Source organism: Tachypleus tridentatus, chromosome 13 (genome assembly GCF_004210375.1).
Source record: "Tachypleus tridentatus isolate NWPU-2018 chromosome 13, ASM421037v1, whole genome shotgun sequence".
Taxonomy (NCBI): domain Eukaryota; kingdom Metazoa; phylum Arthropoda; class Merostomata; order Xiphosura; family Limulidae; genus Tachypleus; species Tachypleus tridentatus.
In genome coordinates, this window is record NC_134837.1 from 197,023,912 (window position 1) to 197,168,090 (window position 144,179).

Sequence of the window (144,179 nt, forward strand, 5' to 3'; positions counted from 1 at the left end):
TAAAGTTTATAAAAGTACAGACAGTCATGTTTTTTTCCAAAAGTAGTAGTGCGATCTGGCCATATGCATGACTCACAGGGCATGACAGCTGTATTGACTTTTAAATTTTGGCTCGTTAGGGTTCATCCATGTGGAAACTCAGGGCAAAACTCCATCTTTCAGTAGGATTTCTATGCAAGACTCTTAACAGAATATGTCAAATTAGTATTTTTAACAATAGAAGTGGTCAAGGTGGTAAACTAAAAGTCTTCAAAAATGATGTGAAGCATCTAATAATATTTTATTTATGAGATAGAAAATGGTCAATTACAGATAGAACTTAGCTACAAATATAGGTGTGACTGTTACCTCGAGAACAGTGGTTTAATGGGCGTAAGCTTCTCGAAAACGCTTAGAAGAGATTGAAATGAGCATCGAGCCATGCACTCTTTATAAATGAATCCAAATTCAAATTATTTTACAATGACATTTTATTCAGTGGCAGAGTAGATAACAGCATCATAGTCAATGTAAAAATATATTGTAAAACATCATGGGACACCAGTACCAGTTTGCAACTACGGCAAAGTCAGAAGTTTTCATGAACTACACAAAACTGATGTCACCTTGACCACTAATAGGCACATCGAAATTCAGATCTGGCGAACTAGCATTCTATTTCCTCAGGAACATCACTAACTGGGCAGGGATTTATTTTTCGGTAAGGGAATAATTCCAAGTAATAGTAAGTGTTTTGGAACAATATCTTAACCGTGAAGGGGCAGATAAAACATGTACAACCGTGGTTTCGTATTCACGTATTCCTGTTATGAAAATTCTTGAGGCTGTGCGTGATTACGCTAAATTTAGGTGGTCAAACAGCAACAGCAAAACTCGGTTAAATTGTGGGATGTGATATAGTACAATTGGAACAATGTTTCACAATCCTCCAATAGTAATCTGTTTGCATGTAATTTCCTGCGTAAGGAAAAGGGCTGACATACAGAATACTAGTACATCGTCCAACGTTTTCACTTTCATTTTGTATTTTCTGTGACAATGTTTTACACCATTAAAAAGTTCACTATATAGACGCCATTGCTCGTTGTTTGTGAACTCCGTGTGTGTGTTGCTTGTGTGTTTCCATAACCATAACATGGAAATAGTTAAATACTGAATAACTAACTTTACCTACAATAATATATCACTACCTAATTTATTTAGTACTTGAAAAATGTGATCGTATGGTAATCGAATTTACACGTGAAGCAAGCGAGCGTATGACCAATTTTTCAGATATTGTGTGTGCGTGTATCTACAACGTAACCAGATGGAAAACAAGAAACCTGAGAAATTGAACAAATAAACAATTATTGACTTTCGTCATAATTTGCCATAAAGCATTGGCACTTGTACGTTGCGTACTGTTATTACTCAAGTACTTTCCATATGTCGAGGATTAAAACACGGTCTCATGTGACTTGTTATGATGTCATTTTGCTACCTTCATATTAATATATATATATACTCTTCAAAACAAGAAACGCAAAAGGGATATTTTTGTTATTTTAAAGAGAAATATATGTAATAACGTTACAAGCTCAGAGTATATGATGTTACACGTGTTAAGGCATTGATTGTCAGACCAAAATGACACTAACAGTTGTGCACTTTGAAAACGGAGGAAAACATCGGATTTTTCGCCAAAACGCATTCGTGTTCAATAAATTTGTTTGAGAGATCTGCATGTTCTGCAAGTGCAACATGTGCAAAATCCCTATAAAAGTGACGGGTTCTCGGTTTCCATAGCTCAGTGTTAAGCCACCGACACGCAATACAGTTACGCCAAGACTGACTGAAGCACAACGCAACAACGCCATTGGTCGCTTAGAAGCAGGCGAACCTTGATCAGATGTTGCCAGAGCTGTGAATGTCCACCCAAACACCATCACAAGGCTATGGAATCGTCACCAACAACATGGATCAACTCGTGACACGATCTGGCAGACCTCGTGTGACCACGCCCGCACAAGATCGCTACATCCGGTTACGTCACCTTCGGGATGGGACCACCACTGCGACGTCTACTGCCTCAACCATACCAGGGCTGCGTAGGATTTCCGATCAGACCGTATGCAACCGTCGACGAGATTCTTAGGCCCCATGTGCAACCCATCATGGTGAACGTCAACGACGTTTTTCAACATGACAACGCCCTTCCTCACACAGCCCGACTCACCACTGTCTTCTTGAGACACCACAACATCAACGTTCATTCCTGGCCCTCCAGATCACCAGATTTAAACCCCATCGAACATCTTTGGGACGAGTTGAACCGATGTCTGCAACGGCGACAACCTCAACCACGGACTCTACCTCAGCTTGCAGCAGCTTTGCAGGAGAAAAATGAAGGTTACGTACTTGGGTTTCTGATTAACGTTAATGTCAAATATTGATGTAAACCTTTATGTTTAGTTTGGTACTGGTTGATTTTAAGCTCACAACTTGAGTCTTCCCGTAACCTGATTTTTAGCATCGTAAGCGTGCAAACCGGGGTGGGGGAAATGTAATGTTTCTACGACAGTATTTTTGTAACTATGATTTCAGTACATACGAAATACACTGTGTGGTTTTACAGGGTAGCAGTTTTATTATTCTATTCATTTTCTTCACTAATTGGATGATAAGGCTACTTAAGAATGTCATAGTCGCTGAGAATACAAGTTTTATGTATATATGAAGGTTTAAAGCAAACTGGGTCCGGCATGGCCAGGTGGATAAGGCACTTGACTCGTAATCTGAGGGTTGCGGGTTCAAATCCCCGTTACGTCAAATATGCTCGCCCTCTCAACCGTGGGAGTGTTATAACGTGATGTTCAATCCCACTATTTGTCGGTAAAAGAGTAGCCCAAGAGTTGGCGGTAGGTGGTGATGACTAGCTGCCTTCCCTCTAGTCTTACACTGCTAAATTAAAGACGGCTAGCGCAGATAGCTTTCGTGTAGCTTTGCGCGAAATCGAAAACAAACCAAATTAAAGCAAACTTTGTATGTGTATATATATGTAGGCTTAATTCAATTTGTATGCATGTGTATACGCGTAGGTTGAAATCAAACTGTATGTAGGTTTAAAAAGAAAAACTTATTTTTAAAATGAATTTCCAATACAGCTAAGTTCATTTTTCAGGTGTTTTTTTAACGATTTAGATAAAACTTTAAGATGGCCTGACTAAGTTATTTAAAGTTACCTTCAAAACAGCTAAAACAAAAACCACAGTAACAATAATAAAAAATTACTTTATAAGCAATTCGCCTTTTAAGACGAAAATGTATTTTATCCTTTTAACTCCTTTGAAGTTAAATCCTGTTGATATAGTTGAAACAAGGTGATTATTTCCAAAATTGTTATTGTAATCCACTTCATTATTCTTCTGTTGTTTCAAGTAAGAATACGTGGCACATCTTTATCGCGTTACTCTTTGTGTTTGGAATTATTGATAATTTTCTTAAGAAGTATTGTATTCATAGCATTAATGACCCTGTTTATTACGTCAGTATTAAACATACAAAAGGTATAATGTTCAATGCTACATATAATGCATAGTGTAACTTGCAAGTGTTTTGTTTATTTATAGTTAGTTAATTCATACTACAAACCCGTAAAAAGAAGTACAAAACTTTCTTATGTTATCATCTGTAGGTTTACTCGTTTTGGGTGTGAAATGAATTTCTGTAGTAAAGTGCGGATATAAATATGTGGCACCTGCTAGTTTGATCAATCATTTCAACAAACACGCCTTCTAAGCACGCCAGCGAATCCTGGTGAGTATTTCACGAGTTCCTTTCTGTAGGTCGCAGCGTGTGAGAACGGAAGATAAAATCAGTTGAGTTAGAATTCATTATTATTTGTTTATATATAAATATGTTTTACGCACATTGAAATTTTTATTTCGTGTTTTGTGCGTTTGTTGCTGACTTAACGAGACAGCAAACATACAGAGCCTTTACAATTTGGCACGTGCTCTCGTGCTTCTCGATACATGCGCGGTGCAGAAAAAGCAGCAGCCTTGCAAATCTAGCTGAAGTTCAGGGGTTTAGGCTGCTTGGTGTCGTTCACACGACCAGTCCGGCTAGGAGGTGTTCAGTGTGGAGGCGGGTCATGTTATAAGTTTTGAATGTTTGCTGGGCCTAACTTTCAAATAAACGTATTTTTAGACGAGGTCTAGGTCGCAAAACGAAGAAAAAGATAAGAAACTGGCGAGCTTCAAGAAGGTAAAAGCTGAGATTCGAGCATATCTCTCATATCATGATTCCTTACGCTACCTGTGTTTGTACTCGGACAAGACAAAACACACAAAAATGGTTTGCAAAGACCACCATAGTAAGTAGAAACGTTTTTGCTCTCTTCATTATCTGAGGGGAAAAATAATAAGTCAGAAGTGAAATATGAAATAACGTCGAATGAGCGTATAAATGAAACTAAAATGATTACACGGAATTATATATTACGGAGGAACTAAAAATATATTTTATTTATGCGAGAAAGTAAAGTAGGTCAGGTTTAAAAATGATCTATACTCATTTAGAAGTATTATGACAGAATTAGCATAACGGAGTTTGAAGAGTGAAGATGGTGAATTAATGTCTAAGATCAACTTGCTTTAGCGACCTTCATGAAGATATGAACCCATAATTTGTCGTAAGACATGGAAAAAAAAATGTAGTTAACTTTGAGTATGGCGCTTTCATTCTTACACGAGAGTTTAGGTATCAGAGTTATTGTGAAGTGAAATTGATTGGATGTGTCTTCGGAATGCTGAGTTATTGACAATTTTCTACAAATCTTTTGTTTTTAGTAACTTATCACAATGTCTCTCTCTCACACACACATAAATAACTGGCAATCAACTGGGTGAAAGTTAGTTTCGTATTTCATATTGTATTTATATTACATATATATTTCGACGGATCTAGGCCTATCGTATAAGTATCTATTAAAAATAACATACAGATGGTTCTTAAGTTTTTTAAATATTAAAATTTAACAGTTTGTAATTTGTGAACATTATAATGTAATTATGTATCCACGTTTTACTACTACACTTAAACGATTACAATATGGCGTTTATCACTCAACTACGTGATTTTGTCCACTAGATCCATCAACATTTTGTGTCACTTAAGGAAACTCGTTTCTGCCGCGCATTGTTTGAATTTACCAGATATTGAATTATTCTACCAAACTTTTGTCTATCAAGTAAGTAGTTATCATCAAATGCCCCATGTATAATTGTATTTTCAACAATCCCATCACAGTGACACTACAGTATGTCTACGGATTTAGAACGCTATATACCAGGTTTCAATACTTGTAGTGAACAGAACACAGATAGTCCATTGTGTAGCTTTATGCTTAACTTCAAAGAAACAGACAATTTCCAAAAGGATGTAATATTATAGTGTGCGATACCCTTGGTGGGAAGAAAACAGATAGCTAATTATGTATCATTGTACTTAACTACAAACAAATATAGTGTACGTGGATCACAGCCAAAAATTTATGTCAATCAAACAGATGGATTATAAGCAAAATTTAGTGAAAATAGGGCATTTATATATCCATCAACAGTTACAGATAGTGATAATTGTGGAGAACGTGATGAATGAACTGTAGGAATCAGTATTCTGATATAAACGAGAAAGTTATGACGTCAGAATAGTGTGTTATTGAGGGATTTCTTATGTTACAGGAAAAGGACCATAAGCAAATGATCCATTAACACCAATTAATCAAAGCATTGTTTTAATTATAGCCTATAACTGTTAAGTAAAATTAGAGCATTATTTACACTATATGAAATCCTTTTTACTATGTTATTGTTATATACAACTCGAGGATCATGTCTGGCAAAGGGGTTATGGTACTACTGTAAACACATAAAAATGTTTGTATTTTGAAGAGAAAGGTGTGCAAGCTCTTACTGAATAAAAACGAAATTGTTTTGAAGGCTTTTATTGGGTAAAAAACTATGCTTTGAAAGCTGTATTGGATATCATTGGATAAAAAAGTGTTTTGTTACATTACGGGTGAGAGTTTTATAGTGCAAAACCTGAAAGAACAAAAGTTTCTTCGATATGAAAGAAACTGAATAATAAACATTGGATAAAACATTTAAGTTATGTTTTGATTAAAGATGAATAAACCAGGTATAAGTGTTTAATAATGATTGTACATGTCACACGAAAAAATGTTAAATGTTTCTTTTTGCTTCAGCACAAAGTTACACAAGTTGGTACCTGTGCTCTGCCCATGATATAGAAATCTGAAATTTAGCATCGTAAGCCTGCTGCTTTACCAATGAGCTTTTGGGGATCCAGTAAGTGTGAGAAGTTAAAAAATAAACGGGCATATTATAAAATTGAATTTCAAATAAAATATTGTAGTTGCGAAATTCTTTAGCTGGTGAGTTTATTAGGATTATTTGGTGAAAATAATTCAAGGTCTAGTCCATGTTAAAATATAGATTCCTATAGTTACCTTCTAAATGACAACGTTAAAAATACAGCTTATAACGCTGTCCCCTTCCTGTATTGTAAGTCCTTTTAACAATCGCAACACACAATAAAGTTCTCCAAATTGTCCATTCATCAAATCGTTTTGGCGATTTTTTTCTCTTGTGATATTCGGATGAAATGGTTTCTTGTCTCTCTTGTTGTCAATTGCTGGGGGTTTTCCTGTATAGAATGTCGAGTGAATTCACTGACAACTCCAACTTTGATAAGATTTGAAAACAGTCAGGAACTCTGAGTTTTTCCACAAGTAAATTCTTCACTGGGGTTTACAGTTTGGCCGTTTTCTCACCGACATATTTCCAAAGACGATCACAGTTGTGACCTTTAGCTTGGTTCGCCTCTCTTTTAAACAGCTACTTAATTTTAGAGTTTGTCTTCGTTTGAAACGATTAGTGTTTAGTCACACCAAATCATCTCGATGGAATCTAGTTTTATCTACACTTACTGCATTTGTACGTTTAGCTTTATCACAAGTAAAATATCTAGTAATTGAAGCTAACCTGACATTGCGCAAGTCTTTGCATAAAATCATTTCTTAAGATGTATTCCTTCTTGATGTCACTTACCCAGACATCATGATGTAATTTCCAACTTTCTTTGTCTAGAAATGTATATTTATCTTCTGTTCGCATTAATACGCCTTCTTTCTTCTTCTCGAGAGGCGATTTTCTATCTTTAATTAACAAATCGGGATGGACAATCATAGTTATTGGAGCAGTATCAACCGGCATACTGCAAGGTTTGCCATTAATTAGCACGTGAACTTGTGGAAGATTTTCCTCAACTAATCAAATTTCTCTTCTGTAGTAGATGAAGTTTTTGTATCTGAATTCATAAATTCATTTAATTCATATTTTCTTAATGTTGCTTCAAACGTTTGTTGTTCCATTGCTTTAGCTGTCCCATTGACTTAATTTCTTATACACTCGGCTCTAGTGGCGAAGTTCTTGGGTGTTCTTATTGCATATTGGCCTTTGCAAAAATGTATCTTGAAGTTACAATTGTAACATTTGTTATTTGTATATTTATTTACTAGTTAACTAGGCATCTAATTAATTCTTTTAGCTCTTCCAGGCTATCATTAGGATTATGTTTCAATGCTGAAGGATATGATATCCTCTATGGTGTCTTTATTAGTTCATCTTCGATTTCAATTAATTCTATGCCATCACCAACTGTAGGGTTTTCTTTCTGATCCCCCTATCCTCGGCTGTTATAGCGTTTTTAAATTAGTCACGTGACAATGAATTCATCACTTCTCTCTCAGTCTTCCACAAATTCAACTAAGTTTCTCCTTTCTTTTTTACCCTGTCCCAGAACTTTAGTTTGGATATTTCTTTCGGTTGTAATAGAACAAATCTGTTGGATAGGATGACCGCCAATGCTTGACAGCTGTTACACCTCTCAGATGATGTTGTTAAAGCTGGTCCGTTGAAATGCATAGCAAAATAGCTCGTTTGTTCATTTTGTTTCATTTGTTCCCTATAGCAATTACAGTATGTAAAGAAATTTCTACTTTTTCTCGTTCCTGAGCAGAAAGTGTTATTTCCCAATTGCTTATGCCTAAAGTAAATGGAAACGACCTATTTTTCTCTTCAAGATTTGCTTTTGTGACCTGGGTCATAAAATTTTAAATTTACCCATTTTCCAGAACATTCCAGGTAGATACAGTGTTGAGTAGCTGATAGAGAATTTTCTCGAATTTACAAGAATTTTCAAAAATTTTCTAGAATGTTGTAGAACTTACGAGAATATTCTAGAACTTTCCATACAAATATATACACTGCTGGTCAAAATCTTAAGGCCAATGAACATAAAGAAAAAATATGCATTTTGCATTGTTAGGCTCAACCATTAGTTTGAGTAGAGCTTCGAAAGATGACAATAAAAAAAGGGAAAATAAAAAAAAAATTTAATAGGGAAACTGAGAACACTATGAAATTAGCCTAAATACTAGCTGGTCAAAAGTTTAAGACCATACTGAAACGAAGCGTTAAGCGGTAAACAAGTAATGAAATTTAGTCATTTGTGTTCAAGCATTAGCGTTGTCAACATCTCCCACTGACATCTTCTGTGTTACATTGGGTAAAAACTTGGCAAAGGCTAAAACGTTGACAGAGATTAAACGTGGCAGAATTGTTGAGCTGCAAAAGCGAGGTCTCTCTCAGCGTGCCATCGCTGGTGAGATTGGGCGTACTAAAACTGCTGTTGGAAATTTCTGAAAAGACCCTGAGAGATATGTAACGAGAATTTCAAGTGGTCGGCCCAAGAAGATTTTGCCGGCGTTGAGCAGGAGGATTCGACGGGTTGTCTGGCAAAACACCAACCGATCGTCGAACCAGATTAAGGCCCTTACATACGCAAAATGCAGCTCAAGAACAATAAGACGGCATCTACGACAGAAAGGCTTTAAAGCCCGTTAACTTCTTCAAAGGCCACGCCTCCTTCCACACCACGAAACAGCTCGGTTAAACTTTGCTGAGAAGCACCAAACATAGGACATAGAAAATTGGAAGAAGGTTTTATTCTCTGATGAGAAAAAATTAACCTGGATGGTTCAGATAGCTTTCAACGTTACTGGCACAATAAGGATATCCCACCGGAGACATTTTCTACCCGACACAGTGGAGGAGGTTCCATCATTATCTAGGGTCCTTTCTCCTTCCATGAACCAATGGAGCAGCTTCAGGTTATGCAGGGACGTGAAACAGCAGCTGGCTACATTGGCATGTTGGAAAGAGCATCTTTATTGACTGAAGACCCTCGCTTGTGTGGAAATGACTGGACCTTTCAGCAGGACAACGCTCCAATCCACAATGCATGCGAGACAAAGGACTTTTTCATAGCGAATAACGTGATTCTTTTGGACCACCCAGCGTCTTGGGGTTGGATGGCAAGGGAAGTCTATAGAAATGGACGTCAATTCCAAATAGTGAATGATCTTTGTGAAACCATTTTCACCACTTGGAGTAACATTCCAGCCAGCCTTCTGCAAACGCTTATATCGACCATGCCAAAGCGAATGTTTGAAGTTATTCGCAATGACGGCCGTGCAACTCACTACTGAAACCTCTTGTTGGGCATTTCCTACCTTGTTTAGGACTTCTTTTTGGTATGGTCTTAAACTTTTGACCAGCTACTATTTAGGCTAATTTCATAGTGTTCACATTTTCCCTATTAAACTAACCTCTCCACGGAACGTTGAATTTCACAATTTACATTCTATTATACAAGAACGTTCGTTCAACTTGCTCTATACAAGCCTATCTTAACTTTCAATTTAACGTTACCATCACGTCGTTAGCATTACGATTTTCAGCTTTCTCTACCTAACATTGAATAGTAACTTGTAATAATATAGTCATAAACAGTCTCAAGGAATTTTAGAGATTTGTTACTTGCTATACTTTTATCTAGTTTTCGTGGAATTCATGTAAGAATAGGATAAGAATATAACACATTGAGTTTAAAATCTAATAAGTTTTAATTTGTATTGGTATATTTTGTGGCGTGTTCCGTAAATTACAATGGGTGTCGCACCAAAAACGGATTAGGAATTAAAAGCCACCAGGAAGAAAAGGTTAGATTTGAATTTTGTGCAAAGGTACACGAGGGTTTTCTGCACTGGCCGGCCCTAATTTATGAGTGAAAGAGTTATTAACCTGAAGTTTTTTAGAAACGACTTTACGACGTATCGAATGGTTGAAGGCCTTTAATATGTATATTAAATATTTGAAGAAAATATGTTGAAATTCGATTTAATTATGCAGAATTGTTCTGTGCGTTTAATATACTAAATAATTAGTTATTTTAAAAATTCGAAACAATATATGTATGTATGTATATGTAAATCAACTAATAGTTCTAGTACTGTACCTTACTATAATTGTTGGCCCAGCATGGCCAGGTGGTCTATCTCTCGTTGTTTAGGTATATATGTGTGTATACTCAGGAGGGTCAAATACACTTGACCTCCTTTTCCTTGTTAGTGTGAACTGCTTAGTATGTTATTAATTATTATTACATCAGGGCCAGAGTAATTCACATTCACTCGGGCCCCTTTCAGGGCAATGTCCACGTATATTGCACCATCAGTTCCTTTACTAATGACTCCCCAATGGCTCAGCGGTATCTCTGAGGACTTACAACGCTAAAAACCGGGTTTCGATACCCGTGGTGGGCAGAGCAGAGATAGCCCACTGTGTAGCTTTGTTCTTAATTTAAAAAACAACAGCAACTCCTTCACTAATGTCTAGCTCATAGGTAGCATGTTTTATTATAGCACTTAAGTACTATTGTTATTATATATGTGTATTATAATTTATTAATTGTTTTATTTAGTTTTATTATTATTCTTTTTAATAATGTTATCTCAATGACCTAATCGGGGAGAAGTGTTTAGATGCTCCCCGCTAGTACAGCAGTAAGCTTCCGGATTTACAACGCTAAAATCAGGGGTTCGATCTCCCTCGGTGGGTTCAACAGATAGCCCTTTGTGGCTTTGCTATAAGAAAACACACATACACACCAGAGGTGTTTAGGACTATCTTCATCATATATGTAGTATCTGTCGAGTTCGCATAATAGTTCATTTTTCTCCAATTTTTATCAAAATATTTTATTGTACTTTGTAGGAGTATCTGTTATTGTTTGTGTGTTTAAATATTTATGCATAAACCTTGAAGAGGTAGTTTTAGGTATTCTGTATGCTGTCGTAAGTAGTCTATTTTGTAATGACTGTAATTTGGTTTTCAATTGTTTTTTTACTTACGTTAATCCATTCATGCTGGAGCTACATAGTCCATTACAGGTCTTATATATGCCAGGTGGTTAAGGCGCTTGACTCACAATTTGAGGGTCGCGAATTCCAATTCCCGTCACACCAAACATGTTCGCTCTAACAGTCGTGGGGAAGTTATGATGTGATGGTCAATCCCGTTGTTCGTTAGTAAAAGAGTAGCCCAAGAGTTGGCGGTGGGCGGTGATGACAAGCTGCCTTCCCTCTAGTCTTACGCTGGAAAATTAGGGACGGCTAGCGCAGATAACCCTCGTTTAGCTTTACGCGAAATTTAAAACAAACCAAATCAAGACTGGAGGGAAAGGCAGCTAGTTATCTCCATTCACCGCCGACACTTGGAGTATTTTGTTAAAACAAATAATGAGATTGACTGTCTCATTACAATGCCCTCATGATTGAAAGGGCGAGCATGTTTGGTGGGAAGGGGTGGGAGGGAAAGGGATCCTGAAAAAGGTGAGCCGGAAACTGAGTTTAATGTTGAACAGTCTTATAATCTCCAGTGCTGTTGATATAGTTGAAAATTTGATAAAAATATACAAGATTTTTATTTACAATCCAATGTTTATCACACTTATTGGTAAAATATGACTACAGAATTAAATAAACTGTAACTAATCCATACAAGAATAGTAATTAACGCAAATTGCATTTTTATCGCCAGTTTGCCATACGAGTCTTTAACAGGAAATTGACTACGTTATTAGGCTCAATTTAAATGGTGTTTTAAAATTTCACAATTGCTTCTGATGAACCACCGGTTAACAGCAATTTTTCTCGATGTCCCAATGGTACAATCAACTTCTGTGAAGCATAAACCTTGCTAAGCTCTTCAATCATTAATAAATGTTACGTGAGGAAGATAATATAGGCGACACCCTTTGAATTTGACTCTATTTCATTTAAGACTAGCATTGTCGTGTTCTAAAATTATAAGTAATTCATGGTATAATATCTAAGCCTATTTAAGTATCATGCTGTTCCGCTTTTAATGACTGACTGTATAGTTTCTTTCTGTACATCATTAAGTGTAGGATATACGATAATTTCACTTGCTATTTTATCTTTTTTAAATTAAACCAAAAGATAGTTAAAGAACATTCACACGAGTATGCAACTTACGAAGTTGGGCGATAACTTCTATTAATTTTAACGAAAGTTACATATTCAATTTACCTAGTTGCAAGAAGTAAATTTTAAGATTAATAGTTCTGATACTTAACTCAGACGAGCAATTTACTGCACAGTCTTCCTTGCATGAATAATCACTAATATGCTGCTTATGAATTTGTTTGTTCCTGAACTCCTTTCTCGGTTTTGGGAGCTAACAGAATCAAACTTGGCAAGCGGATTCAGGGTAGTCTGGACCTTATCTGCATGGAAGGGTACACACGGCATGATGATGATTTAGAAGGAGGTTATCAGGGTCGCTGACTCCGAATCTGACATAGGGATTTGGGCCCCTTCTTCCTCTCAGGGTTCTATGAGCATAATCTTTGAAGCTGTATTCATACTTTCAGGACAAAACGTTGCATCGTCCTTGTATACGACGGTTTGATACCCTAACAGCATTTTAATTTTTTGGATCGTATCCCCATGCAATAGCTACAGAAGCAGTTGGTGATGGTCAAAGAGCATGATTGATATGTTGGAACGTCTGTGAATCATGAGTGGGCCTTTGGAACCCGCATTAGAGTGCGGATATTTTATGCTAGTGACAGAAATAATAGTAAATTTAATTAAATTCGAGAATGTCCAGTCTCGGTATGTATATAATATATATATATATATGTATCGTTTTTACGTTAAAAATGTCTTTTTTGCCTTTATTATTACAATGGTTTTATTTAATTCAGAACATTGGATATACAATATTGCCTAGTGAATATTACATATAATACTTGAAAAGACTGCCGCGTTAAAATAAACTACAATGCTATACCATTAAACAGCTAAAATTTTATGATTAACATAATCTATTCTTATTTGAATATTTATAATACTATCATAAAAAAAATATTACTTTTATGATTACAATGGAAAGCTGAGGATAAGAGAATATTGAAGGTCTGTTAGGGAAGTTTCACGGTATATTTCTCAAATGAACTGAGATTTATTATGTGTACGTCTCGTAAAATGTACAAACATATTCTTGGGAAGATAAGTCACGTGCTAAGAAGCCATTGTTTGGAAATTAAAAGAAGAAATGTTTTGTTTGTTATTAAGCACAGAACTGCAGGATGGACTACCCGTGCTCTAATTTTCAATTTTGACGTTATGAGTGGTTATATTTTGAATGGGATTGTTAACACACACACACATACATATTGTATTTGTTGCAGATGGACTTAAGCCTTTGTCTGTTTTTCAGGAAAATGGAACTTTACTGGCAAGCAGTGTTTTAACCAGAATTTTGTTTGTTTGTTTTTTGAATTTCGCGCAAGCTTCTAGAATTTTGAGATCGGAGAAGTGAAAATTACCAGAGGATTTCAAAGAGCCAATTTGAACATTTGATATAAAACAAATACGCTCTGAGAGTGCTGCTAGTGAGAGGGAGAAATGAAAAACAAAAATCTGGTATTTCACCGAAATATTATAATTACTTCTCTTTTTTCTTTTTTCTTTTCTATTCAGCTTTATATTTTACTGAGTATGAACGAGGAATAAAAATATTTAGGCCTAAATTTTACCGACCATTAAGAAGTAATTGTAAATTGGATGTTCGCTAAAAATATCTGAAACTTTGATTAATTACTGCGAATTAAGCAGATAGCCCATTCTGCAGCAGAGAGTCCGTAGACATACCGCTGTGCCACTGAGGGGACATCTGAAACGTTTAACACCAATGTTTCAGAAGCTTTGCAGTAGTACTTGCTAACTACATATATATAATCCAGAAGAGAGCGTTAACGAATGATATTGCTCATGTGATGAAAATTCCTTTTGTAGTCTTCCATTTTAAATAGAATAAATTCATTGGACCTTAGATACGTAAGGTAGGATTTTATATAGAAGTAAGATACGAACACATTTGTGCGCTATACAAACCTGTAAGTAGATGCTGTTACTAGTAGATCAATGAATTTTCCTGACGTCTCATAAATAAATAGATAAATTCATTAACACAAATAAGGCATAGATACCGAAGATAAGAAGGTAATATATAAAGTAACTTAATTAGGCTTAAAATGGCCTTTATTCGTCATTACGGAAGGCTGTACAAATATAATAAGTTAAACATTATTGTATAACGTCTCCATAAAGAAACTGTTGTTTATGTATTTTATGAAACAATGTTTTAACAATTGCAGGTGTATTAATATATTTTTCGTAATACTGGCAAAAGTGGAAAGACTAAAATTACAGTACTGTATAGTTTTCCAGCAAACTCGAAGTTAGCTTTTGGCTCTCAGACAAGCAACACCAGAAGTGTTGACTGTTTAAAATATCAAATTCAAAATTAGAATGAAGTTGGCCTAACGCAATGAAGGAAAAAAAAACAACAACGAAAACTTACGAGAGGAGAAAGGTAGTACAAGGGAAGGTTAAATGTTGTGTGGTGTTTGATTTTCACATATACGTAAATTTAAATGTAAGATTAATTTAGGTTTAGGTGTACTTTATGGACTAATTGTTCATATAAAGATGACATGCATAGGCCTAAACCAAGCTATAACTTTTGCGATTAACTGTATATTTATAATGTTAGTAGTAGTAATATTATGCTTACGAAACCACAAGGTCATGATAGTGGATAATAATATAGTAACGATTTCTATTTGTGGATGAAATATTTTGGTTAATCAAAAGTTAAGTTTACTTAATTATAACGAAAACTTTTAACTTCTTATAATTGAAGTTTTAGGGGTTAGTTACGTAGTTGCTGGTACGTACCGATACAGTAAGTTAATTTGATTCTTAACTTCTCATATCGTTTTTCTAAACTTTCAAGAAGGTGCAAGTCATTTAGCCATGGCTCTCACGCGATAAGAAAACTCCCTTTAGCCAAACAACAATACAAGAGTCTATACATACACATAGATATGTCTATTTAGCATAACTTAGCAATAACTTACAAATTATTTGGTGTTATAGACTGACAGTTTTTATTTGATATTGATATTTGCCAATACTTATCCTGTAAATAACTCAAATATTTGGACTGCTACCCCAGAAACTTAGGAGTCTTTAATCTGGGCTTTTAAAGTATAAGATGATATTCAGATTAAGAAATCCAGTTCCAATTACTTTATAATTATTCAAAAGTCATTTATATGTTTCATTAATCCTTGAGAAGGTAACAGATGTATGCTAACTTGTTTGTTTTACCGTGTGTATTTACTTTAAGTTTCTTTAAAGGCCTTTGATTTTGCCGCCAATCGATTGATTGTGAATTTTCACAAAAAGGTTAAATGGCACAACGTTGAATAATAATTGAGCCCTTTGTCCGCTATCTTAATCAGAGTATTACTAGCCTACTGTCACTCCCTCGGTGTGGATACCTGTACGTGGTGAGGGGACCTCCTAGAGGAGGTTGGGTTGTTTCAGTTTACCTCCTCTACGATCTAAACATCCATCCACGTGTTTGCCATGCGCGGCGACTCGTGAATGGGTGGAGAGGATCCTGATGGTTGAGGGGTCCAACCCTAACACACCACTTTGGCCTTGAATTCCTGTAGACGGGCGGCCTTGGGGTAGCCCTCCTTTGGTCCACTTCGAACTAGGGTGAAACAAGTACTCGTGTTGAATGTTCTCAGCAGGTGTTGTGGACATTGTATCTGATGCTGGTGTTTGGGTATAGTGTTCACGAAACCCTGGCGTTGCTGCAGTGTTCTTGCTTGACATTGTAGTGCATCCCCTCGTATGGCTCCATGGTGGGTGGGGTCAGTGGGCACCGAAATTTCCTCTTTTATTATGGATCCTCTAAATAAAAACTTAAATAAAATAGTGAAAAAAACAGTCCATAGGTAAACGACTACGTACTGAAGATTCTAAGCAGCAATCTTAAACATCTGTAACACCTGTTGCACCTCATGTTCTTATACTACATTCTCTTTCAGACAAACCTTTAGGGCAAATATCTCCTTTTTCACTCAGAAGGGACTAGAGGGACTTGCTGGCTCTTCCACACTCTTGCACCGCATCGCTTTCCAGCAGGCCCGTGCACATGCTCGGTGGGTAAGATGTAAAAGCCAGAAGGAATTTTGGATTAAGTTCACAACCAGCATATCTTCTACCACCAGTTCCAAAGTCATATGGGACAAGATTCGAAAGGTCAGTGGGCAATATAATTCTGTCACCCTCTCGATCTTACTCTCTGATGGCCAGGAAGTAGCTGATACTCGGAGCATCGCCGATACTCTGGGTGAAAGTTTTTGCCGGGTATCTAGCACTTCTGCTTCTTCCTCCACCTTCTTCGCCATCAAGACTCGGGCAGAGCGATCACCTCTTTCATTTTGGGCTAATTGTCTCTATGACTATAATCGTCCCTTTACACTGGTGGAACTCAAATTGGCTCTTCATTGGTTTGACTGTACATCAGTCAGACCTGATGATGTACACTATGAAATGCTGCACCATCTATCTTCTGCATCTCTTGCTATTCTTCTGATTATTTTTAACTGGATCTGGTAGTATAATGTTTTTCCTGCTATCTGGTACCAGGCTATTGCCCTACCTTTCTCTAAACCTGGGAAGGATCCCAATATTCCTTCAAACTACCGTCCAATTGCTTTGACGAGCTGTCTCTGTAAGACCTAAGAGAGGATGGTTAATGCTCGTCTTGTTAAGTTCCTTAAATCAAACAACCTCCTCTCGTCCACCCAGTGTGGGTTACGACGACAGCACTCCACCATAGATCACCTGATTTGACTTGAAACGTCAATCAGAGAAGCCTTTCTCAAACGAAATCTTGTATAAATGTTTTTTGACATTGAGAAGGCTTATGATACAACATGGAGGTATGGCATTTTGCGAGACCTCCATGTATATGAGTTACGTGACCATTTGTCCATTTTTATTAAAAAATGTTAATAGATAGGAGATTTTACGTTTGTGTGGGTTTGACACTTTCCCGTTCTTTTCTACAGGAACTTGGAGTCCCTCAGTGCTACACTTTTCAGTATAAAAATTAATGCCATCACTGAACAACTCTCTCTTACTGTTGCAAACAGGCTCTATGTTGAAACTTTCACATCTCATGTCAGTCATCGAACATGAGGTATATTGAGCGGCAGCTACAGACTGCCATCAATTGTTCACTAAAGTGGACCAGAGCAAACGGGTTTAACTTCTCTCTCTCTAAAACCGTTTGCATGCACTTTTTGCCGCCAACGGGGTACTCAACCTGATCCTAAACTCCGTATCGATGAAGTTGTGCTGCCTGTTGTCCCTGAGGCAAAGTTCTTGGGGCTTATCTCTGACCGTAAGCTGACCTTTATACCACACATCAAGCAGCTACGAGTCAAATGTACAAGAGCACTGAACATCCTCTGAGTTCTCTCTTTCACCACTTGGGGAGGGAATCTGTGTTCCGTGCTAAAGATATATCATGGTCTTACTCTATCGAAATTCGACAATAGATAACTGATCTCTGGCTCTGCCAGGACCTCAGCCTTTAAGAGGCTGGACCCCATTCATCATCAAGGACTTCGACTCTGCACTGGGGCTTTCTGAACTTCCCCAGTTCAGAATTTGTACATAGTATCATTAACCGTCTTTTTACCTCCTTTCACTTACCACAGCATCCAATCTGGAGTCGGGTTTTCCTTCTTTGATGGGCCATACTTTTTTTAGAACAGACGATCTGCCATTGTTGCTTTTGGCCTTCGTATCCAGGTGCAGTTGGATGAATTGGGTCTATCCTTGCCTTACATTGGTGTATACACTGGGCAGCCCATCCCACCATGGCTTCTTATAGTTCCCAAATGTGACCAATCTTTAAGCCATCTGAGAAAAGCAGACACTCCTGATTGGAAATACTGTCTGCTCTTTGCTAAACATCTTTCAAACTATCCTTCCATTCCTATTTATACAGATGGTTCAAAATCAGGTGACTGTGTGGACTCCATGGTTTATTGTGATTCGGTGGATGCGCGCAGAATCCCCTCTACAGTTTTTGTGTTCACTGTTGAACTGTATTTCATTTCTCTTGCCCTGGATCACATAGAAGCTAAGTAGTACTCAAACTGCACTATTTATACTGACTCACTTAGTCCTCTACTGGCCCTCGAATTGCTTCACGTTAGCTCACACCCTGTTCTCGCCGATATTCAATACTGACTGACCCATTTCTCTTTGACATCTACTTCTATTCAGTTTTTCTGGATACCGGGCCACGTTAGTATTCGTGGGAACGAACTCGCCGACACCGCAGCTAAATCAGTCTGTTCTGGCACTATCACTACTGTGCCTGTTCCATACATAGAGTATGGTTCTGTATCCAAGGCTCGGCTCCGTGCCAGTTGGCAGTCGACTTGGAGTGAGCAACATGAAAACAAGCTTTTCTAAATAAAACCCTGTATTGGACCTTGGCCGTCTTGTTTCCGTAAAGATGGGAAAGAGGAAGTTGTTCTAATGTTATGATCAATCCAACTATTTTGTTGATAAAAGAGTAGCCTAAGAGTTTGCGGTGGTTGACGATGACTAGCTGCCTTCCCTTTAGTCTTTTACTATTAAATTAGGGACGATTAGCGCAGATAGCTCTCGTGTAGCTTTGCGCGAAATTCCAAAACGTGCCCAAACTCAGATATGAAATGTAGATATGTGACCGTATTTTGTTTTATTGGAGAAAAAATTTGCTTTATGTAGTAGATATATATACGCACAACCAGACCTGGTAACCTTACATATGTACATAACTTCAAAAGTAACAGGTTTAAATGCCCATTGTAAAGAAATTTAATTGTTCTGTGCTTCTTCGTTCCATACATTTCTATGACTTTATGGACCTTCGTAGTTTCACTGTTTGTTTATATCACTGGTATTATTTCAGTTTTTATTATGATACTCTAAAGAACTCATCGTCCTTTAACTAATGGAATTAGAAATCTGAGCTTTAAAATATTACCAGATTTTTTTTTTTTGTTTTGGAATTTCGCACAAAGCTACTCGAGGGCTATCTGTGCTAGCCGTCCTTAATTTAGCAGTGTAAGACTAGAGGGAAGGCAGCTAGTCATCACCACCCACCGCCAACTCTTGGGCTACTCTTTTACCAACGAAAAGTGGGATTGACCGTAACATTATAACGCCCCCACGGGTGGGAGGGCGAGCATGTTTGGCGCGATTCGGGCGCGAACCCGCGACCCTCAGATTACGAAGCGCACGCCTTAACGCGCTAGACCATGCCAGGCCTAATATTACCAGTAGCGTGTGATGCTTGATTAATGGACAACCTCTGTCAGTCCTTATGATAACACAGTCAGTTTGATAATATCAGGTCGTCAATTCTCACGATATCAGAATTAGTTTGATAATATCAGGTTGTCAGTCCTCATGATAACACAGTTAGTTTGATAATATCAGGTCGTCAGTTCTCACGATATCAGAATTAGTTTGATAATATCAGATTGTCAATCCTCATGATACAAAAATCAGTTTATAATACCAGATTGTCACTCCTCATTATAACACAGTTTAATAATATCAGGTCGTCAATCCTCATGATAACACAATTAGTTTGATAATATCAGGTCGTCAGTTCTCACGATATCAGAATTAGTTTGATAATATCCTCATGATAATACAGTCAGTTTGATAATATAAAGTTGCCAATCCTCATGATATTAGAATTAGTTTGATAACATCAAGTTGTAAGTCCTCATGGTAATAGAATGAGTTGACAGTATCAGGTTGTCAGTGGTCATGACATCAGAATGAGTTGATAATATTAGGCTGTCATAGGACATGATAATGGACTGACAGTCTTTATAAAGTGATGAGTTGATAATATTAGGCTGTCATTGGTCATGATAATGGACTGATATTCTTTATAATGTAATGAGTTGATAATATTAGGCTGTCAATGGTCATGATAATGGTCTGATAGTCTTTATAATATAATGAGTTGATAATATTAGGCTGTCATTGGTCATGATAATGGACTGATATTCTTTATAATGTAATGAGTTGATAATATTAGGCTGTCAATGGTCATGATAATGGACTGATAGTCTTTATAATATAATGAGTTGATAATATTAGGCTGTCATTGGTCATGATAATGGACTGATATTCTTTATAATGTAATGAGTTGATAATATTAGGCTGTCAATGGTCATGATAATGGACTGATAGTCTTTATAATATAATGCTGCCAACCTAACAATAACAGAACGACTTTTTACATGATATAACAGATTGAGAACCTCAGTGATAGTAGAATGACAATGTGGACAATAACGGACTGGCATCGCTGACAGCAGAACGTCTGTTTTAATTCGCCAATAATGTTAATGGCAACTTTAACGATTTTAGTTAAATATCTTTTTACAATAAGACAAACAAATATAAAGGTATCTGTGTGTAAGACTTACTCAGGCTAACGATTGGTATCTTAAATTATTAGAGACTATGGTGTTGTAGAGTGAAAAAAGTTAAGATTTCTGATAACAGGGAACGAAATATTTTTAAAATGATTGTTGAAGGACGTATTAGAGAAACAATCACTTGAGATTTTGTCGTGGAAGCTTGCATGATAAAACATAGTATGTGAGCTGTCATGGCTCGGTGGTTAGGGCGCTCGACTCGTAATCCGAGGGTCCCGGGTTCGAATCCCTGTCACAACAAACAAGCTCTCCCTTTTAACCATGGGTTCGTTATTATGTGACAGGTAATGCCACTATTCGTTGGTAAAATAGTGGCCCAAAAGCTGGCCGTGGGTGGTGATGATTAGCTATCTTCACTACTAAATTAGAGACTACTAGCGAAGATAGCCCTCTATTCTTCAGATATTAGCGTTATTAGAAACCATTAATTTATTAGACAAGATGAAGCTTATATGGATCGGAGATGTGAAAGTTGTGTAATAATTATCAAACTTTCTCAGAACTCGTTAAGAAATATGACACTGTTATGTTCACTTTGGGAAAATGTGTGGTTCTAATTGTATTTATTTCATTCATTTATATATATTTGTATATTTTTTACTATTTTTAATTACAAAATTCAGTGACTGTGTCGTGCTTTTAAAGATTTGAGCCCCGTGTCGTTTCAGCCCGCTGTGTATCATATTAGAATTATTATTTGTGATCAATGTCTAGTCTTAATTATATTGAACTTGTCATTGATCATAGTTTATTCTCCTGTTCTTGTAATCTAAACATAACATGTATTTATATTTTATAATTATCAGAATTTCTGCTGTTTATTTTCTTTCTTTCTCCTCAGTGATTAGCTTGATGGCTTATAACTAAAAAGAATTGTTTCGATAAATATGTTTTTCTTATTTATTTACTTTAAGCACAAAGCTTCACAGTGGGCTGTCTACATTATGCCTAATGCGAATATCTGGCCCGGCATGACCAGGTGGTTAAAGCACTCGACTCGTAATCTAAGGATCGCGGGTTCTAATCCTCGTCACACCAAATATGCTCACCATTTCAGCCGTGGGAACATTATAATGCTACAATCAATCTCACTATTCGTTGGTAAAAGAGTAGCTCAAGAGTTGGCGGTGGGTAGTGATGACTAGCTGTCTTCCATCTAGTCTTACAATGCTAAATTAAGTACGGCTCGAGAAAATAACCGTCGTGTAACTTTACGCAAAATAAAAAAAAACAAAAAACGAACAAATGTGAACATCTAAACTCGATTTTGAGCGTTATAAGCCCTCAAAGTTACCGCTGAGCTAGCAGAGTAATGTATTATCGTATTTATTATTAGTCGTACGCAAAATTCGTAAATCACTTCATATTATTCTTAATAATTTATTCTGTTTTTGAAGTGGGCGTAATAGCCATGTGGTCAGTGTGTTCTGAGAGTGTAATTATTCACGGATAACGTCCTGTTGATAGGGGGGAAAAATGCACTTCGCACTTTGGATATATGGGTGCACTAAAACGTGACCGTCAAATCCCACTATTGAATCATACAAAAGTAGTCCAAGAGTTGGCAATCTATACTGCTGGTTTGTCCTCTAAACTGTCAATTCGCAAGTAGGGCGCATCTGGGCAGCATGCCCTTGTACGTAGCTTTATTGAAACTTAGAAATGTTGATTTCAACTTTCATTCTATTGTCTCTACTTTTCTCACGATACGTTCTGTTGTAGTTAATACTTTTTCTACTCTCCACCCCAGATGTGGCTTAGCGGTAAGTTTGAGGGCTTGTAACGTGTAAAACCGGTATTCGACATTTATCCGCTGTGGGCACAACGTAGGTAGCCCATTGTGCAGGTTTGCGCTTTAAAGCAAACAAAGAAATCCTTCCTCAAAAGTTCATAATTTTCCCGAAAGTTGTCTGAAGGTTGTTTTCTGGGATCACCTGTTTCAAGCACTCACACTACTTTATAGTGTTGTGTTGTTTGCCACTCAGTTAATAGTTACTAAAATGACGTCATAGAAGGTACGCTAAACGTTGCAATTTGTACTGTCGTGACGTTACTAAAACATGCTCATGCCATGAATCACGAGAAGAATTATGTACCCTGTAAGCTACAACACAGCATGATACATGAACATCAAAAGCAAGAAATTAAAATACACGTTACTCTTAATTTTGGTTTTATTTATTCTTGAAACAGAACATTTCGGGAACCCTGCAGAAGTACATCTAACTTACAAATATTTGTGTGCTGAATTTCGCGCAAAGCTATGCGGGAGCTATCTTTGCCAACCGTTCCTAATTTAGAAGTCAACTCTTCAACTACTTCAATAAGCTAATGGGATTGACTGTCCCATTATAATGTTTCCATCGCTGAAAAAACGTACGTGTTGAATTATGGGATTGAAATTTGCGAACCGCAGATTACAAGTTGAGCGCTCTAATCGCCAGGCCATGCCAGCCACACACACACACACACACACACATATATGATTACATATGTATGTGTTTGTGGACATTGCCAGCGTAAAAGTCATTTATATCGGTTTTCTTCCATTATTTTGTTTACTTTTATAATTTATCTGCCTGACATTCTTGTTCATTCTTTTGGTGATGGTTCCTCCTCCTTGCACAGAACACGAGTTTTTTTTATTTATCTTACAGGCATAGTTTTCTGAGACTGAAGACCTTTTTATTAATATATCCACAATATTGAAGTAACTGCTTCACTTAAAAGTTTCAAACATTTAAAGTAAACTTCTCTTCAAACGTGTGTTTCTTCTACACGAGTATAAATAACAAACAGTGAAAACACTATTGTTAATATACCATCCACGAGACAGTTCGGAGTCAGTTTAATCCGACAGAATAAAGTTTTAAATAAATATAAGATATATCGTAGGCGTTCTAAATTAAGTTTTTAGTTGTATTTTTTGTCGCTGTTTGCATTGCATTTTCTTGATGAAAGTATGAGATAAAACACCTATAGTTTCGTAGAATACTTTTATTCGTCCTTCCCATTATTTAAGCTTGAAAACTTTTGTGGTTGTAGCTTTTAAAACCGTAATGTGCCTTACTTTTAAACAAGATAGACTAACGAACAAACTTTAACGAAAACATGCTACATATTTATCCTTTTTACTGTACTTATTTACTGTATTTTTGTTCCTACAAGGAGCTGAGTTTTGTTTTTTACTATAATAGTTCTAACAAATTGCAAAAGTTACGTTGACGACTCTTTTTTTTCCATACTTTAACAATGCTGATCGTGGAACTTGGAGTGCAGACAATGGTTGTCATTTACTCTAGAATTCTCATCTGAAGTTTGCTCTGCAGTACCCATAAATTTAATAAAAAGCAAATGTAACTAACAGCTGATTTAAAGTCAAAAACATAATACAGATTGAACTTTGTATGGTGAAGAACTTTACAGTTCACTGCACTGAGAGCAAAAAAAAAGCCCCCAGTGGCTCAGCGGTATGTCTGTGGACTTACGACGCTAAAAACTGGGTTTCGATACCCGTGGTGGGCAGAGCACAGATAGCCCATTGTGTAGCTTTGTGCTTAATTCAACACAACAACAACAACAGCAAAGAAAACCGAAGAGCTCATTTTAATTAGAAAGTTAGATGATTTCGTGGAATATAGTATGGCTTTAGTTGTTAAGGATCTTACAATTCACTCCACTGAGTGGTGGTTAGGGTGCTCGATTCGCAATCTAGCAGCAAACATACTAGTCTTTTCAACCGTGGGGACGTTATAATGTTACAGTAAATTGGTAAAAGAGTAGTCCAAGAGTTGGCGGTGGGTAGTGAATATAAGATGCCTTCTCTGTAGTCGTTCATTGCTAAATAAGGAACGGTTAGCGCAGATAAACGCCCACGTGTAGATGTGCGCATACTTCCAAACAAAACAAACTATCCACTGAAAGACAAAAATATGAGGAAACTACTTCAGTTAGAAAGTTAAATAACGAATTGTCTTTATGTGTGGAAGGAGTTACAGCTTACTCCACTGAGAAGCAAATAAAACAAAAGAGCTGAATTTAATTGAAAAGTTAAATGGTGCTTTATATGACTTTCGACATGAAGGGCATTAAAAGGTATTCTCCAGAGATGGAATGACAGCACGAGGGCAAACATTAATTGAAAAGTTAAATGGTGCTTTATATGACTTTCGACATGAAGGGCATTAAAAGGTATTCTCCAGAGATGGAATGACAGCACGAGGGCAAACATTAATTGAAAAGTTAAATGGTGCTTTATATGACTTTCGACATGAAGGGCATTAAAAGGTATTCTCCAGAGATGGAATGACAGCACGAGGGCAAACATTAATTGAAAATTTAAATAGCTAAAGCTTTATTCTGTATTTAAAAAGTATGAATGTGTTTGTAATAGTATTTGAAATAATTATGAACAGTTGAGTAGTTGCATATAAATATATTGTATTATTTTTTACAATTAAGCTAATATCTTTGGTTGCCGTTTGACTTTCCCAGTTCCATGTCGGCCCACCTAGCTTAATAACATTTATAGTGAGATTTTATGCAGGTCAGGCCATTTTCATGAACCTTTCACTTGTGTCTTTCTGCTTCCAAATATTTTCATTACACTTATTGCATGTTTAGGGTCACTGATGTACTAACAGGTATTTTTTTAACCCACGTAGTTACTTGAAACACTCATAATTTTTGTCTGAGGTCTTTACAGACTTATTCATCAAGCCCAGTTTTATGTGAAGTGGAGGCAACAGGATTTTCTTTGTGTCAACCAAACTTTCACATTCAATGTTTTTCGATCCTGGTAGCAGGCTAACTCTGCGTGGCCATTGATTCTTTATCTAGTTCTGATTTCATGTTTTGCTGTCCCATTCATATAAAAACATAGAAACTTTGTATGAAAGTGTTGTTAATCCAACAACATACAAAGGACTTTGAAGTCTCAACAAAGTAACCAACCATGTTCTCTTTATTTAATCTTATTAAGAAGAAGGTTGAGATTTTCGTAAGGTTCCTTCAAGTGAACCGAATGAGCAATAGAAACAGATGTATATATATGTTACCATTGTGAATGAGAACACCTTTTAGAGGAATAAATGAACAATCGTCACTCACTTGGTTCATAGACTGTTGCTTCAAAACTGGTATTAATTAAGCAATATTGTTAAAATGAATCAGTGAACCTACTTGTGAAAAATGTGTTATAAACCTTTTCTCGCCCACTAAAATGATGTCGTTGGAGATATTAAGTTCTTAACCCAATGTTTGGACACCAAAATATCTGAGGAATCCTTTGGAAGGCCTAAATCTCTACCAAATCATTAAGTTCACCTTGTGTAAAAGGTTGTGGTTCACCAGAAGTTTCAGTTGAAGATAATTTCTATCATCAATTCTATTGACATCAGATTCAGAATCAGTCGAAACTGTATCAAGAGTCTCTGCTGAAGTAGACACAGGTATATCAAGTCCATGAGAAATAAGTCTTATAACAGATTGAAGGATCAAATAAGAAATTTCCTTTTTGTTTTGAGTGTTGTAACCTTGCACATTGCATGAGTGAAAATAGCAGCCATCTCCATGGTTTTTCTGGGCTGACGCCAGACTAGTGAGATTACAAAAGACAAAGATTTTTCTTACCTTTAGTCCATTATCTCATCTCCTTGACACAAACGATGCAAGCTTTATACAGAGTCCATGGCTTTCTTACCCTTACGTTTTATTCCAAATTTTTAAACTAATTCTTTCATGTTTTACTTTTTTTTCTTTACAACAAATTTAACACAAATATAACATAATATGTTTGGGTCATTTACACAACTTCTTGTTTCTACAGCTACGAATAAATAACGTTATAAAGAAAAAAGTAATGTCAAAGTGCATGCACAAGCAAATACTATATGGAAATGAGAGGTAATGTGGCCTGTTAACCATTTATATACTTGTGGTGTGTTTCTCGTGGGTTCTAGAACGATGGATAAGAATTTCATGTCACGACTGGTCTACATAATTTTACAGCCAGTGATTATTAATATTTCAAGCAAAATAAAATGTAATTCCATTTCAATGATAATGATTAACATATGTTAAACTACATATTACGTTTAGTGAAAAATATGTACGTGATGAAAAAAATGGATATAATTTTGGTATTCAGACTACAGGCATTACTACAGAGCATGTAAAAATTTCAAGACAATAAAACCATCGCAAGCCTGTGTTAGTGAAGAGCTACTCATCCATTTTATAACAACTGTTGTAGAGATACTTCATGGTGAAGAGAAACCCACTTGATGTAAAAATGTATCTCAAAACAGCTGATATGGGTATTAAAACTTTTATCAAAATAAAGTAGAGAACAACGTTTCGACCTTCTTAGGTCATATTCAGGTTAATCTTATATTTCACAGAGGGTGCATTAGCACTCTCTATAGAGGAATGCAAATAATAAAAATGACCACCAAATTCAGCTGAATTTTTTTTTATTACAACAGTCATCATAAGACTGATACGAAGAGACGTTTCTTGAGTTATACTTTTACTTTGACTCGTTACCTTTCAACTTCAGTCTGTAAGACATTTCTGAGGTCAATGACTTTTAATTAGTTAATCATTTTAATTAACCTGAAGATGACGTAAGAAGGTCGACACGTTGTTCTATACTTTATCATAATTACAGTTTTAATACTCAGCCGTCTTCAGAATACATTTTTCTGGAGACAGCATTCAACCTGTACTTACAGCTAGGCTATTAAAGACCGCTTTTGGGTGATTGTGTATCGTGTAAAGGGTATATCCTGAATAACTTGACATCACTTTTGAATAGTTTAGGTTTTCTACCTCAAGCCTTTTATTTTCTAACAGGAATAATTTCATTTATTTCCTTCAAAATCTAGACATAGCTCTTAATGAAACATAAAATTTATTTTTAGTGCGAGTTCTAAATTTTTATCATGTGACATTTTGTCCTGAAATCAATGGACGCTGGAGATGTTATAACCACTTGTACTTTTTTGGTATTATGCTGGTGTGGCTGTATCTAATTGGTTGAATGAAAGCCAGTTACAGTGTAAACCCTCAACATGTTAGTGTTTTTTAGCGATATTCGTTTTAATAGAATAAAAGAGTAACATGTATTATTGTAAACCGGTGTTATTGACCCGTTTACTACCAAGTTGTGAAATCACATGAAAACAGATAAACAGAACTGTTCGATTAATAGGTTTAACAGCAAATGTTAATTACCCTTTATTAATCCCTGCCATACGGTACTCAGTGTCTATAAGATTGTAAAATATAACCAAATGATAATTCTGAGTGACTGAAAAAATTATTAAATGACATCAGTTGTTAATGTCTAATTTAGGAAGACATTTAATATCCAATCGATAATTAAATTGATCTTTAAACAGTGTTTGAAGATATATATGAAAAGATATTTATATATCGAGCATAATCGATATTTTTACATCTTAAGTATTAACAGAAAAGAAATCGCTTGATCTAATTAGAATTCGACTTCTAGGTTTAGAAAGTTAACAGTTCATATATGTTTGTATCCATTATAGTTAACCACATCGTTATAATAAAGCTATTTTTATTTAAAGAAGTTTAAGTTCATGGCTCTAAACTAATCCAAGAAATTAGTTCTTTTCATTTCAAACGAATGTAAAATTAATGACATAAGGTTATGCTTGAAAGGCGTCAGATATAACGTCAGTTCATCAGTGTGTGGTCCTAAGATGAATTAAACCTAAAATCAGTATTTTAATACAAGCCGACTGAAGTGATTAATCAGTATTTAATTCCAAACTGGGTAAGGCTTGACCTAGTGGTGCAGGTTTATGAATATCAATATCCATGATTCGCAAAATCGCGTTGCACAATTGGAATTTTGAGAGTGTTATAAATGTTTTAATTGAAGTAGTCCAAGAATTGGTGTGTGAGTTGTTGACTATTCTGCCTTTCCTCTAATCTGCCAGCTCAAAATTGGGGACAGCAATGCGCAACTGGCTATTATGTAACTTTACATGAAAATTCTAAACAAGCAAGAAAACGCTGCAAGGCCATTTAGATCTTTTACTATCATGTATATGATTATGGAAAACTTGATAAATCATCAAAAATATTTAATTACAAAGTGCTTTGGATGTTAGAGTTTCATCGTAAATTGATTTAAATGGTTAATCAGTATTTCGTCGCGAAATTGGGTAAGGCATGAATTCGTGTTTAGTGTGCTGTGCTGTGAATTGGAAGTTCGTGACTCACGTCCCATTGGTGCAAAATTGCATACCAATCTAGTTGTGAGGGGACATTATAAAAGCGACAATAAGATCCCCACCATTCAATTAGAGTAGTCCAAGAGTTGGCGGTATGTGCTGTTGACTACGTACATTCCCTCTGATCTGTTAGCTGAGAAATAAAGATAGCAATGCGTAGATAGCACTTATGTAGTTTTGTAGGAAATTTCTAAACAAACACAGTAATTGATTTAAGTCTTTTACCTCCATATACATGTATAATTATAAGTGTATTAAATCTTCTACAAGTGTATAACTACAATATGATTTAAATTCTGTACTAATGCTCATTACACGTCTGCCCAGACGTGCTATCGATATTTATTTACAAGTCAAAGTCTGCAAACCTGGAGTAACCACGTGGTTTTTAGCTCATCAATAACCAGTCGATTCATGCGTGAAATTGGAATCCTGCAAGAGGTTCTAGAACCTTTTAGTATAGCTCATTATGCGAGACTTTAGTGCAGTTGATTGCAAAATACGACAATTCCAAGGACCCATTTTATAAAATAATCACAGTTTTGGATAATTTATATAAAACGGAGACACATTTGCATGGTAAGTAACCCTTTCCTTACTTAATATTGGGATGAATGAAGGGTCTCGTCAGTTTAGGATTTTATGATTTAAAAATTAAAACCTTCTATAAATCATAGGACCTCGTGTGACGCATTTCAAATCATATTTCAGTTGATGGCTTTTGTGTGTAAATAACTGCTTGTTTCTAATCAATTGTAGAAATATCTTTTTAGGTCCATTAATAAAACAGTTACACATTTTTATAGATGATGGACAACCTAGCATCTTTTCTCATTACTGCATCATTTACACGGTCTCATCAACGATGGAAGACCTGAAACTTTGTGTCCTTTATCGTGATAATTGAACAATCTCATCGATGATGGACATTATCGCCTCTTTCAGTTCCCATTCGTGTAATACTTGCACAATCTCATTGATGGTAGACATTATCACCACTGTCAGTTATCATTAGTGTAATACTTGCACAATCTAATTGATGATAGACATTGTCACAACTGTTAGTTATCATTAGTGTAATACTTGCACAATCTAATTGATGGTAGACATTATCACCACTGTCAGTTATCATTAGTGTAATAATTGCACAATCTCATTGGTGGCAGACATTAGCACCACTGTCAGTTATCATTAGTGTAATAATTGCACAATCTCATTGATGGTAGGCATTATCACCACTGTCAGTTATCATTAGTGTAATAATTGCACAATCTCATTGATGGCAGACATTAGCACCACTGTCAGTTATCATTAGTGTAATAATTGCACAATCTCATTGATGGCAGACATTAGCACCACTGTCAGTTATCATTAGTATAATAATTGCACAATCTCATTGATGGTAGGCATTATCACCACTTTCTGTTATCGTTAGTGTAATAATTGCACAATCTAATTGATAATAGGCATTATCACCACTTTCTGTTCTTGTTAATGCAATAATTACACAATCTCATTTATGATGAACGTTATCCCCACTTTCAGTTTCCATTAGTGTAACGGTTATACAGTTTCATCGATAATGGAGAATCTGGTAGTTTGATTCGCTTAAAAGTAACATTTCCAACAGTCTCATTAGTGATGGAAATCTGAAGTCTGTCAAGTTTCTTCGTTTCAGACTCTTTCTTTCTACTTTCTGTAAACAATTACTTGTCTCTCCTTTGAAATTTTTAAGATAGTTTTACGAACCCCAAATTTGCCGTTAATACGTGAGACTGTTTTGTGAAGTTTCATTTTCTCCAAATATTCAGTAGTTGTATGATTTATAGTAATAAGAGAACCAATCTTATTTATGTGTAGTAAAATTTAAGTGAACTGTTTGAAGTTGGAGAACACTTTTGAGAGAAGAAACCTGTATTAAATGACATCAATCGTCACACTTAACAGCAGATTGAAGTAAGTTATGAATATTACCACAGTATATCTCACTTATCGATAGGTCCACGTGTGCATCTTAGCCCTTTTTAGCTCACGTGTATCTATCATAGTAGTCCATCATAGCCAGGTGGTGAAGGCACTCCACTCCTAATCTGAGGGTCGCGGGTTCGAATCCCTGTCGTACCAAACATACTCGCCCTTTTAACCGTTAGGGTATTATAATGTGACGGTCAATCCCTAGCTGTCCCTAATTTTGCAGTGTAAGGCTCTAGAGGGAAGGCAGCTAGTCATCAACACCCACTGCCAACTTTCGGGTTACTCTTTTACCAACGAATAGTGCGATTGATTGTTACATAATAACGCCCCCACGGCTAAAAGTAGCGACCATGTTTGATGTGAAAGCAAACCCGCAACCCTCAGATTAAGAGTCGAGTGTCTTAACCACCTGGCTATGCCGGGCACTGTTCTTATATACAATATATTGTAGAATACATTTTCAGTTAAAAAATATGATCAAGAGATATCCATAGCGTAGTAAGGGCGTGTGTTCCTCCAGTTTGGATTTATGTGGAACATTTTGTGCTGAAATATCTATCTTTATGGATTTGCATTTACAGAAACTCTAAAAATTGACTGAAATCAAACGATGTAAATGAAATTTATCCGGGCTTCATATAAACATAAAACAATGTCTCTCTATGCTCTTCAGTTGTAGCTTTTCACTCACCTTTCTATATTCGTTTTCAAATAAAGTTAACCCCTGGGCAATTTTGATATTTGTGACCATCTGTCGAGAACCACTGCTGCTGTATTTTAGAAAATGGGCGTCAATTTACGTCACTTGTAGAAGTCAATAAGAAAATGATATTTTACTCCTGTTACCTTATAAGGATAACGTAGAAAAGTGAAAACAACAGTCATGACGTTAGCGTAAGACACTAGTTTCGTGAAAGTTGGGTGCAAACTCGTGGCACGTGCTACGTGTTTAGCTTGCCAGAGAAGCGCATTCACGTTCCACCTGCCAAGCTGAAGAGTAATTACTATAGTATTTTGGAAATAACCAAAGCAACTGTTTAAAAAGCTGACGTAAATGTTGGCAACTTCTCTCTCGTCAACAATTGTCAGCGAAACCTTTTACAGGTTCTTCTTCCAGAGTCTGACGAATTAAATATATATACATGTAAAACGAAATATAAACTAGTAAACCAGATCAAACACATCGGAAAAGAAATAACATTAAATTTTTTTGAGAAAAAACCTCAACTCGTAATCTGAGGGTTCAAATCCCTGTCACACCAAACATGCTCGCCCTTTCAGTCGTGGAGGTGTTATAATGCGACTGTCAATCCCACTATATATTGGTAAAAGAGTAGCTCAAGAGTTGGCGGTGGGTGGTGATATTTAAACTGCCTTCCCTCTACTCTTACACTGCTAAATTAGGGACGGCTAACGCAGATAGCCCTCGTGAAGCTCTGCGCGAAATTCAAAAACAAAGAATCTTGACAACAGTAGGAGTATTAATGAATTATCCTGTAGTCATGTTACTGCCTGTGACACGAACCCTTATGGTTTATGGACTATCGCAAAGCCACACAACAAGTTATCTGTGCTTTACCCACCACAGAGAATCGAACATCGAATTTTTGTGTTGTAAGTCTGTAAAGTTATTATTGACCCATCAGGATACATAATGGTAAGATACTAAGCCACGAAGGGTTAAACAAGGCCATTGGGATACTTCTGTGTTGCTGCATAACAAAGTCATTTTGGGGTATTTGCTCTTCCCGCCGATGGTAATCGAATCTCTTATTTTAGAGATGTAAATCCTTAAACTGCTGTTGTTCCACCGAGGGACAACAGGGCCATAAGTAACACCAAAATCAGGAATTGTCTGCAATATTTTAGACATGGCAAGATTGTTATAATTTACTTTGGGGCATCCTAGGGCTACTAACAAAAGGTAGCATTTCTAAAACTAATCAAGCCCAGGGATTGACTGAGAAAAAAGCATAAAACACCTGTATAATCTAAATTGTTAGAAATATTGAAACTGGGCTCAAATTTATACTATAACCGCAACGTAAAAATAACTTACAATTTGTATCGGTGCTTAGAAGACGGTAACAATATAGTAATTGAAATGCGGAAAATATTTATTTTTGATGTTTGTAAGCAGTTATCACTTTGTTGGCATTTAGAATATCAGAAGTAAACAATAACTGAAACGTGAAAAATAATTATTATTCTCGATGCTTAGATTGAAGTTGATTACTACTAATAATAATAATAAAGGAGAATATATTAATATTTTTTTCAATTTATCAGTATGCAATGCTTCCTGGTGGGACAGCATTAAGCTTACGAACTTACAACGCTGAAATCGGGGGTTCGATTTCCCGTGATGAGCAAAGCAGATTACCCAACGTAACTTTTCTCTAAGAATTTAAACAAACAGTATGCGACTGTCAAAATGATTTGTATGCTTTAAGACTGCATAACAAGTACGACGATTATGTAGTATAGAAATGTTTATAGCATTTTTATTCATAAATGTTTGTTTTTGTTACTGCGACCGTCTCATCAGACGTTAACAGTTTAGAATGATAGAAGACTCAAGAAAATGTAACTTCCAACGTTACTATCTCTTTGAAAACATTACGTATCTTCGCTTGTGGAAAGCCCCCCAGTGGCTCAGCGGTATGTCTGCGTACTTACAACGCTAAAAACCGGATTTCGATATCCGTGGTGGGCAAAGCACAGATAGCCCATTGTGTAGCTTTGTGCTTAATTCAAAACAACAACAACAACGCTCGTGAAAAACTCACGTGTAAGCAGCGATATATAGCTTACTTACCCGTTAAGTGAATTGTGCCGATATCAACACAGAATTAATCTGTTCGCTGTGAACCGTTGATAAAATATTCAGTTCCAGACCAGATAGAAGACTCAGTATTGTTTGTAAATTTGTAAAACTTATGTATTAACCGTTATTATAAATTGTATTTTTGTTTGAACATTAAAATATATGTGTGTTAAAAAAGAAAATTGTGTTTATAAATCTTGTTGGAAAATATCATAAACTTGATACACATCGACATTCAGTTAACTTATAAACTCGAAATTTTCGGCTATTTAAAATTGTTACAAGTAATATAATAGGATAACAAATCGGAGATTGGTCTGAGTTGAATTGTATTACGTAACAATGAAAAGCATACTAATATTATTATATACAAAATACAAGGTCGAATTTTGTTTTTGTTTGCTTTTGAATTTTGCACAAAGCTACTCGAGGGCTATCTGTGCTAGCCGTCCCTAATTTAGTAGTGTAAGACTAGAGGGAAGGCAGCTAGTCATCACCACCGACCGCCAACTCTTGGGCTACTCTTTTACCAACGAATAGTGGGATTGACCGTCACATCATAACGCCCCCACGGCTGAAAGGGCGAGCATGTTTGGCGCGACGGGGATGCGAACCCGCGACCCTTAGATTACGAGTCGCACGTCTTAACACGCTTAGCCATGCCGGGCCACAAGGTCGAAATTTCCATGTTTTCTTTTTATGTTCCTCATAACTCTTTGGCTCTTATGTAGTTATTACAGTTGATGTATGTACTCTGAAACATGCTACGTTATCGAATGTTCATGTGCTCTTCTCTACATAACCCCCCTTCGTCAAAATCTTGCGGTAAGGAACCACCGTAGAGATCTTGTTTGATTGAACAAGCAATCAGATGAACGGTTAGAGTTTGGCAGCCATTTTAATTTTGCCGCTTTGTCTCTTGAGTGAAGAAGTCGGTAATAAAATACTTGAAACTGACACCATGCGAAGTGACGTCTTGATGTCAAGAGATGAAAAGACTAAAAATATTTCTTTTAATGCATTTAAAAATTCGTAATGAAAAGGAAGAAAATAATAAGAGGTGAAAAGTTTTGATCCTCCGGAAAGAAGATTGTTTTTTATATAAAACTTGATGGTGAACTGGAAGAATACACTTTCCTCAAGAGTCGACGAAATATGGAAAAAAAAATGTCCTCTTCATCAGGTGCAGTACAAGTTGAATTTAGTTGATCCTGAAGTTTAGTTCCCACCTTTAGTTACATCGCGAGCTTATTTTTGTTAATTTCTCTTCTTTGCAGTAATTACAAAATAAATCACACTCGTGAGTTATGACACTTGTGAGTTATCACACTCGTGAGTTATGACACTCGTGAGTTAAATCGTTTTTGTGTTTGTTTTTGGGTTCACTGTAGTATTCCACTGTTACCCAATCCACACTTACCAATAGGTTGAGAAAAAGACCGCGAACAATGGTTAGTCAATAAAACTCTAGATATGATTAATTCGCCATTTTGTTTCACTCCAGACACCTTTCATCTGTTGCCTCTGACAAAAAATCTCGCATATAAAGATCCTCTGTAGAAAATATTATTTTTATTCAGTACATTCCCTATATATATATCACAAGTCTACTTTACAAGGTGTATGTTAATTGACAGCCAATTTTTCATTACTAGAAGATTAAACAACAACTCTATTCCAGAACAGAATCGAAAGGAGATTTAATTCGATTATTTTGTTACTAAACTTTTGTCGAAAAGAAAAAGCTACAGGTTTTTGATGGGCCTGCTTAAAGTGGCCTGTTAATCGCTGGTATTATAGGCTTCTTAACGCTTTAAAGAGTTTTTGTTAAAATTGAGTACTTATTTGTAGGAATCTAAACCCTTCTGTAGAACAGCTGTGTTTGATATCTTAGGTTTTTTCTATAAACAGGGATTAAAACTGAACAATTATAATATTATCGGTACACATAACGACTTTCTTTTCGGCTGTGAACACTTTGGTATGGAATAGTCCTAACTGAATAATATACAAACATGAACGGTAAAAACAGTGTCGCTATAGTAGTGTGTTTTGAGTTTCTGAAGCCAAACTAATGTAATATATCCCTGCTTTTCTCACGTAAGCGTAATAGATTACACATGTACGTATGTTCACATGCACTTTTAAATCTACTAAGTTGATATCCCTCCTAAAACTGGTGGCTCAGCATAAAGGACTTATAATTCAAAAATTCAGATTAGATCTCCGCAGTCGGTGTGGTATTATAGTCCATTGCGCAGGTTGTTATTTATCCACAAACAAATCCCAAAAATTACGGAGCAAGAACACTTGTTTTTTAACTGTTTTCAATTTACAAGTGTGAGGAGTTGTACACAGGAGTAATGGGATTGGGGAGTAAAAGAAAAAATCCTCCTTCAGTAATATGACAAAATTTAAAGAATCTTAACCCTCATTTGATGGCTAAAAGTCAAAGCTAATTGCAATAGAGGGAATTGTATAAGTTAACAGTGAAATTATTAAATATATGTATATATACCAGTAAGTATGAAAATATTACTTTTCAAGAGACACATTCGAGTGCCTTAAGGACTACTTATTATACTCGATTACATTGAAAGATACATACTCAAGTACGTTCAAAATATACGTACCCGAATACATTCACAAATGCATAATCAGATAAGTTTAAAGGTATGCACCAAAATGTTTTAACGTAGAAATACTATGCGTATGATTGTTTGTTTTGTGTGTGTGTGTTTTCTTATAGCAAAGCCACATCGGGCTATCTGCTGAGCCCACCGAGGGGAATCGAACCCCTGATTTTAGCGTTGTAAATTCGGAGACATACCGCTGTTTGTTTTGAATTTTGCTCAAAGCTACACGAGAGCTATCTGAGCTAGCCGTCCTTAATTTAGCAGTGTAAGACAATAGGGAAGGCAGTTAGTCATAAGCAAATAGTGGGATTGACTGTTACATAATAATGCCCCTACGGCTAAAAAAGCGAGTATGTTTGATGTAACGGGGACTCGAACCCACGACCTTCGAATTGTGAGTCGAGTGCCCTAACCATCTGGCCATGCTGGGTCTCCCTACGTATGATGGGTCATTTTGTGGTTGCGTAAGTTGTGTACATCTTTCTTTGAAAATACGTCCATATTGGTCATCTTAGCATTTTACTGAAACTGTTACGGAGTGTTTGTACATCTGTGAACAAACCACACGTGATTGGTGACCGTGGTCTTTTATTAAAATTGTTAAACACGGTTTAAACACCGTACTGTGAAAATACACCAGACGTAATGGATCACTTTGATAGGTCAAAATAAAATTCTTACATAAAATTTGTATACTATTTTGAGCATGCCACACGTGACGGGTCACCTGGATATTGTACATAAATTGTTGCAGCATAGCATGAATTATTACATAGAATTTGTTAAGTTTATTTTGAACATACCAGACATGATGGGTCACCTTTATATTTTACGTAAATTGTTAAACCATGAAATAATATGTGCCTTTTTTGTGTACTTTATTACTTCGGGTTTGTCAAGTTTATTTTGAAAATACCAGATATGATGGATCACCTTGATATGTCATGTAAATTGTGACACCATGAAATAATTTGCAAGTTGTAACAGAAGATTTCTACATCTATTGTAAGATTGTTGAACGTGATAATTTACCTCGATCTTTCGTTACATTCTTTACACAGACTTTATCGCTTATTGTAATAAAAACATCAATTGCTCACATCAACAGTTGTGTTTAGGTTGTTACCCAAAATTAATTAATCTTATATCGTTCTACTCACAACCATGCTTAAGGCACTCGACTTGTAATCTGAGGGTAGCGGGCTCGAATCCCCGTCACACCAAACATGCTCGCTCTCTCAGTCGTGGAGGCGTTATAATTTGAAATATAAACAAACTGTTTGTACATTCGACTTATTACACTGACGAACACTGTTTGTATATTACGTCGTGATTTCAACAGTTTGACGAACAATATTGAAGTTGGTTGTACAATTGTGTTTACATTTTTTGTTGGAGTATCTCTTATCACATACAATAATAATATCATTTACTTCAGTCAGTTCTCTCTCGTAGAAACACCCAACATAAACTGATGCTTTTTTCATATATATATATATCTGGCCCGGCATGGCCAGGTGGGTTAAGACGTTCGACTCGTAATCTGAGGGTCGCGAGTTCGAATCACCATTGCACCAAACATACTCGCCTTTTCAACCGTGGGGGCGTTATATTGTGACGGTCAATCCCACTATTCATTAATAAAAGAGTAACCCAAGAGATGGTGGTGGGTGATGATGACTAGCTGCCTTCCCTCTAGTCTTACACTGCTAAATTTGGGACGGCTAGTGCAGATAGCCCTGGTGTAGCTTTGCGCAAAATTTCAAAACAAACCAAACAACAACCATATCTCAAAAGTAAATTAGTGATAACTTAAGAACGATTAGGAGTCAACTGGGACAATATAAAAAAAAAAAACCTGTTTACGTTGTCGAAAGTTTAGGGTGCATAAAATCATAACTTGTATTCGATTGTAAAGATACGAAAATTAACTACTCAAATTGTACAAAACCAATATAAATGAAGTCTGGTATTGTTTTTTTTTTACAAAATATAATAAGCACGTGATATTATTTTCGTCATCTGACCATTGTTAGTTGTTGGCACCTACGTGGTTAATAATTTTATATTAATGTTTTGAAAACGGGGTGAAGTTACACATTTCAACAATATAATTTTGTTTCATTATAAAAAAGTTCCCCCCAGTGGCACAGGGATATGTCTGCGGACTTACAACGCTAGAAACCGGGTTTCGATACCCGCAGTGGGCAGAGTAGATATAGCCCATTGAGTAGCTTTGTGCATAACTACTAACAAGCAAACAATTAAAAAATGCCCGACATGACCAGGTGGTTAGGGCGCTCGGCTCTTTATATCTTGTCATTGTTGTTGAATGTGTGTTTCGTAAAGCAGTTTTCGAAACTATTACAGATTGAATGTCCTTAAAGACCACGAAAAAGAAAAGTTGAAGTTACTTATAAACAAGTGTGATTAGGTCTAGTTGTGTCGTAAATCTACGGTTGTTTTTAATGATTTATTATAACGTTATACGTTAGTAATAACAGTTGGTAGGTGTTGGTGTTACAAATTACATTGTAAGACAATGCATTTTACCATATTGTTGATATCAAATTAGGCTGACATCTTGTTTAGAACCAGCTACTAGTAGTAAACCACTTGATATTGAACTGGTAGCGAAACATTACTTATTGATGATTTACTACAAATGTACCACAAGTTACTGAACTAGTACCAAAACATTTCTTGGCGGTTTAGTACCGACAAACCACTAGGCTCTGAATTAGAACCAACATACCACTTATTGATAGTTTAATACCAACAAACCACTAAATACTAAATTAGAACTAACAAACCACTAAATACTAAATTAGAACTAACAAACCACTTATTGATACTTTAGTACCAACAAACCACTAAATACTAAATTAGAACTAACAAACCACTTATTGATAGTTTAGTACCAACAAACCACTGAATACTAAATTAGAACCAACATACCACTTATTGATAGTTTAATACCAACAAACCACTAAATACTGAATTAGAACTAACAAACCACTTATTGATAGTTTAGTACCAACAAACCACTAAATACTAAATTAGAACTAACATACCACTTATTGATAGTTTAGTACCAACAAACCACTATATACTAAATTAGAACTAACAAACCACTTATTGATAGTTTAGTACCAACAAACCACTAAATACTAAATTAGAACTAACAAACCACTTATTGATAGTTTAGTACCAACAAACCACTGAATACTAAATTAGAACCAACATACCACTTATTGATAGTTTAATACCAACAAACCACTAAATGCTGAATTAGAACTAACAAACCACTTATTGATAGTTTAGTACCAACAAACCACTAAATACTAAATTAGAACTAACATACCACTTATTGATAGTTTAGTACCAACAAACCACTAAATACTAAATTAGAACTAACAAACCACTTATTGATAGTTTAGTACCAACAAACCACTAAATACTAAATTAGAACTAACAAACCACTTATTGATAGTTTAGTACCAACAAACCACTAAATACTAACTTAGAACCAACATACCACTTATTGATAGTTTAGTACCAACAAACCACTGAATACTAAATTAGAACTAACATACCACTTATTGATAGTTTAGTACCAACAAACCACTGAATACTAAATTAGAACCAACATACCACTTATTGATAGTTTAATACCAACAAACCACTAAATACTGAATTAGAACTAACAAACCACTTATTGATAGTTTAGTACCAACAAACCACTGAATACTAAATTAGAACCAACATACCACTTATTGATAGTTTAATACCAACAAACCACTAAATACTGAATTAGAACTAACAAACCACTTATTGATAGTTTAGTACCAACAAACCACTAAATACTAAATTAGAACTAACATACCACTTATTGATAGTTTAGTACCAACAAACCACTATATACTAAATTAGAACTAACAAACCACTTATTGATGGTTTAGTACCAACAAACCACTAAATACTAAATTAGAACTAACAAACCACTTATTGATGGTTTAGTACCAACAAACCACTGAATACTAAATTAGAACCAACATACCACTTATTGATGGTTTAATACCAACAAACCACTAAATACTGAATTAGAACTAACAAACCACTTATTGATAGTTTAGTACCAACAAACCACTAAATACTAAATTAGAACTAACATACCACTTATTGATAGTTTAGTACCAACAAACCACTATATACTAAATTAGAACTAACAAACCACTTATTGATAGTTTAGTACCAACAAACCACTAAATACTAAATTAGAACTAACAAACCACTTATTGATGGTTTAGTACCAACAAACCACTAAATACTAAATTAGAACTAACAAACCACTTATTGATAGTTTAGTACCAACAAACCACTAAATACTAAATTAGAACTAACAAACCACTTATTGATAGTTTAGTACCAACAAACCACTAAATACTAAATTAGAACCAACATACCACTTATTGATAGTTTAGTACCAACAAACCACTGAATACTAAATTAGAACCAACATACCACTTATTGATAGTTTAGTACCAACAAACCACTGAATACTAAATTAGAACCAACATACCACTTATTGATAGTTTAATACCAACAAACCACTAAATACTGAATTAGAACTAAGAAACCACTTATTGATAGTTTAGTACCAACAAACCACTATATACTAAATTAGAACTAACAAACCACTTATTGATAGTTTAGTACCAACAAACCACTAAATACTAAATTAGAACTAACAAACCACTTATTGATAGTTTAGTACCAACAAACCACTAAATACTAAATTAGAACTAACAAACCACTTATTGATAGTTTAGTACCAACAAACCACTAAATACTAAATTAGAACTAACAAACCACTTATTGATAGTTTAGTACCAACAAACCACTAAATACTAAATTAGAACCAACATACCACTTATTGATAGTTTAGTACCAACAAACCACTGAATACTAAATTAGAACCAACATACCACTTATTGATAGTTTAATACCAACAAACCACTAAATACTGAATTAGAACTAACATACCACTTATTGATAGTTTAGTACCAACAAACCACTATATACTAAATTAGAACTAACAAACCACTTATTGATAGTTTAGTACCAACAAACCACTGAATACTAAATTAGAACTAATAAACCACTTATTGATAGTTTAATACCAACAAACCACTAAATACTGAATTAGAACTAACAAACCACTTATTGATAGTTTAGTACCAACAAACCACTAAATACTAAATTAGAACTAACATACCACTTATTGATAGTTTAGTACCAACAAACCACTATATACTAAATTAGAACTAACAAACCACTTATTGATAGTTTAGTACCAACAAACCACTAAATACTAAATTAGAACTAACAAACCACTTATTGATAGTTTAGTACCAACAAACCGCTAAATACTAACTTAGAACCAACATACCACTTATTGATAGTTTAGTACCAACAAACCACTGAATACTAAATTAGAACCAACATACCACTTATTGATAGTTTAGTACCAACAAACCACTGAATACTGAATTAGAACTAACAAACCACTTATTGATAGTTTAGTACCAACAAACCACTAAATACTAAATTAGAACTAACAAACCACTTATTGATAGTTTAGTACCAACAAACCGCTAAATACTAACTTAGAACCAACATACCACTTATTGATAGTTTAGTACCAACAAACCACTGAATACTAAATTAGAACCAACATACCACTTATTGATAGTTTAGTACCAACAAACCACTGAATACTGAATTAGAACTAACAAACCACTTATTGATAGTTTAGTACCAACAAACCACTAAATACTAAATTAGAACTAACATACCACTTATTGATAGTTTAGTACCAACAAACCACTATATACTAAATTAGAACTAACAAACCACTTATTGATAGTTTAGTACCAACAAACCACTAAATACTAAATTAGAACTAACAAACCACTTATTGATAGTTTAGTACCAACAAACCACTAAATACTAAATTAGAACTAACAAACCACTTATTGATAGTTTAGTACCAACAAACCACTGAATACTAAATTAGAACCAACATACCACTTATTGATAGTTTAGTACCAACAAACCACTATATACTAAATTAGAACTAACAAACCACTTATTGATAGTTTAGTACCAACAAACCACTAAATACTAAATTAGAACTAACAAACCACTTATTGATAGTTTAGTACCAACAAACCACTAAATACTAAATTAGAACTAACAAACCACTTATTGATAGTTTAGTACCAACAAACCACTGAATACTAAATTAGAACCAACATACCACTTATTGATAGTTTAGTACCAACAAACCACTAAATACTAAATTAGAACCAACATACCACTTATTGATAGTTTAGTACCAACAAACCACTAAATACTAAATTAGAACTAACAAACCACTTATTGATAGTTTAGTACCAACAAACCACTAAATACTAAATTAGAACCAACATACCACTTATTGATAGTTTAGTACCAACAAACCACTGAATACTAAATTAGAACTAACATACCACTTATTGATAGTTTAGTACCAACAAACCACTAAATACTAAATTAGAACCAACATACCACTTATTGATAGTTTAGTACCAACAAACCACTATATACTAAATTAGAACTAACAAACCATTTATTGATAGTTTAGTACCAACAAACCACTGAATACTAAATTAGAACCAACATACCACTTATTGATAGTTTAATACCAACAAACCACTAAATACTGAATTAGAACTAACAAACCACTTATTGATAGTTTAGTACCAACAAACCACTAAATACTAAATTAGAACTAACATACCACTTATTGATAGTTTAGTACCAACAAACCACTAAATACTAAATTAGAACTAACAAACCACTTATTGATAGTTTAGTACCAACAAACCACTAAATACTAAATTTGAACTAACAAACTACTTATTGATAGTTTAGTACCAACAAACCACTAAATACTGAATTAGAACTAACAAACCACTTATTGATAGTTTAGTACCAACAAACCACTGAATACTAAATTAGAACTAACATACCACTTATTGATAGTTTAGTACCAACAAACCACTAAATACTAAATTAGAACTAACAAACCACTTATTGATAGTTTAGTACCAACAAACCACTAAATACTAAATTTGAACTAACAAACTACTTATTGATAGTTTAGTACCAACAAACCACTAAATACTAAATTTGAACTAACAAACTACTTATTGATAGTTTAGTACCAACAAACCACTGAATACTGAATTAGAACTAACAAACCACTTATTGATAGTTTAGTACCAACAAACCACTAAATACTGAATTAGAAATAACATACCACTTATTGATAGTTTACTACCAACAAACCACTAATTGACAGCTTAGTACCAACAAAGCGCTAAATACTAAATGAGAACTAACACACCCCTTATTGATAGTTTAGTACCAAAAAATCAATAATTACTAAATTAGAACCAACATACTACATATTGATGGTTTAGTATCATTACATCACTTGATACAGAATTATAACCATCATATATAATCGAAGTTCCATAACGCAAGAGGGTTTTGATTGTCCTGAGGATATGTTTGTTCCTAATTTTGTTCACTATTGTGTAATTTAAAACATATATTCTTACTTAGAGTAGTTCCTAGAGGCATATTCAAATCATGTGAATATGCCTGTAACGCAATGTATATATTGTAATATAGTTCTGCACGCTTTATATCGGTTTCATTTCTAACTCAGGTCTGGTGGTTAGGGTATTTCACTCCTAGGCTATAGCTCACGGGATCTGCTCGACCTAAGGATTACGGTAGTATTATAATGCTGGTAAGAAGAGTAGCTCATGAATTGGCGGTGGGTGGTGATGACTAGCTGCCTTCCTACTAGTCTTAAACTGCTGAATTAGGGACGGCTGACGCAGATAGCCTTCGTGTAGCTTTGCGCGAAATTCCAAATATAAACACACAAAGTCAAATCATTTCTAACTCAGTGTACATATTCAACCTTTTCTAATTATCTTTCAATATGCTGCTATTTTTTTAGATTATTAAAGAATGAAAGAAATGTTTCGAAAGTTGATTCTACAGTCTGTTGTTATCATATACGTGTGAAGCCAAAATTCATTAAACTAATGATTTCAACAGGTTTCTGTGCCAAACCCTACAAATCAAATGTTGTCAGGACGAACCTCGACGTTAAAGGTCAATGTTAAAAATAAGAGACTTTAGTTATTTTAGGATTCATGGCCATATGAATATGGTAGCTTTGCTCCTGAAGTTTATTATCTTATAAGGTACAACATCAACCAGTAAGTAGAAAGATAAAATAGAGGGGCTCACTTTCGAGGTGTATAATATACAAAGAACAGTTTTGTTATCAATTTGAGTAATATATATATGTGTGTGTGTGTCAGTTAGTAATTAAAAGATTCTGTGAAGGTTTTCAATTGAGCGATAGAAAATTCGAACATGGTATTTCGTTATGATAAAGTCAATGTTTGTAAAAGTTGTTTTACACACGAAAAATTATTTTTGCGTTGTAAAGGGAAAATATAACTCCTTGTCTATTTTCTCTTTCATCTAAGTTTGAGTTTATTTATACGAGTAAGTTTTAGTTGATTGTTTGAATTTCGGCCAAAATTACACGGGGACTATCTGCGCTAGCCGTTCCTAATTTAGCAGTGCAAGACTAGGGAGAAGGCAATTAGTCATCACCACCCACCACTAACTCTTGGGATATTCTTTTACCGACGCATAATGGGATTGACCGTCAGATTATAACGCTCCCACAGCTAAAAGGGCGGACATGTTTGGTGCGACCGGGATTCGACCCCGTGACCTTCAGATTATAAGTCGAATGCCTTAACCACCTGGCCATGCCGGACTGAGTTCGCGCTCTATTTTACTTTTAACATTTTCTTGAAGACCGCTCCAGATAAATGCTTACCAAAAGGAGAAACTAAATCGTAAGAGATTATTTGGTGTGGAGTAACGTTAGCGGTGTAGGATTTTATTTTCACTTATTGAATGGGAAAGAATTAGCAAAACTTTGTGATGCAGTATAAACCAGTTCTATAATTCAGCTGCTATGTAAAATAGTTTCAAGTTTATTAATAATTTTTGCAATCAAACAGAAATACTTGGTGTATAAACAAAGACACCACATCTTTACAACGTCATATGTTATGTTAAAGACAGGTCGTTTATACATTTACGAAGGTTGCTAGATTTCGAATAATAAACTGTTTAAGATATTGATTTAGTGAAAATAAAAAGAAAGTGGCGCGAATCAAAAATGAAAGATAGGCATAATGAAATGCGATTGGTGATATTTTACTGTTTTTTTTTTCGTGTTTGATTTAAGTGTTCATCAACGGAACGGCTCGACACTCAAATTCACAAATCTATAAAAATTAATAAAGAACTCGTGGGCCTATGGCCCACACTTACAGGGCCTCTATCATAAAAATGTAATGCTGGAATTGCTAGTTTGGACTTTTCATGTTTAATGATCATTGTCGCTAGAATACAAATTTCTCTAACAAGTTACAAACGGTAATTATTAGGCCTATTTATTTACGTGCACTAATGTAAATCAATGCCATATTAGGAGCTCTCTTTGGAGTAATTCTATAAAAGTGTTTTGCTAAATATCCTGGTTCTCTAAAAGGTTGATTGAAACAATTTCCCTACATGTAAACATCGGGGCTGAGATGATTTGTTTGGTACCAGCGGTTTAGACTAACGCAGACGTATTCCCCCATGAATCTTATCATAAGGATGTTTTGTAAATAAGTAAATCCAAGCTAGTAATTGTGAGTTTAAAAAGTGATCACTACTGGCATTTCCTTTGGACTTAACTGCCATATAATTTCTGTTGAAATTGGTAGTGACGTAGTTATGGCGCTAACGCCTTTTATTTACAAGTTGACTAAACGTGATTATAATTATATATACTTCCCATAAAACATTAGTACTAGGCCTATTATACTTTTCAAAGGTTGCTTTTTTATCTAACCCCTTACGGATTTTCAAGAGATTTAGGAGAGTATTTATTATTAATAATGTTCAACGAATGCTGTATCCCAGCTGGCCTGAAGAGCTCTGGATTGAGCGAAACGCGTCGCCGAAAATGGGTATGGCAAATTTCATGTGGTTGAAATAGTGTCATTAAGTACGTAATAGTAGGGATCGTGACGAAACAAAATGGCGGCCATAAATATCGCCCGTTTAAAATCATCTTTAAAATGTCTGGATATTAACAACGACTAGTTAACAGTATTGGCTATGGAAAAATTAAACTTATTGCACTTATATAAAGCCGCCTAAATCAATGTATATGTGTTTATGGAATGAATAAAAAAATTAATTATATCAAAAAAAATTCCTCAAAATAACTAAGTGGATAAGTGACATTTGCAGACAAACGTGCCGAAAAAAATGACGGGCCTTATTTGACTAATATTTTTACATAACGCTTACGTTTAGGGTCCACACGATTCCTTTATTGTACCGAAAATGATATACACACGCACACACACATTGGTAGAGATTCTGATGAGTAGTAAATACGAATCGGGTATACGTGCCCCCAAGCTTGGTATTGGTGCCGCAAAAATATAAATAATAAAGCTGAAACAAATAAGCATAATAAAAAATTAAATATTATAAAGAGAAGTAGGGATCGGTATACCTAACCTAACTAGCTAGCTACAGTAACATAGAAAGTTTTAATGCGGCAAATCGTATTGAAGCAGCAAAGCAAAACTACAAGTAAGTACTTTTGACTTTCTGGTTTCAATAGTTTTTGTAGCATTAAAACTTTCTATATTACTTTAGTTAGCTATATTTTGTATATATTTATCATTACCTGTCTTTGTACTATTTAACACGTTTTACTGGTGGTTAAGGCACTCCACTCGTAATCCGAGGATCGCAGGTTCGAATCCCCGTCACACCAAACATGCTCGCTCTCTCAGTCGTGGAGGCGTTATAATGTTACGGTCAGTCCCACTATTCGTTGGTAAAAGAGTAGCCCGAGAGTTAGTGATGGGTGGAGATGACTAGCCGCCTTCCCTCTAGTCTTACACTGATAAATTAGGGACGACTAGCGCAGATAGTCCTCATGTAGCTTTGCGCGAAATTTAAAACAAACACTTTTAATTATATTTATTATTATACATTCTTCTAAATATTGAAACTCTAGATCTAATAGACTACATATAGAATGTAATGTTTAAAAATATAATAGGCTAATACTAATGTTTTATAACAAGCCCAATTAATTACGAAGGAAATGTATAAATTTCTTATTATACATAACTTCATATATTAAATTAAGTCTACAACTTAATTTATTTATTGTTCATTGAAAGAATAATTCAGAAATTTATATCTTTTAATCACATGCCAACAAAGAAAACAAAGATTAATACAGATACACAACAAATCTTACAGAAAACTTTTTACTACGAACGTTTTAATTATGTGTCGTCTTTATTTATAACCCCTTTTAACCTTACCAACTGTAGCAAAAAGTGATGTTTTTTGAAAAATAAATATAAAGCAGAAATTCAGGATGTTAAACTTCTGTTTATCAGAGAATAAGAAATAACCGCAAACGTAGCGTATACATGCGATTGAATTATCTTTGGCATAAATGTAATTTCAAAGTTAGTTCAACTTAAGCACAATAAGGTAAAATACATATTAACTATTCACATATTTGAACTTCAGATTTTAAACTTTTTCAAGCGCTCTTTCCCAGATGGAAAAATTAAAATACTCGAAAGATTGTGGTTGAAATAAACCACAATAAATATAAGATGATTTACTCTGCAGATCCATTTTTATCTGATGTTATGAACACACCGAAAAGTGAAAGTCGCGTAACAGGATACGAAACAATGTGCGATAAAAGTGATGTAATACAGCAATAATAATTAATATAATATACGAAACAATGATCTATATTTAAATAATATGGCAGTAATACTTGATATATGAAACGATGTCCTAGAAAAGTCAAGCAAAACGACAGTAACAACTGATGTAATATATGAAACAATGTTTTACAAAGGTAAAATAATACGGTAGTAATTGTCAGTACAAGGTATGGAACAATGCCCTACAAATGTGAGTATTAATAAACAATTTTTGTGCTACAATTTCATACAATGGCTACAGAAATATGGATTTAATAACTGATTAAATAACACCTGGGCAGAAAACAATAGTTAAATGTTTCTTTTCTAATCTGGTGTGGAATTTTAAAACAAACACAATTATTGTGTCTGTTACAATAATTCAGAATATTAGATTATTTTACAGTACACAAGTCGTTTGGATTCGTGACACACAGTAAACTTGTTCGAGTGACACAAATGCGGTTTTCAAAGCTTGTTCTGTTTGCTTTCTTGTTTTTTGTTGCTACTAAACAGTAAGCCCACGCTCCAAGAACCGAGTTTCAAGAACTATCACGTATCTTGTCTATCAGTTCAAGAAGCAACCAAGAAAAAATAATAACAATAATCCGCTTGAAGAACACAAGAAATCCTGTTTTATTTTTGTTTTACTCAATACTGATCTTCCTGTACGTAAACATACAGATATCACAAAAGTGATCTTATTATCATCACTTGAGGCCAATAATCGCTTACTACCATACTGATTTTGTTAAAATACCAAAGTATGATAGTTTACTCGTAGTTATAAAATAGTGCAGTAATTTCCATCATTCGGTAATATGCTGAATAGTGAAAATAGAATTAAACAGAACTAAGGGAAAAAAAGTATCTTAAACATTCCGTGTTACAAATCTGTTTGTGTTTTAATAATTCGTCTTTTATCTATCAATCTCTTTCTTTCTTCTCACAACTACTTAAAGCTGTCTTTTTCTTTATAATTTAAATGTTTTAAAAATGAAATCGTTCGATTAAATATTTCATTATTTTCCACAGTTTAATTTTTGTAAGTGCTGTTTATTTTCAGCTTTTTTCGTTCATTTAATTATCTCGCAGTGGACCAAATAAACAATTAATTTTCGTTAGCCCCTGTTCATGTGCCTCACCTGATGATGCCAAGTAAACCTGATGAAACGTTGTGATTAGAATGAAAAAGTTTTACTTATAGACACGTATTTTCAGTTCCACTTGTTATTTTCAGGCTTGTTTCTTAATCTACAGTTCATTATTTAAATTATTGAACAGATGTTTGGAACGTTATTGTCTTGAAAATAGTTTCATGCCTGTCTTGGGTTTTCATATGACATCGGTAAGATTGGGAGTTTACAATGTTAAAATTCTGGGTTTGATACACATGAACACAACACATAGTGTTATTTCTGGGACAATCACACGACTGTGTTTTTTTTTTTTCGATTGTTTCATTTTAACTAAACATGTGCAAGACATCTTGAACTTTTTTCCACTTCGCAATATCGATGAACGTTTGATTTTCATTAACAGTAATTGCTCTTTAGAAATCATCAAAACATGTCTTTTAAATTCTTATTATCAGTAACTTGTCGGCCCGGCCTTGGCACTCATAATCCGAGGGTTGCGATAGGTGGTGATGACCATCTGCCTTCCTTCTTGTCTTACACTGCTAAATTAGGGACGGCAAGCGCAGATAGCCCTTGTGTGGCGTTGTGCGAAAATCAGAACAAACCAAACCAGTAACATCTCAGTGTTTTTTTTTTTCAGAATTGGTTGTTATACTAAAGCGATCCCTAACAAACAGAAATGCAATATTAAAATAATATGAGTAGATTAATTAAATTTTTTTTAAAGAACTGCGTAATAAATATTTCAATCACAAATTGAAGAGGAAAGATGTGAAACTAATGTCTGGTAAAAACAGTTAACTTTGTAACATGATTAGAGACGCTTGGGTTGAGTTACCGGGAACCTGAAACCATTGGAACTATTGTAAAACCTAGAAGAAAGATTGCGCTACTCAATTTGGGATCGTAGGTGCATTATAAGTGTTATAGTCATATTTCACTGTTCGGTGTGACAAGTGTAACCAGAGAGTTTGTGTGGGATGTTGTTGACTAACTGCTTTCCTCTAGTCTCTTAAGTTCAGAATTAGGGACGACTAGCTCAGGTAACCCTTCAGTGGCTTTTGGATGTTGTTCCTTAACTGCTTTCCCTGAAGTCTTTTAAGCTCAGAATTAGGAACGACTAGATTAGATACCCCTTGAATGGCTTTTGGATGCTGTTGACTAACTGCTTTCCCTCTGGTCTCTCAAGCTCAGATAACCCTTGAGTGGCTTTGCAAAAATATGCAAGAACAAAAAGCACTATTTTTGTTCGATCATTAATAAGATTCGATAGAAACTACTTAGCTTCAAGAATGAAAGTAAATACTTAAACTGATACACTTATGTCGTACTTATATTAATACAAGAGACAATGTTCCCCAAGACTATCATAAAAGCTCGTCACCCTAATGTATGAGAAATGTCAGACACAAAGTGTTATTTTATAGCTTTTAATATCTATACCTTTTGGGAATGCTTTATTGTATGAGTAAAGTGCTTCTCTTAGTGACATGTAATAACGGCCAGTAAATGAAAGGCTAAAATGTACTGGTAGTTGATGAACTAAAAAGTAGGAAATGAATAAAGTGATTCTGCGTGGAAGTTGTGTAACAATGATATAAATCAAAGTATTCCTTGTTTCTGTTAATAACGACCAGCTGTTTAATAATCAAACCAAAGTTTCTAATCAACGTAATTGCTAAGGTGTTCGTTGCACTCACATTAGTTTGTTTGTTTTTTGAACTTCGCGCAAAGCTACACGAGGGCTATCTGCACTAGCCGTCCCTAATTTAGCAGTGTAAGACAAGAAGGAATGGCAGCTAGTCATCACCGCCAGCGCTTGGGCTACTCTTTTACCAACGCTTAGTGGGATTGACAGTCACATAATAACCCCCCATGACTGAAGGGGCGAGCATGTTTAGTGTGACGGGGATTCGAACCCGCGACCCCCAGATTACGAGTCGAGAGCCTTAACACACGTGGCTATGCCGGACCTCATTAGAGATTTAAACTTGTATAGAAGGATCTTAAAGAACTATTAAAACAGATCCACGTAACTGTGTACAATATACTAGCTGGAATACCCTTCCTTTGGACGTGTGAAATACAAATTCGTTTGTAACAAAAAATAGGAAACTGTGCTTCTATTTTTTAACGTCATAAACATTAAACGTGCAATAAAAATACATAAAGGTGCCAATACTGAAAAGAAAGACATACTGTTTTTAATAATTTTATCAATATAAAATTATATGGGGATCCATCCCCCTCATGACCTTCCTCATGTCACACTCTAATACTGTGTCAAGTTTGGTGCTGATTGATTAAGAAATGTGGAAACGAATAAAGAGCAGATGCAGAGACATATACTGACGTTTGTTTGTACAGATATGTATCGTACAGGATTACGAATCATTAAATCCAAGGTTCATGACTCTATGCCACTGAACATCTTTGCATTTTCAGCTATGGGCTGCCCTGCTGACTGTAATCAGTAGCTGATCTTTCAGTTGGCTGCACCCGAATTTTTGGGTCTCTGGCTGGCCGTTTGGCCCATATTTCTTGTATGGTACTGTTGAGGGACCAATAAAACACATTCCTGTTACCAAGTAAGGCATACACTGATCTCATATATTCCTTCTGCCCATAAAATTTAGAATTTCTAAACTAATCAAAAGGAACTGTTCTCATAACTAGTAAGCCTTCTCCCTAGAAGTTTTTTCTTTTACTTGTTTCTTTATCTTAGTGAGAGTATTAACGAAATCCAGTGTGTGCTGGCATAGAAAATAACTTAGTAATTGTTTCATTTTAAAATGAATTTTAAAGTCCTTAAACTGTTTTAGATCGATAAATTCATTAATTTGAGCAAGATGCGAACGCGACAGTTCACTTTGTATTACGTCGCTATCTGAACAGACTCGTAATATCAAATCAGATAGTTTTATTATCAGTAATTTATATCGAATAGCTTGGATTATAAGTTATGAAGTTTCGATTCCTGATAAGATTATCTAATGGAAGATTTCTCAGCATCTACAAACGTTGGTGAGTGTTGGAGAGCGCCAGTAAAGTGACAAGCTTGACAGAACTCTTTAAGACAGCTAAGAAAGAAATGTCTTAAGGTAAGAAGAAGGGGAGCTAACACTTTATATACGAACAGATAATGAACGCAACTTTTGTATGTTAACTTTACATTTAAATAGTAAAATTCTTCAGGGTTTTCAAAGAAAAAATCACAGGGTTCTTCAAGTTATACAGTTCGAGCACGAATAAAATGAAATATCTTCAACATGGAGCAATAATCTTTGTTGGATATATGTATACAAATATATATATTAAATAAAAGAGACTACGGGCAACACAAACCTGTGGTCATTAGAAATCATCGCCAGAGTCCGCTATCTGCTCAGTGTGGCCTACATTTTTGGGGCGAAGTGAAAGAGTGTTGAAGAAAACTGTTATCATATTCAGCAATGCCACTTGCTGTCAGATAGCAACTGTCAAGTCCGTTGTGGGATAGGCATGTTCAGATGGATGAAGCTCTCGACTTGCAATCTGAGGGTCGCTCGTTCGAATGCCCGTCGCACCAAACACGTTCTCGGAAAGAAAACGTTTGGTTTGAATTTCACACAAAGCTACACGAGGGCTATCTGCGCGAGCCGTCCATAGTTTAGCGATTTAAGATTAGAAGGAAAGCAGCTTGTTATCACCACCCACCACCACCTCTTGGGCTACTCTTTTACCAATAAATATTGGGATTGACCATACGTTATAATGTCCCCACGGCTGAAAGAGCGAGCATATTCGGTGGGACGGGGACTCTAGCGCCCTAACCGCTTAACCATACCGAGCCTTGATTTTTCTTGATTCAGGCAGTTTTACCAAGCAGGTAATTATATAATAAAAGTGCTATTGCTTAATATCAACTTATACTAAATTGGAGGTACAACTGTTAAAATCGGAATCCACTGAAAACAGTATAATTGAAGAAAAGTTTCAACTTTTCCGATATTTCTCTTTCTACTAAGAAAATCTTCAGACGACTAGACAGTAAAGTTCTCTAAAATCGAAGCCGGATTTAGGACTGATTTATGGTAACATAAAGTAACATATAGTATAACAATATCAGATACGAGAAAGCTAATAACAACTAAACTAAAGATATACCTGGTTATCTACCTAGCCAGTTAAGTATACCTTTATTACATATAAAGATTGCAATGCACTGTTTCAACTGAATACTCCCCGCCCCCACTGTAGCGATGTTTTCGACCGTAATTCAACGTCTATGTACAATAACCCTCGTATAGCTTTCCGTGAAATACATAAAACAACGAAAGCAAGAGAAACAACAACATTGAAATAATGTAAAATGTTCACATTTTGTAGTTGTGCCATTGTAGCTTTTCACTAACTTATTATACAAAGTTAATGGTGCACACTGGAGTATATACACATCTTGTAAACAAAAACAAAAAAACGGGCAGTGACCAGTAAAGTCTATTTCCTTGCGGTTTCTTCAGAGGTGCCTATTGAATGGAAGAGAAGGTTTAAGAAAACTATGCTAATTGGAAGTGAAATTAACAATGAAATTAAAGTATCGGCCTTCTTGTAGATATCTACATATTTCTTGCCTAGTTTATTTTACTTGGTTTGTTGGTTGTTTCACTTCTGTTATTTACTGTCTTTTTTATGGTTTTGAATTGATTTAAATTTTACTCAACTAATTATTATTTGTATTTTGTGTGCGTTATTTATTAAAACCTCTTTTCATTTTTGAGCTGAAGAATATATTCTCGAGCCCTCTAACCACGTTCTTTGTTCTTTTTTGGTATGTCCAGTTTCTTCTGAAAGCCACTTTCTTCTCTCTAGAAACCCGACGATAGGCTGTTGTCCGAAACGTTGTTTTCATGAATAAATTATTCTAATTTGGCAAGTGTTTGCCTTGTTTGTTTTATTCTGCAGCTACCGATAATAAGAGACTACATGAAGAATGTAATGTTTTCAGATATAACAAGTTTAATAACAATGTCTTATTACAAGTATAAATGTCTAGTTTCTTATAATAATAAAAACAGTAAGTATAAATTTAAGCATGGTCATATACACGTTTATATCTATACAAATATAGAAAACATACGTACTTAGAATATATAAGTATACAAGTAGATATCCATATATATATATATATATAGGTGTGTCTGTATACATAAAACAAAAACTCTCAAAAGTTAGTTCATACAATAGCTGTTTCAATTTACCAAAAAGAGGGAACAAGGCCTTTTAGGCGGCCATCCATTATCTGTACTGATTGTCCCCAGGTCAAATAAGGAGAGAATCCATGCATTTTCTCTTAAGATAACTCTGACATTTACTCTCCATGTTAATAAAAAGGAGTGGTCAGTTTTATTCATGTCAAGTTCATTCACTTCTATTGCGCTTTTGTCACAATTGTTGGAACATTATATTAAAACTTAGATCATTCATATATAGTGCCATAATAAATTAATAAAGTAAAATAAAGCAAGTGTTTCTCAGTGCTCCTCCCCTCCAATCACAAAGCAGCATGTCTGAGAATTCATTACGCTAAAAAACCTGGTTTCAACATCTGTGGTGAACAGAGCGCAGAAAGCCAGCCCATTGTGTGTAGCTGTTTGCTTAACTACGAACAAACAACAACAATGAAGTAATAAGGAGAATAGAACACAACAGAATGACTTTTCTAGAAGTTCCATGCCACTAGGTAAAAAATATGAGATCGTATGATGTAACGTAAAAAAACAATAAACGAACATAGACAAGTTATTGAGAAAAAACAGGTTATTTTAAAATTGTTTGTTTTCTTATATCAAAGCCACATCGGGCTATCTGTTGTGTCTACTGACGGGAATCGAACCCTTAATTTTAGCGTTGTAAATCCGTAGACTTGTCGTTGTCTCAGCGGGGACTAGTTTAAAAGACTCGTTAGTTTTATTTTGATGTCGATGGGGATACTTTTATTGTAAGTAATCGGGTGATTCTCGCGCTCACGTGAGGCAGGAGTAAACGCAAAGAAAATCACTTTGAAACGAGAAGTATCATGTTTGCCATCACAAAAATGTCGAGAAACTGGTTCATCAATATTATTAGAGTTACATTAAGGTGGAACAGCTGCACCAGGGCCCCGACCACTTAGAGTCCTCGACTAAAGGAAATTTTTATGCGTTATTTGCAATTGTATTTATTATGATTGGGGGCAAATGCGATTATACTGCTTGAAGCCCTAAATCCGCCTCTGAATATTACCGTTAACAATACAGCTTCTGTGTTCAAGAAATCTCTCGCAAACTGGCTACCAAGATCACAAATCAACAACAGACGAAACAATCTTAAGTCCCACCAATCAGATTACAACTCGTCAAGGTCCTAGTATCCTGGATAAATGATCTTAAGACTTAAAAAATCAGATTACAATTAGTAATGGTCGTAGTATCCTGGATAAATGATCTTGATGCTTAACAATAAATTTATAATTAGTCATGGTCCTGATATTCCGGATAAACGATCTTAAGGTTTAGCAACCAGATTACAATTAATAATGATCCTGGTATTCTAGATAAATGATCTTAAGGCTTAACAATCAGATTATGATTAGTAATGGTCCTGGTATCCTGGATAAATGATCTTAAGGTGTAACAATCAGATTACAATTAGTAATGATCCTGGTATTATGAATAAATGATCTTAAGGCGTAACAATCGGATTGCATTTAGTCATGTGTCTCGGTATCCTGGATGCGAAGAAGATTTTTCTGGAATTAAGTAATTGTTTGTTTGTTTTTTAATTTCGCGCATAGCTACGCGAGGGCTATCTGCGCTAGCCATCCCAATTTAGCAGTGTAAGACTAGAGGGAAGCAGCTAGTCATCACCACTCACCGCCAACTCTTGGACTACACTTTTACCATCGAATAGTGGGATTGACCGTCACATTTTAACGCCCCCACGACTGAAAGGGCGAGCATGTTTGGTGCAACGGGGATTCGAACCCACGACCCTCAGATTACGAGTCGAACTCCTTAACTCACCTGGCCATGCTGGGCCTAGAATTAAGTAAAATGAGAAAACGTTTAATCCGAAGGACGAATAAAAAAATTCACTTGTGTAAAATTTCCTCGAGAAAAAAAAAAGTACTTTCACTTTTTGTAATGGTATCCTCATAGAGAAGAAGAAGATATAATTTTCTTGCTATGCCAAAACAAATATTTGGCATGGGGAACCAAACACTTTCTCCATTGTTACCCCCTGCTAGTACAGCGGTAAGTCCACGGATTTACAACGCTAAAATCAAGGGTTCGATTGCCCTCGGTGGGCTCAGCAGATAGCCCGATGTGGTTTTGCTATAAGAAAACACACACACACACACACTCCTCCATTATTTTATTCCAATTTCCTCGTGAAGAAGAGGAAATTCCTGTCAACTCTGAGGACTGAATAAAATCTAGATAAAATTATCCTATGTAAAAAAAAAAAACTATGACTCATTAGCAGAGGCTCTTCTACTAACGTCAAGTGCAACGAAAGAGATAACATCATTTTAAAGGAAGCTTGAAGTGACATTTTTTTTTCGACTATCTGAACATTGAAAAATTCGGTTTCATAAAATGTTGGAAGTTGTTTACCTTTTGATGGCCGATAACCCATAATTTTATTTTCTCCTTTTATCTGCTCCCAAGTAGAATAGGTTTAATCATAAAGTCTTTGTTTTTCATGGTGGAGTGTTAATTTTAGAATTTATTTGAACATCTGACTTTTTTCTTCTTGTCTTTGTTTTGGTTTGTAGTTACAAAGTCAATCTAATTAAACGTCGTTTTGTTTTCGATGCTGTATTTCAATGTTGATGGACCTGTATTTATTAATAGTATTAGAATAAAAAGCGTGAGGAAATTTTGATCTAGAAACTTATGTATAACTATATTTATTACTTTTTCTGTCACCTCCTGGCCTTTGTCAATGACATTTTTGTCTTGAAGCCGTAAATGTATTCACCATAGTAAAGCTGGGAATGGTGTAATTTCCCGTACTTATATGTGAATTACGCATGTTCGGATATTTACTTACGGCTAGATGACAGCCAATTACAATGTAAGCTATAAATACGCAGTTGTTACGTGGTGTAATTCATTTTCCTACAATAAAGAGAGCAATCCCATAATATACTCGTTCTATACTTAGTTTTATTGTTGTCTCACTTCTCTAAGTAAGAACGTTTACACAAGCATTTACACAATTAGGTTTAACAAAATGAAACTCAACAAAGAATATGTTGATTTATTTATGTCTCAAAAAGTAAAAAACAAATCAATAATTTTGGCAGATTAATATGTATTTACGTATTTTGGATTCAGAAATATAGAACGAATGGTGTTCTTATTGTCCTATTTAGTTTCACATTCTTTTTTTCCTGAAATTGTTGAGTTCAAGACTTTACTGTATGGTTCTCTCATGTGTCAGTATCATTTGTAGCAACTATTTATGTGTCCATTATTATCCAATTTAGGTTTGTGTTTCTATTACTAACTTTTTCGGCCCGGAGTAGCCAGGTTCTTAAGACACTCGACTCGATCTGAGGGTCGCCGGTTCGAATCCCCGTCGCACCAAACATGCTCGTCCTTTCAGCCGTGGGGACGTCATAAAGTTACAGTCAATCCCACTATTCGTTGGTAAAAGAGTATTATCCCAAGAGTTGGCGGTGGGTGCTGATGACTAGCTGCCTTCCCTCTAGTCTTACACTGCTAAATTAAGGATGGTTAGCGCAGATAGCCCTCGTGTAGCTTTGCACGAAAGTCAAAACAAACCAAACCAATAACTTTTCCTATCTTTCTTTCTTCTTTCAGGGACAGAGTCGAGTAGAACTGGAAAGAGAGAAAAATGGAAAAGTCTGCGTTCGTCTGAGAGGTACGTTAATTTTAATAGGTTTCTGGTCTCAGTGTGACCTATAGTGGTACATATAAGTTGGAGTACAAAGATCACCGATTCAAGACACCGTCTTATCAAACAGTTTGTGTTTACAACTATAGATGCGTCATAAGTGTGACAGTACATCCTGCTGTTTGAGATGATAATGATTGCTTGCCCTTTTTCTGTGTACAACTAACAATGGATGAGTGTATATAAGGTATACTTCAGTTTGTTGTTGGAAAGGGGCCTAGCATAGCATGGTATTCGACTCGCAACCTGCAGGGCGCAGGCTCGAAACTCGGCACTGAACACGCTCGCCCTTATAGTTATGAAGACGTTATATAGGTCAGTGAATCCCATTATTTTTCGGTTAAATAGTAGCTTAAGAGTTGGCGTTGGGTTTTACTGGCTGATTGCCTTGTTTTTTGGTAGATATCTCAAAGTTAGGGACGGCTGTAGTTTTACCATGAACAAACAAATAGTGATGTTACAAAGTTTGCTTATGTTATAGGTAGATTACATCAAATACAGAATAGAGATAAGCAGAAACAAATGTACATTTCACAAATATTTCATTTTTTATCACCGTGGTTTTAACAGTGAAAGCATCTTCAGGTTTCTTTCATATTATATAACGGAAACCAGTTAAAAATGACGAATTATCTTGTCTAGCTTAACTGAGTTTTTTTTTACAGGTTTTTCATTTTGTGATTTTATTAACGTTATTTAATTGGTTTTAGAGTATTATATCCAAACATTTGTTCATACATATATAGTACATGCAATTCTGCAGGGTCCACGAAAGTATTCTGTTTCATGAGTAAATTAAAACAAAATTAAGAATAACAAATACTTTTAGTTCTTGCTTTGGTCATAAATATATCTTGTTGTGTTGGAGACTACAGACTGTATAATTATTCTCGTGATTCATGGTATGTGCACGTTTTATTAATATCATGCCAGTAAAAATTGCAACGTTAAGCTTCCTTTATGTGTTGTCCGTCACTCAGTCAGTAAATCCTAAAATGACAACACATAAGGGAAGCTTAACGTAAAATTTCAAAAACTAAGTGTGTTCGCTTACATTTTATGAAAGTTGTTTCCTCAACTGCTCAGCGCTAAAACCTAATTTCGATACTCATGGTAGGAACAGCACAGATAGCTCATTATGCAGCTTTTTGCTTAGCTAAGAAGCAGGTGTTTTATTAATCATTTATTAGGCCGAATACTGGAATTAACAACGAAGCTACTGATCAAAGACAACCAGTCAGTAGCAGCCATCATCGACGCTTACACTAAGTGACTGATTGTCACTATGATAACGTACTCACAGCTGAAGCTGTGTGTGTATGTATGTAGATGGGGTATTTTATTATTCGTACAGCTTCGAACCTGATTTTCCAGCTTCGAAATTCATTGTTTCACTACAATAATCTCACACCAGATTATTTAATGTATTTATATAACTAACACTTCAACACAGAGAGTGAAGTATTCTCTGGAAAGCAGGCACCAGTATGAATAGTTAGTAACACTACATCAGCCTTACCTGCATATCGTTTAGTGGGGCGAAAAAACCCTTGGTTACACATTGTTTCTTGTTTGTTTTTGTCTCCTCGAGAAGTTACGCTGTTAACTTTGACATGTATGTACACAAACCCGCAGAACGGTGGTACAAGAAACTGTGGCAGTTAGAAAACACTACAGGTGAAAATGCTGTTTCACTATTACATGACTTAATAAAGTTTAGTTTATTACATTTCATTTGGAATGACGTCCATTAGATGTGCTGTCTAATTTAATATCTTTCCTAAGGTTCCGATACGCACTCCTATCAATACGCCTAGTTGCTAAATTGCCCTCCAGAGTGTTTTATTGTTGATTGTTATTAAGCATAAAGCTGCACAATGGGTGATCTGTGCTCTGCCTACCACGTGTATCGAAACACGGTTTCTCGTCGTATATGTCCGCAAACATGCCACTGTGTTACTAAGGAGGCATGTGTTTTATTGTTTTTGTCTTAGTGCGAAGCTAAACAATTAGCTATTTGTGTTTTGTCCGCGCCGAAAAATCGAACCTCGAATATTAGCGTTGTAAATACATAAACTGTTCAGAACTCCTGGTGGACTTGGAATGTTTAAGTCTTTCCTCTTTATTCGAAATTTCGTTTATGGTAAAAAAAAAAAAAGTATGGGCTGATGGCAAATAAAAAAACTTCTTTCTGTTTAATTGAATTTTTTTGTTTTGATCTGAAGATAAATACATATCGAATTTCACAGTGCGCTTGCGTACTTATTTTTTCCTAGGAAAATATTGTTTATGTTTGTTGTTGGAGCAGAGCCACACTCGGCTTCCTGTTGTGTTCACCATGGGGAATCTAAGCCCGGATTTTGACGTTGTAAGTCTGTTTGTTTTGGTTTTTGAACTTCGTGCAAAATTACACGCGAGCTATCTACGCTAGCCGTCCCTAATTTAGCAGTGTAAGACTAAATGGAAGGCAGCTAGTCATCACCACACACCGCCAACTCTTGGGCTACTCTTTTACCAAAGAATAGTAGGATTGACCATAACGTCCCAGTGGCTGAAAGGGCGTTAAAAGTTACGGTCGATAACTTACTAGTCGAGTGTCCTAATCATCTGGCCATGCCGGATCCGTGTTTAATGTGACGGGGATTTGAAACCGCGACCCTCAGATAACTTACTAGTCTAGTGCCCTGACCACCTTGCTATTCCGGATCAGTGTTTGATGTGACGGGGATTCGAACAAGCGACCCTTAGATAGTCGAGTGCCCCAACCACCTGGCCATTACGGATCCGTGTTTGGTGTGACAGGGATTTGAGCCCGCGACCCTCAGATAAATTACTAGTCGAGTGTCATAATCACCTGGCCATGCCGGATCTGTTGTAAGTCCGTAAACATTCCGAGGGGCTGAAAATACTGAGAGTAAGAAATCTGCTAAATTTGTTATTAGATCAATTAATGTTCTTGATATTTCAAAGATAGGTTTTGTTTCGAACTCCAGGTGGTTAAGGCGCTAGACTCGTAGTCTGAGAAACAAACAAACATTCTTCGTGTAGTAATGACAGTTGACTTTGATATTAAATTTGAACTTTTATATAAAAAAAAAGGTTAACATTAGACTTATAAAAAGGTTCGATGCAATTGAAAAAGTACACAATATACAGTTAGCGATCTGGCATATCTCCGTCATTATAGCACTGGGTTCACAATCTATTGGTCGTTGGTTCGAATCTTCTCTCCGAACATGCTCGCTCTTTCAGCCGTGGGAGCGGCGTTATTGAAAGCTTAATTACACTCTTCGTTAGTGAAATAGCTGGCGATAGGTGATGTTGACTAGCTGCCTGCTATCTCCAGTTTAGTGTTTCTCAAATGGTGGGTCGCGAGCGAATCCCCAGGAAAACCAAAAGGTATTGTCTTTTTTTTTTTTTTTTGTCCTCGAGGTGTCTGACATCACCTTTGTTATGAACTGCGCCAAGAAACATCAATAATTTTTTCATCCTGTATTGCTAATTGGGGGTCGCGACGACCAAAGCTCATAGACGTGGTCGTCTGGCAAATTCGACTGGAAAAAAGACCACATTCTAGTTTATCACTTGTAAACGAAGGAAGATTAGCGCAGATAGTTGTCGAATAGCTTCGCGTGAAGTTCCAGAAACTACACAATTAACTATGAAATTTAAATAGTTGTGTTTAAGGATGAGGACATGTATTTGGTTCTGAGCTGAATTAGTCTTCTGTCGTATTGTATCTGAATTAGTCTTCTGTCGTATTGTATCTGAATTAGTCTTCTGTCGTATTGTATCTGTACGAGCTTTCGTCTCTTTTTGTTTACGCCGACCATTTCCAGCGTTTGAAAAACTGTGCACGTAGACAAACCTCAACATTCACTTTTGAAATGATGAGAGAACAGGTATAAATAACACTGATGCCAAATTTTATTTTACAAGCAGGACGTTCTACACTAAATAGTTAGGAATTAACCATTCTATCCTTGACATTTTAAAATGAGACGCAGCTTAAACAATAAAAATGTAGATCTACCGTGTGTTATTATAAAACGCCCTTAGCATGACTGAAAAACTCAACAATTACTTTACGCAGTATAAGTTAGCTAAAGCTAAAATATTTAGCTTTGACTGAAACCAATAACGGAACACTATTGGACTTTTAATAATCCATGAACTAATTTGAATTGATGAATTAGCTTAGAATTATTCTGTCAGTGGGGGCGGGGCCTGTTTAATAATATTTAGAACAATTTATGTCAGTTGTCAGTCTTTTAACTTGATCCTGAAATGTACAATGAATTTCTATTCAGTAATTTTTATATAAAGACTATAAAAGACGCGTTGTGACACCGCGCACATCTTAACACTGAGATATTAAATATTTTGATAAAGCACGTTTTTAAAATTAACTTTTTTTCACTCCTGAGGTTTAAAAACGATATTAAACCAAAACACAACGTGCATCTCTATTAACACCTTTTATTATTGTTTATCCTATGTGTTTTATCGAATATTAAATTACTGGATAGATATGAGACCAACCTGGATCACCTACGCTCGTAAAATGTTATTGGGGTTAGGAAAATATCGATGAAAGAAAATATACTCAAGTCTCCAGTGGCATGTCACCGGACTTGCAATGTTAAAAACTGTCATGGTGGGCAAAGCACAGATAGCCCATCATGTAGCTCTGTGCTTAACTACAACCAAGTAAAGATACCCAACTGAGGAATAAATGCATTATACATTGAATTTTGTCAATTTGAGGAGTAAATTATTCACTAAGCCAACTTTAAAGTTTTGATTTATGCATGTGCCTGTTATCGATAATTAGATCAATTTCTGCGGTTCTTATTTCTTTAAGTTATAATTATTATTTTTTTATCTTAACAATGAAACGTAATATCAATATACTCGTTAAGTTTAGGTTGTTTTCACGTAATCGGTTGCCTCATGAAGCCAATATTCCTCGCGGATAGCGCTTTGTGCTGTTTTTTTTTTTTTTTTTTTTGTCGTGTTTAGCTGACTTAAAGGACAACAAAAGGAATACAAAACAAATGAATAACGCGTGGCGAATTGTGATCTGTTTCACTACGTACGTTTGTCTTATCCAGATCAGAGATCTCTGTTTTAACTTAATTAATACAATAGTATGGTCTCCACTGACAGTTACCCGTATAATTAACTTAACAGTTTAGTGCAACCACATACTTCAACGTTTCAACTTATTGAGAAGCGTTATTTTGAACTATTTCTAACTTATGTTCTTTTAAAACACAACATTACTTACCTTAGCTAGTATATTTTACAAATAAAAATGATTTAAAACTTATGAATTTTGTTAACATTTTAAAATAATTTCGCGTTTTCCGAAATAATTAGAATCGTGTTCAATGAAGCTCATTCTATCACTAAGTATAATCCTGTATAGTAAAATTGGTTCTACCAGTAAATAAATCATGTGTAATAAAGCTGGTTCTACCAGTAAATATAATTACGTAGAGTGAAGCTGGTTCTACCAGTAAATATAATCGTGTACAGTGAAGCTGGTTCTATCAGTAACTATAATCATGTATAGTGAAGTTGGTTCTACCAGTAAGTATAAATCTTGTATAGTCAAGCCGGTTTTCTTCTCGCTTGTACTTGATAAAAGTCTATAATTTATTAGTTTTAACATTAAGTTCACCGACATGACACTGAAGAAAGCAAGTTCTTCCCGGTGGCTCGGCAGTAAGTTCTCTGAGGGCTTTATCCCTAAACATTTGGTTTTCTAGTTGCGGTGAGCATAGATAGCAGAAATATCCCATTTGTTTGACCAAGTGCATAGAAGGGGCTGTAATATTTGACCAACAATCATATGTTTTGAAGAAAAGACGTAGTTAATACAGTTAAATACAGACCACACAGTAACTTAATACCAGACTTTCACACATACTCGTAATTTCATATATACCTCTTCAGTTGTCGGCCGATTATCAAAACTGACATATACAAGCCGAATATAATAGAATAGAAATGAAGCAGCCTCTGTCTGCTTTCAATATACTTTAGGAGCTAAATCTACTAATCCTTATGATTTCTAACGTAAGGGGAAAAAGCATGCAGATTAGGGTTTTAGGATAACTTTAGCAGCTACTGGAATGGACAAATACAATTTCTAGCATTAGTTTTGTAAAACATGTTTTGTTCTGATCGTATCGTAATGGCGTAAACTGATTATGCCAAACTGAAACATAAAACAGGTTTATACCCCGTATCCGTTCTTGTTTTAGAAGCGGTCATAGTGAAATAATATTTATTTATCAGAATTTATCAGACATTGTTAATTAACTCAAATCAAATGACATTTGTATAAGAGTTAAATGTTCAGCATAGTAACGTATTACTATTACCAGTATAACAGTTTGTTTTATCGTTGTCATTTCAACACCGTGATACAAAAACTCCTCGTGAATCACTAGTAAACCACTAGGAAAGAATAACAGTGTGCCCAGTGGCATAGCGGTATGTCTGCGGAGGCACACCGCCAGAAACCGAGTTTCAATACCCATAATGGGCAGAGCACAGTTAGTCCATTGTGTAGCTTTGTGCTTCATTCCAAACTAATATAGAATAACAATGAATGTGTAACGCTGTTTTTGTTTATTTATTTCGTTTGTTATCTTTGTTCACATTTTACGAAGTGTGATATAAGACATGTACTGATGAAAGATAGATTTTGAAATTATCGCTCTAGTTATTCCTGAGATGGGTGTGAATCTTATCTTTGATTATTGTTTTTGACCATGTTTCATAGCTCTTGTATTGAACGTCTATAATCGATCGCTTGACTGACACAAAGCAGGGTTATATCGTAGTGCGCCTATCCAACGGGAAGAAACGTTTGACGTCATTTATAACGTCATAGGACTGCTGTACTTGGAGCCTTGACGTAATAATATCTGTTGATGACGTCGGTATTCTTAATGCTTTCTTGCACAAAACCAAAATCTCGTGCTTCGATGACTTTTAGAGTATTTCTATGACCGATCTTTAGGTCACGTTTTTCACATCCTGCCTGAAGTAAAATGAAAACATAAATGTAAGTTTTGTAGAAATGTAAGAAACATAGGCTAACAAACTTTAAAATTGCAGTTTCATCTAAAATCGTTCGGTATTCTAAAAGAACATGCATGTATATCACAGTAAATAGTGTAATATTTTGATTCTCGTGAGGGGCGAGACAATTTGAAACATCTGCCAATGGCTTATTGCTGTTTTACATTCAAGTAGAATGATGATTATTGTTTGTTTTGGAATTTTCACTTCTCTTATGTCAGTTTACATCAAATATAAATATATATTGTGTGTTAGTAGTACAAACGAATATTGGATTCAAAGCTGCGTTTTTTGTGGAAAATTTTCAACTTGTAAACATCAATAAAGTAGCTTATTCAGCACTAACCCTACCGTGGTGTTACAATACACGAGCCAGCGTACCGAAACATTCTAACTAAACTCGTTACACATCAGAAGAAATTTTGCAGTGACAAATAAAATTGGCTCTCAGTGGCACAGCGGTATGTTTGGTAACCGAGTTTCGATACCTAGGGTGGGTAGAGCACAAATAGTCCTTTGTGTAGCTTTGTGCTTAATAACAAACAAGAAATAAAATTTGTTTTACAGCTGCAAATCATGTTAAATTCGACACTAAAAATATAGTAAATCGTAATAAAATGTAAACATTTCTATAACTAAGGAAGAAAATATCAAAATTATTGATGTTTTAAAACTGAAAGATTGTATTACAAATCCATAACATACAAGTATACTGACAGTTTAACTCCTCTGGAATCCAAACATCCACCCTCGTGTTTGCAGTCCGTGTCGTCCCATGAAGGAGAGGATCGTGGTGGATGAGTGCTGTCAGGGCACTGGAACATTCGACTTTGGCCCTAAATTATTGTAGACAGGTAACCTTTGGTTGGCCTCTGAGGTAATTTGGCTGATCCTGTGTATCAACTGAGTACCACTCTTAGACGTTCTCAAAAGGTGTTGTGGACATTGTATCTGGTGCTCTCGTTTGGGTGTATAGGGCTCACGAAACCACGATGTAGCTACACTGTCCGTGTAGGATTTCATTGTGGGTGGGGCTGTTGGATACTGATTCTTTTTATTATGGATTATCTCAAAACTTTAATTGGATAACGACCACGATTAGAAGACTCTGGCCCATAGTCACCATCTTCTAACATCCCTGTACCTCGCTTCTTGATTATTCATTCTTTATCTGACAGATTTTTAGGGCAAATGTCTGTCTTTTTCACCCAAAAGGGAGTGTAGGGACTATTTAGCTCTCCTAAGTTAATCAAGAAGTTACGTCCTGGAAAAATATTGGCCGAAACTTCTATACTAGAATATAGCAAACTTCTCCTGAATTGTAAGACCATTGGGAATATTCCTATTGAAGTTACTCCCCATGCTACTTTGAATTCCATACGAGGAGCGATCGTTGAGAGGGATTTACTTAACATCTCCGATTCGGAGATTCTCATTGGTTTCTCTAGATAAAGAATTTCAGCTGCGTAATATACCATCATCCACTCATAAAGATGAAACAGTTGCAGCATAGATAATGTATCGTCTAGGTATTTGGGTAATATCTTGGGATTTGGAGCAGTTGTTGAGTGAGCGTTGTATTAAATGGCTGTAAAGATTGGTTACTGAATACTGGTGGTAGGAGTGTGCTTATAGTTAGGCTGTTTTATTGTTGATAGTATTTATTTTTTTGTTAACAGTATGTTGTTTTTATACAGAAGTAGGTCGAGAGTTTTATTATTGTGAAAATTGCCACTTTGTTATTGACATGTGAGGATGTTTTACCCACTAATGGTGATATTTCATCTATGAGATTGTTAACTATGGGTAGAAATCAGTGGCCCTCTCTGAATATAGAACATGTGGAGTGATTGACACGTAGCTATATATTCTTCATTATTAAAATCCGCGGTCCGATTCCTCGCGCTAGACATTGTATAGCTTAGCGCAAAGTCAAACAGAAACGCCTTTTCATTCCGAAATTCTTAGAATGCTGTAAAGTCCATAGATCTGTAGGTTGGTGTGTGTGTTTGTGTGTTTTTCTTAGAGCAAAGTTACATTGGGCTATCTGCTGAGTCCACCGAGGGGAATTGAACCCCTGCTGTAGGCTTGTGTTACTTCTTGAATATTCTTGTTTCAGCTTCGTTTTGAAGTATCTCGACAAGTTTAATACTTATCTTCTTTATGGTAATGATTGATTTGGGCTACAATTGTTTTATTGTTTTCAAGCACAGAGCTCCATAATGGGCTATCTATGCACTGGCATCGAAACCCTATTTTTAGCCTTATAAGCTCTCTGACTTATCGCTGAGCCACTAGAGCTTGAAGATGTATTCCTTTCAAAAACTATGAGAGTATCGTTATTGACTGGCTGGTAGAACTGTGATATTACGATCTTTATTTAAGTTTCTGTTAAGGTATAATTATTGTGAGGTTTACATTTCATGATTTTCCTAACTGCTGACTTTATATTATCCGAATTATTGGCCCGGCATGGCCAGGTGTTTAAGGCACTCGACTCTGAGTGTCGCAGGTTCGAAGCCCCGTCGCACCAAACAAGCTTTCCCTTTCAGCCGTGGGTGGCGTTATAATGTTATATATGTTATTCGTTGACAAAAGAGCGGCCAAGGAGTTGGCGGTGGGTGGTGATGACTAGCTGCCTTCCCTCTAGTCTCATACTGCAAAATTAGGGACGGCTAGCGCAGATAGCCCTCGTGTAGCTTTGCGCGAAATTCAAAAGAAACCAAACCAAACTAGTCATTGCCATCAGAAAGTCTCCATGGGTATCTTAAGTGTTTGGGAATTACGCTGTGTTGTTTACATTTGTGGAAGAGAGTGTACCAATTGTCTTGTAAGTTAATTATGTCACATCTTAGCAACAGTAGATATGGTTGTAGGTAATACACCTTCAGTCCACTTTGTAGAGATTATAAAACCAATCGTGGCAAGATATCAACTACGGCGTATTCAACCTATTCACTACTATATAAAACCTGGAATATACTCAGAAAATATTAATATTAAACATTGAATGATAATGCTGTGATTTAAAGGTTATGACCTAGTACAGATACATTGACCGCGCATTCGTTATATGGCTACACAGATTCTAGAATTAATGATGTAATTGAATTAACATTATACAGCAATACAATTCACAGTGGAAATAACAGAAGACAAAATCTCTTTCCTTGGCGTGTTGGTTACAAAGAGATATATCTTCACCTGTAATCAAACCTGGTGATAAACGGATAAAGAGTTCACCTATAAATCAAACCCTCTGATACGGATAAACACTTCACCTATAAGTCAAACCCACTGATACGGATAAACACTACACCTATAAATCAGAATCACTAATATGGATAAACACTTCACCTGTAAAAAAAACAACCAGTGATATACGGATAAACAGTCCACCTGTAAAACAAACCCAGTGATATACGGACAGACAGTTCACTTATAAATCAAACCCACTGATATACGGATAAACAGTTCACCTATAAATCAAACGCACTGATTCGATAAACACTTCACCCGTAAATCAAACCCAGTGATACGGATAAACATTCCACCTGTAAATCAAACACCCTTGGTACGGACAAATTGTATATCAAACACTATAACAGTGTAAATGAGATTGTAATACACTACCTAGTTAACAAGACTGGTAACACTACAACAGTGTAAATGAGATTGTAATAAACTACCCAGTTAACAAGACTGGTAACACTACAACAGTGTCAATGAGATTGTAATAAACTACCTAGTTAACAAGACTGGTAACACTACAACAGTGTAAATGAGAATGTAATAAACTACCCAGTTAACAAGACTGGTAACACTACAACAGTGTAAATGAGATTGTAATAAACTACCTAGTTAACAAGACTGGTAACACTACAACAGTGTAAATGAGATTGTAATAAACTACCTAGTTAACAAGACTGGTAACACTACAACAGTGTAAATGAGAATGTAATAAACTACCCAGTTAACAAGACTGGTAACACTACAACAGTGTAAATGAGATTGTAATAAACTACCTAGTTAACAAGACTGGTAACACTACAACAGTGTAAATGAGAATGTAATAAACTACCCAGTTAACAAGACTGGTAACACTACAACAGTGTAAATGAGAATGTAATAAACTACCCAGTTAACAAGACTGGTAACACTACAACAGTGTAAATGAGATTGTAATAAACTACCTAGTTAACAAGACTGGTAACACTACAACAGTGTAAATGAGAATGTAATAAACTACCCAGTTAACAAGACTGGTAACACTACAACAGTGTAAATGAGATTGTAATAAACTACCTAGTTAACAAGACCGGTAACACAGTATATTTCAAGAAGAAGAAAAACACATCACTATGATCCTCATGGACGATGGATACTCACGTCACTGTAATCCTTATGAACATTGGATACTCACATTACTGTAATCCTCATGGATGTTGGATACTCACGTCACTGTGACCTTTATGGACGATGGATACTCACATCGCTATGACCCTCATGGACGTTACATACTGACATCGCTGTGATCCTTATGGACGTTGGATACTCACATCACTATGACCCTCATGGACGATGGATACTCACATCGCTGTGATCCTTATGGACGATGGATACTCACATCATTGTGATTCTCATGGACGATGGATACTCACATCACTATGACCCTCATGGACGTTGGATATTTACATCACTGTGACCCTCATGGACGATGGATATTCACATCACTATGACCCTCATGGACGATGGATATTCACATCACTATGACCCTCATGGACGATGGATATTCACATCACTATGACACTTATAGACAATGTGTAAACAGCATTAAAAAGCTATAGTTAATGTACATGAAACCATCCAACAGCCAACTGGAAATCAAACCATTTACAATGACCACTGGAAAGACCAACATAAGCTATATGTGAGAAGATAACAGCCACGGGATACCGATATATCTAAAATTACTCATCATGCCAGAGAGGAAGGCCACATCTCAAATAGTAATAATGCTAAAATAAATGGATATAACCACAGAACGGAATAATTAACTAATGTCTAGTAATCAGTAATAAGTAATGATTAGTTTTAATGTTCGTATATAGGCTAGTAACCATTGAGTGATCATGTGTAGGCTAACAGCCATAACAATAGCTGTTGGAGTTGTTAGCAAATGCTCTTGGTTCTGTTAAACCAATGTGTTCATATTGTTAATGACTATTCGTATTGTAACGAGAGTTTTTGGTACTGTTAACAGGTGCTGTTAATATTTGCTTGTATTGCTACCAATCAATGGTGTTGGTGCTGGGCACGCTTGCTTATCTTCTAATAAAGAATATCGTTGTAATTATTAGCACTTGTGTTTGGTAGCGCTAACAATAGTTGTTGACACTCTTTATACGCACATATTTTCTCGTGCTCTTAACTTGTGTATGTTAATGCTCCTGGATCTTTCAACTCGGGCCGTTGGAATTATTACCAAATGTTATCGTTTTTAACAAATGATTTTATTATTATTAACATATATTTTGGGTTCTGTTAACTCTTACTTTTGTTTTTGTTCTGCCATATTCTCTTGAATTACACCAAACTTCTAATGTTCTGGGTTACCAACATGTCTTTGGTGATACTAACAGTTATTGCTATGCAATTAACAATTTCATTATTTTAGGTTCTTGTTAACGTCTTTTTTTAAAGTGCTTCTTGCTTTTTGTTGCTTTATGTTATAACAAAGTAATATATTGAACTCTAAACATTTTCAGATCTCCAAACACAAAATTCAAGAAAACAAGTTCCAGAAGAAGACATTACTTTGTTGGAAGGTAAGTTTCTCTTCAGTGAAATCCGTAAAATTAAGTAACATCCAAAACCTACCACGTAGCCAGGTGGTTAAGGCACTTGACTCGTAATCTGAGGTCGCAGGTTTGAATCCCCCTCACACCAAACATGCTCGCCCTTTCAGCCGCAGGGAAGTTATAAAGTTTCGGTCAAACCCACTATTCGTTGGTAAAAAAGTAGCCCAAGAGTTGGTGGTACATGGTGATGACTAGCGGCCTTTCTTCTTGTCTTACGCTGCTAAATTAGGAACTGTTAACGCAGATAACCCTCGTGTAGCTTTGCGCGAAATTCAAAACAAACAAATTTATAACACCTGGATATATAGTGGGTTTCTGGATCCGTATTCACTTGCTCTTAAGGACACTACGCTTCACGTTACAATCTAGGATGAGACACCTGGTTATAGTTTTTTTATGATGGTAAAAATTAAACCTTTTGAATTTTGTTTATCTATTAGTAATATATCAACGAAGCAAACTAAGTGGCATACATTATTTCATAGTCATGAAATAGTTTATAAAAACTGGTTCTAAAATATTAACACAATATTTACAAAAGTAAAGCCTTGTAGATATCTGAATGGTAAGGGCTGGCCTTGGGTGTTTTATTTTTAAAGATTAGTGGATATAACAACCAAAATGGAGCAACAGATCTCTGGTTATAATTAAATTATGTGTGTAGATATAAGATTCAAAGAGACTTTCAACCGGAAATAAACGTCGTGGAGAGCTGTTTTAACAAGTGAATTATGATTTAATTTATGAAAAAATGTTCTATTGCTTTAGAGAACTTAATAAACATAGGTTAGGCTCATTTGTGATTATACTCTGGTGGTCATTTTATACGCAAAAAGGACTTGTGAGATTCATCACAGAAATCATCTTGTGAAATTAAATTGTTTTGATTTTTTACTGATTACATCCTTATAAATATAACAACATAAAACCGTCTTGTGAGGTTAATATGTGTTTTTTTACTGATGATATCTTTATAAATATAACATAAAATCGTCTTACCAGATTAATTTGTTGTGCTTTTTTCTGATGGCGTCTTTATAAATATAACATAAAACCGTCTTGTGAGGTTATTTTTTTTTCCTGATAACATCCTTATAAATATAACACAAAACTGTCTTGTGAGGTTAATTTGTTTTTCTACTGATGGCGTCTTTGTAAATGTAACATAAAATCGTCTTGTGAGGTTAATTTGTGTGTTTCCTTTGTGTAAATCTTATTAACAGATATACTGACATAATCTTTAGAAAAACGAGGTTGATATAATAAAATTCTCCAGCTTTGGAAAGTACTTTTATGACCAGCATATTTAACAAATAGATAGAAACTAACTAATTTGGGGAAGTTTTGCTCAGAGTTCTAAACTATCCCACAACATTTCAAAAGGTACACAGGGACAGCATTATTAATAATGATAATACAGTCGTTGAATTGTTTGAATTTTGCGCAAAGCTACACGAGGTCTATCTCCGCTAGCCGTCCCTAATTTAGCAGTGTAAGACTAGAGGGAAGGGAGCTAGTCATCACCACCCACCGCCAACTCTTGGACTACTCTTTTACCAACGAATAGGGGGATTGGCCATCACATTATAACGCACCCACGGCTGAATGGGCGAGCATATTTGGTGGGATTGAGGTTCGAACCCGCGACCCTCAGATTACGACTCAAGTGCCTTAACCCACCTGGCCATCCTGGGCTGTTGAAATCAATGTGCAACGTTGTGTCATATAATGGGCTTTTTATTAAATAAGGGTTCACTGCATTTTTTAAACTATTATGTGTTATCCCCGTTATAACTGTTTAAGTAATCTTAAAACAACGAGTGGCAATGCAATAACCTTTATCGTAGTCTAACTTTGGAATCAAATAAATCTTGATACATAACTGATAGAAACATAAATCTGTAGGTTTAATTTTTACTCTGAATTGTCAATTTAATAAGCAATATTATTTTAGAGTCGATTTGTTCTCGTGTTTGTTTGTTTTTCAAATTTTAATATTTTTATGATTTCCAAAAATGTAATTTATCTTACTTTACTCTCTTTATGGTTACAAAAACAAAACGAAACAGGGCCCGGCATGACCAGGTACTTAAGGCTCTCGACTCGTAATCTGAGTGTCGCGGATTCAAATCCCGTCACACCAAACATGCTCGCCCTTTCTGTTGTGGGAGCGTTATAATGTGATGATCAATCCCACTATTCCTTTGTAAAGAAGTAGCCCAAGAGTTGGCGATGGGTGGTAATGACTAGCTGCTTTCCATCTAGTCTTACACTGCTAAATGAGGGATGGCTAGCGCAGATAACCCTCGTGTAGATTTGCTCGAAATTCAAAATAAACCAAACAAACAGTAAAAGAATCAAATGAAGTTCGCAAAACGCATTACATAAAAATAACATATTTTTCTATTATATTTATTTTGAAGTATTAGATAAACTAACGCTAAAAACAAACAAAAACCAACAACTACTAAAGACTTACGTTTATAAAGTTTGTATGAGGACAATCGATACGTTTTCAGAATACAAGCGAGCAGACTTTCTAATCAAAAGTTCTGTTTTTACTGAGTTTATCTTATTTCGGCTTATTTTATCCTGAAGTGTTACCTTCTGTGCTTATTGAACTGAGTATATGAAGATGTGGAGATGACTTCCTTAGATAAGATCAGGGTTCTAGTTTGTCTACCGTCACTTTTCTTGTTCACCCACCAGGGTTTCATCAAACAAATTAGGCGAACTCGACAGCGAATTGATTTTGTGCGACTGTAACAGAATGAAAATCATTGGACTGAGAAAAGGAATACCTTGGGAAGCTGTACAAGTGAAGTGTTTAAAAAATCTATAACATACGGATGGAATCAGGGCAGATTCCTCATACATGAGAACATTTTGTTCATTCTTTTTTATACAATAAGACTATATCCATCTTCAATACTTTTATGGTGAATATTCAATAGAAAGTTATTGCTGATGTCAGCAGAATTTGTACCATAGAACTGTTGTGGTTCATAGTTACAAAAAGTTACAAACGTTATGAACGGTGATGATATAAATAACGTTATATCTATACAAAAATATATTTTTATAACGCATAATTAATGTTATAGTTAATAATAAACTGTTACACATAGATCACGAAACAACTGAGAAGGGTATATATGTAAATATGAGAAATAAAATAACTGTTTATACCTTAATTTTCAACTTTACACTTTCGCAAGCAAAGTTATATCAGTATATTTTGTAGGCTTCGTTTAATGAAATTAAAAATAGAGATTGAAAGTAGAAAGATGCTACCGTGTTATTTATACACGTATGTGTTGGTGTGCGCAAATATATATTACGAATGGATTCTGCTTTAGTAATTGCATTTTAATTTAATTTATTAATTTTATACTATTTTGTGACGCCCTCTGAACTTAAAAATATGTGTATACATGTAATCTTACAAAAAGTCTACATGTTTAGCATACGTTTTAAAATGCAATAAGTGTTACAGCATGAAATGTAAGCCTAATATATGTGTGAATTGATATCATGCGATATATGATAGTGATTTAAATCGCATTATTTATTATTTACTTGCATGATAAGAGTAATAAAATTTTATCTCGTATCTCGTAACCTCGTGCATCACATATCTCTGTTGGCACGATCTTTTTCCAAATTCTGGAGTTCGTTAGGCTTACTGCATTACATTGTACAAAGTCTTGGTTGAAATAATGTTTAGATTATCAAACAAGGCTTAATATAAAGAACATCTTAGCTAGTAGAACATGACATTTAACCGTAATATGAGTTTTATTTTTTTAATTTTTATAGGATAGCATATTCAGTGAAATTTTTCTCTTGTCTACCTTTCCATACCACAACTTCTCAGGCTGTTGGATTATAATACAAATTACGGTTGAAACAATAGTTATATAATAACTTTTTTGTAAGTCATTTATGAGACATCGTCTTATCACTAGCGAATATAAATTGTGAGCCACAATATTATTTTACGTTTATGTTACGTAATCCAACGTACTGTTATTCACGTGCTTTATATTTGAAATTTACTTGGAAAAGACCGTTTTAAGTATCTTAGGCAGACGAGAAAAACCTTTATGAAACTCGCTACAGAAAGAAATATTTAGGTTATCGGCTGTGAGTTTATCATTTTCCACTGTGAAATGTATGTGTTTATGCAAGTTGTTTATATGTTTAAGAAATTCTTCTTGTTCGTTTTAACAAGTATCACAAACCCTACAAAATCTACCTAAGACTAATGTTTTAACATCTAAACAACATAAGCCTCACTGAAAGAATTCGTCTATATTATAACAAGGTTGGGAAGAAAACATTTTATTGCAAAAAATACCCAACTGAAACTGAAGAATGTAGTTTTAAGTCTAACCTTTATAAAAACTTGCAAAAAAGAAAAGTTGACACCAACTATCCTAAAAATAAAACTATATCTTCAGCTGAACATAAAACTCAAAAGTATTCTACAAGAAAAAAAATTTTTTTTAAACAAACTATAAAGGGAAAAAACCGTCAGATAACTAATGTTTCTACGCAGAAATGACGTTAATATACGTAGGAATCTCGTACGTGTAACTAACTACCCCTGAAGATTACAACGTACTTTTAACACTAATACAGAAAAAAACATCTATTTTAAAGGCTTCGCTATCAAATGAAATTTAGACACAATAAAAAAAAACAACACACAAACAGAACCAGACACTGTAAAGAAAAATATAATCAACATCGCGAGCTTTTAGCGTGATTTTTGTGTGTGTGTTTTTTAATTTCGCGCAAAGCTACACGAGGGCTATCTGCGCTAGCCGTCCCTAATTTAGCAGTGTAAGACTAGAGAGAAGGTAGCTAGTCATCACCACTCACCGCCAACTCTTGGACTACTCTTTTACCAACGAATAGTGGGATTGACTGTCACATTATAAAACCCCCACGGCTTAAAGGGCGAGCATGTTTGGTGCGACGGGGATTCGAACCCGTGACCCTCGGATTACGAGTTGAACGCCTTAACCCACCTAGCCATGCCGGGCCTGAGCTTTCAGCTCAGTGAATCTCAAACCGCAGCCCTAAATGAAGGTATTAATCACACAGTGACTCCTCAGTGTTTGATTTAAAAATTAGCCAGCAGGAAAGTAATAACAAACTCAAATCGCAATTCCAGTCAACAACAACTAATCCCAAATCAGAGATCACAAGAAGAATCCACGTCTAATTCGTCTTAGGACAATAAAAAAAAACACCGGAAATATTCAAAGTCCCAAAAACAAGAACAAATTAATAAATGGATAATTTCCTTGCAAAATCAAAAACATGTCCAGTAGATTAATTTAGTGGGAAAAATTCCAAAATACAAAACAAAAGGCCCCCCAGTGGTACAGCGGTATGTATGCGGACTTACCCGGGTTTTAATACCCGTGTTGTACAGAGCACAGATAACCCTTTGTGTAGCTTATGAAACAACATTTGACATCAGCAGGTAGAAAAGGCCTAAAACTTATTAGGAACAACGAAAACATTGTTATCTAATTTGCTGATAAAAGGAACTCTATCGTGATTTTGTTCCCCGCTGGTACAGCTGTAAGTCTACGGATTTACAACGCTAAAACCAGGGGTTCGATTCCCTTCGGTGGACTCAACAGATAGGCCAATGTGGCTTTGCTTAAAGAAATCACAAACACTATCGTGATTTTACCAACCAAACAGTATGATTCTTTAATCGTAAATATATTGAATGGTACCTATAAGATTATTTAGTCAAATACTGACATTAATTCAACATTCAACAAAAATTACTCAAAATATTATTTAAAAACGATTACTTTTGAACGATATAATTATTTTGCATACAAACCAACGAAGAATATTTAAATTCTACAGTCTACTAAAAGTCCATAAACCTTACCCCAAATTGTCTTCTAATAACTCTTTAAACTACAACTTTGATAATCACTTTAACTGAATTTTTGAGACTTATGTTTACAAATTAATTACCCAAGTAAAAAACACTCCCCACCTTCTACAATACTAACACAGTTGAGACAGTAACGTCATTATGTTCAGCTCTGATGTTTGTTTGTTTTTTAATTTTGCGCAAAGCTACACGAGGGCTATATTCAGTAGCCGTTCATAATTTAGTAGTATAAGACTAGAGAGAAGGCAGCTAGTCATCACTACCCACCGCCAACTCTTGGGCTACTCTTTTACCAACGAATAGTGGGATTGACCGTCACATTATAACACCTCCATGGCTGTAAGGGCGATCACGTCTGGTGCGACGGGGGATTCAAATCCATGATCCTCGGATTACAAGTCGAGTGCCTTAACCACCTGGCCATGCCAGGCCTAACTCTGATGTCATAAACCTGTTTTCTTAAACCACTTGTCATGAAGCAATACAATTTACTGCGGAAATTTCTTCACAAGGGTTCAGAAAGAGAATGAACATAAAACGGGAACACCTGATCGAACTGTTACAATGAGCCACATTCATTTGAATTCAATACTAAGATTCGTATTTACTTCAGCACACGGGCTTGCCTTCGATTCACAGTGGAAAAGGAAAACAAGTATACGATAAATGTTTTAAACATCACATGAATGTTCCCAGGTTTCACCACTAAAATTCACAGGATAAACATATACAGTAGAAAATAATATAAACTGGGGGAGTGTAATGTAATCATGGCCTTCCCCTTTAGTTATTTTTTAGACTTTTCATCAGGAAATAATAAAGTTTAAATATGATAAACATAAATTGAAATTATGTGCAAATATCAATGTTAAGACTTGCCCACTGGATACGTCACTGTATGTAATCCACCAGGAGTTTGACGTCCTAAAAAAAGTTTCCTAAATTTAGCATATGCTATACGCACCACAGAAACCATCGATGAAGTTGTACACTTAACTCACTGTTTTACTAATGTTAACCAGTTCCATATTAAAATCGTTTCAGAAACTATTAATAAATTAAAAAAGCAGAGACAAGAATCACTTAAGAGACACACAAACTAAAAAAAAAAAAAACTCCAGAAAACAAGCATAATTACTTGTTATATCTCATCCACAGAAAATATTAGCTTACTTCTATCAGAAACTTGAAAAAAGACTACGTGAACGTAACAACTGGATTCATTTTCACTTCTGGAATGAAAATTAAACACATGTTAAAAAAAAGTATATGATGAATTTATCACCAGGAAACAATTTTTAAAAAATACAATATAACAGTTGTCCAGCCTTTTACATAGGTGAATCAGGAAATAACTTGAAGATTAGGGCAAACGAACACCAAAAAAACTCTTTCCTAATTCATGAGCATATAAGTAAAAACAAACAGTTTTTCTGAACAGAACGTCACAATACTAAAATACAACACTAAAAGAACAATTAGAGAAGTGTTATTAATAAAATCAATCTTGCGATTAAAATATATTCAGGCACATCACTTTACAGCTTTGATCGTTAATTCTCCAGAGATTCATAATATTCTGTATGTAAATATTTCACAAAAGACATTCCATATTCTTTTATGTTTATTCAATTTTTGTATATTTTTTTCTGTTCTTTTTGTAGGACGATGTGTAAACTCGATGGTTCATGAGTGTCTTAAAAAGCCAAACTGATATTGACATTCTTGTGTGACATAAGTTGAAATAAGTTATTATGCGAGGGAAACTGAAATTATGTTTGTTAATTATGTGATGCTATTGTAACTGTACTTGGGGTAACTGTAACTTGGGGTAAAACTAGTTAAATTATTACAGAGGTGATTGCCGCCTCAACACAGGTGGTGTGGTATAAAGCAGTGACATAGATAAAGGAAGATATATATATATAAAGTTCTGTAGGTGGGAGTAAGAATTGCTTTGACCATGTCATTATATATCTCCTGAATAGACCATGAGGAAATGGATTTGTCCTTTGCAGGGCTCTAATGATATTATTGGAGTGTCAGCTCTTGGACTTAAATATTGTTTTGTTGTCAAGACTGTAAAATATGTTAAGGTTACTTATTACGAATACATTCTTTTTTATTAATAGACTATTGAATTACGAATTAAACGTTTACGCACCATTATAAGTAAAGATGTCCTCTAGTTTATCCTAACAACGTTTTATTATACAGATTTAATATTCTAATAGAATAAGAACAACTCGTAGAACCATATTTATATTGCTTTGTTTCTTTTGAATTTAAGAATGGGCTGACCGTAGCCTAATGGCTAGTGTGCCGGGCTTCGTATCGGAAAAGTTCATTATTTAAGCTGCTGAACACGATCCGTATTTTCATCCGTGGGTGCATTATAAGAGTAACAGTCAATCACGTTATTCGGTTCGAAGCGAGGCATATCCCTTGTGATGGCGAGTGCTACCTTAATTCCCTCTAGTGGTTAGTTCAATGTTATAGATTTGCTGTGCCTGAACTATTGTGGTCTCTGAACTGGACTAAAGGTGTCAACCAAGGTGAAAGTACCGATTCAAATATATTTTACAATATGTAGTGAACACAAACGATACAGTGCTTTTAAGTTTTTCTGTGTTGGATAAAGAGTGCTAGAGTATTACATTTGGCCCGGCATGTCCAGGTGGTTAACGCATTCGACTTGTAATCAGAGGGTCGCGAGTTCGAATTCCCATCGCACCAAACATGCTCGCCCTTTCAGCCGTGGGGACATTATAATATGACGGTCAATCCGACTATTTGTTAGTAAAAGAGTAGCCCAAGAGTTGGCGGTAGGTGATGATGACTAGCTTCCTTCCCTCTCGTCTTACACTGCAAAATTAGGGACGGCGAGCGCAGATAGCCCTCGTGTAGCTTTGTGCGAAATCAAACCAAACCAAAGTATTTCATTTAGAATATTGGCACTTCTTTAATAATGAATTATTCTTGTTCTGTTGAAGTACCATGTAGATATGATGTGCACTATACAACATTTTTCATTGACGGAAGTTCGTAGATTATATCGGTTTCTTTGAAAGCTTGTAATTTTTGGCATGCTTAGTTAATTCTTTTGAGAAGGAAAACGTACCTTACACCCATGATAACATTACTTAAACATTGTTTCTTTTGGACCCGGCGTGGCTAGGTGGTTAGGGCGCTCGACTGATAAGCTGAGAGTCGTGGGTTTGAATTCCTGTCTCACCACACGTGATAGCCCTTTCATTATAATGTGACGGTTATTCCCACTGTTCGTTGGTAAAAGAGTATTCCAAGAATTGGCGGTTGGTGGTGATGGCTAGCTGCCTTCTTTCTAGCCTTAAACTGCTAAAACAGGGACGACTAGCGCAGACAGCCCTCGTGTAGCTTTGCGCGATATACAAAAAAACCAAAACAAACAAACAACAACATCAAACAGATTGTTTTGTCAGAATACGCCCAAACGTAACAGAGTAATCTCTCGTGTTGGAACGCTGTTTTTACAAATGAAAGACATATGCTAACATTTAAAAATTACCTTGTCAGAGTTGTAGTTATAAGATTTGGACAAAAGTGTGTTTCTCTTATAGCAAAGCCACATTGGGCTGTCTGCTGTGTCCTCCGAAGGGAATCGTACCCCTGGTTTTAACATTGTAAGTACAAAGACTTACCACTGTTCCAGAGGGTAATGATTTGGACAACAGATGGTTCGGCTTATATAACATTTCTAGTTATAAGAATGTATTGCAAAAAAAACAGGACAAAAAGTATTGTATTCCTATACGATCTTTGTGTAGATTCTGTTGTTGGCTCACACGTTTTTTTTACAAATCATGTAAGTTGTAATAGTTGTGTTGGTACCACTGTGTTAGGTACTAATAGTGATTTTAGTCAACATGCAGCAATTATCGATTCACCTTGTTCGGCTATAAATTAAGCTTTAAAGTTATGCCGATGTAAAGGTAATTATGTTTGAACAAAGTTTGTGTTAGGTTTTTCAGCCAATCATTTTGTATTATTTCAGCTTTGAATGCAAGTGGGAATGAGCGCCCTTTAGCAGCAAAACCGTTTCTGACACTCCAGAGACATCGAGTTCGTTTTCCTGTAACAAAACCCGAAGTTCAACAACTTCATATACTGGACGACTCATACGACGGAGTTATTCAGGTGCGGTTGTCAGTACCTTGTTTTCTCGTTTCTTTCATTGACATCACATGCTTTCTTTGTTTTAAACCAAAGTCGCAGTGGGCTATCTGCTGTGTCCACCGCAGGGAATAGAAACCCTAGATTTTAGCGTTGAAAGTGCGTAGACTTACTGCTATTCCGGCCTGGCATGGCCAGGTGGTTAAGGTACTCGACTCGTAATCCGAGGGTCGCGGGTTCGAGTTTCAGCCACGCCAAATATGCTCGCTCTTTCAGCCGTGGGGGCGTTGTAGTGTTACAGTTAATCCCACTTTTCGTTGGTAAAAAAATAGTCCAAGAGTTGGCGCTGGGTTCGTGAGGTTTTTTCAAATACGTTTTCATGATGTTGTTAAACATTAAAATCTCTTTGATTTTAAGCAGCCTCTGATGTCCTCTATAAGTAGTAATCTTTAGTTTATTTGTTTATTTTTAGTATCTACTTTCTTCTTGTTGGAAATGGAACTTCAACGCCTTTTCGCTAGATGTGGCCACTGGGGGGCGCTCCTTGTCTGTTCTGTTACTTCATCTGTTTCATCACTATGGTTTTACTAAAACGTTTCATCTGGATGCGTTGAAAATCCTTCATTGTTTCAGTAAGTGAATTTTGCATTTCCCTGTTTTCATATTCATTGGTACTATTCTTTAATTTCAATTTCAGCCCTCTCATTTTATTTAGAAGCAATTTTATGCTGAACCTTAAAAGCTGTGAGAAAATTACTGTTGTAACGTCATTCGTATTATTTTACATTATTTGGTGAAACCGATTCAATACACGTAAAAAGTAACAAATTATTTTATCTCTTGGTCCAGTGTGGCCAGGTGGTTAAGGCACTCGACACGTAATATGAGGGTCGCAGGTTCAATTCTCCATGATATGCTCGCCCGTTCAGCTGTGGAGGCGTTATTCGTTGGTAAATAGTCAAAGAGATGGCGGTGGGTGGTGATGACTAGCTGCCTTCCCTCTAGTCTTATACTACAAAACTGGGGACGGCTGGCGCAGATAGCCCTCATGTAACTTCGTGAGATATTTAAAAACAAACAATTTTATCTCTTACTTAATGGTTTCACAAGACTTAGCATTCGTTGTTGGTCAGGTTTAAAAACGACGATAATTGCAATACATTATGAAAAGAAAAAAACGTCTTATACAAGCTCGTCGGAGAAATGAAGAAGCACTGGCTCACTCTATCATTCTTCTTAATTATCTTCTCCGAAAATAATATTCATAATATACCCTTGAATTTAGTACACAACTTGGAGTCATACCTTTAGAATTTTCTAAGCCTATGTTATTAAACCTTTTTATTTTAACGTTATTATCTCGATCCACATTTCTTAGTAACTAGCTAGCAAATAGGGGCTGCTCTTTAAGAACGAAAAGTGGGATTGAGCGCCATATTATACCGCTTCTATGGGTGAAAGGGTGAGCCTGTTCGATGAGTATCTCATGCCAGACCTCAGTAAAGTCACGAAAACACTCAGATGGTAAGGTTAAGGTTCTAAGAACAGCAGATCGAGGATGTTTTCCCTCGTCAATTCAGAAACAGACCTGAGAAGTAAATAGATAGAGATTTTTTTCTTTTAATGAGGGATAACTAGTGTATTGCTTTAGGTCACAAATACTGGCACTAGGTGGGGTTTGCAGGGTTCGTAGAATACAAAATTATAGATATTCGTAATAAATCTTTGTAGGACTTAGAAGTTTCCTTAATGCCCAGTTTTATAAAATAGTTAAGTGGTTTTTTTAATGTAAGGTTTTAACTGCCCACTGGCTGAGAAGAAGAGACAAATACAATGATCACAGGGCTGTCTTTGTTAATAGAAAAAGTGTGGTAACCCTTGGTGTCGGACACACGTAAATAAAACGATGAAGTGGAATTTTTGTACGTTGTTCATGTGTCAGCCGTGTGTTGTAACACAATATGCATGTGGCATAACTAACTACATGTAAAAAGTTCTCACTGTTCAAATATTTTGCTAATGAGCAAGAATCATGCGAACTTGTAAGTCTTCTATGACACTTGGTTCTCACTGTTCAAATATTTTGCTAATGAGCAAGAATAAGTCTTCTATGACACTTGGTTCTCACGCGCACACAAACACAGAGATTCGTTCGATTACAGATTGATCCTTCCATTCTGTTTCAGATACGGCTGTGATGGGGAATAGTGAGAAGGATGTAAGTTCTTGGTGACTCACCGCCTGGCTTTCGTGAGTAAAAAACAAAATCATGATGTTTCATGTGGAAATTCATGGGAAGTTAACATTAAAACAAATAACGATAAATCCTGTAGGCTTCAGCGGAGAGTGCCTCGATGTATGAAGGAATGACACCTCGGCTTTTGGAACACAATCAAAGTTAAAGTTAAAACTAATAGATGAAGATTAATGGTGCGAAGCAAAGTCTAAAGACACCGATTCCAAGTGATTATTCACGTTATTCCATCATACATTAAACTGATAATCTTAGGCCTATATAATTATGTCGTTTTAGGGAAAATATTTAACGTTACGTCATTAAGTTCCTTCATCATAAGTTTGCAGTTGGATTAGTTTTTCTTTTTAAGTGAATACCAGAGGGTAGTTTAAAAAAAAACGATATGCGTGACTGGATAATTTTCATAACAAGAAATAGAAACGACTGTCATCTGAAGCGGAAGATATACTAAGTTTTGGAAGAGGCCCTGGACTGATTATTAAGATTAGGCTAGGATTATAACATTTGTGAAGATGTTTCCATCTGTCAGTCTGCTGAGCGCGTACTAATTCAGCACCAAAATTGGTAACATTATATTTAATATGTGAACCTTGGAGAGAAAGTCAGGTAAATAAATGTAAAAAATGTTAACACCACCAAAAATAACTACTTCAGTGAATGAATAATTCAATGACTTCAAATTAATATTTGTGGAAAGATCTAAAACACCATCCTAAAATGAGGAGATGGTTCAATGCTATAAAACACCATCTCAAAATGTGGAGATGGCTCAATGCTATAAAACACCATCCCAAAATAAGAAGATAGCTGAATACTATAAAGCACCATCCCAAAATGAAGCGATGGCTGAATGCTATGAAACACCATCCCAAAATGAGGAGATGGTTCAATGCTATAAAACACCATCCCAAAATTAGGAGATGACTTAATACTAGGCTCTAACCTGCAGAGAAAAGCCAAATTACAATAAAGATATTGTGAGTCTTTAGTTGTCTATTGTTTTATTGTAGATGGCGTGATTACGAGGTTTATTGGTATTTTACAAAATGTAGCAAATCGAAACAGATGTCTTCACAAGTTTCACTTTCGTTTTTGTTGTTGTAAGCAAGTAGCTCTGTAAAGGCTTCTCACAGAATAAGAGACTTAATGCACCCAGTATCCCTTGCTGAAATATAGAGATAGTCTAAATAATCTGTGTTCCAGAGAAGTCAAGCTTGTCTTTCTCGAACAAATTTGTAAGCTACTATTTCATTAATTTGCAGCATTTAGTGAGGGGATTGCTAGTAATTACTGTGCAATATACACGAACTAATGTGAATATTACAGTGTAGTCACAAGCAAGAAGTAGTGAGACGTAATCTGACCTTTGGATGTAACCCTAACTGTAGTATAACTGTAGTACATGTAAAATGCTACTTCCCTCGCAGTCCGAGAGTCTCGGGTTCAAATCCCCGTCCCACCAAACATGCTCGCCCTTTCAGCCGTGGGAGAGTTAAAATGTGCGTTCAATCCTACTGTTCCTTGGTAAAAAGTAGCCCAAGAATTGACGGTGGGTGGTGCTGACTGGCTGCCTTCCCTCTAGTCTTTCACTGCTGAATTAGGGGCAATTAACGTAGATAGTCTTCTTGTAGCTTTGCGCGAAATTCAAAACAAACCAACCAAATCCATTGGTTTATGTCTATAGATCAAGGAGTGAAAGATGAACAGAGTCCATCATCGATTTGTTGTGGTGTGGACAGGTATCATTACATGAACTGACGTAGATAACGTGACGCTCTAAGAGTGGATTTGCAATATATTCATGCGGTATTGGACTCTTTAGTGCCATCTAGTGAGGGCAGATTGTATCAGGCTTTTGCCTGACGTGGTACAATGTTGTACTGCTACGACTGTGATGGACCACATTGAACAAGAAACTATACCGAGGTCATGGATAGGTCACTAGTCCTGATCTAGTTTGAATAGAACACTTCTGGGTCCTCCTTGATCACCATATACATCAGCACTCTAATCTACGTGCATGATATTAGAAGATTGGTGTTGCCCTAGATGTGAATAACACACATAACACCGTCAGTCGGCGCTTAACCAAGAGTGTTACGTTATCGGTATCTACTTTATAGTTTTATTTTACATTAGTTTACAAAGTGAACAATATTATCATACTTACATGTATTATTACGTCATCAATTACGTCAAAGCTATTAATTTAACTACAATGTTAGGATTTGAACAAATCTGCTGTCATCCATTATCTGAATGAAGTCATAACTTACGTTTTTCTTGTGGTCTGCCAATTCAAAGACTGCCTTGATGACACAGGAGCACATAATCATTACCGAGCGTCTATCTTTACCCTGAATGACTTAGTCACTTTGATTTATGTGTTCCCTAACTTTGTGTTTAAAGGACCACCATGTTCTATGGTTTGTATAACTAGTGATGTGGTGTTAATAAAACTGATTCCTTAACTATAACCTAGTGAATGAGTGATATTTTTTAGAAATATTGTAAAGTTCAACTCAGAGACCCCTTTAACTCTGAGACACTGCCCTTTTCGATTTTAAACGATTTGGAGTACATTATACAATAGTTTTCTATAACATTTGCCCCCTCCCTCTCTGCACAAGGTCAGTGGTAAGTCTTGAGGTAGCATATACCCTTTAAATGTCAATAAACAATATTTTAACGTTGTAAATGCGTACTTTTATCGCTGACCCTCCGAAGATCATATTTGACGAATACCTGTTATCTTTATTAATTTCTCACTTAAAAGCAGCTCACTAGTTTAAACTTAAATATTTTTCTCTTTATTATTCTGCAGCTCTAGTAGAAAGTGGTTACCATAGAGACAATCCCTATCATAATGCCGTTCATGCCGCTGACGTCACTCAAGCATTGCATTGTTTTCTCCAAGAAGAAACTGTGAGTATCCTGTACATCAAAAATTTTCTTTAATTGATGTCAGTATCCTGTACTTTAAAACATTCTTTAACTGATATCAGTATCCTGTACTTTAAAATCCTACTTGTACTGATGTGTATCATTTACTTTAAAATTCTACATGAACTGATGTGTATCCTGTACTTTAAAATTCTACTTAAATTGATGTCAGTATCCTATAATTTAAAATCCTACATAAACTGATGTGTATCCTCTACTTTAAAATGCTACTTAAATTGATGTCAGTATCCTGTACTTTAAAATCCTAAAGAAACTGATGTGTATTCTGTACTTTAAAATTCTACTTGAACTGATGTGTATCTTTTATTTTAAAATCATACATGAACTGATGTGTATCTTGTAAATTAAAATCCTACATGAACTCATGTGTGTCCTGTACTTCAAAATCCTACTTGAACTGATGTGTATCCTTTACTTTAAAATCCTACTTCATGTGTTCTGTATCCTGTACTTTAAAATCCTACTTCATGTATTCTGTATCCTGTACTTTGGAATCTTACTTAAATTGTTGTCAGTATCCTGTACAATAAAATCTTACTTAGGCCTGGCAAGGCCAGTTGGGTTAAGGCGTTCGACTCGTAATCTGAAGATCTCGGGTTCGAATCCCCATCGCACCAAACCTGCTCGCCTTTTCAGCCGTGGGGGTGTTATAATGTGACAGTCAATCCCACTATTCGTTGGTAAAAGAGTAGCCCAAGAGTTGGCGGTAGGTGGTGATGACTAGCTGTCTTCCCTCTAGTCTTACACTGCTAAATTGGGAACGGCTAGCGCGGATAGCCCTTGAGTATCTTTGCGCGAAATTCAAAACAAACAAAGAAACAAAATCTCACTTAAATTGACGTCAGTATCCTGTACTTTAAAATCCTACTTAAATTGATGTCAGTATCCTGTACTATAAAATCTTACTTAAATTGATGTCAGTATCCTTTACTTTAAAATCTTACTTAATTTGTTGTTAGTATCCTTTACTTTTAAAATCCCACACAAATTAAAGAATGTAAGCTGTACTTTAAAATCCTAATTAAATTGATTTTAGTTTCCTGTACTTTAAAATTCTGCATATATTGTGTCAGTATCCTGTTCTGTAAAATCCTACTTAAATTGATTTGTTTTTATTGACGTATGGACGCACTAATATTGAACTGAACAAGTAAGCCTGACGACAGAATTGTAACTGTGTGACAATCGTTACAGAATGTTAGAACAACATCAAGCTTAGAAATATCCAGCTAGACTCAGTCAGTACAAAACTGTTAGCATGGTGACCAAACCAGTGGGAATTACCATTAGCGACTAAATCTAATAACCAGGCACTGATATTGAATTCGAACAAATCACGTGCATTTTCTTTTGTGATTAGGAAGAAACCTAACGTTTCACCGTTAATATCATTTAAGTTAACTGGACATGAACTGTTAGTAAGGCACTTTAGAATATCTACTTACAGAAATAGGGCTATGTATGAAGTCGTTAGTGACATATCTAAAGACAGAAAGGTTCACCGAGTGATATTCGTCAAAACAGTCAAAGGTCATTTTTTTCTGTTTTATCGAGCTGACCTTATAGTTGATAGTTCTTTATCATATTATCTACACAGAACCCCAAAACAAAACGAAAGATTAAATTAATATTTATGCTTCACCAGTTGTAGAATATATAGTGTATAATTTTTTGTGAGGCTTCGTAACGAACGAATCATTGAATAATGTACTTTATAGACTTACACTAACGAAGCAAAACTCCAAACAAAATATATCCTCTATTGTCAAAAGATGGCAGCACAAGACGGAGTAGTTTATTATACCTGTTCCGGCAATGTTTATGAGTGAAACGCGTGGATCAAGGCTGTATATTAGCGATATTAATTCTACCGAATAATACAACTTTTCTCACTATTTTATTCTCTACTAAGAAGTCCTAGATATAAATGTGACGCCAAATCTGTTGTTGTATTCAGCACTTGTTACTGAATTATACCGGTTTAGGGAAATTTTACTACTCGGTAGTTGCCATAAATAATGGTGAATTAAAATGACAAAAGTAGCTTTTTTATAATTGCATTCGGTTAATGAAAACAGTAATACGACGATAAGATGTAACTATTATAATTTTTCTCTATGTTGCACCATTCGTGTTGTTTGTTCGCTTCTTTTTAATATTTACGATGAAGTCTATACAACAGTATCTGCACTACTAGTCTCTAATTTTTAAGTGAAAGATTAGCAGGGAAAATAGTATTCACTCGTAACTTTTGGGCTTCTCTCTTCAACGGGATGCGAATCTTGGGTTTTTGAATTTGCAGGCTAGCGTGTTAACTACTATAACATACGTGACATGAAGGTAATCGTTAATAATAGTTTTGTTGTTTTGAATACATAGCTCCACAGTAGGCTGAATAACGTGAGAAATTGAAACAATTTAATCCTACATTTTATCGTCATGAACTTCCAAGCGATAGGTACGCAGGATTAAGAAACATACAAAATGAAATAATATATATACACTGCTTCGAAAGATGAAAATAAGAAAAGGGAAAATAAAATTAAAAAAACATTTTAGCATTTAATAGGGAAAATGTCAACACTATTAAATTAGCCTAAATACTAGCTGGTGAAAGGTTTAAGACCATACCAAAAAGAAGTCCTAAACAGAGTAGGAAATGCCCAACAAGAGGTCTCAGTGGTGAGTTGCACGGCCGGCCTTCATTGCGAATAACTGCAAACATTCGCTGTGACATAGTCGACATAAGTGTTTGCTGAAAACTAGCTGGAATGTTATTCCAAGTGGTGAAGATGGCTTCACGAAGATCATGCACTGTTTGGAATTGACGTACATTTCTATAGACATCCCTTCAATTCATCCCCAAACATTTTCAATGGGGTTCAGTTCGGGCGAACACGCTGGATGGTCCAAAAGAATCACGTTATTCGCCATGAATAAGTCCTTTGTCCTGCTGAAAGGTCCAGTCATTTCCACACAGTCGAGGGTCTTCAGTCAATAAAGATGCTCTCTCCACCATCCCAATATAGCCAGCTGCTGTTTGATGCCACTGTATAACCTGAAGATCCATTGTTCTACGGAAGGAGAAAGCACCCTAGATCATGATGGAATTTCCTCCACTGTGTGGTGTAGAAAATGCCTCCGGTCGGATATCCTTATCGTGCCAGTGACGTTGGAAGCCATCTGGACCATCCAGGTTAACTTTTTTCTCATCAGAGAACAAAACCCTCGTCCATTTTTCTACGTCCCATGTTTGGTGCTTCTCAGTAAAGTTTAACCGAGCTGTTTCGTGGTGTGGAAGGAGGCGTGACCTTTGAAGAAGTTTACGGTTTTTAAAGACTTTCTCTCGTAGATACCGCCTTATTGTTCTTGAGCTGCATTCTGCGCCCGTATGGGCCTCAATCTGGACAACCCGTCGAATCCTCCTGCTCAACGCCAGCGAAATTTTCTTGGGCCGATCACTTGAAATTCTAATCAGTGATGTCGAGAAAACCCACTTGTAGAGAAAAATATATATATAAAAATGGCTAGTTTGGGTTGAGAAAAGTTTTTACGTAGAAAAGCGAACAACGTTTCGACCGTCTTCAGCTAATTTCATAGTGTTCATATTTTCCGTATTAAATGCTAAAAAGGTTTTTTATTTTTATTTTCCCTTTCCTTATTTTCATATCTCGAAGCTGTACTCAAATAAGTGGTTGAGTCTAACAACGCAAAATGCATATTTTTTCTTTATATCCATTGGCTTTAAGACTTTGGCCAGCAGTGTATATACTACCCCTCTCCCAGTGGCACAGCCATGCGTGTGCAGACTTCCAATAGCAGAAACCAGGTTTGGATACCCGTGGTGGGCAGAATTAAGGTGCATACTAAACTGAACTGATATATACATGACTTTTAAATAAAAGCAATGTTACAACGATAACGGACTTATGTAACATCCAATATAAAGTACGATTAACCGCATTTTGGTCACAAGCTTTCATTGAATTGCATGGTTACATGCTTTATCATTATTATTAAATAATCTTCGTGTTAGAGCAAAGCCACATTGGTCTATTTACTATGTTTATCACGCAAAAACAAACCCCGGATATCAACGCTTGACTTACATTGGGGTTCGAACATATTGTATTGTTTGTTTTTTGGAATTTCGCGCAAAGCTATACAAGGGCTATTCGCGCTAGCCGTTCCTAATTTATCAGTGAAAGACTAGAGTGAAGGCAGCTAGTTATCACTACCCACCGCCAACCTTGGACTACTCTTTTACCAACGCGTAATGGGATTAACCGTAATTTATAACGCCCCCACGGCTGAAAAGGCGAGCATGTTTGGTGTGACGGTGATTCGTTCCCGCAACCCTCGGATTACGAGTAGAGTGCCTTAATCCTAACTATCTGGGGCCATTCTGGGCTGAACATATTGCACAAAAGTTATATTTTTAATATGGCCGAAACTGAACTATCAAAGTATGAATATTAAAACCTTATTATATTATTTTTCTACCCGTAAGTGATATTTAATCCCCCCTCCTTCTTTACGTCTAGCAGCGTACAGTAGGATTTTGTTAATCTCAAACTTGTGTTGTACAGACTAGAATATTAATATGGTTAATTTACATTTGCACTTCACAAACAGTTCAGATGGTATTAAGTATTAAGCTCGTGTCTATGTAAGTAGGTTGATAAACAAAATATCTTTAACCTGTTGACTGCCAAGTATTTCAGCTGCTACGGCAACTCCGAACCAAGTTCAAAATACAATTCTAATGCTTCTTCATTTTGTAACGTTTATCGTGACGCCATTTTGGATCGAAAGTGAAACAATTTGTAAGTAGGTCAAATGCATGTATGGTGCTGACATCTAGCGTTGAAGTTAAGTATTATTGAGAACGAATTAACTCGTCCGTGGCACTGTGTTACCGATCGGCTTGGACGACTTATCTCGTTTACGGCACTGAACAGGTTAACTTTATAAGTTTCTTTTGTAGCCACTTGATGCACCTTAAATTTTGTGCAAATTACTTTGAACTGTAAGGTTGTAGGAACGTTTTCATGAGACTCTGGTAATCTTGGGTGTTACTCTAGTAACTTCTTATTTTGTTTTCTTCTTGAACGTGAAGAACCTTATATTCACACGTATGATTTATGTTGCTTATTTCAATATTAACCTTTCTACGTTTCGTCTTTATTAAATTCTTATTTTAAAATATGCTTTAGAGGAGTACATTGAAGAAACATATTCACTTTGAATGTTTCTTTTCTTTTTTATATCGATAGCCCATAATGGTTCAGTTAAGGTTATAGTGCAAAATTTCCCATCCTAGTTCGATGGTTCGTTAATTCACTGGTATGATGGGTTGTTCTGATATATCAGGAACAGTTTAGATTTGAGAGCCATAAAACGTCCAGTTCCTTTGTTAAACTTCGTGTCAAGTGTTTTGTCATAATAATCCACACTGATTTACAAAAACAGTAGTCAGTACTGTGCTCAAATATATTTTCAGATTTCAAAGTATTTGACTCCAGTAGAAATTATGGCCTGTCTTATAGCTGCAGTTTGCCATGACCTTGATCATCCAGGTTTTACCCAACCTTTCCTACTGGCTACTTCCAACCACCTAGCGGTGTTATATAAGGTAAGCTAACGAATAGTTGTGTGCGTCACTCACTAAGCCACCTGGCGGTGCTATACAGTAAAACTAACGTATAACTGTGTATGTCACTCACTAAAAGCCACCTAGCGGTACTCTACAGGTAAAACTAACATATCACTGTCTGTGTTGCTCACTAAGCCACCTGGCGGTACTGTACAAGGTAAAACCGATGTACAACTGTTTGTATCACGCACCAAATCCCCTGGCAGTATTAAAGTAGATCTAATGTTTTCACTCACACAACCACCTAACTATATACAAGATAAAAGTAATTCGTAACTGTTTACTCTACTCACCAAACAACCTAGTGTCATTTTAGAAAGTAAAGCTAGCGTTCGGCATTTTTTGCCACTCATGAGCCATTTAGCAGAGTTGGTTACATTTATTGTCAACCAACTAATCTACATATATTTATTGTTCATTAATTCACGTAGATACGTTATAAAGGGTTAACTTCTATATTGTTAGGTTATTCTTAAGTTAAATTAAATGTATAATATGCATATTCCATAAAACGAATTTGTAGGAAATCAAAATGTGATTGTGAAAACTAAAGACTAACAATCGTTATTGTTTAAACAGAATTTTTCTGTACTGGAAACTCATCATTGGAGGATGGCTATCTCGTGCCTCAGGGAATCAAAGTTACTGGATCACATGGATAAGGATGTATGGTGAGAGAAAACCTTTGTTTATTCATATTAACAGGTTATAGCCCATTGTTTCAGAAAAAAACACTAAAACATTTGTGATGTGAATTTAATAAAGTTTTAATTATTTCCGTAAATCGTCTCGTTTTTATCTTATTTCAAAAAGAAATATTATATTTCATATTCAGTGTTGCTCCACTTGGGGTGGTTGAGGGGACTAATCTCTCATCTTTTTTAAGAGCACCCTTTATGCCCTCTTCATACACCCTATATATCCAATAAACAAATTTCACAGGAAGATATTTCTTGCAATATACAACTAATTATATACTCGGTAAATAAATGGGTTCAAGAAAATTATTCTTTCTTATGTAGAACTAATTATAAACTCTGTAAAGAAACAAGTACAGACAAATACACCATGGTAATTTATCAAACATAATACACCTGGTAAAGAAACAAGTACAAATAGATACACCTTGAGAATTTATCAAACATAATACATGTGGTAAAGAAACAAGTATAAACATAATACACCTGGTAGAAAAGTATTTACAGACATGAACAGTTTATTATTTTAAAACTATGTATACAACCAGTAAAGACATGTATACAAGTATAAACACTTTTAGTATTCTAGAATTGTTTATGCAGTCATTAAAGAAGTGTGTACTGGCATAAAAACTCTAACATTTAGCAATTATTTATACAGCCTCTAAGGAAATATGTACAAAATTAAACACTTTGGTATTTTAAAATTAATTATACAGCCAGTAAAAATATGTGTATTTATTCACAGCCATGGATACTTTAGTATTTTAGAAATATTTATACAACAAGTAAAGAAATAGGTATAGGCTCATAGACTTTGTTATTTTAAAAATATGTACAGGCATAAATTAATTAATTCTACTGAGGTTTGCTGGAATTTCTCTTTGTAAAGAGGGTTAAATAATATTTCAAGTTAGCAGAATGAAAGTGTAACTAATGGTTTGGAATTCAAAACAAGTGGCCGTAAGTAGATGTACATGTTTCACATGTGACGACTTTAATGCATCAAGTTCAAATTATACTTTTACCTGTGATTTCATTATGTGTAAATTTTGTTCTGTTAAAGTTTTCATTCGAAATCTCATGTGATATATCACAAGTTTTCTGTGTGTAAGTTGTAGTTTCCATTACAACAAAACCTTTAGTTTGATCGCTAACGTTTACAGTGATATCATTGCTGTGGCAAACTGTTCAGATTCTTTTTTATAGTGTTATTATAAATTTCCTCTTTAATTACCCAAACCTAACTTCAGTAGCTCTATTGTCCGCCTCCCTCTGGGTTAATAGTAAGTTAATGGATTTACATTGTTAAAATCCCAGACTGATTCTTCGTGCAGGACAGAGCACAGACAGATCATTGCGTAACTTTTTACTAAAACAACATTAGTAGCTGTATCAATTATTAAAGGAAGAGATCTAAGTACAGCAAGTAATACAGGGTATAATATAATAGAATCAGTCTCACTTGCTGTGCTTGTATTAATGTTTTAATACTTAATTAGGTAGCAAACTCATGCTTCACATGCGCAACAAATTTTTTCGTGATATTTTGTATTTCGATGCACACAGTTTATAAAATGTAGAGGCAGTGTTCTGTATTTAAAGCAAATACAACAGTTAAGTGACCTCCCTAGACCATTCACGTATAAGGGTTAGGTACTTAGAACTCTTAACTAACTGATGGCCGTGCGAGACGTCTTAGTGGCTGCGAGGTTAAACATAAGTAGGCTAAACCTATTCCACAGCAGTACTATGTAGTAAACACTTCAAGTACAAAAGACACCTTGAGCTGAATGGTCTAATAAAAATTGACAAACCAATCGATTCCAGATCTAGGTTGCTTTCGAAATCTGAGTATCGGGGTCAAGTATTAAAATTCAGTAGGGTGGCGGAGCTGGTGCTCTAAGTGTATATAAACAAATGAAGAAATTCATATATAAAACCTTAACGTATAAACATTGCTGTAGGAAAGGGGGCTCTGGGGATGACAGATCTATTACTAAAATACTTTTCAATTTATAGAGCATGGCACTGTCAAGATCTTACCTTTCTTTATGTATATAATGACGTCATCTCTACTAACCAACTCCTAGTTTCATTTTTGCATTGTTTAATAAAGTTTGGAAAGCTTCTCACGCATGCAGCTATTTTCATGACGTAGATATGTAATGACTTATCATAATGAGAAATAATATCAAGATAACTTTATTAGCTTTAGACTTAGTACCATAAGTCAGATTTTGAAAACGTTTAGAGAAAATATGTATATAACCTTCCCTTTGTGAATCTTTCACTACTACATCAATACAACAATGAGACAAGGGATTACCATTTTAAAATAGTGATCTTCTTTAGTTCACGTTTCCAAATAAATATCTCCTTCACATCAGAAAGGTCAGAGAAAATAAATGGTGTCACGTTGCGACGTGACATACTTGGCACACTAAATAGTTTCGTCATGACAGGCTTAATGTTCCAGAGATAAGAAGTCGTCAAACTGTGGGCCATGACAGACGTACATCACTTTCTTTTGTTGTTCATATTTTGGCTGTAATTTTCACCCGTTGACACAATGGTTTATCATCACGTTTTTCTCGAGTATTGTTGGTTGCTTCTAATGCAGTCAAATGTTTAGCCCTTCTTTCTGTAAATTATATTATTAACGTCCTACAAAACATTAACCAAAAGTTTCTTAAATAATCTAGAAATGGTTAGGTGATCAGGGCACTCGACTCGTAATCTGTGGGACGTGGGTTTGAATCCCCGTCGCACCAAACATGCTCGCCCTTTCAGTCGTGGGGGCGTTGTAAAGTCACGATCAATCCCACAGTTTATTGATAAAAGAGTAGCCCAAGAGTTGGGTGATGATGATTAGCTGCCTTTCTTCTAGTCTTACACTGCTAAATTAGGAACTGCTAGCCCAGATAGCTCTCGTGTACCTTTGCGCAAAAATTCAAAATCAAAGGCATTAATCTGGAATTGTGTTTAACACGTCGGTTAGCGACTGTTTAAATATCATTTGATGAAGATCTTAGACTGGAAGTATTGTTGAACAAATTATTTGTGTTTTGTTTTTTTTAATCACGGGAAGACCTACTAGCAATTTAGTTCTCGATTGTTTGATTCAATATCTTCAACATTTGCGTAGAAAAACCTATTCCTGAGGCATGGCATGACTTGATAGGGTGCTTGACTCGCAATCTTTGGATTGCATGATCGAAACTCCTCACCTAATATGCTCACCATTTAAGCCATTTGGTGTTAAAATGTGACGACCATTCCTGCTATTATTAATAAAAGAGTAGCCCAAGAACTGGCAATGGGTGATATTTACTAGATGTCTTCTTTCAGGTCTATCTCTTCATAATTAGAGACGACTAGCGCTTTCGAGATACAACAAAAACAGAAAACAAAATAAACCTATTTTTAGAGTTTTATGAGACTGTAGATCGTTATAAAAGTCCAAAAGAAAATATTTTATTAATACCCAGCGTTTCGGCTTTCGTCTTTCTGAAGGGTTGGGTGTTTAGTAATGAAAGGTTATGTGTGAAAGGAGACAGATGTAAGTTAGGAGAGTAAAAAATAACATGGAAGATATACGCATGTTGAGAAATCAGATAAAACTCACGATCACAGCGAAATATTGGTAATTTACAACAATTTACGAAATACGTGTAAGTATTTTGTGTAGCAGACTTGCAGTTTTAGAAATACTCTACAAGAAACAATGACATTCGTTATATTTGTTTCATAAAAAATGTCATGTATGAGATACAATGTACATAAACACCACTCTACACATATTGGAAAAAATGGCGTTTCTTGTATAAAATATTCCAAAAACATGACCAAGGAGGTTTAAAATATCATACAAAAAGGGGTGGGAGCTGAACATTTAATACAGCTTCAAGCATTAACTACTGAAGTCCAATATCTGAACAAACTGTAAGAACTTTCTGGATAAAATATATATAAAAAGCTCTTTCGACTTAAAGAGATAACTCATTATATGAGCCATAACAGTGGTTGGCCTGTTTAATATATGGTTTATTATAAATGATTTGCTGACGTTGAAGCCTTGATTCCTTTGTGTGTGTTTTTGGTTTTTGTACTTAACTATTTAACAGTTTCAAATGTTTTCATTTATAACTTTTCTGCTTGTATTCTATCATTTTGATTATTATTCAGTAAATTCTGATTCTAGTATTTAGTTATTTTTATTTATTTTTTCGTTTTAACTATATATACTAATACTGAAACAGTATTATATTATTTTTTATATTGTTACTAGTATAAAAACCTGTAAAAAATGACAGAAAACCATTACTGAATGAATTAACGAAAATTATAGAATTTAACTTAAAACAAATTTGTCTGCACCTCCAAAATACACCTACTCTTTATATGCTTTATCAGTCTCGACGTAATTATTTAATTTTATATGTTTAGTAAAAACTGCGTGGAAAATATTATATGTTATCGTTAACAAAAGTATGTGTGAACTCAGAAAGTGACTTAAATGGCACTCTTCAGCCTTTTCACTGTATTCTAGGTCAGAAGTAGAAAACGTAGTGCGGATATTTTGACTCAAATTTTTAACTCTTTCGACTGTACAAAAAATAAACGATACTTGGCAGCAGGGGCGTATATCCTGGGGGGGATGGAGGGTATACATCCCCCTTCATTTTAGGTGGGGGGTATGGTGCAAACAATCATCCCCCCTACAGTTGGGTCTGTTGAATTGTTTTATTGCATCACAGGCTTACAAATTGTGTGTTTGTTCTTGTGATTCTCGAGTTCTTACCAATCGAATTACATGATTAGCCCTAGATGTAGGCTTTTTCAGTAGCCGAAATGTACATCTTTAATATAGGCGTGCTTCTAAGCTTTTCGATCTAAGCGATAGTTCGTAAGTATCAGTCAGTAGACCCAAGTATACACGCAAGTATCGTGGCAACAAGATTACTATGTGACTGCATGTTTACAGCTTTCAGGTTTACGTAATCAGAGATTACTAATTTGCAAATTGAACAGTCCACATAAGTGGTTGCAAAAATCTTTCCCCCCATCGGGTGTAAAAAATATACGTCTCTGCTTGGCAGTAATAAATATTTATCTTTTTATGTTTAAGGTCAAGTAGATAATATATGTGTCAAAATACCAAAAGAATATTTTGAACATTTATTCGCCACTTTAAACTTTTTAAACACTGACTTTATAACGTCAAACTAGATGTAGTCTAATTTAAGCATTAGTCCTAATACATAAACGTAACTTAAGACTTAGCTGAAGTATTACGTAGTACATTTAATTTGCTTTTGGCTACAACTCAATGCAATAATACTTTTGAATTGAACTTTTTGCTGTTATATCACAGAAGTTATAAAAAAAACAAATATTTCTAACAAATCAACAAGAATATTAAATACTCAACATAAACACTATAGTTCGTCTAAGAACAATCGAGTGATAGTTTTGTTGCTAAGCGACAGTGTATTCTGTTGAGCATTACCTAAAAATGAAAGCTTTCGCTACAGAATGATAAAGAGAATAAATCTTTTTTAGTCGGGATAAATTTAAAATATTTTGTTTTAACCTTTGTTTTTCCTGGTTTTCTAGTGACTTTTATACGAATATCAACCCAACTTATTTCTTACCTCTAGCGTGTCCTTCCTTTCACACATTGTTTTGTCACGTACTATTGTGTCTTGTCGGTATATTTTGTTGTTCTATTTTATGTGAGGTGTAGGTACAAAAAGAGTAGACAATTAAGCCTTACGAAGGCTGAAACGTTGGTTTTAAGAATATTTTTTCTGGATTTTATGGTCGTGGTTTTTTAAACGAATTATTAGTATTTTTAATCTACAAAGTTAGTACTCATGAAACTGTATTGCAGAATTAAATAAATAGATTATTAGCTTGTAATATTTGTGCCTTTCATCTATAACTGCACAATTAGTGTTTTTGGATCCGTACTGTACTATTAGATGAATAAATTGTTAGATTAAAATAGTAATATTTTTCATATGTAATTCTACAGTTAGTGCCCTTCGATCTGTATTGTAAGCAATAGCTAAAAATATTAGTAGATTGGAGTAGTATGTAATTATAATGGTGAAATTAAGATAGAAAAAAAATGTTACCAAATTCTATAATGATTTTTTCTGCAGATTCGTTACTTGTATTTGTTTTTTTTTTATAATCTTAATTTTCATTAAATTAACTGTTCTCTTAGCTTTTGTTTGTTTGTTTTCAGTGAAGAGATAGAACGTTCAGTACAATCGCTGATTCTGTCCACGGACTTGTCACTGCAACAGGACTTTCTCATTAGCTTCAAGGTTAGGCTATAAATAAGGGAATTCACCACCAGGAGCATGATAAATATTTCTATAAAATTTAGAATTTTATTCCATTCTACATTTATTACAAATATACAGTTTCTTTTTTAATTTTTTCCCCCATTCCATGGTTAGTTTATTAGGACACTCAAACCCGCGACACTACAAACATGCGCCCTCTTTCATCTTTCAATCCCACTCGTTCTTAAGAGTATCTCAAGAGTCGGCGGTAGCTGATGATGACTAACTGCTAAATTAGAAACGGCCTAGAGTGGATAGCCCTCATATAACTTTGGGCGACACTGAAAAAAAACAATAAACCAAAATTACATGTTTTTTGCGACGATTTAAACTTTGACTTATTTGATAACATTTTGTTCATCAAAAATTCAAGTCCATCAGTTGTTTTAAAATATATTTATTAAAATAAGGATGTTTGAATTTGGCTGAAAATTCTATTTAAAAATACTTTCTTCTTCAGAACGCAGTAGTTAAAGTTGATTTAAAAACAAAATATCTCATAGCTCCAAATCAATTATGATTGTGATGTAGGATAGTTCTATAAACCACAATCCAAACTCTTCTTTAATTATGATTTTAGTAGCTTTTAAAATGCTTAAAACGTGCTGAATGTTTAAAGACATTAAACATGTGATTTGTTTGTTGGTTATTAGGTAATATTCTGCCTTCCTCAGGTAAATCAATCTCACAGTATTTAATACTATCACAGTTACATACTTAAAATTTAGTAGGTTTACGAAACTCTAAAATATTTACAGTAAAAATGCGGATTTTGCAAGTTGTACTTTTGTGTAAACGATAGGAAAACCGTAATAAAATGCTTTATTATACAGAGAAAATTCGTGTGAATACAAAACACACTATATTCAATGTATATCTCTTTATATATATATTTATTTCGGTATATTCTTTCTTATTTACTTCTTTCAATAGATGTAAAGAGATATAAATATTATTTTCTCTCGTTTTTAATAATATCGTTTGTGGAACTGTAAGTGATTAAACAGTTGTAGTCTTCAATGTTATCTTAGTATAAATAGTGAGATAGTAACATCTTCATGTTGTGGTTTAGTAATTCTTGCACCTTTTCAAATGTTGAATATTTTCATAACTTTGGACTAAAAGATTATTTTGTGAAAATTAAAAATAATAAAGACCTGAATAAGTATTTAATGATATATTGCATTGTTATTTTCAGTGCAATTTGGAGAATGATTCTGTATCCCCCAAGTAGACATGCGATAAAAGTAAATTAATATATGTATAAAGTAGACATAACACGAGTTAAGTCTTATGTGATATTGTGATCTCTTGATTCTTTAATACAGTCTCTATAAGAATAATCCAAGTTTGCTTCTTTTGATATAACTAAATATATTATCTGTAGTTATATTTCCAGTTTTGGAAAATATATTTCTTATATATTTCTTAGAAATCCATGGATGAAATTTCTTTAGACCTGAACAAAAAAGAAAAAAGACATTTTGTTCTTCAGGTATGTAAGACTCAATGTTGGAAGTGATTATATATTCTTTGTATCATAATAATTTTGTATGTTAATCAGTGGAGTGTTTAGGTAAGGGCTAGAAAAGCCTCAGCCCCAGGTTCCGTGGTCTTAATGGGAGCCCTTTGATAATTTTATTATATGTAAAACTACATGGGATGTACCGTTACATTATAATGTCCCCACAGCTGAAAAGGCGAGCAGGTTTGGTGCGATGGGGATTCGAACCCGCGATCTACAGATTATGAGTTAAACGCCTTAACCCACCTGGCCTTGCCGGGCCTAAGTAAGATTTTATAGTACAGGATACTGACAACAATTTAAGTAGGATTTTAAAGTACAGGATGCAGAACACATAAAGTAGTATTTTAAAGTAAAGGATACACATCAATTCAAGCTGGTATTTAAAGTAAAGGATACTGAGGATAAAGAGCGAGCATGTTTGATGTGACAGAGACTCAAACCTACGATTCTCAGATTGCGAGTAAAGTGCCCTAACCACCTTGCCTTGTCGGACCTGTTTTGTATAGTTACACTTATAATAAGTAATGCATACGAGTTAAGATTAAATTTATTATATGTTGCATGCCCGCAGTGGCTCAGCGTCAAATTTGAGGGCTTATGATGCTAAATAATTAGTGTTAATACCTATTGTGGGCAAAATATTCTGTAGTTAACGAAAAACAAATTACATTGTATACTGTACCACTTTGTAAGTCTTTTTCAGATTCCAAAGCCACTGTACATATACAATTAACTACAGTCTACATTATAATTTGTAACTTTGTGTTATTATTTTCAACGTTCGTCTTCCAACTTTTGGTTCGATTTCCTTAGTTTACATATTATACTGTATATATAGTAAAGGAACTTCGAAGTTGAAGATGTTATTTCTTGTACGTGTGACCGAAAAGTGAAAAGTAATTTGTCATGAAGAACAAGTTATTTTCTTTCGCTTGAACATTTTGTTTCTTTATGCCCATCTAGGTTGCGTTGAAGTGTGCTGATTTGTGTAATCCATGCAGGCCTTGGCCTATCAGCAAACAGTGGAGTTACCAAGTGTGTGAGGAGTTATTTAAACAAGGTAAGTTTAGGGATTTGTAAAGTTACATTAAAGGTAACATTTACGAACGTGTGTATAATTACACTAATAGGTGATAGTTTAGGTAGTGTTGTAATTATATTAACAGATGATGGTTTAGGACACTTGTATCATTACATTACCAGGGTAAGAGATAAATATAACTTACTATTACATTATTTAGTGTGATTTTGGAAGCTTTGTCAAGGTCAAGCTCTTTGACCCCAGTTTTACCCTGTCCAAAATGAGAATTGGTCAGGTCACACTGATAAGTAGTAAACTGATTGCAGAGAGAGAGAAAACTGTTAGTATTGAAGTTATTTCAGTTATGTAACACGACATTTCATCATGTTATTCTTCATAAATATTTTAACAACTGGTCATGCAACCGATGTCTGAATACATTATTAGAAAAAAAGTCGTTTAAGTTGTTATTGCACTTTTGATTGGTTATATTACAGAAGAAAGAAAAGTGTTACTGATGAAAACAGTAATTTAACCTCATTTAGCACTGGCCTTTGTCAAGATTCTTCATGGTTTTTCAGTAGGAGGTGGCCAGAACAAGGTATGACGTAATTCCAAGTCCCACCTTCACAAGTTGGACGTTTTAACCTTGTAGTATATTGTGCAATAGTTATTAACAACACCTACGGCTTTCTCGGTGTGTGTTCATAGATAGCACATACAGATAAAGAGAGAACTTCATTTCTTACACCAGTGATACTTGTACTGAGTTATGCAGTCTTGTATTGTCTTGTCTTGGAAATGCAATGGAAACGGAAATAAACATGACCCGTTTCTTAGAATGTAACTTTGGATAATATTTCATGAGGGTGGGTGGTAAGCTAGTACACCTAACATTCAGTGAAACATAACACAGTTGTTCCCCGCTAGTACAGCGATATGTCTACGGATTTACAACGCTAAAATTAGGTGTTCGATTCCCCTTGGTGGGTTTAGCAGATAGCCCGATGTGGCTTTGCTATAAGAAAACACACACACATGACACAATCTTTTCGATTTTTTTTTCAACTGAAGTTTGTCAGAAGTGAGTTCCAAATGTTATTTAATGGATAAACTTTCATCTGTTACTATATAGTGCGCAGAAAAGGTAAAAACTATTGAAAACATGGAATCACTAGTATTATCAAAAGTGGTAGGTTAAATGTTACTAATATATGTACTGTGAAAGATTCCAACTTTATTTTTTTTATGTATGTCTGCTGTACTCTAATAAGAATTGTAACACGTGTTGGGAAAGACATGATTTTCGTCTGGTTGAAAAAGAAGAAAAGTATTCTCGTTTGTTAGTTAGCTAAAAAAAGTTTTGTGGCTTTGAAATTATTTTTGTTTGTCCTCGTTACTAAGACCTGAATGAAAAAATTATAAATTATCGTTTGCATTGTTATAACAAATGAGAAGCCACTTACGTATTGATAAAGCAACTTATATTTAGCCAGACTATTGAAGGAGAAGCCACTCAGATATTAATAAACCACCTTATATCTAGCCAGATTATTAAATTAAAACCTACTTGGGTATTAATAAAGCAACTTATACCTGGCCAGATTAGTAAATGAAAAGCCACTTGGGTATTAATAAACCAGCTTATATCTAGCCAGATTATTACAGGAGAGGCTACTTAGATATCAATAAAGCAGCTTATATCTAGTCAGATTATTACAGGAGAAGTCACTTAAATATTAATAAAGCAGTTCATATCCAGCCAGATTATGAAAGGAGAAGCCACTTAGGTATTAATAAAGCAGCTTATATCTAGCCAGATTATTACAGGAGAGGCTACTTAGATATCAATAAGGCAGCTTATATCTAGTCAGATTATTACAGGAGAAGTCACTTAAATATTAATAAAGCAGTTCATATCCAGCCAGATTATGAAAGGAGAAGCCACTTAGGTATTAATAAAGCAGCTTATACCAAGCCAGATTAGTAAATGTGAATCCACTTAGGTATTAATAAAGCAGCTTATACCTAGCCAGATTAATAAAGGAGAAACTACTTACGTATTGGTAAAGAAACTTATATCTAGCCAGATTAGTAAATGAAAAGCCACTTGGGTATTAATAAAGCAACTTACATCTAACCAGATTACTAAATGAAAAGCCACTTAGGTATTAATAAAGCAGCTTACATCTAACCAGATTACTAAATGAAAAGCCACTTCTTAACAACACCAAAACCTGAATTTCGATTCCCCGCGGTGGACAGAGCATTACATGTCCCCTTGTGTAGCTTTGTGTTTGAACATCAGAAAACCCAACTTAAGCTCAAATCAACTGCACAGTTAGTGCAAGTGGCAAGTAAAAGCTGTTAATGAACGTTCTTTCTAAGCAAGACTGACTTTCACTTAATAATGCTGTAACTAATTGTAAAATTCTGGTTAAAATGCAAGTTATTTCATGGTTATAATTCACTTGTTTGTTTCTCTTTACTATTCGGTAAAAGGAAACAAATTTTTGTTTCGTAAAATTTTGTGAATGATATAAATAATTTATAGATATATTGGTTTATCTATTGTTGGAAGAGTTTGTTTGTTTTAGCGCAAACTATACAATGAGCTAGCTGCGCTCTGTCCACCAGGGGGAGCCTAACCTCTTGGATTTTAGTTTTGAAAAAATTGATTTAATAAACAATATAATTATTGACATGGAATTCGGATGTTTGTGCTAAAACTCGTATTTTCACTATTTCAATGATAACTTTTACGTGACTGTCTTGTTTGTTACAGGCGATGTTGAGACAGAACTGTGCCTTCCTGTAACTCCAATATGTGACCGCACCAGAACATCCGTTGCAAGGATACAGAGTGGTGAGAAATAATTTTGTGCGTTGTTAAATAATTCCGTTGCTAGTCTACAGTGTGTTGGGAGGCATCATTCTTGGTCACTGTATGTTTCTCGTTAACCCAATCATTTAATTGCTCTGCAACGTAAAATGAACTCACAAACTCCACTTCTAAGATATACCGTGAAGCAATTTTTTCTTAAAAATATTGTCCTTAACTTAAAGTTTCATAAACTGTTTGGTATATTTATGAGACATTATAAATTCATTTGTAACATAATATCAGTTCTATGGTCACGAGTGTTTCTGTGTGTGTGTGAGTGTGAGCGGGTGGGTGTCGAAGGGGCAGGGGTTTTCTAAGTGCTTATTCTAAAGACAGAGATTTCGTCCATTTGTTACAGTGTATCATAATGTTTTTGTTATTAAATTCTAAAGCAGGAAATCCGCAAGTATTTTAAGTAACTATGAAGACGCAAAAGGCCGTTATCAAAAATTAATTTATCTGTCTCAAAATCTTGAGTAAGTTAAATTTGACCAGAGACTTCTCATTTAATTTACCTACTCACACATGTTCGTTTTAAATACGTAAACTAAAATTAGCTTCATTGTATATTGTTTTTGTTCTCTTACATTTTTTAGATTTTTTACGTTACGTCGTGTCGCCACTGTTCGTGATGTGGCACCAGTTTCTAAAGAGTTCTTTGTCTCAAGAGTTGATGCGAAACCTTCGCAGTAATCAAGCTCGCTGGAATGAACAGTTGCAGCGGGAACTTGCAGAACTGGACGACATGAGCTCAATGATGGGTATAGCCGCAATGGCTAGTGACGAATTTGCACCTTTGGCCTCCGAGGAAGAGGACAGTCTTGAGGACTGTGTTAGTCTATACAACGAGGGTTTCCTGGTCGTTCATTCTTCAAACACATCATTAGGTCGTAGGCACAGTGAGCCATTGAGAAATATCATTTCATTACCAGGGACCGCGTTTCGTAGAGAGAGTTATCCACAATCTCTGGTCTCCCACTTCAATGGCACCAGGATTCCACCTCACCTTCGATACAGTGCCAACCTCTCGTCAGAAGTAGCACCCTCTACACTACTACAGTCTAGAACTAGTATCGTTTCCTTATCGAGCCCATTAAGGTCTTTGGCATCACGAAGGCTAGAAGATGAAGTAGCCAATGGTCGAACGCGTGTGTCACAACAAAACACTCTTCCATCTACTTCTTGTAAAAGTTCGTCACCTCTGACCAACAAAGAAGCTGTCCAATCACAAAACATATGTCTTCGGAACCTAGTAAGAACATCGTATTCTCCAAACGAACGAACCTTCTTTTCCAACAATAGCTCAGAAACAGACTGTGATAATAAATGTTCCGGCCTTTCGACAGCGTCGTGCCCAATTGAAAGCAATAATGAATTTCCAGATAGCGAATACTCTAGAATGAAAACATCAGACCTTCATAACGTTAACAAACTGTCCCTTTCTAGAACGTTGTTTTCGCAAGAAACACCCAAGAACTGTAGTTTGTTAGAAACGTAACCAAATGAATTTCATTTAATATTGAACCCCATGACATTCCAAAATAAAAAAGTTGATACACGTGTTTACATATGCAGTGCACTCGAGCATAGATAACTATTTCCCACGATACATACAGTACGTTTTTTAATTCAGGGGCTACTATTACCTCAGATAAGCTACAAGTACTGTAAATGCCATGCCTTTTTATTGTGAACAGCTTAGTTCAAAGAAGTATGAAAAACAACGACAACCATAATTTAGAACTTATAAAATATTCAGAATTTTCCCTTTAACATGTAGTCTACAAATACAAGAACGACGGTTATTGGTGATTTATAACGAAGATGAGATACCCATGAACTTCTTATTGGTGCCACTTGAAAAAAAAAAAGGATAGTGTAGGTACTGGTAATGAGTGGGCTTGGAGGTACTAGTGGACCAGATAGCTTTTACAGGCTGCAAGCTTCCTAAAATATGTTAGTTGGTTAACATTTGATCTTCCTTATGTAGTTACCAACTTTTTAAGGTTTGTAAGGTTCTCCCTAGTTCGTACAGAAGTTAATTAAACCTTTCCGGTTAACTATACAAAGTAATGAAGGAATTTTGAGGTGAAACGTCAGATAACTAAATTTGTACTCGTTTTGTCTTGCCACAGGATAGAATTGAATCGATGTTAATAAACTCTTTAATGTCAACTACTTTGTACAAATGATAAAAACAAATATGTCTGAATAATATTCGTATGGCGACACCACGTGGTCGAGTGCAAAATAGGCTTACTTGTATGTTAGGCCTACCTTACGTTTGGTCATTGGATTCCAATTTACCACAGTGCATGTAAATGAAAAACTTTAAACCTAAATTATGTTCTTATCATTTTTGCCTTGACACAATTCACAGTGTGTAATAAATTTTTTTTACCAAAACTAATTAAAATTTATAACCAAACAAGTGAAAAATATGAGATTTTATGATCGTAAAATAACTGAAAAACTGTAATATTCCGAGAAAAACATTATGTATGACCTAACGAGATTTCCAAAAGATTAGAGGAATATTTTCTATTATAGCTAAAATATTTTGTGTTTTAGAATTCAGTACTAAGCTTTTGGCTGAGAAAATTCAGGATTCAATCCCTCTTGGCGGACACAGCACAGATAGCTCATCGAACAACTTTTTTGTAAAATAAACAATACCAGTTGTTAAATCCCAACAAGTACATTTTAGTATAGATAGATTAATTTTGTGTTCTGGACATGCACTTTAGGCCTGGCATGGCAGGGAATTCGACTCGTAACCTGAGGGTCGCGGTTTCGAATCCCTATCACACCAAACATGCTTGCCCTTTCAGCCGCGAGGCGTTATAATGTTACGATCAAACCCACATTTCGGAGTTAAAAGAGTAGCCCAAGAATAGTCGGAGAATGGTGATGACTAGCTGCCTTCCCACTAGTTTACATTACTAAATTAAGGACGGCTAGCGCAGATACTCTTCGTGTAGCTTTGCGCGAAATTCAAAAACAAACAAGCAGACACGCACTTTACTTAGGAACCAAAAGCAACAATAAAAAAAAATAAAAAAATAAAGTTGATTTTCTAGAGGGGAGCAACGTAAACTACTGCATAATGTCTAGAATACAGACCAGTGATTGACACTTTTTTTTCGTGAAGAGTTAATTTGTTTCATCACTTTATGCAACCGATTCCTTTCTGTAATTACGAAATCACTCCGTGAACTGCAGTTTAAGTTTGATTGTTTTATTTGTTGTTAAGTACAAAGCTACACTATGAGCTATCTGTGCTGTGCCCATAAAGGGCATCGAAACCTGTTTTTTAAGAACCGTAGACATAGCTAATGGTGATATATAATTGTTCTTTGTAAGAACAATAGATTGATACTTCGTCAGTGTTACGTATTTAAGTAAATAACTGTTTGAAAACCCCAAATATTATCTTCCTTGGTTTAAAATACTTGGATAATTATTGTTTTATTATATGCCATAGCTTTCCCAATAGCATATTTGAAGCTTAGACTTAAATAAACGGAACTGGTGTGTGAACTTAAGGAAATTAATATTGTTAGTTCAGTGTTGCATTAGTACTTTGTCTAATTACTTGTATAGACCACGTGCGATAGTAAAAAGGTAAAGCTTAACCGACACTTAAAAAAAGAATCTGAATATAAAGTGTACACAGTTAATGCAATGAATCATTAATTGATGTGGGTGTTAAACCTTTAGTTGGATTTTGTTTGTTTGTTTGTTTGAAATTCGCACAAATCTACTCGAGGGCTATCTGTGCTAGCCGTCCCTAATTTAGCAGTGTAAGACTAGAGGGAAGGCAGCTAGTCATCACCACCCACCGCCAACTCTTGGGCTACTCTTTTACCAACGAATAGTGGGATTGACCGTCACATTATAACGCCCCCACGGCTGAAAGGGCGAACATGTTTGGCGCGACGGGGATGCGAACCCGCGACCCTCAGATTACGAGTCGCACGCCTTAACACGCTTGGCCATGCCGGGCCCCTTTAGTTGGAATCACTCTATTACGTCTACTAAGTCTATCTGTTGTGTTGAATTGGCATCGTTAACATGCGAGTATTCGTATAACTAGCGATATATGCATCGCAACTGATAATTAATGTTGCTTTTCTTAAGCCTAAAACTTGCGTAGACTCTTAAAACATTATGAATTATTTATTTATATTGTTTCAGGTCTACAAGAGAATATAAAGATACATTTGAAGAAGGAATTCATAAAGCTTATGTTCAACAAGAAAAGCCAACTTATAGAGACGTCACAGTTTTGCCCTGTTTGAAATTAACCTGTTATCACAGAATGTTGTAGAAACCGAAGTTAGTAAGTCCGAAAACTTATAAACTAAAACAGTGCGATACCGTTTCAGATATTTTAGTGTCATATTTGTCCAAAAGGGGTTCTTGGTGTTGGAAGTGATGACATTGTTCCCACTGCCAATCAAGCTTTACCAATTAGTTGCAGATGCGCTCTACCATTTAACATTGGCATGGTTAGAACATGCCGTTTTTACCACTTAAAAATCTTTCAGTAATTTATCTTGCTTTTGATGGTGTATAGAGGATAAAAACATTCAAAGGACCTAATCTATTATCCGCTTTCACACAGATTACAGAGTGGGAGAACTCGTAAACCAGTCTCAACCGTAGATTTTATTGTAAATGTTTAAGTTCATTACTGGGTTTCATTTCGAACAATACTTCACTTTGTAATTAGGTCGACGAGGAAATCATACAGTATTTCACACCACAACTGATTACCGAGAGTTGCTGTCGTCTGCCAAACAATGACTACAATCAAATAAAGGAAAACTTTCTTTGAAGATAGTCCTGTTATCTTGATGCTTGTTGCAACCATCACTCGAATAGTGACTCGAATCCAGTGAAGAACAACTCTCTTTGAAGATAACCTTGTTATCTTGGTGCTGTCATCTGCCAAACAGTGACTTAGAGCCATTAAAAGATTTTTTGAGGGCAGGGCTTTTATCTTGGTCTTTGTGTCAATCATTCACCGTATAATTATTCCAAGTCATCAAAGAGAAAACATATCTTTGAAGGTAGGACTGTTACTTTGGTCCTTGGCTTCTTTCTGATGTAATTTAACGATAACTGTCTACAAAACCCTCCCATTTCGTTATCTAACCCTTCTTTCCACAGTTTTTTTCATTTCGAAAGAGATCAATGACTATTCCATGTGTTCTGTTCTGTTAAAACAGCAAAGCAGGTCAGAGGAAACCTTTCACCCACTTCTTCACTAATCGATTACTACTTTTATTGTTTTTGCAGGACAATTTTTTGGATTTTTTCCCATCAAAATCTTCAGGTTTCTTTATTCAATTTTTATTTCAATCGTCAGTTTAGTGTCATTGTTTTCATACATCTTGCAGGCTAAAGATATACATCTACCAGCGTCAGTTCGTATTGTTCGACTTAAAAATACGAGGTTCAACGCTCATTGGAAGGTATTTATCCCAATAAACAGAATACTTTCCTCTGATTGACATTAATGTTGTTTTTGTTATTTTTATGCAATTTTACACGATACACTGTATAAAGAATCAGCAATACGAACGTAAAATTAAGTTGTTGTTTTTTTCTTCTAAAAGACGCCGATTTTTCTTGCCATTTTCCGTAGACATTCGATTTCATCAAACTGTATCGTAAAATGCTAGATCCATGACAGCAGTGGATACTACGCAACAATAACAAGATTATTGGTTATTAATACATCTTTATAAGGAAAATTTCTCCTTCCCCAAACTATGCAATAAAATTCTTTGTTGGACATTTGCTTTGCAATAAAGTTTTTTGTTGGACATTGTGCTTGTATTACTGTGTTGATTTAGGTAACGAGATTGTAAGAAGAAGCTAAACATAAAGATGGAAATTATGTGAAAGCAAATTATAGTGAAGTATACTGAATGGAAACAATGTTGACAGAACTGTTAAACTGAACTTGTAAAAAGAAAGTAAAATACTGCAATTAAGTATAATTTGTAAAAACGTTGTATAATTGTTTGTTCGTTTTTTGGAATTTCGCGCAAAGCTACACGAGGGCTATCTGCGCTAGCCGTCCCTAATTTAGCAGTGTAAGACTAGAGGGAAGGCAGCTAGTCATCACCACCCACCGCCAACTCTTGGGCTACTCTTTTACCAACGAATAGTGGGACTGACCGTCACATTATAATGCCTCCACGGCTGAAAGGGCGAGCATGTTTGGTGCGACGAGGATTCGAACCCGCGACCCTCAAATTACGAGTCGAATGCCTCAACCAGCCTGTCCATGCCGGGCCAATCTGTATAATAATAATACCAATGGATTCTACGACATCATGTTAAATGCTTACAGCTGTTTGTAAACGGCAAGTATAATTAAACTGTTAACACAAAATTCATTCTTATGTCGCAATCACAGTTTCTCAAGATTAGCATAAAATACTTGCGTTCCGTTGCAGGATCCAAATACCCCCTCAAAATTCAGAGAGGTTCCAGTGCTCAGATAAAGCTCATTCATTATCTTGACTTAGGACTACCCAGAGATTTCCTGACAGTAAGTCCCCGTAGGACGTTGCCCTGTAGTACCTGAGAACATGTGACATATTTGGTCTCGCAAGTTGTTGAATGGGAGTATGAACGTAGTTTCAAATAATTCGCCCCTCAGATCCCGTTGAGGGGAGGGGACACCCACTTTCAAAAAACCTGATTTTTAAGATCGGTTAGTTGGTTTGTCTTTAAACACTAAAACTACACAATAGGGTTGAATTCGATGTTACCGCCTCCGTATCGAAACCAAGTTTTTAACCACCAGTGGGTGACCCTTAAAAGAACGATTAATGCAGTCACTCTATGAAGACTTGTCTCTGCTTTTACTGGGGAATATATTTAACGCGAAAATGGAACAGTTGATTAACTCTCGTTAAATAAGAAGTTGATTAACTGATAACTGCACTTCTGATGGTAAAGAATGTGGTAGAAAAGAGCTCTATAGATCTTCGGGTAAAGGGTTTTAATTCTGATGACGAGGAACCTACTTTTAGACGAATAAAGATTGGAGACTACTTTAATGAATAACGAAGGAAACTTTATTACAAATTTAACCTGGTAGCAAATGTACGAAGTCTCAACACTGTTCTTTTTCCATTCAAACTTCTCCAGACTTGGTTTCAGGTGAAGGACTTTGAAATTGGTATTTTTATCTTTGAGCATTAATCTCAAATTACTGTTGGACAAGACTCGGCATAGCCAGGTGGGTTAAGGCATTCGACTCGTAATCTGAGGGTCGCGGGTTCGAATTCCCGTCGCACCAAACATGCTCGCCATTTCAGCCGTGGGAGCGTTATAAAGTGACGGTCAATCCCAATATTCGTTGATAAAAGAGTAGTCCAAGAGTTGGCGGTGGGTGGTGATGACTAACTGCTTTCTCTCTAGTCATATACTGCTAAATTAGGGATAGCTATTGCAGAGAGCCCTCGTTGCTTTGCGCGAAATTCCAAATCAAACATACTGTTGGACAACACAAATATATCAGTAGGATGAAATATAGCCTTCACCTTCGTGCATTAATTATACTGAATTAATTTTCTAGTAACAGATACCAGTAGTCATAATTACATAATAAAAGTAAATAACATTTTTGGGGATTCAAAATCTTCACATTCTTTGTCACGGCGAGTTTCAAGTAATCGTAATGATATTTACAGATTTACCCATTTAGTCTAAAGGTTATTTTCTGGAAGATCAGTTATTCTGTTTCGTAAGTAGAAATATTATTTTTAATTATCCGTAGCGCCAGTGCATTAGATCCGTGAGTGATGTATTTATGACATCATATCTGCACCCTGAGAATGGAGGAAAACAAAAGTTCACCGTAACGGGAAACGGAGGCGAAAAGGGAAAATCGTGACCCCTATTGCAAATCTACGTGTACATAGGACAAAATTTTCGCAAAGTTGGGGATTGCATAATAAAAAGGGTTTTCCTGTATTATATAAGCAAGAATTATATTATAGTTTGAGAAGAAAAGAATGCAATGAACTGGTTATTAAATTGCCAAGATACAGAGTTACGTCATGCCTTCCAAAGATAAACGAAGAATAAAACTTCAAATGATTACACAGGCCCAGGATATTTATTGTCTCGTAAGGTTTTCATGTTCTATCGAAATTCCCGTACGCTGAATCAAAAATAATATCCACTTTTGGCCATTACGTACAGATTTTTCACAAAACGTCATATGTACTTTTACATAAGTGAATCATTTACATCGAAATCGGTTTTCATTTTGTTATGTTTTAAAATGTCGATACCTCCTGTCTATAGATTTCTATAGGCCAATCTTGTCGCTCTTTATACAGCTCAAACATAATAGTAAAATATGTTCATTATGGTAAGTGGAAAAATTTGATCTAAACAGATTTTTTCTTCCTGATTTGTTAAAAATACATGTGCGATAGGAACAAAATATTTTCGAACTCTGCGTAGCTGATTTATGAAAAATCTGTTATTAAAACCAAAACAATTTTTATGAAGTTTGAATTCGCAGGTCTGTGTTATTATTGTACCAGAGTATTGTGCTGTTTAGAACTGGCTGAAATAAAACAAAGGGAAATCTTCAATAGCAGCGATGCTTGAAATTCTTTTAGGCAAGATTACACTAAAATAATGTATAAGACATTCCCCCACCCCTTTTATTAATTGTTTTTGTGCGCTGACAATACCAAGCGTAGAGAGCGTGTATTCCTGACTCGATTTTACTACTCATCAGGATCTTTACCATTCTGCCCTCAAGCTGAAAGTCTTTTAGGTAGGATTAGAGTAGATTAATCTATCAGACTTTGGGCATCGTCAAATACATCAATTAAAAATGTTTTACTTCCTGAACCCAAAACTATAATTGGATCTCAAATCGGTCAAGAGATGGCGAAGCTATGAGTTAAAAGCTTGTTTTTTTTTTGGGAATTTCGCACAAAGCTACTCGAGGGCTATCTGTGCTAGCCGTCCCTAATTTTGCAGTGCAAGACTAGAGGGAAGGCAGCTAGTCATCACCACCCACCGCCAACTCTTGGGCGACTCTTTTACCAACGAATAGTGGGATTGACCGTCACATTATAACGCCCCTCGGCTGAAAGGGCGAGCATGTTTGGCACGACGGGGATGCGAACCCGCGACCCTCGGATTACGAGACGCACGCCTTACGCGCTTGGCCATGCCAGGCGTTAAAAGCTTGTACTTAAAAATTTTAGAGCCGTTTTATGAGCTACGATGGCGCGTCTAAAAAAAACATGAACTACGAACTAATAGAAAATATATAAAACTGTAGTTTACGTAAATCTAGAATTCGCACAGATAAATCGAAAATATATATATATGTAATAAATTATGTAGAAACACTGTAAATTCTGAGATGTAATTACGCTCACTGCCAGCTTCAGCTGTTTTTAACTGAAGGAGGTGGTAGGGACAGTGAGATGTGTAATGAGGCCTACTAGATTAAAGGATGGCGTTTGCTTCAGAGGGCTAGTTCCCCTTTCCAACGCCATTCCTTGTTGGGGTACATCCTTACCAATAAATTAAGAGGAATCCTCAATAAATATTCGCTGTATTGTCGGTTCTATAGTCATGTAGACATGGGTATGGAAGCCCTGAAAGATGTCGACGTCTTGTTATATGATCTGATTGATTTAAGAGAGGGGGGGACAACAACACGTGTTTTGTAGTACTGATACCTTTGATAAGATCGAAATGATATAAAAATGAAGGTTATTAAATTAAAATGAATACGGGTCAGACCCATTTCTGCTGTACGCTTACAGGTCAATATTAAAACGAAACCAATTTTCTTAAAATCCTGTTATATCTTCGGAATATCGCTTTGTAACCATTCACTAGACTAAGACAAGAGACTGTGATATGTTTAACATACCCTAATATTTTATGATTGCTTGATTGATTTTTTTTTTTAATTAAGCACAAAGCTATGCCCACCACGGCTATCGAAACCCGGTTTCTAGAGGTGGGAAATGAATTTAGATAGTTCAATGATTAAGTAATTATAGAAATGTGTGGGTTTGATTGGTTTGAGGGCTATCTGTGCTAGCCGTACTTAATTTAACAGTGTAAGGTAGCTGGACATCACCACCCACCGCCAACTCTTGGGGTACTCTTTTACCAACAAATAGTGGTACTTATCATCATATAATAACACCCCCACGGCTGAAAGGGCGAACATGTTTTGTGTGACAAGGATTTGAACCTGCGACCCTCTGATACGTGTGGGTTTGATCTTGAAAACGAAAACTTAAACACACGTGACACATTATTGCCATGTTAAGGAAGAGTGTTTGAGGTAATATGGTGTATAACACCTTTTAATTTTCCAAAGTAACTTTATCAGCAAAAATAAATATTCTTGTTTATTATTATATTAATATAAAGCAGCATGAGGGAAAGAACCAAATATAAAACCTGATCATTGTAAAATAAATATTGAATTTTTTTTCTAATTTCCTAAGATATTATAAAAAAAATATTATCTACCTGGTTTTATAAAGTTATTCAAAAGTGTAACAGTCCTACATAGAATGTTTTAGTATGAAACAATATATCCAAGTTCATTATTAGTCTTTTTTTTAATTGGGTAATTTTCTTAACAAGCATAGATTATAAAAAATTACTCATGTTTCACTGGAAATGTTTAATGTTTATGTATTGTTTTATTTCAAGAGACTCGACATGGCCGGGTAGTTAGGGCGCTCGATTCGAGGGTTTGAGTCCCTATCACACTAAACATGATATCTCTTTCACTCGATACGATGTTCAATCCCAATACTAGTTAGTAACTGAGTAGCTCAAGAGCTGGCCGTGGGTGGTGATGACTAGCTGCCTTCCCTCTTGTCTTACATTGCTAAATTAGGAATGGCTGTAGCTCTGCGCGAATTTCAAAAAACGAACAAACGTTTCAAGAGGTCCCCAATGGCACAGCGGAATGTCTGTGGTCTTACACTACTATAAATCGGTTTCTGGTACTCATGGTGGACAGAGCACAGATAGCCCATTGTGTAGCTTTGTGCTTAACTACAAAGAAAACAAATATTTCAAGAGATACGTTTCAATATTTGTTTATTGTAAGATATTTTGACTGATGGTTAGTTCTAGGAGGATGAAACCGATGTAAATATTTTCAGTTTTGTATCAAAATATTAAGTAATACGAAATGTTATATTACTCTTGTAGTCATACGCATTATTTACCGCTGTATTGTAATTACAACATTCACTGTTCACACTGAATCCGCAACGTAGAGAAAAAATAATAATTGATAACTGACATCAAACACATAATATCATGCTGAATGTCACTTTGTAAGTGGTTCCTGATACTCGAACTTTGTTTTCATCCAAGCATGTATGGTTTAATAATACTCACAAAAGACATTAATAGATTATTGTTTTTAAGGACTTTTCACTAAATTAAATCTTTATGTTTGCTATCTGTCCCTGTACTATACTAGTCTTTGACGCACAACGATAAAGCACGTGGACTATTGATTGTTTAAACTGCCCTCTGTGTAATGTAACTTCATTTATGTGAAAGCCAGAGAAATCACGGACAGGCATAGAAAAAAGTATGTGATTGAATTTAATTTCGTTACAATGTTGTCCTTTGGAACTAAAATAATGCCTCATATAATTATATTGTTGTATTTGATGTAACAATCTTTTTTATTTTTTTTTCTCATATTTCGCATTCATTGTCACTTCCACACTCATAAAATTGTAAACTTTTTGTTAGGAATAAATTTTGAAAATAAAATTGGAATTACAAAAATTATTTATTGTTAAATCAGTATTTAAAAATATTAACAGTAAAAGGTACTATTATTATACGTTATAAACAATATAGCTTTTAATATGCTCTTTTCATGTTCATGAATTATGTCGCTGATATTAAACAATGTCTTTTTGTGTTTCTGAAATTTATAAAAAGGGACGAATAAGTGTTGAAGAAATTCAGTGAGAAATGGGGAAACAAATTCAATGTTCTAGAGGAGTAATTTCAGTTGATTTACATGGGGAAATATAGAACAATGTATGTGTTTGGACTTGAAGCACTTAGAGCCTGGTAAGTTGGGAAGAGCCATTACTTTTAAACCATCCCCGAGTTTAGCTGTAACTTGAGATTTCTTTGTTTAGGAAATGACAGCCAATTACAGTTTATGGCAAAAACACATTTTATATGTTTGGCTTGGTTTGAATTTCGCGTAAAGCCACACGAGGGTTATCTGCGCTAGCCGTCCCTAATTTTGCAATGTGAGACTAGAGGGAAGGTAGCTAGTCATCACTACCCACCGCCAACTCTTAAGCTATTCTTTTACCAATGAATAGTGGAATTGACCGTCACATTAAAGATAAAAGGGCAATCATATTTGGTGTGACGGGTATTTGAACTTGCAACCCTCAGATTATGAGTTCAGTGCCTTAACCACCTGGCCATATATAATTTGATATTATACAGCAGGTATTAAACAGAATATCAAGGAGTCAGTTTAAACCAATTTTATATTGTTTTGTTGAGAGTAAAATTTTAGAAATTAAACTAAATAAAACAAATATACGTTCCTTAACAATAAGTAATATTAGTTTACACATTTTGACCTGGGCCTGGCATGGCCTAGCGCGTTAAGGCGTGCGCTTCGTAATCTGAGGGTCGCGGGTTCGCGCCCAAGTCGTGCCAAACATGCTTGCCCTCCCAGCCGTGGGGAAGTTATAATGTGACGGTCAATCCCACTATTCGTTGGTAAAAGAGTAGCCCAAGAGTTGGCGGTGGGTGGTGATGACTAGCTGCCTTCCTTCTAGTCTTACACTGCTAAATTAGGGACGGCTAGCACAGATAACCCTCGAATAGCTTTGTGCGAAATTCCAAAACAAAACATTTTGACCTGTCAATATGTGTGTTTTTCCAGAGAAGGTCTTTAGGAGTTATGAACACTGTTGTGGGGCCATCTAACAATATTTAAACTCACTTCCCCAGATATTACATGAAATGATTGTGAATTACTGTATCGTATACTAAGAAATTGATGAACTGCCTCACTATACGATTTAATACACTAATCATGCAATTTCTTCTGTCGTTTTCACGAGTTCTGTAGAAGCGTAAACAAGATGGAATCCTCAGTAGTCGCGGAACTATAAACTCCTTTAAGTAGAGTAAGAGTAAATTAATCCATGTGACATTTTTAAACGTTTTTATAATCTATTACTTTCGAACGTAAACAATGGCATGTGTATACCCAGTATGATTTAATGTCAGGCGTATGGCATGTGTATACCCAGTATGATTTTATTTCTCATCAGAACTTCTTCTAGCCTACCCTCAAATTGAGAATCTTTTAGGCGGTAGATACTAGAGTAAATTAATCTGAGATATTAGGCGTAGTCAAATATACCAATCGAAAGGGTTTGACTTTCTGAGTCAAAAACTATAATTAGATCTCTAATAGGTTAAAACATGATGGAGCTATGAGCTAAAACTTTGTACTTGAAAAACATCAAGAAACAAAATTCAAATTTGTTTTATAAACCACTATGCCGCATCTAAAACGTTTCTTCTGTTACAACCATTATAGTAAAAAAAAAAATCGATTTAGTTTTCTATTAAAATGGAAACTACCTGATCATATTTAAACCATTTTATACGTATTTTCAAAGCTGTGTTTAGTTACTGATTACTTAAATTACATCACATGACATTATAAGAAAGCTGTAGCCAAGACATTTTCTAATAAAAGTAAGTCGGAAATAAAATCACAAGAAAAACAATACATAGATAATATATTATGATTGAGTTTATTAGTAATCAGCAGGCTTATTATGCTAAAATCCGGGTTTTGATATTCGTGATGGCACAGCACAAATAGCCCATTATGAAGCTTTGAGCTTAATAACTATCAGATCAGTCTTTACTCACAAGAGATGATAGATCTTTTAGCAGATAGAAACTATATTTAAGATAAGTAGAAAAAGTTTACAAGTACAGTGTTTACAAGCAAGGCTTGTCGGAGCGATACAAGTTCGATGATGTGATTAATAAAGGGGCAGCATGGAAGAGTTACAGGCCATGTTGTAGCTGTTGTATCACTTCCAAAGTACCGTATTAGCTATATCTCGAATATAAGGCGATCTCCATTTTCGAAAACCATAGAAAAGAAAAACATTGAGCATTGTAATGTTCTTTTTAGGTCCGCAAAATCAATAATATAACTGAACAGCCTACAGGTGAATTAGCTGCAAGAATTAGTAATGACATTGAGCAAACCGCTAGCGGGCATATGTAGTTAAACGCTATTTGGACATTCAGAAATGCGAACAGGTTTGTGTGAAGGGAAGCCTGTAGTTGGCTGCAATTATTAGGTTACTGTGAATTTTATAGCCTAATTATTAATCAATAAACATTGCCTTATAATGGGGCTAACATGGTAAGTTTCATACTTACAATGTTTTACCTTTTTATTACTGTGCAGGCCCGGCATGGCCAGGTGAGTTAAAGTTTTTGACTCGTACTCTGAGGGTCGCGGGTTTGGATCCCTGTCGCACCAAACACGCTCGCTCTTTCAGCTGTGGGGGCATTATAATGTTACGGTCAATCCCACTATTCGTTGGTAAAATAGTAGCCCAAGAGTTGGCAGTGATGACTAGCTGCCTTCCCTCTTGTCTTACACTGATAAATTAGGGACAAATAGCGCAGTTAGCCCTCGTATAGCTTTGCACAAAAAAAAACATTGCTATGCATGAGCATTATTAGCTATTGTGGAAAACGGTTAATCACTAAGATGTACCTAAAATATCGTAATATATTTATTGTTAGTGAACATCGAACTGCATTTTTTATAATAAACACTTGTTATCGTTATTTTTATTCACTGAATTAAGTTGTAAAATTTATTTTAAACTTAAACTAGTTATATCAAAAAGAAAGTTCTTTTTATAGTTTTTCCTATTTAAACAGGGAGTGCTTTTTGTGCATTCAATAATTTAGTACTACTGTCTCATATTCATATAATACTTTTGTTTGTGTTTTTTAAAGAAGGAAATGACTAGACATCGTTTTCTATGGGGCCAAAACTCACCTCTTGAGCCCTAACTTTCTGGAAAGAACTAGTTGCATCCCTCATTACATACAAAGGCTAAATATAGAACACAATTTTCCTCCAGAAACCAAAGGAACACATTTGAACAGGATAACGGTTAAGCCTTGAAACACGAGTTTCCTTTATAAGGCATTTAACACTACTTTTGTTCTTGTGAAAGCCGTTTAAGGTAGTGTAATTGTATAGGAAATATACTCCTTGGCGAGGTTTTCCTATGGTATATTTAGAAGGGATTAAAATTTAATGTTCCTAACCATTATTATTTATTCTATCTACATTCCCTAGTATTATAAATTAATAAAAACAATTATTATCCTTACTTTGGCTCAGACGAACAATGATTTGCCAAATGAGAGATAAAAAGTTTTAAATTTTAAGCAACTCACTTTTGACTTTTTGTTTCAATACGTTTTGTAGCACTAACATTTTTATATAACTATAGCTATCTGTGTTACGTATACATTTATCCTTACTCGTCTTTATAAAGTACGACTTTTTTATTGTAATTGTTTCCTTTTTATTATCTATATACGTATATTTTTTGCCAGCATTACGAAATGTAGGGGTACGCGTTTATCCGAATCCGTTTTATTACTCGTCAGGATCTCCATCACCTGAAAATAGTCATTCATTTCACATTAATGGAATATCTTTCCTTTCTTGCCCGATCGGGTTAGGGGTAAGTTTATAGATTTAAAAAGAAAACAGAGTTTGATGCCTCTCAGTGAACAAAGCGCAAATGATCCATTGTGTAGCTTTGCTCTCAAACAAAAAAAACCTTATTTCTCGACTTATACATAGCATTGCTTCTTTCTAGGTACTATATTAAACACAGCCAGCTACCGAGGAATAGCAAATTCTTATATTTCAGTTAGGTTCCGCAGACATGTTTATTAAAACGAAACTTTGTGGAGAATAGTTGAAGAGAAATACAACACAAACAGTATACCAACTTAAAAGCCCGAAAAAAACTATTCTAGGCTATTTACATAAACCCGAAAGTACATAAAAATAAACACCGAGAAACGAAATAGGTACGATAATGATTTACGTCATTACAAAAAGTTAAGGCTTTTCAAAATATTAGGAAGCCCTCTAGTGATTACTTAGCGATGTTCAAAGACGTATTTAAACATCCAATAAAATATGTTTTCAAATCTTAATTATTTTACACACACGTGATCAAAATATTTGCATATGCTAAAACTAATTTTCATTATATATATAATAAATGAGAGCAATTACGTATATTTCTACTTCATAATAAAACACAGAAAATTCGTATAAACTGTACAAAAAAGATACAAATATTTTGCTTTACCTTTAATAACTTCTTAAATATTAATCATACGTTTGTCTGTAATGTTTTCTTATTTAAAAATTTATTTCATGTTTTAGATCATAGGTGGTTGAAAAGTTGTTACCCACGAAATCGGTATTCTTTGAGAAATAAGAAAATCTTAGTTGAGTTGAAACTTGAAGTATTTGGGTAAACATTTACTTACAAACGTTTGTGTGTATGGTATAATGTTATAATGGATTTTTGTTTAGAACCATGTAAGTAACATATTAAACTCTTATTTTGATCAATTATACGTATTTTTATCAGACCCAAAAAACGCAGTTAAAAAGAGTAATGCCGTTTAAAATGCCCGAAGCATCAAAAACCAAAAGGCCTAAAATTTGTGATAAAAATCTCAACCTACACGTTTTCTTTTTGTTTTCAATCCTTTTTAATTTGTTCATTTAGAATGCTAGATAAGTGGTATAGTAACTTTGCAACCTTTTCTCAGGGGTTTATTAACCTGTGTCTACACGTACATAGATGCGTGTGTGTGTGTGTGTGTTTATGAACAAAACAAACGGAAAACAGTTTTTGTTTTCTGATGCTATTTGTATTTCAACAGTAGGAAATGTGTCGCGTATATACACTTTTCGAATTAATTTAGAATAATTTCTTATAAATAACTACTCTTAAATCAAGAGTTATAGTTGATAGTCGACAAACGGCACCGAATTTTGAACATGAATCGATGCAGAAAATCAGCAAGACCTACAAAGCCAGGAACCAACAGGAGTGTATTTTTCCTTTGAAGCAGATTTTTATAAAATAACTATCGAAATATGGTTCCCACATTTATACATAAAGTGATAAAATACTTTTGTTTGAGATCCAAAGTAAAAATAAACTTGTTTCTTAGTAAGTTAACCACTTTTATTACTTTTTCATTTTTTCTCAAAAAGGAAAAATACACTCAGCATCACATAGAACATGACAAACATGAACCTATTTCTGGAACCAAATCTAAACAGTTTACATAATGCGTACAAATGTGTGTTTCACATAGCCAACTGTAACGTCACTAATATTTCCATATCCATTAATATATTATGATCAGTTTGTAGTAACTTGTGAGTATAAACAAATTTCCTTAACCAAATTTAAACAGTTTAATTTAGATGCTTAACAAATGTATTTCACATATCCAACTGGAACTTCACTAACATTTCCATTTCAATCAATAATATATTATCAGTTTATAGTAACTTATGAGCATAAACAAATTTCCTTAACTAAATTTGAACAGTTTCGTTTACATAATGCCTAACAAATCTGTGTTTCACATAGCCAACTGGAACTTCACTAACATTTCCACATCAATTAATAATACATTATGATCAGTTTAAAGTAACTTGTGAGTATAAACCTTAATGTTCCCTTTTAACTTCACAATATCCAACTTGCACTACAGAACTAAATCAATATATTTTACTGAAATTGCCAGAATCTACTTTCACAGAGCAATCTTAAGTACATATAAATTTCCACATTCACACTGATCTTATGTTTCCACTAATATGATAGTTCTGATAAAACCAGTTCTTTTAAGTAATAGCATTAGTTTAAGTGGAGCAAACCAGAACATAAAACACAATACTACGAGACTGTTGTTACCTTAATTTGGTAACCCTGAAGATTTTAAAGTTTAATACCAAAGAATCACAGTGAATATTTTATAAAGTTCATCAGATATTCTACGCAGATGACGGAAGGAGAAACTGCAGGGTGGTCGCTCCCAACCCACACTCAGTTCTCCCAGTTTCAGACATAACTCCTTCTTGATTTGAACTGCTACTAGTAGAATGGTGATTGATCCAGAGACCCACTCGCTTGCCACTAGTGTGTCTTTTTACATGTTTAGCAAGATGATCGCTCCTCATAAATCTCCGCTCACACACTGGACAAGCAAATTTCTTCTCTCCTGTATGAGTCCTCTTATGGCGTGAAAGTTCATCAGACCTTGAGAATTTTCTGTTACATCCTTCCCATGTACAGGCAAATGGTTTTTCCCCTGAAAAAAGAATTCCCACAACCTATAACTATGTCATGTGCTACCTGTATTTAAACAAACATCTGAACTGTAAAAAATTAAAATAATGACAATTAATCTGGGGAAGCAACATAAAGGACACCCTTACATATAGCATAATTACCTTTACTGTAAGAAAGGTCACAGAAGTATTTGTTCTCAGAAATAGATTTATAATTCTTGCAAAACTTATAAAATTGTTTTATTTCATGATTTTACATGGGCCTAAAAGAACTCTACTGTCTGTTAAAATATAACCACATTTCAATGGCCCACCAGGTACAGAAGAATACTATGTATTAAATTATTTACCTGTGTGGGTTCTTATGTGGGCCTTCAGGTGAGAACTTTTGAAGTAGGTCTTGGAACAATTAGGATAAGAGCACTGATATGCCCTTCGTCTTGCATCTGCCAGTAAACTGGCTTTATCTGTTGGTGAAAACACTAGTGGTGCAGGAGCTAATATCCGCGGTTTTGCAGCTTGTCCGTCGGAGATTCCACAGGTCACTGCCGTACCATTAATTCCCAGTGGTGCTGCTGCTACCAGAAACTGGAATATGGACCCATTAGACCCTAATAATGGTATCAAAGTGGTAGGGTTACCATTCGAAGTGTTGGGGAGAGAACAAGATTTGACCGGAGAGTCTTCTTGCTCACTGTTACTGGCCATCATTGGCCTGACAGTAGAAACAATGGGAACCACAGTTGTAGGAATGATCTTAGGAGCAATAGCAATAGGCTTAGCTGTACTCTGAGTGGTGCATGTGTTTAATACACAATGAACAGAAGATGTATCCAGAGTGAGTGGAAGCACCGTTGTTATCGGGGTGTGTTGCATGGTAACAGAACCAGAACTGAGACTCTGAGCAGTGGTTGTAACAGGCAGGCTAACTGAAGGAGACACTGCAGATTGCTTAACAGGAAATGTAGAGTTTCTATTGCAGGCAGGGAATTGGATAACTTCATTTGTTTTCAACTCATCCTTTTCAGTAATACTGTTTTCTGAGAAATGGCAAACTCTTGGAGCTCTTCTGATGACAGAAACAGGCATACCTGTTACCTGAGGACTTGGTGTAGGAGGTGGGGTTTGAGTCAAAAGCAACTGAAAATAAGAGAATAAACTCTTTAAATATATGCATGTTTCAGGTAAATGAACAAACTAGAACAAAAATTCTGCAGAAAACCTGACACAATCCCATGACAATAAAGAGACTTCTTATAATCACTACCATTTTACCAGGGTAGACTGACCACATGTTCATAGAAAAAGAAATATAAACATCCACTTTTTATCACAGAACATTCTCATCATAACTTTTATATTTTAATTTTATACATCCAGATTTTTCCCATTACAATCACTCAAAACACAGGAACACTCAATCATTGTTAACATTTGCTTATTACAAACACTATACATCTATTTGGATTGTCTCATTACAAACTTGGAAACCTACTCGGGCAAGCTTAGAACTGCTCTTCTTTTTCTGATTGATTTCTTCCAGTTCATCTTCTGAGTTGGGTGGTGTCAACTCGAGCTGTTTGGTACTGAAGAAATCTACACTGTCTTGTGTACTGCTGTCATGCTGGGCTGGGCATATCTGTTGGCTGATAGATAGCAGTGTTTGTACTGCATCAAAGTCATTCTTTTCTTGTACTGATCCATGAAGAAAATCCTCCTAGAAAAAAAACAACAAAATTTAATATCTGTTGTCATATATATTCTGAACATCTTTTAATTGGTTCTTTTTCTTTTAACTTCCTCCCAAATCAAATGATACGATTTACTTGATAAACAAATTGATATTTCACATTGTTACAAAAGAAGCTCAGATCACTATTAAATTCAAAAGAAATTTAATAGAAGAAAAGGGAAAGTTAAATCATTTCAAGGTACATGGAGCAGAATGGCATGGAACAAGTTTCTAAAAATTAATAAACCCTCAGAATGTGGATACATAGCCATATAAAGAGAAAACAACAAAACAAAGACCCGTCAAGATTTATAAAACCTCTAATGAAAATGTATTCTTGAATATAATTCCATACTGTGTAACTTTTTGGTTTGTTTTTTAAATCTGAGGAACTTCAAAACCACTTTTAAAATCTCTTGGACATCTCTGGTTTTGTTTTAATATTTAATAACTTGTATTATCAACAACAAAAAACGAGTTGTAACTATTACAAACCTGTCACTTTAGTGTTGATTCATAACATGCTAATTTATAGGAATTCACTTAAGTGTTTTCATTATGGCCTAATTTTCAAAATTATATAATATGGTTTTAAGGTTGATTTAGAAATTTGGTTTCTTCACAGCACTGACAGACTTTCATTTTAAAAAAGTGGCAAAATTATGTAAAGATACAGTCTGTTATTTACTAGCTGGTCCAGATTTCACACTAACAATTTATAAAAACATGTTAAATATTAAGATGATATTAAGATGCAAACACAGCAGACATTCTCATTCTGAAGAATGAATAACTACAAAAGGAGGATAAATCTGACATGGTGCAGGTAAGAAGTTGTTACAGCTGAGCAACTGGGGACTACTGGCTTTATAGTGCTGTTCTTCTGCTTTCTTTAATTGTTAATACAGGTTTGGAAACCTTTAAGAGAAATGTTGGAATGTCAATGGGACTCTCAAAAACTGAAATTTATAATGATAGACATTTCTGTAGTTGTCTGAAACTACAAGTCATGTGACTTTGTGTAGTTAGAATCATTTATAGGTTAATTTTCTTCTTATTGAAAAAAAACAACAAAACTTTTCATCATATTGTTCAGGAAAAAGTAAAGATGGAAGAACATATTTTCTCTCGACTGTTTCATCATCCTCCATAGTAACCATTATCTTTAAAACAATATAAAACCGATTTCACATTTGAAGTGTTGTCATTAAAACAATGGCCCATTCTATAAAAACTCCTCCCCCTAAATATTATCGCTCCCCAACACTTCAACAGAGCAAAGTTCAAAGTTTCTCTTAGATTTCTTCACTTGACTATCACACTAACTGTTACAATGACCCTCTAATTGGTTAAATGCAATCATCTCTCTCTCTTTGTGGATGCACAAATCAGAATAAACAGCCAAAGTCCATAGGTAGAGTATCGCTGTTAGTTCCACCTCTTATTAGTTTCTCTCCTTGAACTGCAATTGGGGAGATAAAATTGGTGCCATTTCATAGAAGATATGAAAAACCTTAGTGGTTTTGGGGACTTTACAGAACCAGACAAGGCTAGACAGCAGAATCGCACTACTTCTAGGCCACACTGCTTTGTAAGTACTAGTAGCCTATAGTTCTCATGCTGTCTTGTACAGTAATAATTCATCATAATCTATTCTATGTTTCACACATATCAAGTAAAGACAAAGAACTCTCTAAAGATATAAAAATCAAATTTTGATACTAAGTTACAAAATTCCTGGTAAGCATTATATACATAAAAATATCACAGAAACGTAACTGAATATTAAACTAAACTTATACTTCTAATAAAAGCTATTTTCACAAGTAAAATGGTGACACCGGCACGAGAAACAGTTTGTTTTTTTGTTGTTTGAACACCCTACAACTTAAGTGTTGTGTTTAAGCAGATTTTAATAAATATTACTGAATTCAGTTGTTAGTTAATACAATCACGGCTATTTATATCTTACTCTTAAAAAAATAAAAAGCTGAAGCTTTGGAAGACAAATGCTTATCTTTTGTTTCAGTTAAGCCTACATCTTACTCTTTCAGATTTAACTTAAAAACTTAAATTGTTGTTATCACAGCTTAAAAGTTTGTCAAATGAAACTTGCAGCTAACCAACTAGTACCTTGGTTATGATATACTAACTTGTATTTATTTATTTCATTAAAGGTCTATACTAGGATTTTTTATCAAATATTTTCTGATTAATACAAACACGTTTCGTCATATTTTAAAACAAGCAAACACTGGTTAAAACGTTGGAGTTCAAAATGACAGATAACACTTGATTCACGTGCACATCACATGAAATATTAACATTACAGCACAAAGCAGCGAAGGCTGGAAGCAAAAACCGCCTTTCAGCTCACGGTTAGTCAATATACTTACATGTCTACATTTCAGTAATAATATCAGTAATACAGACAACTAATTAATATAATCTTTTTTGACAGTTGACACATAAATTCAAATTTTGAATAAAAAACATAACCCAAACACAACGAAGCCAAAAATGTTGTTGTTTGTTTTATTTGGCTCCGTAAATGTTCACCAGTGTAATGCTTGTTCGAAATGCTGCCCATTGTGTTTGGAACAGCAAGAAAAGTAAAGTCGAACGTTCATCTGAAGGTTAACGCTAAATTAACTATTATTAACATAAAGTAGAAGATTATTTCGTTCCCGATACTTACAGAGAACGAATTTGGAGGAGTATGAGGTGGAGAATATGAAAGTCTAGACATCGTTAAACGCTGCAACATTCACTAACGACTTCAAACTAACGTAAAAATTTCTGCGGCCTTCGAAATCTGCTTTTATTCTAAAGCAATAGGGTGTGTATTGTAAATTCAAAACAAAGTCATATGGGCCGGAACTGTATTGTCCATTCAGAATCGAGGAAGATTGGAGGGCACGTTAACTCAGCCAATGAAGATTGAGTGTTCATGTGATCAGTGCGTGATAGTAGGTCTGTTGAGCACGTGTACCGTGTATGACAAGAGCATGAGTAACAAAGTGTTGCAGTTAGAGCGTGAGCTAATGCACGTACTGTTGACAAGCTTCGTAGACGGATATAACACGTATTTAGTCGAAACTAAAATATTTTCATCTTAAAAAAATATTTCATTGATCATGTAATGATATTTTATGTATCGCATTTCTTAAACATATTTTAAAATTAATTATTCATTTCGTTACAACGTATTAGAAGTAGTACACAATTAATAAATTTCGTAGTGTGTTATAGGAACAGTTAAATTCTTAAGATACTAGAATATACTCCCTTCTAGTTACATTTGAATGCTCAGACATTAAAATGATTCGTACGAGTTGTTTTTTTTACGTGGTTGTGAGGTTCGAAAGACAGCAACGCATAGTTTGATTGGATTACGATTTCGTTACTATGTGATCAGCCAGCGAGTCACGTTGGGAGACATACAGTCTCTTCTCGCAATGTAGCAATTCAAACATGTGTTTTAGAAGTTTTATGCCAACGTTTTGAATATACATTGTATTATATTTACAGTTATAGATTTTCCGATAATGTGACGTTTAACTTTGATTAAATTTATTATACGTCACATTATCGGAAAACCTATAAATCTAAAAACTGAACACAACAGCATGTGTAGGAGGAAATGACATAAGTTTGTAATACGTCACAGGAATTCTGGTCACCGTGTATTTTGATAGTCTTATGCCTACGGAGTTAAAGTGAGCGGTCTAAAGCCGAAGGTTCTTTAAATTATGTTGACGATTTAAATACATTTATTATTTCTATGGAATTACTAACGACAGGTTGGAGATGTATTCTGATTCACGATGGGGATTTTGTAGTTTAGGGGTGTGCTTTGATTAAAGTGGTTTTTCTACAAATTCTATTAAGATACGCTTTGTGCAAGTTTTATGTGCACTAATCACTTACAGAAGTGCAATAATATCAGTATGTAATTTGTTTGTCTGTTTGTTTTGAATTTCACACAAAGCTACAGGAGGGCTATCTGTGTTAGCCGTCCTTAATTTAAGTGTAAGACAAAAGGGAAGGCAGCTAGTCATCACCACCCACCGCCAACTCTTGTGCTACTCTTTTACCAACGAATAGTTGAGTGCCTTAACCACCTAACCATGCCGTGCATACTTAGAGAGAGGGATAAGAATTGGAGCAACTCTAACAAGTTGCTTTTATCGGATTTAGTGAAGAGTTATACGCAATATTATGCTAATTGCATTCGGTTCTCAACTTATAACTGCTTAACCAGACAACGCCATAAATATAGCGTTGGGAAAAGTTGCGAAATAGTTGATTATTATACGGTTGGTACTAAATAAGTTCAAACGAAACCAACTGAAAAAAAATCTTTTCTTCATAATAATACTTAGAAATTCAACTGTGTTCTAAATAAAATATAGTCACTTATATTACATCCTGTACAACAAAAGTAGTGTGCGCGATATTCGCATAACTATATGCAATTGTACGGTATATCTACATTCCTCCTGTCAGTCACTAACCATACAAACTTTTAAGAGATCGAACTGTAACTTTGCATAATATGAACACGAACAAGAAGATATTTAAAACCAATTTTACTAATATTTGACGAAGATATATTAGCTACAGTGAGAACCTATAGGACAACAGCTGAGCGAACACACCTTACTCCCCTGAGGTTAGGACAATCAGCGATGTCAATCTGTAGAAAGAATGCACGATTTTTTAGATGAGGGGAGAAAATAAGTGGAACTTATTTTATCTATTAAATGGAAATATAATCCCTCCCTGCATTACGAGAATACACACTCTTGGATAAACCCGATAATTATGTTAAAACATCGTGCGGAGCATTCACGGCAATATAAACGATAGCTGGACCCTATCTTTAAAAATTATAACTTCGTTGTAACTTCAATAAATATTTGTTTTATTGTCCTGCATTTCGCTTCTGTCTTGTTAGTGGTTTAGATAAGTTCAATATAATACTCCCGAAGTGCAGTTGAGTCACTTTTGTAGCACTTCCGTTTTTTTAAATAAACAATAAAAAAAGGCCGTACCAATATGGATCTTAGATTCTGCAACATTACGCACCGTCTGTCTACCAAGTTTGCGTGCACTTGTGACAAGCTGTGAAGCGAAACGCGGGTTAATAAAAACAGATAGTGGTAGGCTGTTGTTGTTTCGTCGGTTTTATCATTCCAAATTACAAGTTTCGGGTGGCCATCTTCTGCTAGTATGGCCTCTATTTTTGTGAAGTATAAACAAACTGTTTGTATATTCGACGTATTACACTGACGAACACTGTTTGTATATTACGTCGTGATTTCAACAGTTTGACGAACAATATTGAAGTTGGTTGTACAATTGTGTTTACATTTTCTGTTGGAGTATCTCTTATCACATATAATAATAATATCATTTACTTCAGTCAGTTCTCTCTCGCAGAAACACTCAACATAAACTGATGCTTTTTTCATATATATATATCTGGCCCGGCATGGCCAGGTGGGTTAAGACGTTCGACTCGTAATCTGAAGGTCGCGAGTTCGAATCCCCATCGTACCATACGTGCTCACCCTTTCAGCCGTGGCAGCGTTATATTGTGACGGTCAGTTCCACTATTCGTTGGTAAAAAGAGCAGCCCAAGAGTTGATGGTGGGTGGTGATGACTAGCTGCCTTCCCTCTAGTCTTACACTGCTAAATTAGAGACGGCTAGCGCAGATAGCCCTCGTGTAGCTTTGCGCGAAATTCAAAAACAGACCAAACAAATCTCTCTGAGTCACGTGGTTAAAAATAGAAAAAAGTGTTATTTTGGAGAGGATGGGGTGTTAATAGTATGACTCCAAACTGCGATGTTATTTTCACACAATACTTTAACCTGATAGGCTTAACATTTATTTTCCACAGAGGTTATATTTTAAATTAAGAACATTAATAAATCCATATTCTCGTTCCCCCATCACCCGATCGGTGAGCTTTTGAGCTTATAACGCAAAAGCTCAAGAGTCGATCCCTCCAGTTGGCTTAGCGCATTACATCCTTTAGGCAGCTTTGCGATTAAAAACAAATATATTTTTATTTTCGTACACACATTTAATATACCAGCCAAAGTAATATTATATATCATGCTATTTCTGGTTTATGATTTGGAACACAAGATCACACGCAAAAAAAATAAAAAATAAATGAATTTCAATAAAAGGCCCAATATTCGAGCACTTTCGAATTGCTTGGGTTGTAATAGATCTGATGGAGTGACAATCACAATGTCCCAGCGCTAAACTTAATAGGACTTGTCGATAACGGTTACACTTTGCATGTTTGTGGGAGTAGGTCATTATAACAAATGCGTGTACGAACATAATAGCTTTTGGTTCGTATTATGTGGTAACATAAATGTCCAAAGTCTGCTAGTGGTCATAATATTTCATTAAATCCTGCCTGATAAACATCGAGCGTTAGAAAAAACAACAACAATTTTGCAATTTCATGTGAAACGTTAGTCACTAATTTCCGTGGTGCTTCCTCTATCAAACTTGGAAAACTCGATTTTAAATTTAATCTGAACAAGTTATTGTTGTTTTGAATTAAGCACAATGCTATACAATGGGCTATCTATGCTCTGGTCACTCACGGGTATCGAAACCCGGTTTCTAGCGTTGTAAGTCCGCAGACATGCCGCTGAGTCGTTGGGGGGCTTTATCTGAATAAGCTGTAGTTTGTAAATACGGTACACTTGTAATGTTTAACACCATGATAAACACAACAGTTAGTGTTTGTGGACAAGACCGTTAAATATAACTTTACGTGTAAGTAAAACGTCGCATAAAATATCTAAACGCCAAGGCTTGGTACGTAAATGTAGAATGATTCTGGGGTCAATGGATCGTTTCATTGCAGAAACCCTTGTTTTAAAACTAAAGGAAAATTTAAATTATAAATCTAACAGTATGACGTTACTTTCGACTAAAAACGTAGATGATTATACGATCGTCCTTACCGCTTCAGTATATGACGCTACTTCCTATTAAAACAGTTCATTATATGGTCGTTCTTACTCTCTTAAGTATGTGACGTCATTTCCTATTTAAAGTAGCAAGACAGCAACACCCATCTTTAACTGTTGGGCTACTTTTTTTTTTGTCAATGAATAGTGGAACTGAACGTTGTTTTAACGTTCCTGCAGCTGAAAGGATGAGCATGTTTTGTGACGTGATTCGAATTCACGACCCTAAGATTATGAGTTGTTTGATCCTGACAGCATATCATATGAGGCTAACTTTTTACTATAAAACGCATGCGTATTCTGTGTTAAGAACACGGCCTCTGTGCAAAGATAATATAGGCTTCCTTCACGTTTCTGTATTGTAATTAAGTTCTTTTACGCTTCGCAGCCAGCTAGACAATTAAAAAAGTGTCACTCGTTGTTTACTTGTCATTTGAGAAAAAAAAAAAAAGCACGACAAACAGCGCCAACGTAATTTAAGAAAGAATTACTTTACATTAAAATAATTATTATTTAATTATATTCTACCAGACTGCTCTTCGTTCCTCATGATTCTTTTAAGATTTTTTTTTTTTTTTGCCGGATACTAAATCCCATCGTATTAAACTTTTGATTTTGGAAAAATGAAAGCAGTGCCCAAGAAACACGTGGGCGTTCAGCAAGGTGTCGCCATATTGCTTACGTAAGAGGTAGTGACGTTACGAAAATTCTCCAGCGAACGTGAGATGACTGTTGCTAGGCTGATCTCGCACACACCTTCAAACCAGTTATAGTTAAGTGTAGTTCTACGTTGTCGAATTTTTATAGCCGATCTACGCGAACGAAAATACCCATGTACTCATTGAGAGAATTGTGGGAAAAAAATCAAGATTATATTAAAACTGTTATGTTGGTGTGAGTTTGAACATTTTTCTATACATGTCTTCAAGTGCTACTGTTTAAACCGGTTATGATTTTGCGCGAAGTATTTCGGGTCCTAACAAATATATATGACAATCAATATCACAGGTACTAATGTATGTGGTATGATTTATACATAAGATTTGTCTATTACTTTTATGTTTACACGTATATATGTACGCCTTCTCTTGATATTTAGTGTAGTGTTTCGCCTTTGGGGCTGAATGAGGTTCAGAAAACGAATTGCCTTTTAATTTAGCGTTTTATATTTTCCATATTTACATTTAATTGTAATTAAAACAAATGAATTCTGCACATTGTGATGTGTACATAAAAATAATTTCAACGTATATCTCTCATTCTAGGCTCACGAACTTTACTGATTATCCGTCTCTATAATATCAATATTTACAACTTTTTTTAATGTCAGAACAAACTTATGTGTGAATCACAAAATTATTACTACGTAATGCATCAATGAAAACATTTACTAACGTGTCTATGACGTTGTGGGGTTACTCTTAGCTGATATTTGTTTTGTTTTTTCTCATAAGCCCCTTGTTTTCCTCTACACTCGGTACCTTGACCTCTGAATGTAATCACAGGACGTGTAGTAATGTTTATTATGACCGCTAGGGTAGGTCGGTAGCAATGGCAATCAACAACAAGGTTGATTGTAAAGCTGTATTTCACTTTGGGAATGGCGTCCAAGTTGAACGCGAACTTTGATCGATTACAAAAGGAAAAAGAAATATTTATCGTGTTAACTTTCATGCGAATTAAATAAGTTTTGATAGTTTAAACCTCACGATTTGTTTCACCTAGGCGTATCAGCGAGCGGAAGCTGTCAGAAACTTCATACATTGGTACTTTTTGTAGACAAATAAAACCAGATTTAGTTTCTGGGCTTCTACACACATACACGCGCGCGTGCATAAATATTCTTCGTAAAATATTGTACTTAAGATCTTAAGACATTAAATTCATTGGACAAGGTATGGGCCTGTGATTAGTGTCCAGAACTGTAGATCCGACAGTCTGTGGTTCCCGTTTCGTTATTAAAACAAACAACAAACAAAACGCTTACGCTTAGAGCTTTGAAGAGTTGAGTGCTGTGCAAGCGTGACGGTTAATTCCATCTGTTCTATTAGAGTATCTCAAGAATTGGCGGTGGGTGCTGTAGACCATCTGCCTTTCCCTTATTCATCAGCTCAAAGTTAGAGACAGCTAACACAGGTGGCCCATGAGTAGCTTTGCTTGTATGGGTTTTATGGACAATGAAATACAAGAGATAAGTTGAAAATATCTGCAAGAACACACATTCTTGGAACGTACGGCGGAGAGTAATTTCGAAGTCGGACAATAAAGGTAAAACAAGCACAAATAAAGAAAAAATGAATTGGGATTCTATTGATAGTCAGTGTAAATGTTTATTGTTTACACTGCCAGGATTCTAAATATTTTGGGTTTTAAATCGGTTGCTGGGATGTGAACATTTTCCACCCACATCCACAAAGGACGGAAAGATTTCTATTATACTGTACTTTCTAATACGGTATACCATAATCATAAGCTGCATACGTTGACGAGTAGTCATTCCAAATTACATATATGGGGAGAAAACTCCCAACTTATGCTAATTAGTACAAGTGTCTGTGTTAACTTTTGTTATAAACTCGTCTCCTTCCAAGGGAATGGACACAGGTAATATGGTACAAGTTTTTATCTTAGTAAAAGTATCAGTAAATATTTAAATATATTATGAACTTTGATATATCTTTGAGTGATACTGATACCGGCTGTGGTAGGACACGCCTTTTAAAGTATAATATGTTTATTTTTTATACTATGGTTTTTACCATAATACTGATATAACTCTTCGCTAAATCCGATAAAAGCAACTGCTGGACTCGCTGTAGTTCGTGATCTTCTCTCTACGTCACGTGGTCCTGTTTATAAGTCTAAAAATATGAAAAGATGTTCTTTCGGAGAGGATGGGGTATTTAAATTTTGACTCCAAAGTGTGATGTTATGTTGACACATACTTTAACCTACGAGCTTATGAACAGAGAGGATGGGGTATTTAAATTTTGACTTCAAAGTGTGATGTTATGTTGACACATACTTTAACCTACGAGTTTATGAACAGAGAGGCTTAACATTTATTTTTCAATCAGATCCTAAACTGTTGATTTGATTTATAAGATTTGACTATTTCTTTTACATCTATCTGCATATCTGTACGGATTTTATTTGTTTTTTCCAAAACTGTTGATTGTAAACTGTATAGTTTGGCTTGTACGTTTCGTGGACAATTTGACGCCGCCGTACAGGTTAACTTTGAGCGTGCTGTTAGACAGAAAACTGTACTTAGACCAAATCTTAATTCTAAATGTTGAATTGGTCATGTGAAGATTAGAAAATATAAAAAAAGACCAAAATGTAGCAGAAAAGTTAATAACAAATAGCAGTTCGACTCATATAATTTCTCCAACGTGAGAAGAACTTATGTTTGTAAATTTCAAGTGGTTCTGTGTATGTGTGTTCTTTTTTCTTATAGCAAAGCCACATCAGACTATCTGCTGAGCCAACCGAGGGGAATCGAACCCTTGATTTTATCGTTGTAAATCCATAGACTTACCTATACTAGTGGTGGGGGGGGCTCAAGTGGTTCTTTTGAGTTATAAACAAACGACTTAAGAAAAATAACACAAGTTGCACGTGCAGAAGTTTCTCATGTCTTTGAAATACTTTAGTTACCGCAGTATCGACTAGATAAGTTTCCTGACTGTAAACAACACTAAGACTTAACAATATCTTATCATATTAAGGTTAAAGGTTATTTCAAAAGTAATCCTTCCAATTCAAGAAAATAAGAATTTTTCGCGAACTTTATGGTTTTCCCCGCAAAGGTACTGCGTGGTTAGAGGTGGCGAGAGGAATTCTAGGCTTCGAAAAACCCAAGGTTAATTAGCTAACCCGATGCGATGAAGCAATATTTCCTTTGAAAAACTCATTATATGCGTAGCACTGATGGTCTGCAAGGATAGAACATTGAAATACACGTAATATTAAAATGCAATCCTTGAATCAAACCGGTCCGTCTTGTCAGACAGTGCTACAACAATTCTATGAACAATATGCTTTCACCCTACATGCGGATCAGTTATTTAGAGTTAGTGTTATAACTAAAAAGAAATAAATTGGCCTTTCAACTCTATCTAATAGAATACAACTTTAAACTTCCTCGGGTGCTGAATGACATTCCAACAAGGGGGCGACAGTTTACTCTCTTATTTCATGTACATATTTGTCATTTCCCGTTTCTCTTCTTCTTTTCAGTACCAATCATTGTATGTGACATTTCTCAGCTGATCAGTACCTTCAGTTTCCTCAGCCACCGTTTGGTCTACTACTTTTCAGAGGGCGACTTCCAACAACAGCGTGACTCTAAGAACTTGTGACTGATAGTAAAGAACTTTGACAACCACATATTTGTCATATCCTGTGCCAACGAAGGTTTTCGCTCAGTACCTTCTCTGTTAAAACCTGATTCTCACACTTGTTATAACCTTCACATTTATTGCCACAGCCTGTTTTTATTATCAGTGTTTGTCCAAATTTCCACAAACAACCTGTACCTATTATCAGTGGCACACAGTAGTAATCAGCTTGTGCTTCTGTTTATCTCTCAGTATTTGAAGTGAAAAATTTTTAGTTCAAGTTCTATTTTTCAGGTCCCATCATAATTATACTTCCATTTTACAAACACAAATTGACTATCTGTTTGTGAGTCATTACGCGACACTAAAACTTTCAGTCGTAGTTTGTCCTTATATTTCTTACTTTTAGTGATTTTCTATTTCCAGCCAAATTGTGACCGTTTACATCACAGTTGTACTATCATCTCTCATTGACAAGTCACAGTGTGACACTACATTATACAGTGCCTCTCTTAATTTCCACTATCAGTTGCAATAATTGACTTTTTAACGTTTTAAAAATTAAACTGACCTATTATTGTTAGCTGTAAGAGTATGAATACATTTTTTATTCAATTTGACTTTTAAACTATTTTAAACTATTCTGCTTTCTGGCAAGCATTCAGACTTATGAATATCAAATAGAGCATTTTAAAACCAAAAGGTACAGGGAGAATCAAAATTCGAAATGAAATTTCAAACTTATATAAAAGAGAACAGAACACTCATATTCCTACGCACCAATGCCTAATATTCTGTCTATATAGGCACGTGAATATATCAAATTTTGTTTGATAACGTTTTATTGTTGAAACTAAAGGTTGTCGTAGCCGATATAAAGTGATTTTTATGCATCTGTGGTTATATCTATTTATTTTAAATAAACAGAAAGAAATAGGGTAGTTTTCATATTGTTTCATTTTGATTAATAACTTCTTTCAACGAAATATAGTTGTTTTCTTGTCTGCATGTGTGCTATTGGATTATGTACGCTTCTTACTATCGTAGTTGTCCACAACATATACAATCGTTTATTACTACCCTACTACCTTTACATAATATGCAGTTTACACATGGGGGTTGTCTTTCAGTTATATAAGCTTCTGTCTTGGCGCAACTGTTTTAAATTAGCACGCCTTTATCTCAACGCTATTGTTTGTACGAACCGTATTTCTCTAACGCCATATAATGTTTTATTTCTTTGTTGTTGTTTTATAAACAATAAATGCTTCTATCTCTAAGCAAATAATCATTTTATTTGATCAATTCATGAACATTTGAAGAGAAAAAAATGTAAAAAAACATATGTAGACTTTTGTAATAGTAACAATTGCAATATAAAAGTGTTAGTCAAACTTGGTAGAGCCAGGTGGGTTAAAGCGTTCGACTCGTAATCCGAGGGTTGCGGGTTCGAATCCCCGTCGCACCAAACATGCTCGCCCTTTCAGCCCTGTGGGCGTTATAATATGGCTGTTAATCCCACTATTCATTGGTAAAAGAGCATCCCAAGAGTTGGCTGTGGGTGGTGATGACTAGCTGCCTTCACTCTAGTCTTACACTGCTAAACTAGGGACGGCTAGCACAGATAGCTCTCGTGTAGCTTTGCGTGAAATTCACAAACTAACCAATGGGAAAGGAACCTTAAATGAGCGAAACATGCATTAAACATTTAAAAAAAAAACAACTATTTTCTATTCAACAGATTGGTGTATTTTAATTTATCAGTAGATGTATGCGATTTTGCCATCAATAACTTTAAATCGATTTAATATATGTTTTATTAAGGCGAATGCTGTTCTTAATTCTAGAGAGTCTACCGCTCTCTGCCAACTCTTGGGTTACTCTTTACTATTGTTTTTTGAATTTCGTGCAAAGCTACTCAAGGGTTATCTGCGCTAGCCGTCCCTAACTTAGCAGTGTAAGACTAGAGGGAAGGCAGCTAGTCATCACCACTCACCGCCAACTCTTGGGCTACTCTTTTACCAACGAATAGCATCTATAACATTATAACGCCCCCACGGCTGAAAGGGCGAGCATGTTTGGTGCGACGGAGATTCGAACTCGCGACCCTCAGAATACGAGTGGAACACCTTAACCCACCTGGCCATGCCGAGCACTTTTTTACGAAAGAGTAAGATTGACTGTCAAATTATAACATCCCTACTGTCAAAAGAGTGATCATGTTCGAGGACGGGTTTCGAACCTGCAACACTCAGATTTTGAGTCATGTGCCCTTACCATCAGACTACAAATGTTCATAAAAGTTGAGGAACTAAATGAAGCTGGTTTAATTTTTATACTAGAATCATAACTATATTAAAGTAAAATTAACTGTAAGATAGTTAGTTATGCGAATGCCAGCAACCAAAGTAAGCTTAACAAATGCACTGTCAGTGTTAGAAACAAAGTTAAAGGCTTAAGCCTAGACTTATCTCATATAAAAATGATATATAATTTACAATTGTAATGTACGTTTTAAACACGCCACTTTTATTGCAGAATTCTTCAAATTCTATTCAATGAGCCAATTGCATTTTGGAAAATATAATCATTTTATCCTTACACAGTATTCTGCACATAGATTATCCATGATACAAACTGGATACGACTTCCTTATTATATTTATATTGGCCGATGTGTTCTAGTCGAGTGCCATGTTGCATCGGCGTCACTGCTGATAGATACGACCCAGTTAGCATATTCAAATGTTATACATATACAAGATTATGTTCAACCCAAAATAAACTTCCGAAACTCAAGTAAACACGGCTATGAATACAATCCATTACGATGGACATATTATGCAGCTTTTCTAATAATAAAATAAATTAATAAACAAGTCAGTAACATAGTAATAATTTATATAAAACACCAACTAATTAATAAATGTTCTAACGGAATGATTTCACCATCTTATTTGTTTGGTTTGGTGTTTTGTGACGCAACTAGGCTATCTGCGCTTCTTATTTGTATTTATGAATACTGTGTGTAACTTGTAGAATAATAATACAATTTACGGTAAATTAAAAACAAAGTGGAAGTCAGCTGATTCAATAAACATACGGCCAATATCACTTTACTTGGTCAATCATAGACTTGAATGAGGGAAGCGATCTAAAATTATTTTTGTAGACAGACATTCATTATCTAGTATATAGAAAATTAACACTTAAACAATAAATCAAACTAAATAAATAGATGCATGTATATTAGAGAGAGAGGCCTGGTATGGCCAGGTGGTTAAGGCACTCGACTCATATTCTGAAGGTCGAGGGTTCGAATCCCCGTCGCACCAAACAGGCTCGCCATTTCAGATGTGGGGGCGTTATAATGTCACGGTCAATCCTACTATTCGTTGGTAAAAGAGTATCCCAAGAGTTTGCGGTGAGTGGTGATGACTAACTGCCTTCCATCTAGCCTTACACTGCTAAATTAGGGACGGCTAGTGCAGATAACTCTCGTGTAGCGTTGCACAAAATTAAAAAAAAAAAAAAACATTAGAGAGAGAGATGTGACACATTATTTTTCGGACTTATGACACGATTTTGGAGCCTTGTCATCGTATAATATTCTGTTATTGAACATTAATGATTCTGTGCTTGCGAAGTGTACCTTCGCGTTGTAATTTTCTGTCACGGCACTATTTTTAAACAAGATCTAGTTAGTTGCGTTATGTCAGGGATAACAGAACGTCAACACGAAAAGAAAATGTTTTAAAGCTAAAAATGCGTAAAAATATACCTCTGAAATGGAACGAACAGTCTGGAATCAATACAATTTGGTTTTTAGTATTTATTTTGCCCGCGTAGACCACGTTGTAAATTAGGCGCAAGTGTAAAAAATAGATATTATCTGTAAGTTAAGATTAGCCTAAATTTCGATAATTTATTTTTTAGGGTATCAAGTTTCTCAGCTAATTAGCAAATTACTGCTTACAGTTCAGTTTCCTGTAAAATAAACAACTATCAGTTTCAAACAGTAACTATAACTTATGTTTAAATATATTTGATATAACTTTTCTCTTTCCCCGACTTTAACTATAGTTCAGTATTCAAATAGGCGTATGTATCAATTAATTAAAAAAAGGCATGAAAACAAAAGCATTAACTTTTGTTTACTCTCCAGTAAAATTAATTTTCAGTTTATAATTCATAAATTAACAACAGAATATTTGTGTTAAAAGTCTAGAAGAATGTGATTGCATTAAATGTATCTCTATTTCCTGAAGACTTGACTTGGGGGCATCTTTACCCTGTATTACATGCACTTTAAAATACAATTAAAATTATCCACAGTGGGTAATTTTAATTGTATTTTAAACGTTAGAGTTGCATGCAAGAGTGTAAACGAATATATTATTTTAAATATTACAGTATAAACGACAGTAATAAACGCAGCAAATTTACAGTATTCTTGCTATGTTTTCAAAATCATTCCAGAAATATGATTTTCATCAAAATAAAAAGCTGACAAAATAAAAGAACATAACTTAGAATACCTTTCTCTTTAGCACTCTAAATATTTTTTTACTGTTTGTTGTTGTGTCCTTTTGTTATATAAAACAGATAGAATAAGTCTTGCCTTTCTCATTGTTATAATTGGCGAGTTGTGCTTTCCTCGTTGTTATAATTAGTAAGTATTGTATTCCTAATGATAATTTTTGGTTTATCATTATTCTCTTGTCTTCTCTATTGTCCTTATTCCTAATCTTATCACACAATTTTTTTTTCTGTTGCCTATTTTTACTTCTCTTTCTATTTGTTCTTGCTCTGAAATATTTGCTATAGCTTTATCACTTTAAAAAAAACGCTTTGTATTCATATGTTTTCCCCTTATTCTTACAGGTTTAATTTTTGGTGACGGACCGAAGACAATTACCAGTATAATCTTATCCTTGATTTTCTATTGGAAAGACAACAGAAGGCACCAGGACGAGCTTCAACAGAGTTTGATACTTCTGTTTCGTTAGTCTCTCTTCCCGATGGCTGACTGGTTAGTTTGAAAGCTTATAACGCTAAAAATTGGATTTTAATACTCCCAGAGAGCACAGCGCAGATAGCCCATTGTGTTGCCTTATGTGTAACAACAAACAAACAGTTTCATAAAGAATGTTCTGTTCTAGTGGTCCGTTTATGACAAGTTAGTATACTTGTTTGGTACCTTGATGGCTAATCACTGTTGATGGTGCTAGAATTAAAACGCTACATATTAAAAAAACAACTTTTCTTTTACAAATTGTCACTGTTTACCAAAGACGTGCCTTGATGATATGAGGATAGTTTTATTCTACCAACAAACTGACCTTTTTTTTGATGATGTTTTGTGATTTGTTCACGGATCTAATACGAGAATGCCTTAAATGTAAAATAGAAGAAGCTGTAACAATTAAATAATTGTGTTTATTATGTTTATGTGTAACTTCTTCGCTTAACTGTGAGTTACTCGTGAAATCTATGCTTCTATAGAAGCAACAACACGACATTTGCTATCTAACCACCAGATCTCATAAGATGGATCAGATATTCATTTTCAGGTGGCAAATCCTAATTATACAGTTAGTTCTCTTCTGAAAAGACCTTTGAGAATTAAACTTCATTGTGAAATAGAATGACACATTTAGAAAAATAAATAATTTGTGCAATGTTTCGGCGGCACATGCGGCTGTCATCGAGTATAGGCATCGTGATATAAAAGTCTTTGGGGTATATATTATTATTATTTAGTTTATTATATGAATACATACTGTATGATTGTTTATAGTATTTTTATTATAACAGTTCAAAAACAGACGATTATTGGAAATTGTGTTTGTAATTCACTGACGTTGAGAATATAGCGACCTAGACGATTTAGTAATAAACATAAATAGTATGAAATGAGCGGGAAATAAGAGACAAATAACACAGTAGAAGGAGAAGGGAGTAAAGTCAAGGCCAAGTAAAAATTAGGCGTCAACTTCGGTAAAAATGATAGGCCTAACGTTTAATATGTTTAAATAAGACTAACTGTAGAAAAGGAGAAAAAAAAAGAATAATTTATACCATTAAAGCACGCTTCTAAATTAACCGAATTAGCCTAATTGTACTTTAACAAAAGGAACAGAAGATATTTTGAAGACAGAAGATCAAACGATTTCTGGAAGAGCAGTGTCTGATGTAGTAATTCGCGTCAAATGTGTAAGTGAATTATATACAGAATACTAGTGCGATAGAAGTAGGGGAAGGTAGTTCGTTTTGTCAACTGAAATACTAAAGTAATTGATTAGGCCTAAGTAGACATTTGGCAAGGAGAAGAGAACCAAATAGTGTTTATAATATTCCTATAGCCACTATAGTGTACAGAATTTGTTGTACCCAAGTTTAAGTTACTTTAACTAGTTCCGAATATGTATATTATTTTCAAAACAAGTAAAGGGAGTGCTGTTCGTTTATTTTTTTCGAAATTATCGATAGCAAGTTACAGACAGATATCGTAGAAGAATCCGAAGCCGAACAACAACATCATAGTATATACTTACACTTTAAGAAGTAAAAATAAAAGCCATTAATTAACAGTTGGTAAACACAGCCTTGACATCTGACAATAGGGTTACCTAATGAATTGTACATAACGCTGCTAAGAACGATATACTGGACTCAATCATCAACCAAATCAAAGGTTCTGATTATTGTTAAATTTTTAACTGACTTATCAATCGCACCTAAAAATTGTTAAGCATTGAATTTTGTCATCGACACTTAACAACAGGGCTATTGCTAAGTCCCGGGTTGTCATCAACCGTGCTAAATAAATGAATTTATTATTTTCCTAGCTCTTTTGTGTTTAACCATTCTTAGAGCTGTGTAACTGGTCGATTTTAAGTTTTAGGCATGTATTATAGAACGAAATAATTTGATACAAACTAAAATTTTACTTTGCTGTCATGTTTGCATGATGTTTTTCTTCCAGTACGTTTTTTACCACGTGAACGCAAGGGTGTACCTACAGCTAAGGTGTTTGTATACACCGTAGTAGCCGTTTGAAAATTTCTCCCTCATAACCACCCAGAGCATAACGTTTTTCAGATTAGTAATAAAGAAATTACTAGTTATAAACTCTATAAAGAAGAACTTCATATTAATCTACTAGAATACGTAAATGGTTGTACACCAACTTAGTAAGTCCCAAATCGTTAGCTCCATTCCTTCTTCTGAAAATGTTATACAGAGAATCAATTGGACTCATACAGAAAAGAGAGAAGAAACAAAACAAAAAGAAGTGAACAAATAATTTTTTTTTATTCACATCAAAGTGTATTTATATTAACTTTTATATATAACTCTGGACAAAGACACAAGCATTTGGATTTACTATGCCAAATTAAGACATAAAGTGTGGTATGTAATAATGCAACATTGTGTACGTAACTGATTATTCTAAATAAGAGTTATAGAAGAGAGAGAGAAGAGCTCATATCAATTTATACAAGTATCCGTTTCGCCCCTGGAGTAGAGGCTCATTCCTCATTA

At 35.1% G+C, this 144,179-nt stretch overlaps 2 protein-coding genes and 1 long non-coding RNA gene across 10 annotated transcripts; 2 read left to right on the forward strand and 1 right to left on the reverse strand.

Moving 5' to 3' along the window:
• The first annotated feature begins 3,880 nt into the window (after window positions 1-3,880).
• On the forward strand, window positions 3,881-110,887 carry LOC143236967 (high affinity 3',5'-cyclic-AMP phosphodiesterase 7A-like). Of its 8 annotated transcripts, none has more exons than XM_076475708.1 (14): window positions 3,882-4,357; window positions 58,548-58,608; window positions 71,508-71,567; window positions 81,566-81,708; window positions 82,157-82,316; window positions 86,766-86,866; window positions 92,409-92,540; window positions 93,141-93,232; window positions 99,516-99,597; window positions 101,051-101,113; window positions 102,110-102,206; window positions 104,953-105,033; window positions 105,648-106,303; window positions 109,249-110,887. In XM_076475708.1, exons 1-14 carry the CDS (start codon window positions 4,283-4,285, stop codon window positions 109,264-109,266), a joined length of 1,821 nt encoding a protein of 606 aa, XP_076331823.1. In that variant the 5' UTR covers window positions 3,882-4,282; the 3' UTR covers window positions 109,267-110,887. The 8 variants fall into 8 exon arrangements, 6 of the variants coding, with proteins under 6 accessions (XP_076331824.1, XP_076331823.1, XP_076331821.1 ...); XR_013019824.1 differs by having other exon boundaries at window positions 3,883-4,357; window positions 105,648-107,057; XR_013019823.1 differs by having other exon boundaries at window positions 3,883-4,357; window positions 105,648-107,007.
• Window positions 110,888-122,090: 11,203 nt separating this feature from the next.
• On the reverse strand, window positions 122,091-128,148 carry LOC143239668 (uncharacterized). Its single transcript, XM_076481014.1, has 4 exons — window positions 127,981-128,148; window positions 125,046-125,267; window positions 123,901-124,690; window positions 122,091-123,570 (listed from the first exon to the last, which is right to left on the reverse strand). Exons 1-4 carry the CDS (start codon window positions 128,047-128,049, stop codon window positions 123,254-123,256), a joined length of 1,398 nt encoding a protein of 465 aa, XP_076337129.1. The 5' UTR covers window positions 128,050-128,148; the 3' UTR covers window positions 122,091-123,253.
• LOC143239669 (uncharacterized) lies at window positions 126,588-142,073 on the forward strand. Its single transcript, XR_013021301.1, has 2 exons — window positions 126,588-126,873; window positions 141,516-142,073. It is a non-coding gene; the product is annotated as an uncharacterized LOC143239669 (long non-coding RNA).
• Window positions 142,074-144,179: the final 2,106 nt, after the last annotated feature.

Bases quoted from the DNA above. Each gene is read 5' to 3' on its own strand.
- LOC143236967 (XM_076475705.1), top strand. From the start codon at position 4,283: ATGATTCCTTACGCTACCTGTGTTTGTACTCGGACAAGACAAAACACA. The intron at 81,709-82,156 runs GTGCGGTTGTCA...GTTTATTTTTAG, and splicing joins CATACGACGGAGTTATTCAG to TATCTACTTTCTTCTTGTTG. The intron at 105,034-105,647 runs GTGAGAAATAAT...TACATTTTTTAG, and splicing joins CGTTGCAAGGATACAGAGTG to ATTTTTTACGTTACGTCGTG.
- LOC143239668 (XM_076481014.1), bottom strand. From the start codon at position 128,049: ATGTTGCAGCGTTTAACGATGTCTAGACTTTCATATTCTCCACCTCAT. The intron at 125,268-127,980 runs GTAAGTATCGGG...TTTTTTTTCTAG, and splicing joins CTCCTCCAAATTCGTTCTCT to GAGGATTTTCTTCATGGATC. The intron at 123,571-123,900 runs GTAAATAATTTA...TTCTTTTTTCAG, and splicing joins CCACATAAGAACCCACACAG to GGGAAAAACCATTTGCCTGT.